Source organism: Mobula birostris, chromosome 13 (genome assembly GCF_030028105.1).
Source record: "Mobula birostris isolate sMobBir1 chromosome 13, sMobBir1.hap1, whole genome shotgun sequence".
NCBI lineage: Eukaryota > Metazoa > Chordata > Chondrichthyes > Myliobatiformes > Myliobatidae > Mobula > Mobula birostris.
Window position 1 is genome coordinate 55648327 of NC_092382.1, and position 142211 is coordinate 55790537.

At 45.4% G+C, this 142211-nt stretch overlaps 3 protein-coding genes and 3 non-coding genes across 9 annotated transcripts in view; 2 read left to right on the top strand and 4 right to left on the bottom strand.

Annotated features, from left to right (window-relative positions):
• Positions 1 to 980, bottom strand: part of LOC140206854 (NACHT, LRR and PYD domains-containing protein 3-like) — a 15315-nt gene extending 14335 nt beyond the window's left edge. Inside the window, exon 1 of the mRNA XM_072275099.1 lies at positions 894 to 980. Within this exon, the coding sequence (XP_072131200.1) occupies positions 894 to 965 (72 nt within the window). The 5' untranslated portion in view covers positions 966 to 980. The remainder of the gene's footprint in view (positions 1 to 893) is intronic.
• A 16224-nt stretch (positions 981 to 17204) lies between these two features.
• LOC140207942 (uncharacterized) lies at positions 17205 to 57174 on the top strand. Its single transcript, XM_072276479.1, has 3 exons — positions 17205 to 17288; positions 48427 to 48552; positions 52802 to 57174. Exons 1-3 carry the CDS (start codon positions 17205 to 17207, stop codon positions 53684 to 53686), a joined length of 1095 nt encoding a protein of 364 aa, XP_072132580.1. The 3' UTR covers positions 53687 to 57174.
• A 2334-nt stretch (positions 57175 to 59508) lies between these two features.
• LOC140206855 (uncharacterized) lies at positions 59509 to 89757 on the bottom strand. 4 transcript variants are annotated; one of them, XR_011888408.1, is made up of 3 exons: positions 89627 to 89757; positions 86349 to 86516; positions 59509 to 61952 (listed from the first exon to the last, which is right to left on the bottom strand). XR_011888408.1 is itself a non-coding variant. In XM_072275101.1 (3 exons), the coding sequence occupies exon 3, from the start codon at positions 74049 to 74051 to the stop codon at positions 72495 to 72497; it is 1557 nt and encodes a 518-aa protein (XP_072131202.1). In that variant the 5' UTR covers positions 74052 to 74370; positions 86349 to 86512; positions 89627 to 89757; the 3' UTR covers positions 69463 to 72494. The 4 variants fall into 4 exon arrangements, 2 of the variants coding, with proteins under 2 accessions (XP_072131202.1, XP_072131201.1); XR_011888409.1 differs by lacking the exon at positions 59509 to 61952 and adding an exon at positions 64861 to 69453; XM_072275101.1 differs by lacking the exon at positions 59509 to 61952 and adding an exon at positions 69463 to 74370 and having other exon boundaries at positions 86349 to 86512.
• A 16406-nt stretch (positions 89758 to 106163) lies between these two features.
• trnas-uga (transfer RNA serine (anticodon UGA)) lies at positions 106164 to 106245 on the top strand. The gene has a single exon. It is a non-coding gene; the product is annotated as a tRNA-Ser (tRNA).
• A 5403-nt stretch (positions 106246 to 111648) lies between these two features.
• On the bottom strand, positions 111649 to 111720 carry trnae-cuc (transfer RNA glutamic acid (anticodon CUC)). The gene has a single exon. It is a non-coding gene; the product is annotated as a tRNA-Glu (tRNA).
• A 2508-nt stretch (positions 111721 to 114228) lies between these two features.
• trnar-ucg (transfer RNA arginine (anticodon UCG)) lies at positions 114229 to 114321 on the bottom strand. The gene is made up of 2 exons: positions 114285 to 114321; positions 114229 to 114264 (listed from the first exon to the last, which is right to left on the bottom strand). It is a non-coding gene; the product is annotated as a tRNA-Arg (tRNA).
• Positions 114322 to 142211: the final 27890 nt, after the last annotated feature.

Consider the following 142211-nt stretch of genomic DNA (forward strand, 5'->3'; position numbering starts at 1 on the left):
TGTTGTTTACATCTAAACAAGCCTGGTGCATTTTGGAAACATGAAGTTAAAATAGAACTTTTTGGCCGCGATGAACAAAGGTTATGTTTGGAGAAAAAAGGGTGCAGAATTTCATGAAAAGAACACCTCTCCAACTGTTAAGCACGGGGGTGGATCGATCATGCTTTGGGCTTGTGTTGCAGCCAATGGCATGGGGAACGTATCACTGGTAGAGGGAAGAATGAATTCAATTAAATACCAGCAAAATTCTGGAAGCAAACATCACACCGTCTGTCTTCTACAACAGGATAATGATCCGAAACACACCTCAAAAATACAAAATGGACTACCTCAAGAGGCGCAACCTAAAGGTTTTGTCATGGCCCTCTCAGTCCCCCGACCTAAACGTCATCGAAAATCTGTCGATAGACCTCAGAAGAGCAGTGCACGCAAGACGGACCAAGAATCTCAGAAGGCTGGAAGTCTTTTGCAAGGAGGAATGGGCGAAAATCCCCCAAACAGAAAGCGTTTACATTATGTGATATTTGCCAAAAGGGGTGTTACTGAGTACTGACCATGCAGGGTGCCCAAACTTTTGCTTGGGGCCCTTCTCCTTTTTTGTCATTTTAAAACTGTAAAAGATAGTAATTTAAAAAAAAACACTTGCTTAAAATATTAAAGAAATGTGTCATCTTTAACTTTATGCCTTTTGGAAATCAGGTCATCTTTTACTCGCTTAACTATTCACGGTAACAGAAATTTTGACCAAGGGTGCCCAAACTTTTGCATGCAAACTTTTTGTATATTCAGTATTTATTTCCCAGTTGTTCATTTATCTGCTTTAATATCCGATGAGTCAGATTTTGGACACCTATGATGTGTGAACATTCAAACCCATTCTCTCGCTCACTTACCCGATGTTCCTCTTCACTGAACTGATTCTCGAACGTTAACGCCAGGCTCATTCCGTGCACCACTCCTTCCATCGCCTGCTCCAGCCTGTCCCGGTAGAAGTCAATCAACTGCAGAAGCTTGAAATCGTTCCAGTTTGCCAGGAGCTCGGTGATTACTGAGCTCGGACCTGTGGAGCGAAGCGAAGGAAACTAAAGACATTATCGAACCTTTATTGCTCAATATCTTTCTATCTAGAACCTAAGGTCGGTGCACCATGTTACCAAACACAATCAGAAATAGACACACACAGGTGTTACCATTTTGAAGCACAAATCAGGGAAGGACTTACACAGCGAAAGACATGGCACTGAGAAATATAGAGCCAACTCCAAGGAATTTAATTAATTGATAGTGGCGTCACGTGGAGACAGGGTATTAAAGAGAGTCCTGGAACATTTAATTTTGTTAACCTAGCTACTGAGTAGAGAAATTGGAGTCGTTCGTGCGGTCTTGTTTGGAGTATTGCGTGCAGTTGCACCTTAGATCGACTTCAGTATATTTCAATTCTCATTAATCCCACCTGCATTTACCTACTTCTTGAGCTGAATGAATGGTTTGAGGTGGTTAACATTACACAGGTCTGTGAAAGTAGAAGTTAAAACGAAGATTAGGAACAGTATTTTGCTTAGCCTGACATCAGTGATGTGAACAATTCTCGGCCATTGTAGAAGCTGCATCAGGAGAAAATTCAAAAGGCCTAACAAATTCAGCAATGCTTTGTGAAACAGAAATCACACTGGCTGAACCCCTTGCAATACTTTTGAGGATGCAACTAGCAGAATATATAAGGAGAGACCAGCGAATGTAGAATATTAGGATTTTCAGTAAAATCACGCATTACAGATTATCAGGCAAGCGTAAACCACGAGGGGTTGCGGATAAAGTAATGATACGGACACGAATTTGTTGGTCGAATTACATAGATTAGGCATAAATTGATTGTTTTCCGAATGGCAATGAGTGAAGGGTGGTACCACCGGAATCAATGCCAGGACCCGAGTTATTCAGAAAGGCTATTTCCACGAGGAAAATAAATGAAACATCTCCATGTTTCTGAATGACCTAAATCTGGATGGAAGGCGAGAATCGAAGAGACAGGCTGCTGACAGATTTAATCTTCTCTGGGAAGTTGAGAAATACCTGGCAGATACAGTACGAATAACAAATATACGACTGGCCACTTTGCTGCGTACCCGGGTGTTTTTCTGATGTTGACGCCACTGAGTCTCGTCCCTCGCCGGCTCCATCAGCCATTGTGAAGACGGGTGTTAACAGATTCTGGTTCTCTGCAAGAAACAAAATCAAGAGTAGGGTCAAGTATTAATTTAGGTATAAAGGAGGAAGCTGATATGCGTACCGAACAACATACTGCCAAAAACATAGTCCTTTCCAATGAAATCATGATATGGCTTGATCCTTCTGCACACACCCAGACAACTTCTGGAAGATACTTTATGGCCGGATTACTGGATGAGATGCCCGTGCTTTTCCAGGCAATCCCGTGACATGAGCAAGAGTGAGATGTCACACTGGCTTGTCAAGTCAACAGAACGGCAATGCAGGTTGGAGGTCCTGAGCAGGAAACACATACAGCTTGTGCCCTCCGGCCACTAGTGGCGCTATGGTGATCAAAGGACATCTGGTACAGCAGCGAGTGCTCAAACACTTCTGCTGACCTTGGCACATCTATTCCTCACTTCGCCAAATTGTACACATTTCTCCATCACACCTGATTCTCAGAGTCTCCTTCTATTTTTTTTTAAATTACGAAGTATTGACGTCACTGGCAAGACTACATATCTTGTTTCAGGCAATGTGGAAAGCCAGTCCCGCGTACAGCATCACGACGTCTTGCCTTAAACCACTATATTTTCACCGGCAGGTCTTCAGCGCCTAAGTTGCTGTCAAGATTTATTGGAGCATATCATCTGGTTACCATTGGATCGTTACATCCAATACAGCAAGTTTTACAAAAAATCTTCAAAATAATTTTAAATGCTGGAATTATTCAACAAGACAGACGGTGTAATACTTTTTTTCAGGTCGAGGGACCATAATCAGAATTGAGCCTGTCCACAGCTGTTCCCCAATCTGCTGAAAACTTCCAGTATACTCTGTTTACGTTTCACATTTCCCTCACCGAAGATTTATTTTAATTATTTAATGGATAAGAATTTCCTCAATTGACTGTAAAAAAAAATCCTGCAAAATTAAGCAAGACTATTGGAATACCATTCGATTTCCCTAATGCGACAATCTTCAATGTTTTATTAGATAGAGTATGAAACTGACAGCATGGAGCATAACTTCGATACGTCCCTTATCTCGCTTCATTGCGTCTGCACCCGAGATGACACTCTGACTGCCGAATGGCAGTCACCAGACCTTGATAAAATCACTGACCTGGGGATCGGGACGACACGCGGTCTAGGGATAGGGGGACCGTGCGGACTTGTTATGGTTGTGGTGGTGTTGCGTAGTGTGAATAACTCTCCTTGCAGCTCGCAGACAATGAAGGGAGACTCTCATCATAGACAACCGAACAGAGAAATAATACATCTAAGGCCACGTGATTTCTTAGTTATCCGGACAACAATACGGCAATATCTGAAGTTTATTGAACAGTTGCGTGCAACTGTGAGATGACTGTATTTCATAGGAATACCTTCACCGAAAGTTAGAGAGCAGCACACACAAACTTCTGGAAGATTTGAGCGGATAAGGCAGCTTCTATGGAGAGGAATATTACGGTCGACGTTTCAGATCCGAGACGTTTCATGTGGACGTCGATTTCCTATTCATCTCCCGAGATGCTGCTTGACCTGCTCAGTTTTGTGTGTGTTGCTCTTGATTTCCAATATTCTCAAATTTCTGGTTTTGTGACTGAAATATATATTTCTCAGTAACCTACCTTGTACTGGGTCTCCCGATTCGGATCTCTTTGAGTCCGTAATTGTTTTTGTGGGTAAATGTACACTCCGGAGTAAATATTACTTCCACTTGATAATCATAAACAAAAAGATGGGTTTGTCAGTCGACACGCTTCTCCACAACTCCCCCCCCCCCGCCCCCGCTCTCCCAGCATTTACTGTATTCGGTTTTGACCGGATTAATGAGCTCAGATTAATTCACCGGGACGTCAGCAACACACCGGACATTCAAAAGTGTCAGGGAAGTGAGGTTCGTGCAGCGAAATTTACGACTGAGACAGTACTCAGGAGGCTTAATGGTCTGCGAGTGAATAAATCTCCTGGACCTGATGGAATGCACCCACGGGTTCTGAAGAAAGTAGCTCCAGCGATTGCGGTGGCGTTAACGATGATCTGTCAAGAATCGATAGATTCTGGCATTGTACCGGATGACTGGAAAATTGCAAATGCTACTCCGCTACTTAACAAGGGTGGGAGGCAGCAGAAAAGGAAACTGTAGACCTGTTAGCCTGATATCAGTGGTTGGGAAGTTGTTAGAATCGATTGTTAGGGATGAGATTACGGCGTACTGGAGGCACATGACAAGACAGGCATGGTTTCCAGCATGGTTACCTGAAAGGAAGATCCTGCCTGACAAGCCCACTGCAATTCTTTGAAGAAATTACAAGCAGGATATAGAAAGGAGAGGCAGTAGAAATGGTGTACTTGGATTTTCAGAAGGCCTATGACAAGGTGCCGCACATGAGGCTGCTTAGCAAGGTAAGAGCCCATGGAATTACAGGGAAGTTACTAGTATGGATGGAGCATTGGCTGGTCGGCAGAAAACAAAGAGTGGGAATAAAGGTATCCATTTCTGGCTGGCTGCCGGTTACCAGTGGAGTTCACAGGGTCGGTGCTGGGACCGTTACTTTTTACGATGTATGTCAATGATTTCGACTATGGTATTAAGGGATTTAGATTAGATTAGATTATGAGGACACGCAGTCCTCTTTTATTGTCATTTGTGGCTAAATTTGCCGATGGTACAAAGATAGATGGAGGAATGGGCAGTGTTGAGGAAACAGAGAGCATGCAGAGAGACTTAGATAGTTTAGGGGAATAGGCAAAGAATTGGCAAATGAAATACAATGTTGGAAGGTGTATGATCATGTACTTTGGTGGAAGAAATAAACGGGCAGACTGTTATTTAGATGGGGAAAGCATTAAAATGCAGAGATGCCAAGAACTTGGGAGTCCTTGTGCAAGATACCCGAAAGGTTAACCTGCAGGTTGAGTCGGTTGTGAAGAAGGCGAATGCAATGTTGGCATTCATTTCTAGAGGTGTAGAATATAGGCAGAAAATGACTAGGCACAGCCAAGAAGGGCCAAAAGGCCTGTTTCTATGCTGCAGTTTCTATGGTTTCTATAAGAGCAGGGATGTGATGTTGAGGCTCTATAAGGCAATCGTAAGACCACTCTTGGCATATTGTGCAATTTTGGGCTTCTTATTATGGAGAGGATATACTGACATTGAACAGGGTTCAGAAAAGATTCAGTAGAATGATTCGAGGAATGAGAGGGTTACTGTAGGAGGAACGTCTGGCAGCTCTTGGGCTGTATTCCCTGGGGTTCAGGAGAATGAGGGGGGATCTCATAGAAACATTCCAAATGTTAAAAGGACTGAAAAGTTTAGAGATGACAAAGTTATTTCCCAATTGTTGGGGATGCTAGGACAAGAGGGCATGACTTCAGGATTAAAGGACGTCCTTTTAGAACTGAGATGCAGAGAAATTACTTTAATCGGAGGGTGGTAAATCTGTGGAAATCCACAAGCGGCTGTGGAGGCCAAGTCACTGGGTGTATTTAAGACAGAGATAGACAGGTTCCTGATTAGCCAGGGCATTAAAGGTTTTGGGGTGAAAGCGAGGGAGTGGGCGTGAGTGGATGAAGTGGAGAAGCGCACGATTGAATGGCGGAGCAGAATCGAGGGGCCGAATGACCTACTTCTGGTGCTATATTTTATGGTTTTATGCCGCGACGCCTCGCACAGAATTGGACCGTTAATTGGCTATGTTTTTGAAAAGAGGGGCATCGGGAATAATTAGGTCCAGATCTCATAAATGCTCATATTAGAGATAGGGGAGGGCCGTCTGAATAGGAAATACAACCATTAGCCACTCTATTCGGTGGATATGTATACCAGCTCGTCAATGCGATCCAGTGAATCATGTAGCAGCAGCTCAAAACGTAAAAACATTCAGGCATGGTCAATACGTATGAAGGGTGTTCAGGGGAAACTTCAAGATGGGGAACAAAAGTGATCGAAGTGTCTTTGACCGTGGGAGGATTGTTGGTGCCAATATCTCAGAAACTATTCAGCTCCTGGGACATTCACGCACAAATTGTTCCGTTTACAGAGAATCGTGCAAAAAACAAAAGCCAAAAAAAAAACAACAAATCAAGTGTGCGAGAACATCGCCCTAATTAGAGAGATCAGGGAGACCGGCCAGGCGGAAACAGGCAGTTATCTGGGCGAGAACCCGCTCTAATGAGAGAGATCAAGGGGATTAGCCAGACTGATTCAGTCTGATAGGAAACCGGCAGCAAATCAAATATGCACACGTTATAAAAGTAGTGTGCAGTGCAGCATCACTGAACGGGTAACATACCGAGCATTGAACTGGACGAGCAACAGTAGCAGAAGGTCCGGAACATACACTCAGTTTCCACTTCATTAGGTACAGAACGAACATAATAAAGCGCCCACTGTGTCTGCACTTTGGTATGTTTTTGTCAACAGCCAGTGAATTTACTTGGAGAAAGTTTGTATTAAATACCGTTGCCTGCTGTACCCCGTTATTGCTAAAAAAAAAAATACGCATACAGAAAAAAACAGATCCAACACCCCGTGCGATTTTAGAGACCGTATTGATCTGGTAGTAACACTAGACGCATTGCCGCGACGAATGGGCGCATTGAAACACCGTGACTTTTCCCCGTATAGTCTCTGTTCTTACCTCGTGCTCAACTCCTGAGTCTGGTCCCATCCTATCGAAGCAGCTGAATTTTATTTTGGATCTTTTTGGATCTCCCCCTCCCCCTCCCACTTTTAAATCTCTTACTAGCTCCTTCTTCAGTTAGTCCTGACGAAGGGTCCCGGCCTGAAACGTCGACTGTACCTCTTCCGAGAGATGCTGCCTGGCCTGCTGCGTTCAGCAGAAACTTCGATGTGTGTTGCTTGAATTTCCAGCATCTGCAGAATTCCTCGTGTTTGAGCTGAATTTTATGTGCCCTAACTGTGAGGGAACACACCCTGAGCAAGGGTCAGTTGATAACACTCTCATAAACCTAAACAGCACACTTTTCAGCACGTAACGCCACATCCTGTTCCACAACGCTCATGTTAAAGCATTTGTATCGCTTGAATGCGCATTTCTAACATACGGTTCCAACCCGAGCTACTACGACAGTGCACAATTGCAATGAGTAACTTCCACTGGAAAATTTGATCTGCTCCAGAGAGCGATCACAACCCGCATCCTGGTTCCATTCGGTTGGCGTCGGCGCTTTGATTTATTATTCACCCTGGGCCCAGTTTATTGCCAGACTATAAACTCCAGTGACAGCTCAGGGCAAAGACCGCTGCGTGTTTACTGCACAGGCACCGCAGACGGAAGAACTCTGTTAGGTGTGATCATATATTTTGCCTTTGGAATATATATATATTTATGAACACTGGATCCTTCCTTTCTCCAGCCTTAACTGCTTTCCCATCGCGTAGACTTGCGCTGATCTTAAAGTTAGTCCGTTTATAAAGCCAGCTTTAGCAGTTGTCTGATGGTGGTCTGTTGGAATAATGGGCCAGTTGGGGAGAAACATGCCGAAATTACCATCTCTCCCAGATAGCTACGGGTCAAAGTCGACAGCAGATTAAGAACCCCCTTCTCCTTCACTTTACTACTCACACACTGGAAACACGTTACCATATCCCAGCAGCAATCATATCAAATTACGACCATTCTCGCTTGTGAATTTCCCTGATGTCTAATTTATTTTATACATACGCTTACCGTTCTGCGTCAGAGGTCGATAGAAAACTCCTGAACATAAAATTAGCTGGATCTTTCATTTGTCAATGTGTTCTGTGGTATCAGCGGCCTTAGACCTGCTTCAGCGAATAAACTCGTTAAAATTTTATGAACCGTAACAGTAGGTAAACACACCTTGAACACACCTTCAGATGATAACACACTCATAACCTGAACTTCACCCTTTATGCTACACCCTGTTTCATCACGCTTTTCTTCAAACACGCAAATACTCATTTTACATCAATGAGTCTTTGTAACATGTGTTCCGAGTCAAAAATTATTAATTCAGAGCACCATAGCAGTGGCCACGTTTTCTCTAGAAAAATTGGTCTACTGCAGAGAGGAATCGCAACCTGCAGTTGGTTCGATTCGGTTGGTGTCGGCGCTTCGATTTATTCTTCAGCTTGGGACCAGTTTGTTGTCACACTATAAACTCCAGTCACAGCTCAGGACGAAGACCGCTGTGGAGGTATTACTCAGAGGCAGCAGAAGGAAGGACGCTGTGAAATATCATGAACTATTACACATTTTTCATTTTTTTTTTCCTTTTGAATCCGAGACATTTTCCCTCTCCTGGTTTTAACTTTGGCCCAGCTGCCTGGAGCCGCACTGGTCTCAGAGTCAGCCCGATAATAAAACTGTCTTCAACAGTTGCACTCAGTTGCACCATTACAGCAATCGGCAAAGTAGCAGCTGTGCCGAGATTACACTTCCCAGAGATAACTACCGGTCAAATGCGACAGCAACATAGACGCGCCCTTCCCCTTCAGATGACCGTTCTTACTGGAAACAGTAAGTAACCAAATCACAGCACCAATCATATGACATCACGGCCATTTCCCGCGGATGAATTTGCATCCATCATATTTAACTGATAGATACATCTCTTCAGTAAGTGATGGAAAGACTAGGGACATTAAATTCACTGGGTCACTTAATTCTCAGGTCTGGCTGCTGGTTTATTGAATTCAGAGTAGGGCGTTTGACCTCTCAGGCATTTTCCGCAGCTGAACTCTGACCTCAGCGCGCCCTCTCTTGTGCCTGCCTGCAGCAGTTCCCTCCCTTGTCCATCGAGGGTCTGTGGAGCGCGGAACGAAACATACTGAGAGATAAATTGGAGCAGAATAAACAAAGGAGAGTCACTGAATGTTGTTTACTTGGATTTTCAGAAGGTCGTTGACAAAGTGAAGCACAGGAGTCTGCTAAAAAAGATAAACGTTCCTCATAATACAGTAAAGATACCGCCATAGATAGATGAATGGCTGACTGGGTGGAGGCAGACAGTGAGAATAAAGGGGACTAGTCAGAATTAGGGCATCATATGTCAATGAATCCGGTTGATGAAACTGGTGCTTTTGCGGCCAAATTTGCGGACAATCCAAACGTAGATTTTAAAAACGCAAACAACAGGAATTCTGCAGATGCTGGAAATTCAAGCAACACACATAAAAGTTGCTGGTGAATGCAGCAGGCCAGGCAGCATCTCTAGGAAGAGGTGCAGTCGATGTTTCAGGCCGAGACCCTTCGTCAGGACTAACTGAAGGAAGACTGATTAAGGGATTTGAAGTTGGAGGGGGAGGGGGAGATCCAAAATGATAGGAGAAGACAGGAGGGGGAGGAATGGAGCCAAGAGCTGGATAGGTGATAGGCAAAAGGGATACCACCCCCCCCCCCCCTTGTCTTTCTTCCCGGACCTCCTGTCCCATGATCCTCTCGTATCCCTTTTGCCTATCACCTGTCCAGCTCTTGGTTCCATCCCTCCCCCTCCTGTCTTCTCCTATCATTTTGGATCTCCCCCTCCCCCTCCAACTTTCAAATCCCTTACTCGCTCTTCCTTCAGTTAGTCCTGACGAAGGGTCTCGGCCTGAAACGTTGACTGCACCTCTTCCTAGAGATGCTGCCTGGCCTGCTGCGTTCACCAGCAACTTTTATGTGTGTTGCCCAAACATAGATTGTAGGGTACATGGTCTTGAGGAAGCAGAAAGTTTGCAGAAGACCTTGGACAGGTGAAGAGAGTAGGCAATGAAGTGGCAGATGGGCTGTACTGCAGGGAATTGTATGGAAATACGCTCTGTTAGGAGCAATAAAGGTAAAGACTATTTTCTGATCGGGACAAATCAGAAAAGAAGAGGTGTAACAGGAGTTCAGAGGCCTAGTGCGGGATTCTCTAGAGGTTAATTGCCAGTTTGAGACAGATATAAGAAAGGTAAATGCAGTGTCAGCATTTATTTTGAGAGAACTAGAAAATAAAAACGGATATGTAATGCTGAGCCTTTATAAGGTTTCGGTGGGGCCGCAGTTGGAATATGGTGAACGGTTTGGATCCCTTATCTAAAACGGATGTGCCGGCATTGGACAGAGTCCAGAGGGCTGTCACGAGAATGATGCCCGGAATAAAAGAGTTATGTACGAGGAATATTTTAGTACCGTGGGCTTTGGTCGCTGGAATTTGGAAGAATGAGTCGGGGATCTCATTGAAATCTATCGAATATTGACAGGTCGAGTTAGAATGGACCTGGAGAGGATTTTGATGTAGTGCTAGAGTCGAGGGCCAGAAGGCACAACCTCAGATAAGGACGTCCCTTTAGAGAAGCAGATTCTGTAGCTTGAAGTTATGGGTTTGTGGAATTTATTGCCACGAGTAGCCATGAATGACAAGTAATTGGGCATACTTAAAGTGGCAGTTGAGGAGGTGGACAGGTAATAAGGTTGTCAAATGTGACGAGGAGAAGGCAAGGGAAACGGGTTGAGACTGATAATATGTATGACCACAGGACTATAAGACATAGGAGCAGAATTAGGCGATCTGGCCTATCGACTCTGCTCCACCATTCAATCATGGCTGATACTTTTTCTTCTCTCCTCATGAACTCCAGTCCCCATCCTTCTCCCCGTATCCTTTGATGCCATGTCCAATCAGAAACCTACCAATCTCTGCCTTAAGTACACCCATCGACCTGGCCTCCACAGTTGGATGTGGCAATATATACCACAAATTCACCACCCTTTGGGTGAAGAAATCTCTATGCATCTCTGTTTTGAAAGGGAGCCCCTTTATCTTTACGCTGTGCACTCTTGTCCTAGATTCTCCCATCATGGGAATCACCCTTTCCACATCTACTCTGTCTAGTCCTTTCAACATTCAAATAGTTTCAATGAGATCCTCCTCTCATCCTTCTGAATTCCAGCGAGTACAAACCCAGAGCCATCAAATGTTTCTCGTATGATAACCCTTCCATTCCTGGAATTATTCTTGTGAACTTCCTCTAGACTCTCTCCAAAGTTTTCTGAGATGGGGGACCCAAAACTGTTGACAATACTCAAGGTAAGTCCTCAGCCGTGATGGAATAGCGGAGAAACACCGATGAGACGAATAGCCTAATCCTGCTCCTACAGTATATCTTGTGGCATTGAGGACAAATTTGGCGATAAACTAATGATGAATGTTGTTTTTCATGACTTCTCTGACAAACCGTCTGGCGTCCCTGTGACAGAAGTTGGAGCTTGGATGTTTTAAAGTGACAGATTCAACAAAGAGTCTCCCAGATAAACATGTCGCGACGAGGATGGGATTCGAACCCAGCCGTGCAGAGCACAATGGATTAGCAGTCCATCGCCTTAACCTCTCGGCCACCTCGTCTACTCTGCTCTCTTGTTTCTAAGTTCTGAATTTCTTCAGAGCACTTACAGACTCTGCTTATCGTCAAAACATTTGTGTTCAGATTCTATGTCAATTAACTTTGCTCGCCGTGCTTACCAGAATTCATGGACGTGGATAAGGACAGTTTAAAGAGATTTGTACGAACCACAGGAAACATGGAAATAACTAATTCAGGCACTTTAAACGCTATGGACGTGCTGCGGCATAAGTATCGATTCCGTGCTCTGTAACTCGGAGAAACTCTGAATGTTTTGAGTTGTAAAATGAAATAAACTAATGTTGTATTAAATAAAATTTCAATAGCTTTGTTATCATGTTGCTTGATTTCAAGTAAACAGATATTATAGGAATTTGCCATCTGGTTCAGAATGACGATTTTTCCTGTTTTGGGCAAATGCAATAACGCGATAACTACCACTTTATGACGCGCTGACGGCACGCCCGGCTGTGCGCAGCCGCAGACCCGAACATCCTAACGCTTACCCGAAACATACACATGGCTGCTCGGTTCGGGAATACCAAACCAACGGCTGAAATACCTAAAAACAATTCGAGTTCACTCTATCAATAACGTATTTAATGTGGTGGACCATTTTCACTTATTCCAATCCCATAATATAACGCAGCCGCAAAGGATAGTGGTGTGTGCCTTTTAGATTTCCTTTCTGAGTGACAGAAAGAGAATATTGAATTTAAAAGAACATCCCAAAGCAGGAATGAATAGAGGGATATTAACAACAATGGTCGAATGTTCACCTGGGATGAAATCACTGCATAAGAGTAGTTTTATCTCTGGCAGGAAAAAATTCTATACGTAGTGCAGTGGATGTGATCTATATGGATTTTAGTAAGGCATTTGACAAGGTTCCACACGGTGGGCTTATTCGGAAAGTCAGAAGGCATGGGATCTAGAGAAGTTTGGCCAGGTGGATTCAGAATTGGCTTGCCTGCAGAAGGCAGAGGGTGGTGGTGGAGGGAGTACATTCAGATTGGAGGATTGTGACTAGTGGTGTCCCACAAGGATCTGTTCTGGGACCTCTACTTTTCGTGATTTTTATTAACGACCTGGATGTGGGGGTAGACGGGGGGGTGGTTTGGCAAGTTTGCAGATGACACAAAGGTTGGTTGTGTTGTAGATAGTGTAGAGGATTGTCAAAGATTGCAGAGAGACATTGATAGGATGCAGGAGTGGGCTGAGAAGTGGCAGATGGAGTTCAACACGAAGAAGTGTGAGGTGGTACACTTTGGAAGGACAAACTCCAAGGCAGAGTACAAAGGAAGTGGCAGGATACTTGGTAGTGCGTAGGAGCAGAGGGATCTCGGGGTACATGTCCACAGATCGCTAAAAGTTGTTTTACAGTTGGGTAGGCTAGTTAAGAAAGCTTATGGGGTGTTAACTTTCATAAGTCGAGGGACAGAGTTTAAGGGTGTCGATGTAATGATGCAGCTCTATAAAACTCTGGTTAGGCCACACTTGGAGTACTGTGTCCAGTTCTGGTCACCTCACTATAGGAAGGATGTGGAAGCATTGGAAAGGGTACAAAGGAGATTTACCAGGATGCTGCCTGGTTTAGAAAGTATGCATTATGATCAGAGATTAAGGGAGCTAGGGCTTTACTCTTTGGAGAGAAGGAGGATGAGAGGAGACATGATAGAGGTGTACAAGATAATAAGAGGAATAGATAGAGTGGATAGCCAGCGCCTCTTCCCCAGGGCACCACTGCTCAATACAAGAGGACATGGCTTTAACATAAGGGGTGGGAAGTTCAAGGGGGATATTAGCGGAAGGTTTTTAACTCAGAGGGTGGTTGGTGCGTGGAATGCACTGCCTGAGTCAGTGGTTGAGGCAGATACACTAGTGAAGTTTAAGAGACTACTAGACAGGTATATGGAGGAATTGAAGATGGGGGCTTATATGGGAGGCAGGGTTTGAGGGTCGGCACAACATTGTAGGCCGAAGGGCCTGTACTGTGCTGTACTATTCTATGTTATATGTTCTAAACTCTTTGCAGCAGTTTCCTGTTTTTCCCCTCGGCCTTTCTCACATAACACGACCGTGTGGCCTAATGGATAATTTCTTACTATCTCTTCTGTCAGTTAGTCCTGACGAAGGGTCTCGGCCCGAAACGTCGACTGTACCTCCTCCTATAGATGTTGCCTGGGCTGCTGCGTTCACCAGCAATTTTTGTGTGTGTTGCTTGAAATTCCATCATCCGCAGATTCCCTTGTGTCTGCATCCTCCATATGTTGTATCGCTTTATTTCATATTGGTCTTTTGTAAAAAAAAATGTCACAGAAAGGGCAGATTTGTTGTACGTTCAGTTCCGTTTAAAATGTTTAAAACCTGATGTGCAGCAAATTCCAGAATTCACTTCTGCTGTTAGCTGAAATCAGTGTTTCACTATTGCTTTAAAATGCAGATAGATGAATTTGGTATTTGTTTCTAACAGTGAGAATACCGTCTCCAACCGACAAAGCCGTGTCTCACTTTTATATTGATGAGGGAGACAGATTTGAAATTCTGAAGCTACTGAAAGTTCCTGGGTATCCCCCCTGCACGCTTGATAATTCTACTTCAAAGATCACCCGGTAAAATGATCCGGGCGCAATCTGCTACAGAGCTGCAAAGTGATCGATGGCGCTAAACGTCAGTCAGCGAAGAATCCTCATTAAAAATACAACAATTTGAGCAAAAGATCCGTCAGTGGTAATGGAGACCCCCTCAATAGTTTTATCCGCAGGGTAGTATTTGGAATTAGGGAGTGTTAGTGTGTTGCCAATACATGTAAACCAATTCCATTACACAGTTTTCGCAGATTAAAACGGACAGAAGTTGAGCAAACCTGGAGAATGTATAACAGTCATTATTACCAATGGAACTCCTGCGGCACTGAAGACAGATGAAACAAATTAAATCCAGATTTTCCGGAGTCAGTCGCTCTCCTGCAGTTATGTTTCCGGTGCCTTGTTCTACAATGCCATTGTTCAACCCCTCAATCCATTTCCTCTCTTTACTTGGTGCGGATCGCCGACACAGGCGGCAACGATATCAAATCCCAATGGTAAATGAAGTGAAAGGTTCACTTGTAAACATCAGTTGGCAGTGAAAGTCGTTGTTGTTGTTGGACCGGAGCAGACCGGCCTGTAGGTTTGCACAGCTGAGATTTCCCAAAGTCCCAAATGAAATGTACCTGTCAATAGACAATAGACAATAGGTGCAGGGGTAGGCCATTCGGCCCCTCGAGCCAGCACCGCCATTCACTGTGATCATGGCTGATCATCCACTATCAGTATCCAGTTCCTGCCCTATCCCCTGTCGTCGTGGAACTAACTTTCCAGACCAAGTGGGCAGGGGATATTGTTTCATTGGATTCATATTTCCAGAACCTTTGCTTGGTTGTGCATGTGTGCTAAATAAATGACGTAAAAAGCATTTCCACCTTATTTCGTGAATAGGACGATATGAAAGTTTCAGAAGGAAGTTCGTGCAGCTGATCCACTTCTGGTACAATTGCAGGCTTGGCCGGTCTGAGGAGGGATATGAAAACAAATGAGACGGACCTGTCAGCTCATTGAACGAATAGAACAAGCGGCAATCTAACTATTCCGGAAGGCGGCAGTCATCCGTCACTTACTGATATGAAGATGACTGGTTTCCGTATTGGTCATGGTCTTTAGTACAGCTACGTGTCCCGTTTAACTTCGCTTTTGCAAAATAAATCAGCGTTAAGCTTTAATATTAATGCTAATATTTCTCTTGCCAATGAAAGGAGAAACATCTAATTTGAATGCTAAGAGATTCTACGGAAAAGAGTACAGCCGAGGTTTAAGTCCTGCCGAAGCGTCGACTGTACATGTTTCCAGAGATGCTGCCTGGCCTGCTGAGTTCCTTCAGCATTTTGTGTGTGCTGCTCAGATTTCCAGCATCTGCACATTTTCGCTTGTTTGTGATTGAATGCCAAGAACAATACCTTTCAGTGATATGGAAAGATTGGAGTGAGGGTTAGATTATCCGTGGAAGATGAAAAACTGTGAAGGAATTTGCCAGGGTTTTATGAAAATTTGCAGGGTAGAGTCAAAGTAGATGGAGCGGGAAAAGTTTGGAGGAGCATAACTGTGATATTTAGGTAGGTTGTCGGACTAATGGGGAATATGACAGATGAAATTCAGCGCTGATGACAGCGTCATGTTATATTTTGACTCCCAATAATAAAACAGACCTCTTGCACCGCACTCTCCAACTGACTGCACATGGTTCCAAGTGGCCACACAGACCGACCCCACCTTCGGCATCACATAGGCCTCCAGAGACAGATTAGCTCCTCCATTAGCCTCATCAAATTACCTAACGATTCAGCATCAGCTGTACCCATTGAAACCGGTCTCTCCACAATTCTCCACCACTGACTATTCCTCCTCACCATGCTCTGTAATTGAACACACCCTTTCTCCGCCAGCTCTCAATAACCACGCGTCTTCCCAGCAGCCCGTCCTGCTGTGCCGAACCCTCCCACACAAATCCCAGTGAGTCCATTCCGTCATCACAGTGCCTTCGCATTGAAATTATGAATCCCACACGTTTTACACATACCCAAAGACCACACACTACATCATCGAATCCTCCTCCTAAATCTACTTCTTCCCGATCAACATATGGCAATGAATCTGATCATCTCTGTCAGCTTCTCCCAGTGATATCATCAGATCCAACAGCATGCACCCCTGCAGCCTCGGCGTCCCATTAACCCTGATTGCGTAATCCCCCCATTGACCACCTCTCTCAGCAGTTCCTCTGACCCCACTCATAAGCACAATTCCCAATGACCCCACAACCTCGAGTGGTCACACAACTTCCCATATGTTATCTCTGACAACAGAATTCCTCCACCTTCCGACACGTCCCCTATAGTTCCTGCTGATGCCACATCGGCACGTCCAGAATGACGCGACACCCCACTAATTGCTATTGAAGCTACACTGTTTCCACATTACAAACAGCACCACAGCACATCCAAGAGCCCCTAATGACGTCACATTTCCACGTCCTCAGTAATCACACACCATCACAGCAGTTTGTCAGAGTATTGGCCACTCAACCTGCCGATTATTTCTCACTGACCCCCAGGTCTCAACTTTTCCAATGACGACATGCCTCGCATATTCTCTCTGAGTACCCTCCTCCACAGCAGTTCACACAGCGCCCATGCCTCCTGAAAAGACCCCAGAGTTCCGAGGCGTCTGACATTGACCACACACCACTCTCGTACACCACATTCGCCCACACACTCAGCCTGTATCTCACCCACCGGACCTGAAACCGTCCCCATACTTCCGCACCAACACCACACCTGCACCTCCAGCGAAACAAGGCCTAACGATTCTCTGGCCCCATAACTACACATAAGCCGCTCCCATAGACACCATCAGATCCCTGGCACTAAGTAAACCCTTTCGATCAGCCACCACAGACCCCACTCTTCCACTATCAACTTCCACATCTGCAGCAACGCAGATTACTAACAACACACACACACACACACACACACACACACAGTTATCTAACTGACCGCTCACCCCCTCCGGACTGGATAAATGTCAATGCTTGAGACGATGCCTCTCGTACGACATTTCACGGGTCTCCTGTCGGCAGTAGAAATCTCCAATAAACTAATCCGCTATTACCAAGAGGATAAAGTGAAATTGTGCTGATTATGAATGGAGAAAGGAGACTAAAAAGAGAAAGGGTCAGGTTTTGGGAAGTGACCAATCACTGATCGCGACTGAATTGTGGTCATTTGCCCCATCTTCTATGCGCTGACAACTCTCTGAGCAGACTGGATATCTCTGCTCCCTGCCCCGGTTCCAAAGCTCCATCTAATCGCAACATGATCTGCGTATGTAGCTGCCTTCAAAGACTCCTGGTGAATCTACGTTATTAGTTAGTGCCTTCCAAATGACAAACACTGATTCTTTGACGTTTTAAAGGCCGTGAATCTCTAACTCTCCGACCATTAGCCCTCCACCACTATATCGTCCTTTACACCCGCTCAATGCTTTATGTCTTGTTTGTAAAATCTATTTTGAACCTTGTCTTCACTCAGAGGTTCACTCGGCTTCTCCGGTGTAAATGGAGGTTACCGCCTGGTACCTTGTCTTCACTCAGAGGTACACTCGCTTCTCCGGTGTAAATGGAGGTTACCGCCTGGTACCTTGTCTTCACTCAGAGGTACACTCGGCTTCTCCGGTGTAAATGGAGGTTACCGCCTGGTACCTTGTCTTCACTCAGAGGTACACTCGGCTTCTCCGGTGTAAATGGAGGTTACCGCCTGGTACCTTGTCTTCACTCAGAGGTACACTCGCTTCTCCGGTGTAAATGGAGGTTACCGCCTGGTACCTTGTCTTCACTCAGAGGTACACTCGCTTCTCCGGTGTAAATGGAGGTTACCGCCTGGTACCTTGTCTTCACTCAGAGGTACACTCGCCTCTCCGGTGTAAATGGAGGTTACCGCCTGGTACCTTGTCTTCACTCAGAGGTACACTCGCCTCTCCGGTGTAAATGGAGGTTACCGCCTGGTATCTTGTCTTCACCCACAGGTTCACTCGCTTCTCCGGTGTAAATGGAGGTTACCGCCTGGTACCTTGTCTTCACTCAGAGGTACACTCGCTTCTCCGGTGTAAATGGAGGTTACCGCCTTGTACCTTGTCTTCACTCAGAGGTACACTCGCTTCTCCGGTGTAAATGGAGGTTACCGCCTTGTACCTTGTCTTCACTCAGAGGTACACTCGCTTCTCCGGTGTAAATGGAGGTTACCGCCTGGTACCTTGTCTTCACTCAGAGGTACACTCGCCTCTCCGGTGTAAATGGAGGTTACCGCCTGGTACCTTGTCTTCACTCAGAGGTACACTCGCTTCTCCGGTGTAAATGGAGGTTACCGCCTGGTATCTTGTCTTCACTCAGAGGTACACTCGCTTCTCCGGTGTAAATGAAGGTTACCGCCTGGTACCTTGTCTTCACTCAGAGGTACACTCGCTTCTCCGGTGTAAATGGAGGTTACCGCCTGGTATCTTGCTTGCACTCCGTGCAGTACTAGGCCTGCTGTCCGACGCAATACCCCAGCCAAGGTCAAGTTTCCCACAGCAGTACACAATCACGTCGAGGACTCGGATAGGGCAGCATCCGTAGAGGGGAAAATGAATGTCGGCATTTCAGATCGAAACTCGGTTTCAGGACTGGCGATTCATCGTGATTTCCGTGTTTCGCATGTATTCACTAATCCTATTCCTTTATGAGGTATCACAGTTTCTTGCATTCTGTGTCAGGTGGATACGGAAGGAACTGAGATAGACCGAGTTTCTGTTCACTGTATTTATCGCTTACCACCCATTTCTCTGGAAGCCTGATTGTTGCGCCTCAGGAAGGAAAGTTTCAACTTTGATGTTTACACACAATAGATTGTTATTATATGGTCTGTTGACAAGGATGAAACAAGGTCTGTGGAGTGGATCGACCACGGCCGCGAGAGGATGGGGAGACACGCAGACGGGGAGACGGGGAGACAAGGACCTAGCAATCACACTCGGCATAAATCGCGGATTAAATTACAGTTTATTCACTGTTATACATTTTCTTCCGTGAAGAAGCATCGAAAATCACAGACAGCTATCTATAGAAACTGAGCGGACAAACTGAGAGATCGTTTCCCTATCAGCAATAGGTAGCTAACGGGTCGCCCTACTGATCAATGTTTGGCGTCTGATCTTGACAATCAATATCGAAAATTCTGCTCTGCGTTCAATCCCAGATTTTTAATTAACATAATAAATTGCAAATTCACGAATGGACTTCAATCTGAAACTCAGTGGAGTATTGCATAGAATTCCCCCTGGATACGTTGTAAATTTGGAGCACTAGCAGATGGAATTTAATTCGAACAAATTAGCGTTAATGAATTTTGGAGCTTCCAGTAACGTAAGCAGTAAATACACAGAGTAAATTGTTTGCACCGAGGAAAGCCAATACTATAGTTCCACGAAGGTTGCCCTTTCTATGAGAGATGATTAACTGCGCGATGAAGAAGATTGGCGACATGATTGTGTCTGTAATTCTGGGCCTAGAACTGAAATGTTGGGTCGTTATATTGCAACGTCACGGTGCTGCAGTCTAGCTCACCGCATTATGGTGATGAAGTGATCATTTGAAGTGAGTGCAGGTGATACCTTCCAGGATTTTTTCTTACATTGCACAAATCAATACATTGATTTATGAAACCGAATTTGCAAAAAAAAACTATATTTACGATCCTAACTACTTTGCCGCCACTTTCGACGAATTATGGATCCGTATACCCAGATCAATTTGTCCTACCACACTCCTCAGTACTCGACCGTTCACTTTAAAAGACCTTCCTTGGATGGTGCTACCAAAGTGCAACACTTCGCACGTGTCTGCATTACATTCCATCTGCCACTTTCAGCCCATTTTTTCCCAGATGATCCAGTTCCCTTTGCGAGCTATGATAACCTTCCTCGCTGTGGCCACATTATCATCTAGATCATTGATATAGATGACAAATAACAACGGACCTAGCACTGATCCCTAGTCAGAATTTGGATAGACATGGACTGCTTATACATGGTTATACATTACCTACCACGAACAAAGTCCATGCCTATTTAAATACTCATATATCCAGTCCCTCAGAATACCTTCAATAACTTTCCGACAACTGATAACAGACCTCTAACTTTCTGGTTTATGTTTAGATTATTTCTTAGATTGTGGAACAATATTGGTTATCCTCCAATCCGCGGGCATCTCTCTTGTCGCTAAGGATGATTTAAATATCTCTGCAAGGGCCCCCGGCAACTTCTGCAATGAACTTGCCCTTAATAGTGTATCGTCTCCTTGCACTCTCCTAAAGAAGGTGCAACATTTCACACTCAGCACACACTGAATGCTGGAGCAACTCAGCCGGGCAGCAGCATCTATAGCACCATCTGTGGAAAACAATAGTGGGTGTCTCGGGCCGAGGCCCTTCGTCAGGACGGAATTCAATCAGTTCAATTATGAACTTTTGCACTTTCTGTCACGAAATCCAAAGAGGCAGCATAATGTTCGTGTCGAGACACTTAACAATGTTTACGCGAAGACCGATATTGGTATCGAAGTTCATACTGCCATGAAAATGTCTACACATGTAGACAGGGTAGTAAAGAAGGCATGGGGGGTATTTGCCATTGTTAGTGAAAGAACTGACCATCCAGAGATTGGGAGTTTATGATGTATCTTTATGAAGCTCCAGTGAGGCGGCAGTGGAGTATTGCATTTAGGTCTGGTCGCTCCATCTCAGCAAGCATGTGGAGGATCTCATAATGAAGCAGATGATGCCTGAATTAGAAGGCATGTGCTGTCGGGGAATTTGGATAAAATCAGTTGCTATGTTTGGTACCGCGAAAACTGAGTGGATATTTGAGAAAGATTCATGAGATTATGAGGGGCATAGGTAGAACTGTGAGTCAGTATCAATTTGGCAGCGTTGAAATGCGTATCATCAGAGTTCATGTACTTTAGAGGAGGTAATTTCAAAGGTCTATTCAGAGATACTGGTTAGTACCGAGTATGGACGTGCGGTGGCAGAGGTGAATGTGAAGTAGGCGTTCAAGAAGTTCCTGAGCACATTGTTGGGCAGGGTTGCGACTCTGCTGTGACCTAAGAATAAGCGAGAGACCTGTTCCCTGAAGCAGAAGGACAGTGTTCAAGTCAACAGAGCAGACCAGGAAACAGCTGCAGGGTGATCGATAGGGCATTCAGGTAGAAAAGAATGTGGTCATTAACTTTGGCAGAGATTTACAGAGATCAACTGAAAGCAGTGAAGGACAACACACCTGCGGCGCAGGGGATGAAGAAGTGTGTGACCGTCATGGGATGAAAATAGGATCAGCAACCAGAACAGAGAACCCATGGGAAACTTCCCCTCAATAACAAGTATCTCACTTCAGATACTGTGAGGAGTGACGCCCTAGCAAAACAAAGCCACCGGGTCTGACTGTCTGACACAGAACAGAATGGAAACAGACAGATAGTAATGACAGGGGATTCAATGTTTATAGGGACAGGCAGGTTCTGTGAACGAAAACGATATTCGAAGATCATAAACCTCCAGGCTTACCAGTGTTGGATAAATCTTGGATAATGTCCATAGCATTCTTAAGTGGGAACGGGAGTGGGCGAGCAGCATGAGGTCGTGGTTCCCGGGGGTATCAATGCTACGGGCAGAGAGTGTGACCATGTCCTGCAAAGTGAGTTTAGGTTGTTAGGTGATATAATAGGGGACCAGACCTCAAGGTTGATTATCTCAGGATCTGTAACCATGCCAAATGCCCCAGACGCTCGGAATATGAACATAACACAGTTTAGCATGTGGCTCAACAGATAGTGCAGGAGAGAGAACTACAGAGGTTTGGATCTTTGGAGTCTCCTCCACAGAAGCTAGGACATTTCCAACGGAGACAGATTGCACATCAACTGCATTGGGACGATTATCCTTGCAGTAAGGGTTTCCGGTCCTACTCATGGACAATTGAACGAAAGCTGCAGAAATATGGAAACCCGTGTGCCAGGATAGCTGGTGAAATAGTTGTGGGGAAAGTAGGGTTTAGGCCTACATGCAAAGACATGACCGAAGATTTGCGCATTTTGGGACAAATATTCTGAGTTGCCTCTATTTCAGTACAATGAGCATTGTTGGTAAGGCAGTGATATTATATGTTGGATCAGCACGTGGATTCTGATGTGCGACCATTAGTGACAATTACATGCTAGAGGGCAGAGCTCGAAGTTCACTGTTCCGAGGTTCTATTGTTTCATAACGAATGGAGAGGTGGATATTTATGAGGGAAAACGGTGCCGTTACTCGTCATGGAATATGCCATAACAGTGCTCATGCAGGACCACCTCGAGGTCTTCTATAACGAGTCTATATGAGAAGGACAGAATACAAACTAACTCATGATCATGTTTTTCAGGTTATATCAAAGATCAGCGGGATTTAGAGGAAAACATTTGCAGAAATTTCCGATAGTTGAAAGGGAAATAAGGTTGTGATTGAAGATAATTTTAATTTTCCACGTGATGAATGCGTCTCGGATACTGTAAATTGTTGGAAGGGGTAAACTTTGCATAATATGTTCAAGTAAGTTTTCTAAAAAATTATATAGCAGTCCCAACTAGAGAGAGCGAGATACCAGCCCCCCTCTTAGGGAATGAGACAGGGCAGGTGGCAGAAGTGTGTGTACGAGAAAACATGTGCCCAATGATCTTACTGTCATTAGTTTGAAGAACGACTGGACTGGTGCTCAGTTTGAGATCCGAAAATTGGAGAACGACCAGGTTCGATTGCATCGTAAAGGATCTGTAGCAGGTGTGTGTGATGTCGATTAGGATGGGTTCCTTATATCAAAGGGATGCTTGGTGTCACGGACCCCGTGATGGGAATAAAGAACCAGCAGAGATGGAAAACACTTTGGAGTCTAGTATTGCTATAAACTAATAATATTTATTAGTAACTACTCAAAACAGTAATATAAATGTAGATAAATCAAACAGGTTAGCAATGATTCTATATGTAAGTATATCAGTAGGTGTGGAAATACATGTATGAAAAAACAAATTCCTTTAAGTCTAGGGGTTAAAAGATACAGTCTTATGATGATGGGTAAAGTTCAGCTCAGTGCAGTTCAGTTCGTGGTATTGAGTTGAATAGTTATGGAGAGAGAGAGGGAGAGATTTGAGTCTTCAGGTGAGCTGATGTCGTCGATCTTCTCGCTGTGCTTCGAAATCCTTTAAAAGTCACCGACTGTGACTTCAACAAAGGGGATCGGTTTTCTGTGGTGGAGCTATCCCCCAGGTGAGGGTGGGCACATGGACAACTCCCCACCAGTCAACCCTTTTCCTCCTTCCATTGCAAGAGCGATGGATCGATCCGCCTGATCGATCCTCCAAAACCCATTTTTCTTGCGGGCACAACAATGCTCATTCAGTGTCCAAACATGTGCCTGAGGTCTGTATCATCTGACCTCCTATTTTATCTTCCCGTGCTGAACATCAACTGTCATTCAAATAACTCCTCCTTCCTATCTCTGTGAAGAAATGCACAAGCAGGCGAACTGTCCTTGAGAAGTGCCAACAACCTGCCGAAAATCATAACATCGAGTGTCCATTAAATAACGTGGCCTTTGGTCACCATAGCAACTTACTAGCTGCTCGGCGCTGTCTCTGACTCAGCAGAAATCCAAAAGTTAACCAGTTCTTAAAGTGGCAGTCCAACAGTTAGTCATCGTTTCTCTCTCTTTCTCTCTCTTTCCAAAGCAACATGTCGGTGTTAAATAACTGTCTCGCTCTCTTTTCAAAAGCACAGTTCATAGGGATGCTTCAGGATTCCGTCACGCTCCCCTTCCTCGGAGAAAAAATGACGAAGACGATTTTTTGACTAAATGTAAATTACAGAGTTTGCAACAATACAGGTTAAATTATCAGATAACACAGCAAAAATGTGCATAATTTGCAACTTAATATCTGGATAACTAATCAGCTATAATATTGTCAGTACCTTTCACATGTTTGATTTTTAAGTCACCTTCCTACAATATCAGACTCCAATTTAACAACCCTCTATTCTTATCCTTCATCTTAATTAGAAACACCCACAGATTATAACCCATGTAAACCACAAGTGGTCTCTGGGCAACAGAAAGATTTCGAGGCCCCTGCACATAGACCTCAAAATGTGGTCAGATCAGAATAAGTGCTAATAATTCATTTTCAAGAGTTGAATAATTTTTCTGGTGTACATTAAGTTTCTTTGTGAAATAAACTACTGGACGTTCAATGTCATCCACACCCTTCTGTAACAGTACTGCCCCAGCAGCTTCGTCACTAGCGTCCGTTGCTATAGAAAATTGCTTTGAGAAAACAGGTGCTTTGAGCACAGGATGGTTTTCAGACGTTCAAATGTCCCCTGGCAAAGGTCATTCTATACAAATCTTTCACTCTTCCCTAGGGGTTTTGTTAGGGGGAGAACGATGTCAGCAAAGTTCTTACATAACTTACAATAATACCTAACCATTCCTAAAAACCTTCTCAAAGCCGGAACAGGAACTTCAGCAGTAGCTTGCCCTTGGCCTGTACAGGAGCCAGTTGGCCTTGGCCTACTACGTAGCCAAGATAAATAACAGTAGCATGATTAACCTCACTCTCATCAAGGTTCATGGTAAGATTGGTTTTGGAAAGTCTCTCAAACAGTTTCTCTACAGCTGCAATATGTTTTTCCCACGTGTCATTCCAGACCACTAAATCATTGATATAAACCCCACCCCCCAATCACAGAATTGATCATTCTTTGAAATGTCCCTGGAGCATTTTTCATCCCGAAGTGGAAAAGATTGTATTCATACAGTGTAGATGGTGTCACAAATGCTGATATCTCTTTAGCCTTCTCTGTTAAAGGAACACCCCAGCATCCTTTTAACAAGTCAATCATTATAAGGTATTTAGCCTTCCCCTCTCTATCAATACAGTCATCCATTCTCTTTCCTTCTTTCCTGTTTCTAATTTCTTCTTCAACCATTTTACTTTTCTCGAAGTTCTCACTGTGAAGATGCTGTTTCATAGGCTGGGCTGAATTTATAATGATGTGATGCACTACACCTGTGCACCATTTCAAAATACCAATTAGTGCTTTTACTTGTTTTTGTGGTTTTGGGTCCAACTGATGGACCTTATCAGTAATATTTTCCAAAACACTGGAATTCTGACATTTTGGTGAGACGAGATTTAGTGGATAAACATGTTTTTCCACTCCATCATCAGATTCCATGACTGCATTTTGTTCCATAACAATTCTCCCAGCTGCAATTCTAGCAAACAGATGTCTTATTTTGTTTCGACCATTTTGTAAACTTTCCTTTGCAAGGACACAAAGCTTACTAAATCTCTTCCAGAGTTTGAAAACATACTTGAACACACTGACACATTTTTCTAAATCAGACCATAGTTCTCTGAGTAGGGTCAAAGGTCCTTTTGGCCTGAAACTGAATACAGGTTCTAACAAACTACCCTTCACTGCCTTCTGAATTGAATCTCCAACAATAAATAAGGGAAGGGGAACCCCTCATCCCAATTTTTCCCATTTCTTACACAATGTGCTTTAATCATGGTCTTAAGAGTTGAGTTGAGTCGTTCCAAGGCTCCCTTGGACACTGTGTGATATGTAAATGACACCATGTGCTTAGCTTCCAATTCTCTAACTATACCTTGGAACGTTCTCAAAGTAAAGTTACTGCCCTGGGCAAAGTGAATTTCTTTGGGCAAAGCTACCAGTGTGTAAAACTTACTGAATGATTTGACCACAGACTTGGCCTCCGTGTTTTCAAAAGGCACTGCTACAGGGGACCTGGACACAGCACACACAATTGTTAGCCCATATTGATAACCAGCTGCGGTCTTTGACAATGGGCCTACACAATCCACTATGACCCTAGGAAAAAGTTCACTAAAAGCAGATATCAGTTTAAGTAGTGTTACCTGAATAACCTGATTAGATTTCCCCTCAACTTGACAGGTATGCTCAGTCCTGTTAAAATTCACAACATCCTTTATTAAACTAGACCAGTAAAATTCCTTCATAATCCTGTTCACTTTCTCTCTCACTCCACGAGGTCCACCTAAAGGCATACTGTAAGCCATGTTTAAAATTTCAGCCCTATAAACTTTCAAAACCACCACGTGACTTGCAGGCACTGTGGCTGGTCTCCACCTCCTCATCAACACCCCATCTTTAAGGTAATATCCTACTGGTTCTCTCTGAACCTCCCCTCCTGTGAGAGCCACCTCCCTTAAAGCCAATATTCCAGAATCTCGCTTCTGTTCCTCTGTAAATTCCTTCCTCAATAAAGACAAACCTTTCTCATACACCTTACTCTTCTCAGCCTTACTACCCTCTAAGTCCTGCTGAAATCTGGATGGTAGAAAAGTCTGCATCACATTATCATACATTAAACCTGTGGTTTTGCTATCATAGGCTCCAACAGCAGCTCTGCTCATCAGCTGAACAGCCATATCAACCTTACCTTGGAGAGGTGTCAACATGCCTCCATTGTTTACTAAACTCAGCACCATCATCAGGCTTATGAGAACTATGTATACATTATGGAAGAGACCAAACAATCCACCCATCTGATTATGACCTACCCTTCGACTTGCTTCCATAACATCACCCTGAATAACAGTATGACCTTGCAGGTGTTCAAATGTTCAAACAAAATTCAACAGAGTAGTACATCCTTTCTCAGCAGGCCTTTGTCCTGCAAACAGGGTCAAAGGTCGCGCAACCAATCCAACCTTTTCTAGCACTTTATACAGAAGTCCAGAAACAGCACTTTTGCCATTATTTCCAGTACACTGACCTCATCAATTTCTACCTCTTCACCAACTTTTAAAACACGGTCTGATACAAGTGACTGAAAATCCTCACATTCCACTGGTATCAAGGTTAACCCCTTATTCACTGAACCAAGATCATCTGACACACAGAAACTGCATTCCTTTCCAACCAAGTCAGACACCTCCGACTTCAACTGAGCTTTAACACAAGTTTAAGGCTCTTGTGAAGTCACAGGTACTTCCACAATCTGAACACATTCAATCGGAACAGCTGCCTCTTCTGGGCTGTCACCACTTGTCCCAGTTCACCCGAACCTCACAGCTATTCTCTGGCAACCACTTTCCTGGAGTAAACTCAACCTCGTGGGTTAAAACTTCCTCGTCTGCTCTCTTATCAAACCCCTGCAGGGTAGCAGGGAAATCAAGAACACGACCCACCCAGCCAACACACTTTTCGTCCCTCGTCCCTCCTGGAGAAGGCTCAGGAGCTTGAAGACCGGTACGGCCAGATTTGGGAACAGCTTCTTTCCAACTGTGATAAGACTGCTGAACAGATCCTGACACAGATCTGGGCCATACCCTCCAAATATCCGGAACTGCACCTCGGTTTTTTTTGCACTACCTTACTTTCCATTTTTATATTTTCTATTTATTATTTATAATTTGAATTTTTAATATTAACTATCGATTTGTAATCCAGGGAGCGGGAAGCACAGAATCAAATATCGCTATGATGATGGTACGTTCTAGTGTCAATTGTTTGGCGATAATAAAGTATAAAGTAAAAGTAGCGGCATCCTCTGCATCTGGTAATGTCCTCACACAAAACAAGCCCTTCCGAGCTGTAAACATTATCAACGTCCGACACTAAACCTCTTTGCTGCAACCTGTCTATCCTTTCCAGCTCGAACCGCCTCTGCATCTGGGTATGTCCTCACACAAAACAAGCCCTTCCGAGCTGTAAACATTATCAACGTCCGACACTAAACCTCTTTGCAGCAACCTGTCTATCCTTTCCAGCTCGAACCGCCTCTGCATCTGGGTATGTCCTCACACAAAACAAGCCCTTCCGAGCTGGAAACGTTATCAACGTCCGATACTAAACCTCTTTGCTGCAACCTCTCTATCCTTTCCAGCTCGAACCGCCTCTGCATCTGGTAATGTCCTCACACAAAACAAGCCCTTCCGAGCTGTAAACATTATCAACGTCCGACACTAAACCTCTTTGCAGCAACCTGTCTATCCTTTCCAGCTCGAACCGCCTCTGCATCTGGGTATGTCCTCACACAAAACAAGCCCTTCCGAGCTGTAAACATTATCAACGTCCGACACTAAACCTCTTTGCTGCAACCTCTCTATCCTTTCCAGCTCGAACCGCCTCTGCATCTGGGTATGTCCTCACACAAAACAAGCCCTTCCGAGCTGGAAACATTATCAACGTCCGACACTAAACCTCTTTGCTGCAATCTGTCTATCCTTTCCAGCTCGAACCGCCTCTGCATCTGGGTATGTCCTCACACAAAACAAGCCCTTCCGAGCTGTAAACATTATCAACGTCCGACACTAAACCTCTTTGCTGCAACCTCTCTATCCTTTCCAGCTCGAACCGCCTCTGCATCTGGGTATGTCCTCACACAAAACAAGCCCTTCCGAGCTGGAAACATTATCAACGTCCGACACTAAACCTCTTTGCTGCAATCTGTCTATCCTTTCCAGCTCGAACCGCCTCTGCATCTGGGTATGTCCTCACACAAAACAAGCCCTTCCGAGCTGTAAACATTATCAACGTCCGACACTAAACCTCTTTGCTGCAACCTCTCTATCCTTTCCAGCTCGAACCGCCTCTGCATCTGGGTATGTCCTCACACAAAACAAGCCCTTCCGAGCTGTAAACATTATCAACATCCGACACTAAACCTCTTTGCAGCAACCTGTCTATCCTTTCCAGCTCGAACCGCCTCTGCATCTGGGTATGTCCTCACACAAAACAAGCCCTTCCGAGCTGTAAACATTATCAACGTCCGACACTAAACCTCTTTGCTGCAACCTGTCTATCCTTTCCAGCTCGAACCGCCTCTGCATCTGGGTATGTCCTCACACAAAACAAGCTCTTCCGAGCTGTAAACATTATCAACGTCCGACACTAAACCTCTTTGCTGCAATCTGTCTATCCTTTCCAGCTCGAACCGCCTCTGCATCTGGGTATGTCCTCACACAAAACAAGCCCTTCCGAGCTGTAAACATTATCAGGGTCCGACACTAAACCTCTTTGCTGCAACCTCTCTATCCTTTCCAGCTCGAACCGCCTCTGCATCTGGGTATGTCCTCACACAAAACAAGCCCTTCCGAGCTGTAAACATTATCAACGTCCGACACTAAACCTCTTTGCTGCAATCTCTCTATCCTTTCCAGCTCGAACCGCCTCTGCATCTGGGTATGTCCACACACAAAACAAGCCCTTCCGAGCTGTAAACATTATCAACGTCCGACACTAAACCTCTTTGCTGCAATCTGTCTATCCTTTCCAGCTCGAACCGCCTCTGCATCTGGGTATGTCCTCACACAAAACAAGCCCTTCCGAGCTGTAAACATTATCAGGGTCCGACACTAAACCTCTTTGCTGCAACCTCTCTATCCTTTCCAGCTCGAACCGCCTCTGCATCTGGGTATGTCCTCACACAAAACAAGCCCTTCCGAGCTGTAAACATTATCAACGTCCGACACTAAACCTCTTTGCTGCAACCTGTCTATCCTTTCCAGCTCGAACCGCCTCTGCATCTGGGTATGTCCTCACACAAAACAAGCCCTTCCGAGCTGTAAACATTATCAACGTCCGACACTAAACCTCTTTGCAGCAACCTGTCTATCCTTTCCAGCTCGAACCGCCTCTGCATCTGGGTATGTCCTCACACAAAACAAGCCCTTCCGAGCTGGAAACGTTATCAACGTCCGATACTAAACCTCTTTGCTGCAACCTCTCTATCCTTTCCAGCTCGAACCGCCTCTGCATCTGGTAATGTCCTCACACAAAACAAGCCCTTCCGAGCTGTAAACATTATCAACGTCCGACACTAAACCTCTTTGCTGCAACCTCTCTATCCTTTCCAGCTCGAACCGCCTCTGCATCTGGGTATGTCCTCACACAAAACAAGCCCTTCCGAGCTGGAAACATTATCAACGTCCGACACTAAACCTCTTTGCTGCAATCTGTCTATCCTTTCCAGCTCGAACCGCCTCTGCATCTGGGTATGTCCTCACACAAAACAAGCCCTTCCGAGCTGTAAACATTATCAACGTCCGACACTAAACCTCTTTGCTGCAACCTCTCTATCCTTTCCAGCTCGAACCGCCTCTGCATCTGGGTATGTCCTCACACAAAACAAGCCCTTCCGAGCTGGAAACATTATCAACGTCCGACACTAAACCTCTTTGCTGCAATCTGTCTATCCTTTCCAGCTCGAACCGCCTCTGCATCTGGGTATGTCCTCACACAAAACAAGCCCTTCCGAGCTGTAAACATTATCAACGTCCGACACTAAACCTCTTTGCTGCAACCTGTCTATCCTTTCCAGCTCGAACCGCCTCTGCATCTGGGTATGTCCTCACACAAAACAAGCCCTTCCGAGCTGTAAACATTATCAACATCCGACACTAAACCTCTTTGCAGCAACCTGTCTATCCTTTCCAGCTCGAACCGCCTCTGCATCTGGGTATGTCCTCACACAAAACAAGCCCTTCCGAGCTGTAAACATTATCAACGTCCGACACTAAACCTCTTTGCTGCAACCTGTCTATCCTTTCCAGCTCGAACCGCCTCTGCATCTGGGTATGTCCTCACACAAAACAAGCTCTTCCGAGCTGTAAACATTATCAACGTCCGACACTAAACCTCTTTGCTGCAATCTGTCTATCCTTTCCAGCTCGAACCGCCTCTGCATCTGGGTATGTCCTCACACAAAACAAGCCCTTCCGAGCTGTAAACATTATCAGGGTCCGACACTAAACCTCTTTGCTGCAACCTCTCTATCCTTTCCAGCTCGAACCGCCTCTGCATCTGGGTATGTCCTCACACAAAACAAGCCCTTCCGAGCTGTAAACATTATCAACGTCCGACACTAAACCTCTTTGCTGCAATCTCTCTATCCTTTCCAGCTCGAACCGCCTCTGCATCTGGGTATGTCCACACACAAAACAAGCCCTTCCGAGCTGTAAACATTATCAACGTCCGACACTAAACCTCTTTGCTGCAATCTGTCTATCCTTTCCAGCTCGAACCGCCTCTGCATCTGGGTATGTCCTCACACAAAACAAGCCCTTCCGAGCTGTAAACATTATCAGGGTCCGACACTAAACCTCTTTGCTGCAACCTCTCTATCCTTTCCAGCTCGAACCGCCTCTGCATCTGGGTATGTCCTCACACAAAACAAGCCCTTCCGAGCTGTAAACATTATCAACGTCCGACACTAAACCTCTTTGCTGCAATCTGTCTATCCTTTCCAGCTCGAACCGGCTCTGCATCTGGGTATGTCCTCACACAAAACAAGCCCTTCCGAGCTGTAAACATTATCAACGTCCGACACTAAACCTCTTTGCTGCAACCTGTCTATCCTTTCCAGCTCGAACCGCCTCTGCATCTGGGTATGTCCTCACACAAAACAAGCCCTTCCGAGCTGTAAACATTATCAACGTCCGACACTAAACCTCTTTGCAGCAACCTGTCTATCCTTTCCAGCTCGATCGCCTCTGCATCTGGGTATGTCCTCACACAAAACAAGCCCTTCCGAGCTGTAAACATTATCAACGTCCGACACTAAACCTCTTTGCTGCAACCTGTCTATCCTTTCCAGCTCGAACCGCCTCTGCATCTGGTAATGTCCTCACACAAAACAAGCCCTTCCGAGCTGTAAACATTATCAACGTCCGACACTAAACCTCTTTGCTGCAACCTGTCTATCCTTTCCAGCTCGAACCGCCTCTGCATCTGGGTATGTCCTCACACAAAACAAGCTCTTCCGAGCTGTAAACATTATCAACGTCCGACACTAAACCTCTTTGCTGCAATCTGTCTATCCTTTCCAGCTCGAACCGCCTCTGCATCTGGGTATGTCCTCACACAAAACAAGCCCTTCCGAGCTGTAAACATTATCAACGTCCGACACTAAACCTCTTTGCAGCAACCTGTCTATCCTTTCCAGCTCGAACCGCCTCTGCATCTGGGTATGTCCTCACACAAAACAAGCCCTTCCGAGCTGTAAACATTATCAACGTCCGACACTAAACCTCTTTGCTGCAACCTCTCTATCCTTTCCAGCTCGAACCGCCTCTGCATCTGGTAAGTCCTCACACAAAACAAGCCCTTCCGAGCTGTAAACATTATCAACGTCCGACACTAAACCTCTTTGCTGCAATCTGTCTATCCTTTCCAGCTCGAACCGCCTCTGCATCTGGGTATGTCCTCACACAAAACAAGCCCTTCCGAGCTGTAAACATTATCAACGTCCGACACTAAACCTCTTTGCTGCAACCTCTCTATCCTTTCCAGCTCGAACCGCCTCTGCATCTGGGTATGTCCTCACACAAAACAAGCCCTTCCGAGCTGGAAACATTATCAACGTCCGACACTAAAACTCTTTGCTGCAATCTGTCTATCCTTTCCAGCTCGAACCGCCTCTGCATCTGGGTATGTCCTCACACAAAACAAGCCCTTCCGAGCTGTAAACATTATCAACGTCCGACACTAAACCTCTTTGCAGCAACCTGTCTATCCTTTCCAGCTCGAACCGCCTCTGCATCTGGGTATGTCCTCACACAAAACAAGCCCTTCCGAGCTGTAAACATTATCAACGTCCGACACTAAACCTCTTTGCTGCAACCTGTCTATCCTTTCCAGCTCGAACCGCCTCTGCATCTGGGTATGTCCTCACACAAAACTAGCTCTTCCGAGCTGTAAACATTATCAACGTCCGACACTAAACCTCTTTGCTGCAATCTGTCTATCCTTTCCAGCTCGAACCGCCTCTGCATCTGGGTATGTCCTCACACAAAACAAGCCCTTCCGAGCTGTAAACATTATCAGGGTCCGACACTAAACCTCTTTGCTGCAACCTCTCTATCCTTTCCAGCTCGAACCGCCTCTGCATCTGGGTATGTCCTCACACAAAACAAGCCCTTCCGAGCTGTAAACATTATCAACGTCCGACACTAAACCTCTTTGCTGCAATCTCTCTATCCTTTCCAGCTCGAACCGCCTCTGCATCTGGGTATGTCCACACACAAAACAAGCCCTTCCGAGCTGTAAACATTATCAACGTCCGACACTAAACCTCTTTGCTGCAACCTCTCTATCCTTTCCAGCTCGAACCGCCTCTGCATCTGGGTATGTCCTCACACAAAACAAGCCCTTCCGAGCTGTAAACATTATCAACGTCCGACACTAAACCTCTTTGCTGCAATCTGTCTATCCTTTCCAGCTCGAACCGCCTCTGCATCTGGGTATGTCCACACACAAAACAAGCCCTTCCGAGCTGTAAACATTATCAACGTCCGACACTAAACCTCTTTGCTGCAATCTGTCTATCCTTTCCAGCTCGAACCGCCTCTGCATCTGGGTATGTCCTCACACAAAACAAGCCCTTCCGAGCTGTAAACATTATCAGGGTCCGACACTAAACCTCTTTGCTGCAACCTCTCTATCCTTTCCAGCTCGAACCGGCTCTGCATCTGGGTATGTCCTCACACAAAACAAGCCCTTCCGAGCTGTAAACATTATCAGGGTCCGACACTAAACCTCTTTGCTGCAACCTGTCTATCCTTTCCAGCTCGAACCGCCTCTGCATCTGGGTATGTCCTCACACAAAACAAGCCCTTCCGAGCTGTAAACATTATCAACGTCCGACACTAAACCTCTTTGCTGCAATCTGTCTATCCTTTCCAGCTCGAACCGCCTCTGCATCTGGGTATGTCCTCACACAAAACAAGCCCTTCCGAGCTGTAAACATTATCAACGTCCGACACTAAACCTCTTTGCTGCAACCTGTCTATCCTTTCCAGCTCGAACCGCCTCTGCATCTGGGTATGTCCTCACACAAAACAAGCCCTTCCGAGCTGTAAACATTATCAACGTCCGACACTAAACCTCTTCGCTGCAATCTGTCTATCCTTTCCAGCTCGAACCGCCTCTGCATCTGGGTATGTCCTCACACAAAACAAGCCCTTCCGAGCTGTAAACATTATCAACGTCCGACACTAAACCTCTTTGCAGCAACCTCTCTATCCTTTCCAGCTCGAACCGCCTCTGCATCTGGGTATGTCCTCACACAAAACAAGCCCTTCCGAGCTGTAAACATTATCAACGTCCGACACTAAACCTCTTTGCAGCAACCTGTCTATCCTTTCCAGCTCGAACCGCCTCTGCATCTGGGTATGTCCTCACACAAAACAAGCCCTTCCGAGCTGTAAACATTATCAACGTCCGACACTAAACCTCTTTGCTGCAACCTCTCTATCCTTTCCAGCTCGAACCGCCTCTGCATCTGGGTATGTCCTCACACAAAACAAGCCCTTCCGAGCTGTAAACATTATCAACGTCCGACACTAAACCTCTTTGCTGCAACCTCTCTATCCTTTCCAGCTCGAACCGCCTCTGCATCTGGGTATGTCCTCACACAAAACAAGCCCTTCCGAGCTGTAAACATTATCAACGTCCGACACTAAACCTCTTTGCTGCAACCTGTCTATCCTTTCCAGCTCGAACTGCCTCTGCATCTGGGTATGTCCTCACACAAAACAAGCCCTTCCGAGCTGTAAACGTTATCAGGGTCCGACACTAAACCTCTTTGCAGCAACCTCTCTATCCTTTCCAGCTCGAACCGCCTCTGCATCTGGGTATGTCCTCACACAAAACAAGCCCTTCCGAGCTGTAAACATTATCAAAGTCCGACACTAAACCTCTTTGCAGCAATCTGTCTATCCTTTCCAGCTCGAACCGCCTCTGCATCTGGGTATGTCCTCACACAAAACAAGCCCTTCCGAGCTGTAAACATTATCAACGTCCGACACTAAACCTCTTTGCTGCAATCTGTCTATCCTTTCCAGCTCGAACCGCCTCTGCATCTGGGTATGTCCTCACACAAAACAAGCCCTTCCGAGCTGTAAACATTATCAACGTCCGACACTAAACCTCTTTGCTGCAACCTCTCTATCCTTTCCAGCTCGAACCGCCTCTGCATCTGGGTATGTCCTCACACAAAACAAGCCCTTCCGAGCTGTAAACATTATCAGGGTCCGACACTAAACCTCTTTGCTGCAACCTGTCTATCCTTTCCAGCTCGAACTGCCTCTGCATCTGGGTATGTCCTCACACAAAACAAGCTCTTCCGAGCTGTAAACATTATCAACGTCCGACACTAAACCTCTTTGCTGCAATCTGTCTATCCTTTCCAGCTCGAACCGCCTCTGCATCTGGGTATGTCCTCACACAAAACAAGCCCTTCTGAGCTGTAAACATTATCAATGTCCGACACTAAACCTCTTTGCTGCAACCTCTCTATCCTTTACAGCTCGAACCGCCTCTGCATCTGGTAATGTCCTCACACAAAACAAGCCCTTCCGAGCTGTAAACATTATCAACGTCCGATACTAAACCTCTTTGCTGCAATCTGTCTATCCTTTCCAGCTCGAACCGCCTCTGCATCTGGGTATGTCCTCACACAAAACAAGCCCTTCCGAGCTGTAAACATTATCAACGTCCGACACTAAACCTCTTTGCTGCAACCTGTCTATCCTTTCCAGCTCGAACCGCCTCTGCATCTGGGTATGTCCTCACACAAAACAAGCCCTTCCGAGCTGTAAACATTATCAACGTCCGACACTAAACCTCTTTGCTGCAATCTGTCTACCCTTTCCAGCTCGAACCGCCTCTGCATCTGGGTATGTCCTCACACAAAACAAGCCCTTCCGAGCTGTAAACATTATCAATGTCCGACACTAAACCTCTTTGCTGCAATCTGTCTATCCTTTCCAGCTCAAACCGCCTCTGCATCTGGTAATGTCCTCACACAAAACAAGCCCTTCCGAGCTGTAAACATTATCAACGTCCGACACTAAACCTCTTCGCTGCAATCTGTCTATCCTTTCCAGCTCGAACCGCCTCTGCATCTGGGTATGTCCTCACACAAAACAAGCCCTTCCGAGCTGTAAACATTATCAACGTCCGACACTAAACCTCTTTGCTGCAACCTCTCTATCCTTTCCAGCTCGAACCGCCTCTGCATCTGGGTATGTCCTCACACAAAACAAGCCCTTCCGAGCTGTAAACATTACAAACGTCCGACACTAAACCTCTTTGCAGCAACCTGTCTATTCTTTCCAGCTCGAACCGCCTCTGCATCTGGGTATGTCCTCACACAAAACAAGCCCTTCCGAGCTGTAAACATTATCAACGTCCGACACTAAACCTCTTTGCTGCAATCTGTCTATCCTTTCCAGCTCGAACCGCCTCTGCATCTGGGTATGTCCTCACACAAAACAAGCCCTTCCGAGCTGTAAACATTATCAACGTCCGACACTAAACCTCTTTGCTGCAACCTCTCTATCCTTTCCAGCTCGAACCGCCTCTGCATCTGGGTATGTCCTCACACAAAACAAGCTCTTCCGAGCTGTAAACATTATCAACGTCCGACACTAAACCTCTTTGCAGCAACCTCTCTATCCTTTCCAGCTCGAACCGCCTCTGCATCTGGGTATGTCCTCACACAAAACAAGCCCTTCCGAGCTGTAAACATTATCAACGTCCGACACTAAACCTCTTTGCTGCAACCTCTCTATCCTTTCCAGCTCGAACCGCCTCTGCATCTGGGTATGTCCTCACACAAAACAAGCCCTTCCGAGCTGTAAACATTATCAACGTCCGACACTAAACCTCTTTGCTGCAAACTGTCTATCCTTTCCAGCTCGAACCGCCTCTGCATCTGGGTATGTCCTCACACAAAACAAGCCCTTCCGAGCTGTAAACATTATCAACGTCCGACACTAAACTTCTTTGCTGCAACCTCTCTATCCTTTCCAGCTCGAACCGCCTCTGCATCTGGGTATGTCCTCACACAAAACAAGCCCTTCCGAGCTGTAAACATTATCAACGTCCGACACTAAACCTCTTTGCAGCAACCTGTCTATCCTTTCCAGCTCGAACCGCCTCTGCATCTGGGTATGTCCTCACACAAAACAAGCCCTTCCGAGCTGTAAACATTATCAACGTCCGACACTAAACCTCTTTGCTGCAACCTCTCTATCCTTTCCAGCTCGAACCGCCTCTGCATCTGGGTATGTCCTCACACAAAACAAGCCCTTCCGAGCTGTAAACATTATCAACGTCCGACACTAAACCTCTTTGCTGCAACCTCTCTATCCTTTCCAGCTCGAACTGCCTCTGCATCTGGGTATGTCCTCACACAAAACAAGCCCTTCCGAGCTGTAAACATTATCAACGTCCGACACTAAACCTCTTTGCTGCAACCTCTCTATCCTTTCCAGCTCGAACCGCCTCTGCATCTGGGTATGTCCTCACACAAAACAAGCCCTTCCGAGCTGTAAACATTATCAACGTCCGACACTAAACCTCTTTGCTGCAACCTCTCTATCCTTTCCAGCTCGAACCGCCTCTGCATCTGGGTATGTCCTCACACAAAACAAGCCCTTCCGAGCTGTAAACATTATCAACGTCCGACACTAAACCTCTTTGCTGCAAACTGTCTATCCTTTCCAGCTCGAACCGCCTCTGCATCTGGGTATGTCCTCACACAAAACAAGCCCTTCCGAGCTGTAAACATTATCAACGTCCGACACTAAACCTCTTTGCTGCAACCTCTCTATCCTTTCCAGCTCGAACCGCCTCTGCATCTGGGTATGTCCTCACACAAAACAAGCCCTTCCGAGCTGTAAACATTATCAACGTCCGACACTAAACCTCTTTGCAGCAACCTGTCTATCCTTTCCAGCTCGAACCGCCTCTGCATCTGGGTATGTCCTCACACAAAACAAGCCCTTCCGAGCTGTAAACATTATCAGGGTCCGACACTAAACCTCTTTGCTGCAATCTGTCTATCCTTTCCAGCTCGAACCGCCTCTGCATCTGGGTATGTCCTCACACAAAACAAGCCCTTCCGAGCAGTAAACATTATCGGGGTCCGACACTAAACCTCTTTGCTGCAACCTCTCTATCCTTTCCAGCTCGAACCGCCTCTGCATCTGGGTATGTCCTCACACAAAACAAGCCCTTCCGAGCTGTAAACATTATCAACGTCCGACACTAAACCTCTTTGCTGCAACCTCTCTATCCTTTCCAGCTCGAACCGCCACTGCATCTGGTAATGTCCTCACACAAAACAAGCCCTTCCGAGCTGTAAACATTATCAACGTCCGACACTAAACCTCTTTGCTGCAATCTGTCTATCCTTTCCAGCTCGAACCGCCTCTGCATCTGGGTATGTCCTCACACAAAACAAGCCCTTCCGAGCTGTAAACATTATCAACGTCCGACACTAAACCTCTTTGCAGCAACCTCTCTATCCTTTCCAGCTCGAACCGCCTCTGCATCTGGGTATGTCCTCACACAAAACAAGCTCTTCCGAGCTGTAAACATTATCAACGTCCGACACTAAACCTCTTTGCTGCAACCTCTCTATCCTTTCCAGCTCGAACCGCCTCTGCATCTGGGTATGTCCTCACACAAAACAAGCCCTTCCGAGCTGTAAACATTATCAGGGTCCGACACTAAACCTCTTTGCTGCAATCTGTCTATCCTTTCCAGCTCGAACCGCCTCTGCATCTGGGTATGTCCTCACACAAAACAAGCCCTTCCGAGCTGTAAACATTATCAACGTCCGACACTAAACCTCTTTGCTGCAATCTGTCTATCCTTTCCAGCTCGAACCGCCTCTGCATCTGGGTATGTCCTCACACAAAACAAGCCCTTCCGAGCTGTAAACATTATCAACGTCCGACACTAAACCTCTTTGCTGCAATCTGTCTATCCTTTCCAGCTCGAACCGCCTCTGCATCTGGGTATGTCCTCACACAAAACAAGCCCTTCCGAGCTGTAAACATTATCAACGTCCGACACTAAACCTCTTCGCTGCAATCTGTCTATCCTTTCCAGCTCGAACCGCCTCTGCATCTGGGTATGTCCTCACACAAAACAAGCCCTTCCGAGCTGTAAACATTATCGGGGTCCGACACTAAACCTCTTTGCTGCAACCTCTCTATCCTTTCCAGCTCGAACCGCCTCTGCATCTGGGTATGTCCTCACACAAAACAAGCCCTTCCGAGCTGTAAACATTATCAACGTCCGACACTAAACCTCTTTGCTGCAATCTGTCTATCCTTTCCAGCTCGAACCGCCTCTGCATCTGGGTATGTCCTCACACAAAACAAGCCCTTCCGAGCTGTAAACATTATCAACGTCCGACACTAAACCTCTTTGCAGCAACCTCTCTATCCTTTCCAGCTCGAACCGCCTCTGCATCTGGGTATGTCCTCACACAAAACAAGCCCTTCCGAGCTGTAAACATTATCAACGTCCGACACGAAACCTCTTTGCAGCAACCTCTCTATCCTTTCCAGCTCGAACCGCCTCTGCATCTGGGTATGTCCTCACACAAAACAAGCCCTTCCGAGCTGTAAACATTATCGGGGTCCGACACTAAACCTCTTTGCTGCAACCTGTCTATCCTTTCCAGCTCGAACCGCCTCTGCATCTGGGTATGTCCTCACACAAAACAAGCCCTTCCGAGCTGTAAACATTATCAACGTCCGACACTAAACCTCTTTGCTGCAATCTGTCTATCCTTTCCAGCTCGAACCGCCTCTGCATCTGGTAATGTCCTCACACAAAACAAGCCCTTCCGAGCTGTAAACATTATCAACGTCCGACACTAAACCTCTTTGCTGCAACCTGTCTATCCTTTCCAGCTCGAACCGCCTCTGCATCTGGGTATGTCCTCACACAAAACAAGCCCTTCCGAGCTGTAAACATTATCAACGTCCGACACTAAACCTCTTTGCAGCAACCTCTCTATCCTTTCCAGCTCGAACCGCCTCTGCATCTGGTAATGTCCTCACACAAAACAAGCCCTTCCGAGCTGTAAACATTATCAACGTCCGACACTAAACCTCTTTGCTGCAACCTCTCTATCCTTTCCAGCTCGAACCGCCTCTGCATCTGGGTATGTCCTCACACAAAACAAGCTCTTCCGAGCTGTAAACATTATCAACGTCCGACACTAAACCTCTTTGCAGCAACCTCTCTATCCTTTCCAGCTCGAACCGCCTCTGCATCTGGGTATGTCCTCACACAAAACAAGCCCTTCCGAGCTGTAAACATTATCAACGTCCGACACTAAACCTCTTTTCTGCAATCTGTCTATCCTTTCCAGGTCGAACCGCCTCTGCATCTGGGTATGTCCTCACACAAAACAAGCCCTTCCGAGCTGTAAACATTATCAACGTCCGACACTAAACCTCTTTGCAGCAACCTGTCTATCCTTTCCAGCTCGAACCGCCTCTGCATCTGGTAATGTCCTCACACAAAACAAGCCCTTCCGAGCTGTAAACATTATCAACGTCCGACACTAAACCTCTTTGCAGCAACCTCTCTATCCTTTCCAGCTCGAACCGCCTCTGCATCTGGGTATGTCCTCACACAAAACAAGCCCTTCCGAGCTGTAAACATTATCAACGTCCGACACTAAACCTCTTTGCAGCAATCTGTCTATCCTTTCCAGCTCGAACCGCCTCTGCATCTGGGTATGTCCTCACACAAAACAAGCCCTTCCGAGCTGTAAACATTATCAGGGTCCGACACTAAACCTCTTTGCTGCAACCTGTCTATCCTTTCCAGCTCGAACCGCCTCTGCATCTGGGTATGTCCTCACACAAAACAAGCCCTTCCGAGCTGTAAACATTATCAACGTCCGACACTAAACCTCTTTGCTGCAACCTGTCTATCCTTTCCAGCTCGAACCGCCTCTGCATCTGGGTATGTCCTCACACAAAACAAGCCCTTCCGAGCTGTAAACATTATCAACGTCCGACACTAAACCTCTTTGCAGCAACCTGTCTATCCTTTCCAGCTCGAACCGCCTCTGCATCTGGGTATGTCCTCACACAAAACAAGCCCTTCCGAGCTGTAAACATTATCAACGTCCGACACTAAACCTCTTTGCAGCAACCTCTCTATCCTTTCCAGCTCGAACCGCCTCTGCATCTGGGTATGTCCTCACACAAAACAAGCCCTTCCGAGCTGTAAACATTATCAACGTCCGACACTAAACCTCTTTGCTGCAACCTGTCTATCCTTTCCAGCTCGAACCGCCTCTGCATCTGGGTATGTCCTCACACAAAACAAGCCCTTCCGAGCTGTAAACATTATCAACGTCCGACACTAAACCTCTTTGCTGCAATCTGTCTATCCTTTCCAGCTCGAACCGCCTCTGCATCTGGGTATGTCCTCACACAAAACAAGCCCTTCCGAGCTGTAAACATTATCAACGTCCGACACTAAACCTCTTTGCTGCAACCTGTCTATCCTTTCCAGCTCGAACCGCCTCTGCATCTGGGTATGTCCTCACACAAAACAAGCCCTTCTGAGCTGTAAACATTATCAACGTCCGACACTAAACCTCTTTGCTGCAACCAGTCTATCCTTTCCAGCTCGAACCGCCTCTGCATCTGGGTATGTCCTCACACAAAACAAGCCCTTCCGAGCTGTAAACATTATCAGGGTCCGACACTAAACCTCTTTGCAGCAACCTCTCTATCCTTTCCGGCTCGAACCGCCTCTGCATCTGGGTATGTCCTCACACAAAACAAGCCCTTCCGAGCTGTAAACATTATCAACGTCCGACACTAAACCTCTTTGCTGCAACCTCTCTATCCTTTCCAGCTCGAACCGCCTCTGCATCTGGGTATGTCCTCACACAAAACAAGCCCTTCCGAGCTGTAAACATTATCAACGTCCGACACTAAACCTCTTTGCTGCAACCTCTCTATCCTTTCCAGCTCGAACCGCCTCTGCATCTGGGTATGTCCTCACACAAAACAAGCCCTTCCGAGCTGTAAACATTATCAACGTCCGACACTAAACCTCTTTGCAGCAACCTGTCTATCCTTTCCAGCTCGAACCGCCTCTGCATCTGGGTATGTCCTCACACAAAACAAGCCCTTCCGAGCTGTAAACATTATCAACGTCCGACACTAAACCTCTTTGCAGCAACCTGTCTATCCTTTCCAGCTCGAACTGCCTCTGCATCTGGGTATGTCCTCACACAAAACAAGCCCTTCCGAGCTGTAAACATTATCAACGTCCGACACTAAACCTCTTTGCAGCAACCTGTCTATCCTTTCCAGCTCGAACCGCCTCTGCATCTGGGTATGTCCTCACACAAAACAAGCCCTTCCGAGCTGTAAACATTATCAGGGTCCGACACTAAACCTCTTTGCAGCAACCTGTCTATCCTTTCCAGCTCGAACCGCCTCTGCATCTGGGTATGTCCTCACACAAAACAAGCCCTTCCGAGCTGTAAACATTTTCAACGTCCGACACTAAACCTCTTTGCTGCAACCTCTCTATCCTTTCCAGCTCGAACCGCCTCTGCATCTGGGTATGTCCTCACACAAAACAAGCCCTTCCGAGCTGTAAACATTATCAACGTCCGACACTAAACCTCTTTGCTGCAACCTCTCTATCCTTTCCAGCTCGAACCGCCTCTGCATCTGGGTATGTCCTCACACAAAACAAGCCCTTCCGAGCTGTAAACATTATCAACGTCCGACACTAAACCTCTTTGCTGCAATTTGTCTATCCTTTCCAGCTCGAACCACCTCTGCATCTGGGTCTGTCCTCACACAAAACAAGCTCTTCCGAGCTGTAAACATTATCAACGTCCGACACTAAACCTCTTTGCTGCAACCTGTCTATCCTTTCCAGCTCGAACCGCCTCTGCATCTGGGTATGTCCTCACACAAAACAAGCCCTTCCGAGCTGTAAACATTATCAACGTCCGACACTAAACCTCTTTGCTGCAATCTGTCTATCCTTTCCAGCTCGAACCGCCTCTGCATCTGGGTATGTCCTCACACAAAACAAGCCCTTCCGAGCTGTAAACATTTTCAACGTCCGACACTAAACCTCTTTGCTGCAACCTCTCTATCCTTTCCAGCTCGAACCGCCTCTGCATCTGGGTATGTCCTCACACAAAACAAGCCCTTCCGAGCTGTAAACATTATCAACGTCCGACACTAAACCTCTTTGCAGCAACCTCTCTATCCTTTCCAGCTCGAACCGCCTCTGCATCTGGGTATGTCCTCACACAAAACAAGCCCTTCCGAGCTGTAAACATTATCAACGTCCGACACTAAACCTCTTTGCAGCAACCTCTCTATCCTTTCCAGCTCGAACCGCCTCTGCATCTGGTAATGTCCTCACACAAAACAAGCCCTTCCGAGCTGTAAACATTATCAACGTCCGACACTAAACCTCTTTGCTGCAATCTGTCTACCCTTTCCAGCTCGAACCGCCTCTGCATCTGGTAATGTCCTCACACAAAACAAGCCCTTCTGAGCTGTAAACATTATCAATGTCCGACACTAAACCTCTTTGCTGCAACCTCTCTATCCTTTCCAGCTCGAACCGCCTCTGCATCTGGGTATGTCCTCACACAAAACAAGCCCTTCCGAGCTGTAAACATTATCAGGGTCCGACACTAAACCTCTTTGCAGCAACCTCTCTATCCTTTCCAGCTCGAACCGCCTCTGCATCTGGGTATGTCCTCACACAAAACAAGCCCTTCCGAGCTGTAAACATTATCAACGTCCGACACTAAACCTCTTTGCAGCAACCTCTCTGTCCTTTCCAGCTCGAACCGCCTCTGCATCTGGGTATGTCCTCACACAAAACAAGCCCTTCCGAGCTGTAAACATTATCAACGTCCGACACTAAACCTCTTTGCTGCAATCTCTCTATCCTTTCCAGCTCGAACCGCCTCTGCATCTGGGTATGTCCTCACACAAAACAAGCTCTTCCGAGCTGTAAGCATTATCAACGTCCGACACTAAACCTCTTTGCTGCAACCTCTCTATCCTTTCCAGCTCGAACCGCCTCTGCATCTGGGTATGTCCTCACACAAAACAAGCCCTTCCGAGCTGTAAACATTATCAACGTCCGACACTAAACCTCTTTGCAGCAACCTGTCTATCCTTTCCAGCTCGAACCGCCTCTGCATCTGGGTATGTCCTCACACAAAACAAGCCCTTCTGAGCTGTAAACATTATCAACGTCCGACACTAAACCTCTTTGCTGCAACCTGTCTATCCTTTCCAGCTCAAACCGCCTCTGCATCTGGGTATGTCCTCACACAAAACAAGCTCTTCCGAGCTGTAAACATTATCAACGTCCGACACTAAACCTCTTTGCAGCAACCTCTCTATCCTTTCCAGCTCGAACCGCCTCTGCATCTGGGTATGTCCTCACACAAAACAAGCCCTTCCGAGCTGTAAACATTATCAACGTCCGACACTAAACCTCTTCGCTGCAACCTGTCTATCCTTTCCAGCTCGAACCGCCTCTGCATCTGGGTATGTCCTCACACAAAACAAGCCCTTCCGAGCTGTAAACATTATCAACGTCCGACACTAAACCTCTTTGCAGCAACCTCTCTGTCCTTTCCAGCTCGAACCGCCTCTGCATCTGGGTATGTCCTCACACAAAACAAGCCCTTCCGAGCTGTAAACATTATCAGGGTCCGACACTAAACCTCTTTGCTGCAATCTCTCTATCCTTTCCAGCTCGAACCGCCTCTGCATCTGGGTATGTCCTCACACAAAACAAGCTCTTCCGAGCTGTAAACATTATCAACGTCCGACACTAAACCTCTTTGCTGCAACCTCTCTATCCTTTCCAGCTCGAACCGCCTCTGCATCTGGGTATGTCCTCACACAAAACAAGCCCTTCTGAGCTGTAAACATTATCAACGTCCGACACTAAACCTCTTTGCTGCAACCTGTCTATCCTTTCCAGCTCAAACCGCCTCTGCATCTGGGTATGTCCTCACACAAAACAAGCTCTTCCGAGCTGTAAACATTATCAACGTCCGACACTAAACCTCTTTGCAGCAACCTCTCTATCCTTTCCAGCTCGAACCGCCTCTGCATCTGGGTATGTCCTCACACAAAACAAGCCCTTCCGAGCTGTAAACATTATCAACGTCCGACACTAAACCTCTTCGCTGCAACCTGTCTATCCTTTCCAGCTCGAACCGCCTCTGCATCTGGGTATGTCCTCACACAAAACAAGCCCTTCCGAGCTGTAAACATTATCAACGTCCGACACTAAACCTCTTTGCTGCAACCTCTCTATCCTTTCCAGCTCGAACCGCCTCTGCATCTGGGTATGTCCTCACACAAAACAAGCCCTTCTGAGCTGTAAACATTATCAAAGTCCGACACTAAACCTCTTTGCAGCAACCTCTCTATCCTTTCCAGCTCGAACCGCCTCTGCATCTGGTAATGTCCTCACACAAAACAAGCCCTTCCGAGCTGTAAACATTATCAATGTCCGACACTAAACCTCTTTGCTGCAACCTCTCTATCCTTTCCAGCTCGAACCACCTCTGCTTGTCTGCCACGTGATCTTCTCGTTGCCATTTCTCCCTCTCGAGCTGTCTCTGTCTTTCTGCCTCTCTCTTGAACTGTTTTAATTTCAATTCATGCTCCATTCTTAATATTTCCAACCGAAGCTGAAGCTCATCCTCAGCAGATTCACCTTCCACGAACAACTCTAACGCCACCTCATCAAACGTTCCCTTATCTATATAATGCTGGGCTATTACCATCTGCATCTGAGCTTTCCTCATTTTAGTGGTCACCTTTAGTTTTAACTTTAGAGCAATTCCCAACAGCACGGCCCTCGTAGCATCATCCAACACTTCCGGGGTTGGTTCCAACAGAAACTTCTCAACACTAACATCCATTTCTGCTGTTTTTTCCACACAGCAAAATCAAAAGGGATTTCCCCCAATCAATTCAAACCAGCCTCTCGACCAGTTTGTTCATATCGCGGATGCAGGCGCCAATTTATGTCACGTACTCCGTGATGGGATAAACAACCAGCAGAGGTGGAAAACACTTTGGAGTCCAGTATTGCTATAAATGATTAATATTTATTGCTAACTACGCAACACAGTAATATAAATGTAAATAAATCAAACAAGTTTGCAATGATTATATATAAGTAAATCAGTAAGTATGGAAATATAGAGACATAAAAACATAGAAAATAGGTGCAGAAGTAGGCCATTCGGCCCCTCGAGCCTGCACGCCATTCAGTATGATCATGGCTGATCATCCAACTCAGAACCCTGTACCTGCCTTTCCTCCATACCCCCTGATCCCTTTAGCCACAAGGGCCATATCTAACTCCCTCTTAAATATAGCCAATGAACTGGACTCAACTGTTTCCTGTGGCAGAGAATTCCACAGATTCACCACTCTCTGTGTGAAGAAGTTTTTCCTCATCTTGGTCCTAAAAGGCTTCCCCTTTAACCTCAAACTATGACCCCTCGTTCTGGACTTCCTCAAAATCGGGAACAATCTTCCTACATCTAGCCTGTCCAATCCCTTTCGGATTTTGTACGTTTCAATAAGATCCCCCCTCAATCTTCTAAATTCCAGCAGGTATAAGCCTAGTCGATACAGTCTTTCATTATATGAAAGTCCTGCCATCCCAAGAATCAATCTGGTCAACCTTCTTTGTACTCCCTCTATGGCAAGAATGTCTTTCCTCAGATTAGGGGACCAAAACTGCACACAATACTCCAGGTGTGGTCTCACCAAGGCCTTGTACAACTGCAGTAGTACTTCCCTGCTCCTGTACTCGAATCCTCTTGCTATGAATGCCAGCATACCATTTGCCTTTTTCACCGCCTGCTGTACCTGCATGTCCACTTTCAATGACTGGTGTACAATGACACCCAGGTCTCGTTGCACCTCCCCTTTTCCTAATCGGCCACCATTCAGATAATAATCTGTTTTCCTATTCTTGCCACCAAAGTGGATAACCTCACATTTATCCACATTAAATTGCATCTGCCATGAATTTGCCCACTCACCTAACCTATCCAAGTCACCCTGTATGAAAAAAGCAGCTTCTTTAAGTCTAGGGGTAAAAAAATACAGCCTTACGATGATGAGTAAAGTTCAGTTCAATTCAGTTTCAGTTCATGGCATTGAGTTGAGTAATGACGGAGAGAGAGAGAGGGAGAGATTTGAGTCTTCAAGTGAGCGGACGCCGTCGATTTTCTCGCTTTCCTTTGAAATCCTTTAAAAGTCACCGACTGTGAATTTAACAAAGGGGACTGGTTTTCTGTGGTGGAGCTATCTCCCAGGTGAGGGTGAACACATGGACAACTCCCCATCAGTCATCCCCTTTCCTCTTTTCACTGCAAGAGCAAAAGATCAATCCTCCAAAACCCACTTTTCATGCGGGCACAACAATGCTCATTCAGTGTCCAGAACCTGTGTCTCAGGTCTATCATCTGACATCTATTTTATCTTCCCGTGCTGAGCATCAACTGTCGTTCAAATAATCCCTCCTTCCTCTCTCTGTGAAAGAAATGCAAACAGGCAAAAATCCTTGAAGAAAGTATCAGCAACCTGCCTAAAATCATAACATCAGGTGTCCATTAAATAGTGCTGCCTTCGGTCACAATGGCAACTTACAAGCTGCTTGGTGCTGTCTCCAACTCCAACTCAGTAGAAATCCAAAGTTACTTTCATTGCCTTAAGGCGACAGTCCAACCGTTAGTCTTTGTCTCTCTCTCTTTTACAAACAAGCTGTTGGTGTTAAATAACTCTCTCCCCCTCTCTCTCTCTCTTTTCGAAATACTTTTCATAGGGTTAATTCAGGATCCTGTCACATTGGAAACTGGTTGATCGAAAAAAAAAGGTGGTTAATTTCTTCGAAATACTGGTGGAAATCAACAGATCAGGCAGCAAATGTGGAGAGGAGACAACATTTAGGCCGAGCCCCTTCAGCATATCTAGACTGTGCACTCCTCTGCTTACTTGCTGCCTGATCTGCCGAGTTCCTGAAGCATTTTGTGTGAATGTGTCTACATTTCCAGCAACAGCAGAATCTCTTGTATTTTATATCTGCATTTTTAAGAAGGTTCTACTGTGGCATTAAACACATGGAAAGTTTGCTGTTATTAATTGTACTATTTTATGGGAGTTGCTTTCTGCGTTAAAAGAGCTGCTGAGTTTTCTACACACAAAAGAAAATGTGTATGGACATGGAATATGTGCTTGCAGAAACTTTAAATGGCACCGTGATTACCCAAAAAGCGTTGCGTAACAATTCTCGCTGTCGCTGAAGCACCGATCAAACGCGCAGGCGTCAGGGTTGTGGCTGGTCCCGAATATCGCGCATGCGCGCAATATTCAAAAGGCCTCGGCAAAAGTCGGGTGCAGGTAAGAGAGAATCTCGGGGCGAATCTTTTTAACACCGACTGAGGGGCATTTGCTTTGAGATACGAACACCGTGCCCACAATATCGGGACAGTCCTGCTCTCTTCCCTCTCTCTCAGCCCCACGATCCGTTCACAGGCCCCGGGGAGCTTCCGGCTGATGAGGGAATGGGAGCCGATGGATCTCTCAGACAGAGCTGAGCTTCAGCTGTCTAAATGCAAGGATTAGGAACTCGGAGAAAGGGAACAAAATCTTTTACATCAGCAGTTGAGAAAATCACCTTCGTTCTCCCTCCAATCACAAAGAAGAGAAAATCTGCAGATGCTGGAAATGCAAGCAACACACACAAAATGCCGGAATTCTGCATTAGTACTCTTTTCCATAGATGCTGCCTGGCCTGCTGAGTTCTTCCAGCATTTTGTGTGTGTTGCTTGTTCTACCTCCTCTTCTTCTCAACCTTTCTGCCCGTGGGAACATGTTTTGACCCATTCACTCTGTGAAGATGATGATATCAAACACCTTTGTCCTGGACAACAAATAGCTTTCACATCACAAATGTACCAGACTCCAATGAGACAGACTACTGCGCCTCCCTTTATATTCATTGGCATTACCATCAATGAGCGTCCCACTGTCAGTCATCTGGGGAAGGGTTCAGGGGAAATATTTATGTACAATACAGAAACTGGTATTACCTGTGTGTATTGCGGTGATGCAAAAGTTGCTGGAGAATTTGCAAGTGGGAAGAAGTGGAGTGATATTTTGAAATCTGACTTTTTAAAGCATAATTTAGCAAGCAAACCACATATGGACAATACGCAAAAGCTCTGGTAAGAAAATCATTCATTATCCGTTACAAGCCTGCTACGTAGGTTGTGTGAGAGTGCAGATGAACTCGATCATACCCAGTCGAGATTAGAGTTCCTATCAACAGTGATTTACTAGCTGCTCAAGTGAATACCTCTCTATATAAAATTAACTGTGTGCATGTTGTCACTGGGTGAAAAATGCACAGTAAAGATTTATGTGCACACTGGTCATTGCAAATTAGAAGGGACATTGGTGGGAAGGTGGGGAGACCTCCAGTGTCCCTGATGCCCTCACCTACAAGATGTGCATCCAGCTGTAGCTTGTAACCCTGCACTTTAAGGAGTTGGAACTTGAAATGGATGAATTCCGGATCATCCAGGAGTTGGAGGGGGTGACAGATATGAACATGAAAAGAGGTGAGTTACACCCAAGGTGCAGGACACAGGAAACTGGGTGAGAGTCAGGAAGGGGAATGAGGTTAAATAGCCATCGCAGAGTACTCTTGTGGCCACCCCCAACAAAAAGAGGTGGACCACTTTAGAAACTGTTGGGGTGCGGGGGAATTACCTGGCAGAGGAAAGTCAAAGGGCTGATTGGGGATTTGTTAGTTAGGGTTACAGAACAAGAGGGGACTAATATCCCAGTGGTAAGGCTTGCTAGTGCTAGTGTGGGGAGAGGGCGTGAGGTAGTTAATATAAATTGTAGAGGGAAAGGGAGCCAGAATGACAGAACAGATAGTGGAGAGGGTGAATTGAATTGAATTGACTTTATTACATACATCCTTCATATACATGAGGAGTAGAAATCTTTACGTTATGTCTCTGTCTAAATATGCAATGTGTAATTTATTATAAATAGTTTATACATAGGACAGTCAATATAACACAGAAATGCAATTGTATCAGCATGAATTAATCAGTCTGATGGCCTGGTAGAAGATGATGTCCTGGAGCCTGTTGGTCCTTTTGCTGTGATACCATTTCCTGGATGGTAGCAGCAGGAACAGTTTGTGGTTGTGGTGATTCGGGTCCACAATATCCTTTGGGCCCTTTCGACACACCTGTCACTGTAAGTGTCCTGAATAGTGGGAAGTTCACATCTACAGATGCGCTGGGCTATTTGCACCACTCTCTGCAGGTTCCTGCGATTAAGGGAAGTACTGTTCCCATACCAGGCAGTGATGCAGCCAGTCAGGATGCTCTCAATTGTGTCCCTGTAGAAAGTTCTTAGGATTTGGGGCTCCATCCCAAACTTTTTTAACCGTCTGAAGTGAAAGAGTTGCTATTGTGCTTTTTTTCACAACACAGCCGGTATGGACAGACCATGTGAGATCCTTGGTGATGTTTCTGCCAAGGAACTTAAGCTGTTCACCCTCTCAACCCCAAATCCTTTGATGTCAATAGAGGTTAGCCTGTCTCCATTCCTCCTGTTGTCCACAATCAGCTCCTTTGTTTTTGTGACAATGAGGGAGAGGTTGTTTTCTTGACACCAGTCAGATGTTGTTCAGACCTCAGATAGAGTCAGCAATCAAATGATTGAGCATGGTGCGATGAATGTGCTGAGCTGTGTATATCACAATGCAAGAAGCATCGTAGGAAAGCTAGATGAGCTCAGCACAGGGAATTACGATACTGTAGCCATTATTGGGACTTGGTTGCACCCAACAGTCTGAGGGATTTAGAGGAACAAATTTATAGGGAGATTGCAGACCGTGCCAAGAATCAAAGGTTGATTCAGCAACTGATTTTAACATTCCATATATTGACTGGGACTCCCATAAAGTAAAAGGACTAGATGGGGTAGAGTTTGTCAAATGTGCCCTTAATCAGTATGTAGAATTCCCGACGTAGAAGTGTGCAATAAGCTTTTAGGAAATGATCCAGGGCTGGTGACAGAAATTAGTGATCATAATTCGACGTAAAAATGGAAAAGAGAGCTCTGGACCACGGGTTGAGATTCTAAATTGGAGAAAGGTCAATTTTGATGGTATCAGAAAGGATCTGACAAGTGTGGTTTGGGACAGGCTGTTTTCTGGCAAAGGAGTACTTAGTAAGTGGGAGGCCTTCAGAAGTGAAATTTTGAGTGTGTGGAGTTTGTATGTGGCTGCCAAGATAAAAGTTGAAAGGTACCTTGGTTTTCAAGTGATCTTGAGACCCCAGATATTTTGTTCCTCTAAATGCCTCAGACTGTTGGGTGCTACCAAGACTCATTAATGACTACAATATCATAATTCCACCCCCTGAGCTCATCTGACGTTTTTTTTAGTTGTCTGCTGTTGGTTTCTGAAAGCTTCTCAATGGATTTTGCTCTATTTTTTGCCCTCTCTTTGGCTTTTATGTTGGCTTTGGCTTCTCATTTCAGCCACGGTTGTGTTCTCCTGCCTTCCTAATGCTTTCACTTCTTTGGGATGTATCGATCACTCAGTTCCCAAATTGCTCCCAGAAACTCCAGCCACTGCTGCTCCATTGTCACTCCTACCTTTTCCCTTCCAAACAAGTTTGGCCAGCTTCTCTGTCATAGAAACATGGAGAAGTTCAGTATGGAAACAGGCTATTTGGCCCATCTAGTCAATGCCAAAAAAACATTTAAGTTGTCTAATGCAATTACCTGCACTGGGACCATCACCCTCCGTCCCCCTACCATCCAGGCTCCCATCCAAATGTATTTGAAATGATGAAACCGAGCTCATATTCACCACTTGTGCTGACATCTCATTCCACACTCTCACTACCATTTCAGTAAAGAGCTTTTCCAAATGTTCCCATTAAAGTTTCACCTTCCCCACTTACCCATGACCTCCGGTTGTCATCCCACCCAACTTCAGTGGAAAAAGCTGTTTGCATTTACCCTATCTATACCCTCATAATTTTGTATACTTCTAACAAATCCTCAAAGCAATGTATAGTTTCCTTGTTTATGGTTAGAACCTTTTTTAGATGTATAAGATGATGAGGGGCATTGATCGTTTGGATAGCCAGAGGTTTCTATCCCAGGGCTGAAATGGCTAACATGAGGGGGCATAACTTTAAGGTGCTTGGAAATAGATGTCAGGGGTAAGTTTTATTACCCAGAGAGTGGTGGGCGCGTGGAATACACTGCTGGCTATTTTGCATTTGAGTGTTTCAGTTCCTGTGGGGCCAGGCACCCATGCAGCTCAGTTGGGACAGGGAATAATACCAATGGAGAGAGCCAAACTGAGGCAGGTCACAGATTGAAGATGGCAGAAATGCCCCATTCTTATGGAGACAGGAAGAGCACCAGAGAGTTTGATGGTCATTCCAGATACCAGCACTGTGCCCAGTTAGAAGATGATTTCTCTCTCCAACTTGGGTTGACCCTCACTGTAACAGTTTGATGTCAGATCACACCCTGACAACTCAAGTGATCTCATCTGAAATGTTGCCCTTCACCCACTCATGTATTTTGTAAATCTTTTTTACAGGTTAAACACAACAAGGAATTTGTCTACAGCAATCTCGAGCACAACACGCCAGTTTTGCTGTCTCTGTCCAGATATTTAAGAAGTGGAGCAAAGGATTCACTTGATCATCTGACTGACTGGCATGCTCGTCATTTTACACATTGCTCAGACAGAGGGAATGGATTCAGTTGGTCATTTCAACTGAAGGTACGTCAGCGAGTTCACACTGGAGAGACGCCGTTCACCTGCTCAGAGTGCGGGAAGGGATTCACTCAGTCATCCACCCTAATGGCACACAAGTCAGTTCACCCTGGGGAGAAGCCGTTCACCTGCTCAGACTGTGGGAAAGGATTCACTCAGTCATCTAAACTGAAGTTACATCAGCGAGTTCACACTGGGGAGAGGCCATTCACCTGCTCAGACTGTGGGAAGGCATTCACTCAGTCATCTAAACTGAAGGTACATCAGAGAGTTCACACTGGGGAGAGGCCATTCACCTGTTCAGAGTGCGGGAAGGGATTCACTGAGTCATCTCAGCTACTGAGACACCAGTCAGACCACACTGGGAAATGGCCGTTCACCTGCTCAGTCTGTGGGAAGGGATTCACTTTCTCGTCTCATCTGAAGGTACATCAGCGAGTTCACACTGGGGAGAGGCCGTTCACCTGTTCAGACTGTGGGAAAGGATTCTATCAGTCATCCCACCTTCAAGAACACCGGTTACTTCACACTGGGGGGCGGTCGTTCATCTGCTCAGTATGTGGGAAGGGATTCCCTCGGTTTTGTCAACTACTGAGCCACCAGCGAGTTCACACAAGGGAGAGGCCATTCACCTGCTCCGTGTGTGGGAAGGCATTCACTTGGTCATCCCAACTACAGAGACACCAGCGAGTTCACACTGGGTAGAGGCCGATCACCTGCTCAATCTTTGGGGAGGGATTCTGTCAGCCAAATCAATCAAATGTACATCATTGAGTTCACACTGGGGAGAGGCTGTTCACCTGCTGTGAATGTGGGAAGCGATTCACTCAGTAATCTAACTTTATGTAACTCTGGCTTCGGCTAGCAGCTTAATATAGGGGGTGATAGCCTCCCAGCCCAGACAAGTTAAGAAATCTCATTTGGATGAATGCTGCGTGATGTGTCCCCTGTTACAAATCAGTACCCCAAAATAACAAACAGTACACAATATGTGATTAAAGGAATGAGATTTAAAATTCTTACTTTGACTGTAGGGTTAGTAAAGAAAACAAAAAAAAAAAGAAAATGGGCCCACTCTCTCCATTCACGTCTTCTCATCTCTCCCCAGCAAAAGACCATGAAATCTTTCTTCCAGACTCACAAGGAAGAACATTTCTCTTATTGGATAGCCCCGCACAACAAAACCCTGTTATCTCTGGTTGTGAACTAAACATTGCTGCTACAGAGAAACCATTACCTCAGCAGTGAAACACTGCACAGAGGCCGTTACATGAGCAGTGAAACCTTACAGCGTATTACACTTGTGACACACTACCGGGTTCACACTGGGGAGAAAGTTTCAATAAGCTGCTTGCTGGATATTTGTCCATCACCATTGCTGAATGCAATTTCGAGAGTGACTGTCGGTGCTGAACTCTGCAATTATTGCTGCTGCTCACCACACCCAGTTCTGCACCCTGGTCACTGGGCATGGGAGGAGTTTCTTCTGCTGCATATTCACCTTTAATGGGGCTGGAGTTTAATATTCTGGATCTGAGATAAATAAATCAGTTTATGTTAAACTCTGTCTCCGGTACCTAGTGAATTTATAACACCATGTGTACAGTAGAGAATCGACTCAGGCCGGCTGGACCCTGCCAGTGATTCAGTTCCACGACAGTCCTTTGAAATCCTGCCCTGTTGTTCATCTCTCGCTCTCCCTGTGCTTATGGGTTCCAAACAGTCACCACTCTGTGGGTGAAGAGGTTTCCCTTGAATTTTCTGCAGACTGAAGAAGTCAAGCTGACTGCAATTCTGTCTGAGATGTTCTGCCCCCTGAAATCTCTGGGCTGAGGAAGAATGACATTGGTCATTAACCTCCGTAATGACGACTCATTTTCACATTATGGGTCATTTTCCCTGCTTGTATAGGGTTGTTAGAAAACACCACTGTCCTCTAAAGACTGAAAGCAGAATGGGAAACCATTAGTTCAACGAAGCAGGGTCAGAAACCAGAGGCAGGTCTGCACAGGGCAGAGTTTGGGGATCTGGACGATGGACAGGTTAAGAATGTATGATGAGGAGAAGGGAATCAGCAGCGGGGAGTGGCAACGAATGACAGAGTAACAACATTTGGAAGCTGATTGAGAGAGAAAATCTTTCGGTTGTCTGACTGATGACACAAACAATGCCTGTGGTGAGGTGCTCCACTGGTCGAGGAACATGTGTGTGGAGAATGGTTTTATCTATTGAGAGAGCTGTTTCTGCTTGTTTATCCTGTAATATTATATCCGGATGGTTATTATGGATTGTCCTATCTGAAATAATGTATTGGTTATCATATAATTTGTAATATTTTGGCTCTGAATTGGATCAGGCTTGAAATCTGATGGCTTTATGAAGTGATGGAGGGCCTTTGTGAGTCTGTATTTTAAATCAAGATTTTGGTGAATGATACTTGCCACTTGATTGTACCTTTGTTAGTAATCAGATTGACTTAAACTGCAGCAGGATCCTGGAATGTGTTGGATTGTGTCTGGTTTTTCTTATCATTTTCCGCACTTACTGCCTTGTTATTATATGATTATGAAGACACGTAGTCCTCTTTTATTGTCATTTAGTAATGCATGCATTAAGAAATGATACATTATTTCCTCCGGTGTGATATCACAAAACGCAGGACAAACCAAGACTGAAAAAACTGACAAAACCACATAATTATAACATATAGTTACAAACAGTGTAAGAATACCATAACTTGATGAAGAAGTCCGTGAGCATAGTAAAGTTCAAAGTTTCTCAAATGTCCCACATCTCACGCAGACGGGAGAAGGAAGAAAAACTCTCCCTGCCATGCCAACCACAATCTGACTCTGAGTCATGCGAAAACTTTGAGCTCTGATCAGCTCTCTGACACCGAGTACTGAGCGCCATCTCTGTCCGAACGATTTGACCTCCTTCTCGGTCGCCAAAAGCAGGCAAGGCCAGGGATTTTGAGGCCTACCCTCCGAAAGATCCCTGACCACACAGTAATGACAGCAGCAAACGGGCATTTCATAAATTTCTCCAGATGTTCCTCTGTGCTTTCACGTTCATTCTCCATCAAATCAGAGTTGTCCACGGCCCCTATTTAACAGATACAACATCATTTTTCACTAGAGGGCTGCGCACACGCCGGCGCGCCACCATCTTCTCCTCCCGCCGTGTTTGTGTGTATTTCATGTACTTTCAATTTTTTTTCCTTTTGTTAATCACCTTGTCCTGTATTTCTGCAAAGAACCCCTCTGTTTCTGGGAAGAATCCTCCAACTCTCAGTCAGGTGCTCGATGCTTCCTTGTCACTATCTTGTCTGCTCAGATCATTGGGATGTCTCCCATGGAGGGTCATACTCATTCCACTGGTTAATGTTTTCTTCCATAGTGATGATTCATTTCTTTGAGTTGGCCTCTCATTTAAGTTTTCTGGTCTGTATTTCTTATCACGATTGCATACACACACCTGGAGTGCTGAATTCTGTTCATTTTTGTTGAAAATATATACTTAGAAGTTTTATCTGACCTTTGTGTGATATTTTTTTCATGTGTGTTATTTCTCTTCTTCCTTCTGTCCAAGGTAGTGTTAATCTAAGTGGGTTTGAGCGTAAATAGTCGTTTCTAAGGTTATCATTTCAGTTCTTATTTATCTTTAAATTTTACTGATTGAAATGGGACCAAGATATTTTTATTTTAAAAAATCAGTGTTGGTATTGATGAAAGTGTTTATTGTCTTTGTTGTACTTGTTAACTATTGAGCTGTTTGGCAGGTTTTTTTTTAAGCCTTGAACTAAATTTTGTCAAAGGTTCTCCCTACTTTGCACGACTTTCTATTTTCTTTGCTTGTTGATATTCCAGATACATGGATATCAGGAGTCCTGATGAAGGGTCTTAGATTCCCACTCATAGATGCTACCTGACATGCTGAGCTCCTCCAGCACTGTGTGCGTAGTTCCCTAGATTTCTACCATCTGCAGGTCCTCTTGTTTCCCAGATACTTGTATGTTTCTTGAAAGAACAAGCCAAGAACAAGCTGGTAGTGAGGTTGTGTGGATCTGTTGGTAAAATATTAAATAAAATCTTTAGAAAGAGATGGCATAGGGTTGGAGGGTGTAGAATCTGTGGGTAGAATTAAGGAACAGCAAATGTCAAAAAAAAATCCCTGATGGGACTTGTATAGAGACCCCCAAACAGTAGTAAGTATGTGGTCCACAAATTACAATGGGAGATAGAAAGTGCGTGACAAAAGGGCAATGTTACAATAGTCATGGGGGATTGTCATGCAAGTGATTAGGAAAATTAGGATGGTGTTGGCCTCAAGAGGAGGAATTCCTAGAATGCCTACAAGTTGTTTTTTTAGAGCAGCTCGTGATTGAGCCCACTTGGGGATCAGCTATTCTGGATTGGGTGTTGTAATGATCCAGAATTAATTAGGTCACTTAAGTTCAAAGAACCCTCAAGGGCAAGTGATCTTAATACGATCAAATTCACCCTGACATTGGAGAAGGAGAAGCTAAAGTCAGATGTGGAATAAAGAGAATTAGAGAGGCATGAGAGAAAAATTGGTCAAAATTGATTTGAAAAGAACACAGGCAAGGATGAAAACAGAGCAGCAATGGCTGGAATTTCTGGAAGCAATTCGGAAGGCACAGGATATATACAGTGGCATGCAAATGTTTGGGCACCCCTGGTTAAATTTCTGTTACTGTGAATAGTTAAGCGAGTAAAAGATGACCTGATTTCCAAAAGGCATATAGATAAAGATGGCACATTTCTTGAATATTTTAAACAAGATTACATTTTTATTTCCATCTTTTACAGTTTCAAAATAGCAAAAAAGGAAAAGGGCCCAAAGTAAAAGTTTGGGCACCCTGCATAGTCAGTACTTAGTAACACCCCCTTTGGCAAGTATCACAGCTTGTAAATGCTTTTTGTCACCAGCTAAGAGACTTTCAATTCTCGTTTGGGTAAATTTCTGGGTTCAGTGTTTAGTAGCAAAGCACTGACTGTGGAAATTACAAATCAGAATATTATTGGAGTCACAGAATCCAGCAGCACTGAAGCAGGCCCTTCAGCCCTTCTAGTCAATGCTGACCTGCTTTTGTTTTTACTGCCTATTTCCAACTACCTGCACCATAGCCTTCATTAAAGTACATATATGTCACCACATATAACCGTGAGATTCTTTTTTTCTACAGGAACACTTAGCAAATCTATAGAATAGCAACGGGATCAATGAAAGATCAAGTAGAGCATATAATTCAACAAACTGTGTAACTGCAAATATAATTAAATATCAATAAATAACAAGAGCAATGGTTGTAACCCTGGGGAACCCCACTGGGCCGGGCCTTGAGTCCAATAAACAGCCTCCCACCATCACTCTCTGCTTCCTACCATCAAGACAACTGTGCATCCAGTTAGCCAGCTCTCCCTGGATCCCATCTGATCTGACTTTCCACAGCAACTTACCATGCTGAACCTTGTCAAAGGCCTCACTGATGCCCATGTCGGCCACGATCCTGGGACAGAGGTGTCACTGATCAGAGGGCATAGATTTAAACAGAGGACGAAGAGGTTTAGAGGGATCTGAAGAGGAGATTTTTCACTCAGAGAGTAGCTGAAATCTGGAACACACTGCCCGAGGTGGTGGTGGAGACAGGTCCCTTCACAACATTACGAAGTGGGTGAGCATTGAAACTGTCGAGATACAGTCGGCTATGAACCGAGTGCTGATAAATGGGACCAGTGTAGACAGTGAGTGGATGGTCAGAACAGGTATGGCTGGCCAAAGGCCTGTTTCCGTGCTGTGTGATCCACCACTCCGGACATGACAAATTAACGATGGTGGCACCGCAAGGCATTGATTTCAAAACCTCTCACCCCTTTCCAACCTGAAATAAACCAGACTGAACCCTTTTGTCACCACTGTGAAAATCTGTTTCTGTCGAGGTAACATACAAATTGGTCACTTCTGCTAAACAACTGGCAATTGATGAAGTCCCTGCGTCTTCCATTAATGTTGCTTCCTTACAGCAAAACTAACCCTGTCACTGTGTAAGAATCAGTGATTAAATCCGGCCCCAAACACTGTGCTTTCATCCCTGTACATTGTAACTTGAACCATCTCACTGAGGGTCTGATGGAGACACAACCCCTGCCCTCTGCACATGTGATCACATCTCCCCTGATTCTGACATTTCAAATACCCTCAGAATGGTTTTCTGATTCAGTCTGAAGGTTGTGGTACATTCAGCTCATGTTCAGACCTGACAAACCATGTCTTCCCACAGCTGGTTCCACCTGTTGGTGTGTTCTTCTTCCTCCACCTCCAGAGAAGCTGCATCTCCACACAAACTCCTCACTTGAGACGACTGTCTGTACCCGTGACACAGGAAATCACATCACTGTCACTCTCCTGATACCATCCGGGAAGCGGTACCGCAACATAAAAGCCAGGACCAACAGGCTCCGGGACAGCTTCTTCCACCAGGCCGTCAGACTGATGAACTCACACTGATTTGAGTGTAATCTATATTACATTGTCTGTTTTATTTATTATAAACTATTATAAATTACTATGATTGCACGTTGCACATTTAGATGGAGTCCTAATGTAAAGATTTTTACTCCTGATGGATGTAAGAAATAAAGTCAATTCAATTCAATTCCTGATTCATAGTCATTGTCATAGTCATACTTTATTGATCCCGGGGGAAATTGGTTTTCGTTACAGTTGCACCATAAATAATAAGTAGTAATAGAACCATAAATAGTTAAACAGTAATATGTAAATTATGCGAGTAAATTATGAAATAAGTCCAGGACCAGCCTATCGGCTCAGGGTGTCTGACTCTCCAAGGGAGGAGTTGTAAAGTTTGATGGCCACAGGCAGGAATGACTTCCTGTGATGCTCTGTGTTGCATCTCGGTGGAATGAGTCTCTGGCTGAATGTACTCCTGTGCCCACCCAGTACATTATGTAGTGGATGGGAGACATTAACCAAGATGGCATGCAACTTGGACAGCATCCTCTTTTCAGACACCACCATGAGAGAGTCCAGATCCATCCCTACAACATCACTGGCCTTACAAATGAGTTTGTTGATTCTGTTGTTGTCTGCCACCCTCAGCCTGCTGCCCCAGCACACAACAGCAAACATGATAGCACTGGCCACCACAGACTTGTAGAACATCCTCAGTATCGTCCAGCAGATGTTAAAGGACCTCAGTCTCCTCAGGAAATAGAGACGGCTCTGACCCTTCTTGTAGACAGCCTCAGTGTTCTTTGACCAGTCCAGTTTATTGTCAATTCGTATTCCCAGGTATTTGAAATCCTCCACCATGTTCACACTGACCCCCTGGATGGAAACAGGGGTCACCGGTACCTTAGCTCTCCTCAGGTCTACCACCAGCTCCTTAGTCTTTTTCACATTAAGCTGCAGATAATTCTGCTCACACCATGTGACAAAGTTTCCTACTGTAGCTCGGTACTCAACCTTATCTCCCTTGCTGATGCATCCAACTATGGCAGAGTCATCCGAAAACTTCTGAAGATGACAAGACTGTGCAGTAGTTGAAGTCCAAGGTGTAAATGGTGAAGAGAAAGGGAGACAAGACAGTCCCCTGTGGAGCCCTAGTACTGCTGATCACTCTGTCGGACTCACAGTGTTGCAAGCACACGTACTGTGGTCTGCCAGTCAGGTAATCAAGAATCCATGATACCAGGGAAGCATCCACCTGCATCGCTGTCAGCTTCTTCCCCAACAGAGCAGGGCAGATGGTGTTGAACGCACTGGAGAAGTCAAAAAACATGACCCTCACAGTGCTCGCTGGCTTGTCCAGGTGGGCATAGACATGGATCAGCAGGTAGACGATGGCATCCTCAACTCCTAGTCGGGGCTGGTAGGCGAACTGGAGGGGATCTAAGTGTGGCCTGACCATAGGCCGGAAGAGCTCCAGAACATGTCTCTCCAGGGTCTTCATGATGTGGGAGGTCAATGCCACCGGTCTGTAGTCATTGAGGCCGCTGGGGCATGGCATCTTTGGCACAGGAACGAGGAAGGACGTCTTCGACAGTACAGGAACCCTCTGGAGCCTCAGGCTCATGTTGAATACATGGCAAAGTACTCCACATAGCTGAGGGGTACAGGCTTTGAGCACCCTGGAGCTGACACCATCGGGTCCTGCAGCCTTGCTTGGGTTGAGACGTTTCAGCTGTCTTCTCACCTGTTCAGTCGTGAAGGCCACTGTGGTGGTTTTGTGTGGGGGAGGGGTATGGTCATGACAGCAGGGTGGGGGACTGTGAGGAGGGGTAGGAGGGGAGAGTGGAATATGTGTTGGTTGGGAGCCGAGAACAGATGGCTCATGTGGGGGATGGGCAGGGGTCACAATGTCAAATGTTAAAGAACAGGTTAAGTTCATTGGCCCTGTCCCCACTGCCTTCAGCTCCTCTGTTGTTAGTTTGCCAAAACCCAGTGATGGTCCTCATCCCCTTCCAGACCTCTCTCATGTTGTTCTGCTGGAGTTTCCACTCAAGCTTCCTCCTGTACCTGTCTTTAGCCTCCCTGATCCTGGCTTTCAGGTCCCTCTGTATTGCCCTCAGCTCCTCCCTATTTCCATCTCTAAACGCCCTCTTTTTAGCGTTCAGGATGTCCTTAATGTCCTTTGTTACACATGGTTGTTATTTGAATAACAAAGGACAGTTCTTGTCGGAACATTGCAGTCCACACAGAAGTTGATGAAATCAGTGATGCACTCTGTGAACCCATCAATATCCTCTCCATGTGGCTCACAGAGTGCCTGCCAGTCTGTCACCTCAAAACGACCCTGGAGCGCCTCATAAGCCTCCACCGACCATTTCCTCACTGTCCACGAGGTTGCAGGTTTACTCTTCACTTGGTGTCTGAGCTGCTCGCCTCCGGGTATCCTCCGTCAACAAGCTTCTTCCTCAGTCACCATCTGTGAGATTATAAAAAACAATTAAAACGATCTATCAGACAGCTCCTGTACCCCTCCACCCCTGAACAGGTTCCCCTGTTAAAACTCTCTGCTCAGCCCCTTCCCTATTCCCTTTCCCTTTCAGACTCCCGATGTGCCAGCAGATCCGAATTCACCGTGTGGACATTTCTACCCCACAGGAGGCTGTACAAACCCGTGTCCTTCTCTGATGCACAGCTCAGTGACCCCAATCCCTGTCTGCACTCGCAGCCCATGACGGTGACAGCTGTCCTAGACTCTGTAACTCACAATCTTGTAACACAGAATCTTGTTCACAGCAAGTTTAGACAGTCATTAATATGAAGAGAGAATTGTTGTTTCCTGAAAGGACAGGCGAGCGAAGCTGTCTGATCCAATTCACCAGATGGTCCGGTGTTTACAAGTTAATTTGTCCCGGGACCCACTCATAACCCCGACCCACACAGACAGACAGACAGACAGACAGACTGTCCCTTCGCCCCAAACCCCCTGCAGAACCACAAGGAATTGATCCACGGCCCGGGCTCGGTCGCAAAGTGAAAACCGGGGCTGAGGAGAGCCCGGAGACAAACACCCCGCTGCCCACTCCACCAACAACACGGCACAGCCGGACACATCTCACAACACCGGATCCGGTCCCGATGAAACCCGAATTTAATTTTGTTGTTCCAGATCGGACCCAACAAAAGGTGTTTTAAAACTGAAGCGCTCCCCTCACGTGACGTCACACAGCAGCCCCCCTCCCCCCACACGCCTGACGTCACCCATGGTCTCCCCGTATCTGCATCTGCTGTCACGAGCACGGTGCCTTACGTCACACACGCGCTGCTGTGCTCGAGCTTTTTCGGTTTAACGGCAACTGAGCTCGAGCTACGCCCCACCCCCCGAACAGTCAACAGAGGAATTGGACTGATTGCAGAGCTGCGCTATTCCCATTGGTGCGAAGCGATGTCAATCACTGGTTACAACCAATAGTGGAGGCGGACCAGCCGAGAGGGCGTTACCCCGTCTCTGCTGCAGTGCGAACTGCCCGTCAAAGCGGAACAAATCCCAAAGTAAATGTCCGCTTTCTGATTTATTTCCATTTCTCTCCGAGGGAAGTTGGGGCGTTTGTGAAGCGTCTCCTGCGGCCGGAGTCTGATGTATCGCTGAGAGGTAGGAGAAGACCGCTCGGCCCGTCGGTTTGATGCCGGTTCCCCGGGGAGGGAGAGGATGAAGACGGTGAGAGAGGGGGCGGACAGGATGTTTGTCCCGGTGGGGACAGGAGGGGCTCATCTGTGGAAATGTCTGAGCCCACGGTGGTGGCGATTCACCACATTGGGGGCAAACACCGGCAGACTGTTGCCCTGCAAGCGGGGCCGATGGTCCGGGCAAAGTGACAATTATTTGTGTTTTGTTGAGATTGTACCGGGAATATGGTGTAAAATCCCGCTCCCCACACTAACACGGGTTATACAGACCAAAGAACAAACTGCCGGAGGAACTCAGTGGGTCGGGCAGCATCTGTGGAGGGAAATGGACCGTCAACATTTCGGGCCGAGACCCTCCCTCTGGACTGAGAGTGGACGGGAAATAGTCCGAGAAAAGAGGTGAGGGGTGGGGATGGGGCAAGAGCTGGGGAGTGAGAGGTGGGTCCAGGTGAGGGGGAGGTGGGAAGGTGGAAATAGTGACAGGGGTGGGAGGTGAGTGGTTGGGGCAACACGGGGCTGCAGAAGATGGAAATTAATTCCATAGAGGGTTAACAGAGAGGTTAGAGAGTATTTGTTATAGAGAGTGCAATGAAGATTCACCAGACTGAACCCTGGAGTGGTGGGGTCATCATATGAAGAAAGATCAAATGCGCTAACACTTTCATTTAGAGAATCGAGGACTGAGAGTTGAACACATTGAAATGCACAACATCATTACCGGTTGAACCAGGGATCCCAGTCTCTGAAAAAGGGGGTGGACTGTCCGGGACTGAGATGAGGGGAAATGTCTCCACTCCGAGGGTGGTGAATGTCTGTAAATTCCCACCACAGAGGGTGGTGAAGACCCAGTGATCGTCCTGACATAAAACAGAGGCCAGCAGATGTGTGGAGACCGGAGGGATCGAAGAAATGAGGATCGGGCAGAAACACGTGACTGAGATGGGAGAGCAGCCGCCATCTTGTTGATGGTTAGAGGGGGTGAATGGCCACCATCTGCTGTTTCAGTGTTACTGTCCAGTGAGGCCGGAGGAATGTGAATGGAAATTAGTGTTTATGAACATAAGACTGATTTAAATGAAACCTGCACATTTCCAGTTTGCATCTGAATTGTGTGTCGGACCGGGATGGGAATCGAGCCCGTGACTCTGTGACCTGGAGGTGGATGGAAAGGGACGGGGAAGATATGGAGTGAAAAACTAAATACGTATCTAGTGTAAATATGGAATAATATGGGAAATGCAGCGGATGGGTTGGGCAGCGTGTGATGGGCGAGGACCAGAGTCACCGGTTCAGGTGGGAGACCCTCCACCCGTTACCTGATCCCGTTTCCTGTTCACATTTTCCCCGCAGATCTGCAGCATCTTCCGGTCACTGCTCTACGTGTCCGTGTAGCTTCATCTTTTGCCTGTTCAGACAAGGCAGTGAGATCTGGATCTGTCACGTCCTCTCGTTGTGGGTGGACAATATGTTTTTGTCTGCAATATTTTCAGCATGTTTCATTCCACTGTTTTTACCTGCTGAAGTGCAGCCAATGTTTCTGGGTGTATGACCCATTTATGTGAGAATTTAGCCTTTTCTATTTATCTGAGCTTCTCAGAAATGTGTGCAGTTTAGTTAAGCTTCACTCCAGAATTTCCAAAGCAACAACTCAGTCAGTCAAATACTTCCACACAATTAAAATAGTTTATTTTTATGTTGTACTACTTACATAATTTAACTATTTAATATGTATGTTCTTATTTTAAATCACAATTGTTAAAATCTATTGTTATGAATTAGGTTCTATTGCTGCTGCAGAGACAATGAATTTCATGATATATGCCGGTGCTATTAAACCTGATTCTGATATTGATATGGGAGACCCACCACCGGTCACCTGATCCCAGTCACCGCAGATCGTAATGCGAGATTGAAGCCTTTTCCATTTATTTGCATTCTTCAGAAATTACAACAGTTAAGTTTCCTTCTGTGGCTCCAAAGCAGCTCAGTCTGTCTAATATTTCCACATGATTAAAATAGGGAATTTGTTTATTATCATCACGTACAGTGAAAATCTTGCCTGACCTACCTTCCACACAGATCGATACATTACTACAGTACATTGAGCTGATATATGACAAAACAATAACTGTAACAAAGCATTATGGCTGTAGAGAAAGTGCAGTGCAGATAGACATATGGTGCAGGGTCACGTCAAGTTACACTGTGAGGTCGAGTCCATGTTATCATTCATTTGGCTTACAACCGCAGACAGAAAGCCGTCCTTGAGCCTGGTGGTACGCCCTTTGAGGCATTTGAATCTCTTCCCCGATGGGGGAGCAGGTTTGCAGCAAGGATGTCTAGGTTGTGAGGATCTTTGAGTACATGTCCTGCTTTTGCGAGACAGGGGAACTGTAGGAAGAGTCCATGGTGGGGAGGCTTGTTTCTCTGATGTTCTCTGCTCTCCAAAGTTCTCTGCAGTTCCTTGCAGTCATGAGCAGAGCAGTAGCCATATGAAGGCGTGAAGTATCAACAAGAAGCTCAGAGACCTCGGCCTTCACCCTGCCCTTGTGTAGCTGGATCCTGGACTTCCTGTCAGATCGCCGGCAGGTGGTAAGAGTGGACTCCCTCACCTCTGTCTCTCTGACCCTCAGCACACAAACCCCACAGGGTTGTTTCCTTGGCCCTCTCCTTTACTCTCTGTGCACCCATGACTTGTGTCATCACCCACAGCTCCAATCTGCTAATTACATTTGCTGATGACACTACATTGATTGACCTAATCTCAAACAATAACTTTCAATCAATCAAATGCCTCCTGATAAGGCTCGGTCCAAACAAACTTTTCACCCTTCTTCAGGAGATTAGTCAGAGGAAGAGCGATATCTGCAAAGTTCTGACAGAACTTATGATAATATCCAACCATTCCCAGAAATCTTCTAAGAGGCTTCTTACCAGTTGGAATAGGAACTTCAGAAATTGCCTGAACAGGTGCCAACTTGCCTTGACCCACAACATAGCCAAGATAGGTCACAGTGGCATGGCCAAATTCACTCTCAGCTAAAGTTAACTGTAAGGTTGGCCTGGGAAAGCCTGTCAAACAGCTTTTCTACTGCAGAGATATGCTCTTCCCAAATGTCACCCCCTGTGACTAAGTCACCAATATAGGCAACTGCGTGTTCTAACCCTCGAATTACAGAATCAATCATTCTCTGGAATGTTCCTGGAGCATTTTTCATTCCAAGTGGCAAAACATTGTAGTCATACAACCCAGAAGCTGTCACAAATGCAGAAATTTCTCTACCTCTGTCTGTCAATGGAACATACCAATACCCTTTCAACAGATCAATCTTTATAAGAAATTTAGCTTTTCCAACCTTATCGATGCAATCATCCACCCTAGGGATAGAATAGGCATCCGTTTTTGTTACTGCATTTACCTTCCTATAATCAGTGCAAAATCTAACACTACCATCAGGTTTGGGCACTATAACACAAGGTGAGCTCTAATCTGATTTTGAAGGCCTAAAAATACCATTTTTCAGCATATATTCAATTTGTTGCTCAGCCAATTTACACTTTTCTACGTTCATGTGATATGGGTGTTGTTTAATCGGTTTGGCTTGACCAATATCTACGTCGTGTACTGCAACCGTCGTTTGCTTGGGAACACCGGGAAATAAATCTTTAAACTTCAGAATTAATTCCTTCAGCTGTTGTTCTTGCTTTGGCTGCAGATGAGCCAACTTGTTATCAATGTTTTCTAGAACAACCAAGTTCATTAGCCTAACTGGGACCATGTTGGGCTTGTAAAAAGTCTCAGGCTACGTCCACACTAGACAGGATAATTTTGAAAACATCGGTTTGGCATAAAAACAATGATTTTCAAAATACCTCCGTCCACATTAGAATGGATATTTGGGTGAATCTCCTCCTACTGGGCATGCTCAAGACACACGGAAAACAAGCGAAGAAGAAAAGGTGTACTTGGTGCGCGTTTGTCCAGAAACATTTTCTGCAGCCATAGTCTCTTCACCGATGTAAGGGACGACAGCTACAACTAAATGCAATGAGGCTTGTCACTGGGCAAAAGTGACATTTGCTGTTACCTCATTTGTTTGCCTTTACCTTGGCCATGTCTTTGTGTATTATTTTTTTCTGTGTTTAACATGTGCAATAGAATGAGTTACTGGGCAAAGGTGATAATTGCATCTATTGACTGTTTGCACAAGCAATACATTAATCACATTACACGAGTGTGGTGGTGGACAAACCCAAGTGCAGAACACGGGCGCGGGGACAGAGTCAGAAGGCATTATCGCCGTAGCAAGCATGGAATCGGTTTCCAGGAGAGTCTTTAGCTGAAGTCTTGGGTTTGGAGAGAATCCAGGAGTGATGCTAGACTTAGAACTAATGGCCCTAAGAACCATGAAATGAGGTTACTCACACCAGAGTCGACCAATGAACTGGCAGCTCCTTGTTGTGATCACAGTGTCTTTAGAACATAGAACATAGAATAGTACAGCACAGCACAGGCCCTTCGGCCCACAATGTTATGCTGACCCTCAAACCCTGCCTCCCATATAAGCCCCCACCTTAGATTCCTAAATATACCTATCTAGTAGTCTCTTAAACTTCACTAGTGTATCTGCCTCCACCACTGACTCAGGCAGTGCATTCCACACACCAACCACTCTCTGAGTAAAAATACTTCCTCTAATACCCCCCTTGAACTTCCCACCCCCTACCTTAAAGCCATGTCCTCTTGTATTGAGCAGTGGTGCCCTGGGGAAGAGGCGCTGGCTATCCACTTTATTTATTCCTCTTATTATCTTGTACACCTCTATCATGTCTCCTCTCATCCTCCTTCTCTCCAAAGAGTAAAGCCCTAGCTCCCCTAATCTCTGATCATAATGCATACTTTCTAAACCAGGCAGCATCCTGGTAAATCTCCTCTGTATCCTTTCCAATGCTTCCACAGCCTTCCTTTATCCTGCATTTTCTGATGGAAAACAGGTGTGTGTAGGTAGTGGAACCTGGGAATGATTGGAAATTAAACGAGGGGATTGAAGCCCAATTCCTGAGGTAAATAGTAAGGTGGTGGATTGCCAGAAGAGTCCGTGACAAATAAAGCGCCTTGTTAAATGTATAAAACATGTCTGCATCAGTGTTATCTTGTATTTCCATACAATGTTACATTAGGCTGTTACACATCTATTGTAAAAGAAGTACTTGCATAAATAGGTAAACTACCTTCACACAAGCAAGGACAGAAAACAGGGCAAAGTTAGTATACTTATTTATTCAGTAAGCTATGGGTCAAAGTATTAGGTAAGTACATTTCTAACTTTTCTGGCTTCAGTATTGTTGCCGTCTGTTCTGAAATTGTTAGGTTGTGTGGGGGGTTGCATTCAAGAAAACAATTAAATGCCATGCTTCCGCCATTTGTTCCGGCACGTCATGACAGCGTTTTTAAAAATATCTGTTTAGCCCGTCCACGCTGCACTACACAATCGGCGTTTTCAAATTTACACGCTCACGAGGGCGTTGTACAAAATCTCTGTTTTCGAGGGGGGAAAACACCGTTTCAGTGTGGACAGAGGGTCAAAATGAAGAGAATGAAGAGAAAAAGCTTTGGTCTATCCGGTCTAGACTACTGGCTTGGTGTACTTTATTTTTGAACTTCAAAACATTGTCTAACAAGTTAACAAGTACATCCCCATCAATCCACTGTTCCTTTAACAAGGCCAAAGTTCCCCTCACTCTATGACCAAATACAAGTCCAAAAGGGCTAAAGCCCAGTAATTCCTGTCCCGACTCTCATACTGCAAACAAAAGCAAATGTATTCCTTCATCCCAGTCTTTTCCATTTTCAACACGGTATGTCTTAATCATTGTTTAGAGGGTAGAATGAAATCTTTCTAAAGCCCCTTGCGATTCCAGATGGTACTCAGACGCTGTAATTTGTTTAGCTCCCAGTTCATAATCTACCTGCTGGAACAATCCAGATGTAAAGTTACTTCCTTGATCAGACTGGATTTCTTTAGGTAAACCAAATAAAGTAAAACAACTTGGTACGAGCCTTCGCCACAGTTTTAGCTTTAATATTTCTGAGAGGTATTGCCTCCAGGAATCTGGATGCAGTACACATAATAGTTAGCAAACACTGATGGCCAGATTCAGTCTTTGGCAATGGGCTAACACAATCCACTATAACTTTGGAAAAGGGTTCACCGAACGCAGGTATGGGCCGGAGTGGGGCCACTGGGGTGACCTGATTAGGTTTACATCCAACTTGACCAGTGTGACAAGTTCTGCAAAAGAACACAACATCTTTCCTCAAATTAGGCCAGTAAAATTCTTTCATAATCCTGTTTACAGTTTTATTCACTCCGAAATGGCCACCTCAGGGCATACCGTGGGCCAAAGTTAAAATGTTAGTCCTATAAACTTTAGGGACTACAACTTGGTGAACAACTGCCCATTCCTCACTCACAGGTATAGCAGGCGACCTCCACTTCCTCATTAACACTCCATCCTTGAGATAATAGCCAACTGGTACTTTCTCAATCTCATTATCTGACAGAGCTGTTTCTTTTAAAGCTTCAATATCAGGGTCTCGGTTCTGTTCTGCTATAAACTCCTTCCTAGACAGAGATAAAACGTTCTCATCAGACTTACTACCTGAATCCTGTTGAAACAATGAAGGCAGAAAAGTGCCTGACAGGTCATCATGAACTGAATCCCAATTTTTGGCTGACATGGATATCGGAATCGTGCTGCACAGAACAGCCTGCGTTGGCAGACTTTTTAGCCATACTTCAAGTTACTGCGCAGGAAGGATAAACTTTAAAGTCCATCTGTGGGTCATCAGTGGTTGGCTTAGTTGTCAACTGCACTGCAGGAATAACTTTACCATCTGCCAGATCATTCCCTAACAACAAAGTAACATCTTCCACCAGTAAACTGGAGCATAATCTGATCTTAACAGGTCCTGAAACCAACCCTGACTGTAAAGTTACCCTGTGCAATGGCACAGAAACCATGCCACCCCCAATGCCTTTAATAAGATTTACCTCACCAATGTCAGTCTCATCACCAAACTTTAGAACACTGTCTAATATAAGTGACTGAGGAGCCCCAGTATCTCGAAGAATTTTCACTGGTACCGGGGTTGACCCTTCCTTTACTAATACAAACGCATCTGACACAAAATGATCAAATCCCTTCTTAACTCGGTCAGACCTCTCAGTCCTTAACTGAGCCTCAACAGAATGTTCAGAACCCAGTGGGTTTATCAGTGCTTCAACATATTGATCACAGGCATTTGGGACTGTCTCCTTTTCCTTTTTCTTCTTCAGGATGGAACAATTAGCCATAACATGACCAGTTTTCTTACAATAGTAACAAGTAAGAACAAAATATTTCTACTTCAACTGCTTCCCTCCATCCTTACTCTTGTCACTCATCCCAGCTTAAATTTCTGGTTTACCCTGGTTATCCCTGATACTCTTTTGGTAGCTCTTATTCGGGTAAACTTGTGAGTTAAAGCAAACTCATCTGCTAATCAAGCAGACTCCTGCAAACTGGCAGAATCGTTTTCATCTAAATATGTGTTTATGTCATCAGGGACGCACCTTTCAAATTCTTCAATTAAGACCAACTCTTTCAAGCTGTTAAAATGATCATTTACGTTCTTAGATGTGTACCAGCGGTCAAAACACACAAACTTCTCATGAGCAAATTCCATATAATTCTGATTCACAGATTTCCTCAAATTTCTAAACTTTTGCCTGTATGCTTCTGGGACCAACTCATAAGCTTTGAGCACAGCCTGTTTCACTGTGTCATAATCAGCTGCTTCATCAACTGTCAAAGCAGAATAGGGTTGCTGAGCCTTCCCCTTAATTACACTTTGTAAGAGAATAGGCCAACCCTCTTTTGGCCACTTTACACTCTGAGCAAACTTCTCAAAAGCAAAGTATTTATCAACTTCTGCCTCGTCAAATGGAGGTACCAATTTAACTTCCTGACTGGCTTCAAACTTATCACCGAAGTCTAAAGCTAGACCCCTTTTCTGTGATCTCTCTATCTTTTCTAACTCGAACAGCCTCTGTCTTTCTGCTTCTTCTCTCTGCTTTTCTGCCTCTTCAGCCTCAAACTGCCTTTGTCTATCCTCATACTGCCTTTGTCTTTCCACATCCTCCATCTTTAATTTTTCTAACTTGTACTGGAGCTCAAGCTCACTAGGTTTACTTTCAGGAAACAGCTCCAACCCTTTCACTTTAAACACATCCTCAGATACAAAATACTCAGCTATTATCCTCTGCCTCTGTGACCTCCTCATTGTCGATTTCACCTTAGCAAGTTCTAACTTTTTAGCAATTCTCAACAAGTCAATCCTTCTGGCGTACTCTAACGCCTCAGAGGTTGGCGCTTGCAGAAATCTATCGACATCCATTGCTGCTGATTTTCCACACACAAGTAAACCAAAAAGGATTTCCCCAATGAAATTGATAATTAATCAATACACTCCCAATTTTGTTCCTATCCTAGACGCAGACCCCAATTTTGTTACGAACCGTAACATTTTAGAAATGAACCAGCAGCAGTAGACTACACCTGGAATTTGGTTTTGATGTTAAAACCACTATCTTTATTAGTATCTACTTATAATACAGTAACTTCAGAAAGATAAACAAAAGTTAACAGTGTTATGTGTATATATGTGTGTAAATATAACTTCCAGACTATTGAGCTCGGGGGAAACAAGCCTTAGAGTCTTGTGATGGTAAAGTACGAAAATTCAGTTCATCCACGGAATAGGTGATGAGAGAGAGATATTTGTAATCCCGGGTAAATGTCGAGAGAAGGCAATTATGTCGAATTCCACAGGTTCAACGGTGGTAAAATGAGATAACAGTCGCCGTAGATTTTATCCGGCTTTGTTCCAAATCCACTTACAAATTATCGCCTAAAGTGACTTGTCACAAGGGGTATCGTCTTCCAGTGAATTACCAGACCACACCCAGGCAAGGGATAACACGTAAGTGGTCTTCACAGGGTACCTCAAATCCGATCCACTCCTATGGATCAAACGAGGTGATAAACACACATTCGATGTTCGCTGAATCGATAATTAACCCACCCTTGTGGGCATAGAAGAGTTCTAAACAGTGACCCTTGGCCACTATTTCCCTTTTTTCAATCCTTCCATTTTTCCTCTGTCTCCGTCTGACTTTGAGTGTCTGCGTCCTTGGTTAAAACCAAACAAGCTGCAAGTCAGACTGATTCACCTTCTTAATCTCGCTCTCTCTCTTAAAATGACAGTCCACAGCAAATGAAACCTCGGGATTCATAACAACGGCCTCTTCCCATTGTGAACTGACTGGTGTGCCAGTAGTTGGGATGATTCAGTGAATCCCTTCCCACATTCTAAGCAGGTGAACAGTTTCTCCCCAGTGTGAACTTGCTGATGTCTCTGTAGGTTGGATGACTGAGTGAATCTCTTCCCACATTCTGAGCAGGTGAATGGCTTCTCCCCATTGTGAACTCGCTGGTGTTTCAAGAGACCAGATGACCAAGTAAATCCCTTCCCACATTCTGAGCAGGTGAACGACCACTCCCCAGTGTGAACTGACTGGTGTGCCAGTAGGTGGGATGACCGAGCGAATCCCTTCCCACAGTCTGAGCAGGTGAACAGCCTCTCCCCTGTGTGAACTCGCTGATGACTCTGTAGGGTGGATGACAGTACAAATCCCTTCCCACAGACTGAGCAGGTGAATAGCTTCTCTCCAGTGTGAACTCGCTGGTGACTCTGTAGGGTGGATGACCGAGTGAATCCCTTCCCACAGAATGAGCAGGTAAACGGCTTCTCCCCAGTGTGAACTCGCTGATGATTCTGTAGGTCGGATGACCGAGTGAATCCCTTCCCACAGACTGAGCAGGTGAACGGCTTCTCCCCAGTGTGAACTCGCTGATGACTCTGTAGGGTGGATGACCGAGTGAATCCATTCCCACATTCTGAGCAGGTGAATGGCTTCTCCCCAGTGTGAACTCGCTGATGACTCTGTAGGATGGATGACAGTGTAAATCCCTTCCCACAGACTGAGCAGGTGAACGGCTTCTTCCCAGTGTGAATTTGCTGGTGACTCTGTAGGGTGGATGACCAAGTGAATCCCTTCCCACAGACTGAGCAGGTGAATGGCTTCTCCCCAGTGTGAACTCGCTGGTGTCTCTGTAGGATGGATGACCGAGTGAATCCCTTCCCACAGTCCGAGCAGGTGAACGGCTTCTCCCCAGTGTGACCTCGCTGATGAATATGTAGGTGGGATGACTGAGTGAATCCCTTCCCACATTCAGAGCAGGTGAACAGCCTCTCCCCAGTGTGAACTTGCTGATGACTCTGTAGGGTGGATGACAGTGTAAATCCCTTCCCACAGACTGAGCAGGCAAATGGCTTCTCCCCAGTGTGAATTTGCTGGTGACTCTGTAGGTTGGATGACCGAGTGAATCCCTTCCCACAGACTGAGCAGGTGAACGGCTTCTCCCCAGTGTGAACTCGCTGATGACTCTGTAGGATGGATGACCGAGTGAATCCCTTCCCACATTCTGAGCAGGTGAATGGCTTCTCCCCAGTGTGACCTCGCTGATGAATCTGTAGGTGGGATAACCGAGTGAATCCCTTCCCACATTCTGGACAGGTGAATGGCCACTCCCCGGTGTGAACTGACTGGTGTGCCAGTAAGTGGGATGACTGAGTGAATCCTCTCCCACAGACTGAGCAGGTGAACAGCTTCTCCCCAGTGTGAACTCGCTGGTGTGTCAGTAAGTGAGATGACAAAGTGAATCCCCTCCCACAGTCCGAGCAGGTGAATGGCCGCTCCCTAGTATGAACTTGCTGGTGTGCCATTAGGTAGACGAGCAAGTGAATCCCTTCCCACAGTCTGAGCAGGTGAACGGCTGCTCCCCAGTGTGAACTGACTGGTGTGTCCACAGGTGGGATGACCAAATGAATCCTTTCTCACACACAGTACAGGTGAATGGCCTTGCCCAGTGTGAACTTGCTGATGGACCTTGAATTGAGATGACCGAGTGAATCCATTCCCACTGTCTGAGCAGGAAGGATGGTTGATTGAATCCCTTGCTCCACTTAAACAGCTAGACAGAGACAGCAAAACTGGTGTGCCATGTTTGAGATCCCTGGAGACAAATTCCTTCTTGTTTTTAACCTGTAAAAAGATTTTAAAAATCCATTAATGGATGTAGGACAACGTTTCAGATGAGGGTACTTGACTTGCCAAGGTTTGATCTGGTATCACACTGTTACAGTGAGGTTGAACCCAAGTTGGAGAGAGAAATCATCTTCTGACTGGCACTGTGCTGGTATCTGGAATGACCATCAATTCCCTGATGCTCTTCCTGTCTCACTGGATTGCAGTGCTTTAAAAGCGATAGAGAGGGGGCAGAAAAGGGAGGAGGGGTGGCATTACAGGTCTGGGATACTATTACAGCTACGGAAAGTGTAGGTAATGTAGCAGGATCCTCTTTTGAGTCAGTATGGGTTCAAGTCAGGAACAGGAAGGGAGCAGTTACTCTGTCGGGGGTATTCTATAGGCCCCCTGGTAGCAGCAGAGATACAGAGGAACAGATTGGGAAGCAGATTTTGGGAAGGTGCAAAAATAACAGGGTTGTTATCATGGGTGACTTTAACTTCCCTAATATTGATTGGCACCTGATTAGTTCCAAGGGTTTAGATGGGGCAGAGTTTGATAAGTGTGTCCAGGACAGATTCCTGTCACAGCATGTGGACAGGCCAACTAAGGGGAATGCCATACTAGATCTAAACCTAGGTAATGAACTGGGTCAGATCAGAAATCTCTCAGTGGGTGAGCATCTGGGGTTCAGTGACCACCACTCCCTGGCATTTAGCATTATTATGGAAAAGGATAGAATCAGAGAGGACAGGAAAATTTTTAATTTGGGGATGGGCAAATTATGAGACTATAAGGCTGGAACTTGTGGGAGTGAATTGGGATGATGTTTTTGCAGGGAAATATACTATGGACATGTGGTCAACGTTTAGAGATCTCTTGCAGGATGTTAGGGATAAATTTGTCCCAGTGAGGAAGATAAAGAATGGTAGGATGAAGGAACCATGGCTGACAAGTGAGGTGGAAAATCTAGTCAGGTGGAAGAAGGCAGCATACATGAGGTTTAGGAAGTAAGGATCAGATGGGTCTATTGAGGAATATAGGGAAGCAAGAAAGGAGATTAAGAAGGGGCTGAGAAGAGCAAGAAGGGGGCATGAGAAGGCTTTGGCGAGCAGGGTAAAGGAAAACCCCAAGGCATTCTTCAATTATGTGAAGAAACAAAGGATGACAGGAGTGAAGGTAGGACCGATTAGAGATAAAGGTGGGAAGATGTGCCTGGAGGCTGTGGAAGTGAGCGAGGTCCTCAATGAATACTTCTCTTCGGTATTCACCAATGAGAGGGAACTTGATGATGGTGAGGACAATATGAGTGAGGTTGATATTCTGGAGCATGTTGATATTAAGGGAGAGGAGGTGTTGGAGTTGTTAAAATACTTTAGGATGGATAAGTCCCCGGGGCTTGACGGAATATTCCCCAGGCTGCTCCATGAGGCAAGGGAAGAGATTGCTGAGCCTCTGGCTAGGATCTTTATGTTTTCGTTGTCCATGGGAATGGTACCAGATGATTGGAGGGAGGCGAATGTTGTCCCTTGTTCAAAAGAGGTAGTAGGGGTACTCCGGGTAATTATTGACCAGTGAGCCTTACATTTGTGGTGGGAAAGCTGTTCGAAAAGATTCTTAGAGATAGGATCTATGGGCACTTAGAGAATCATGGTCTGATCAGGGACAGTCAGCATGGCTTTGTGAAGGGCAGATCATGTCTAACAAGCCTGATAGAGTTCTTTGAGGAGGTGACCAGGCATATAGATGAGGCTATTGCAGTGGATGTGATCTATATGGATTTTAGTAAGGCATTTGACAAGGTTCCACATGGTAGGCTTATTCAGAAAGTCAGAAGGCATGGGATCCAGGGAAGTTTGGCCAGATGGATTCAGAATTGGCTCGCTTGCAGAAAGCAGAAGGTCGTGGTGGAGGGAGTACATTCAGATTGGAGGATTGTGACTAGTGGTGTCCCACAAGGATCTGTTCTGGGACCTCTACTTTTCGTGATTTTTATTAACGACCTGGATGTGGGGGTAGAGGGGTGGATTGGCAAGTTTGCAGACCACACAAAGGTTGGTGGTGTTATAGGTAGTGTAGAGGATTATTGAAGATTGCAGAGAGACATTGATAGGATGCAGAAGTGGGCTGAGAAGTGGCAGATGGACTTCAACCCGGAGAAGTGTGAGGTGGTACACCTTGGAAGGAGAAACTCCAAGGCAGAGTACAAAGTAAATGGCAGGATACTTGGTAGTGTGGAGGAGTAGAGGGATCTAGGGGTACATGTCCACAGATCCCTGAAAGTTGCTTCACAGGTAGATAGGTCAGTTAAGAAAACTTATGGGGTGTTAGCTTTCATAAGTCGAGGGATAGAGTTTAAGAGTCACGGTGTAATGATGCAGCTCTATAAAACTCTGGTTTGGCCACAAGTGGAGCACTGTGTCCAGTTCTGGTCACCTCACTATAGGAAGGATGTGGAAGCATTGGAAAGGATACAGAGGAGATTAACCAGGATGCTGCCTGGTTTAGAGAGTATGCATCATGATCAGAGATTAAGGGAGCTAGTGCTTTACTCTTTGAAGAGAAGGAGGATGAGAGGAGACATGATAGATGCATACAAGATAATAAGAGGAATAGATAGGGTGGATAGCCAGCGCCTCTTCCCCAAGGCACCACTGCTCAATACAAGAGGACATGGCTTTAAGGTAAGGGGTGGGAAGTTCACGGGGGATATTAGAGGAAGGTTTTTTTACTCAGAGAGTGGTTGGTGCGTGGAATGCACTGCCTGAGTCAGTTGTGGAGGCAGATACACTCGTGAAGTTTAAGAGACGACTAGACAGGTATATGGAGGAATTTAAGGTGGGGGGTTATATGGGAGGTTGGGTTCGAGGGTTGGCATAACATTGTGGGCCGAAGGGCCTGTAATGTGCTGTACTATTCTATGTCGATATCTATGTCTCTATAAGAATGGGGCATTTCTGCCGTCTCCAATTTGTGACCTGGCTCAGTTTGACTCTCTCCATTGCTATTATTCCCTGTTCCCACTGAGCTGCATGGGCGCCTGGCCCCACAGTAACCGAAACACTCTCACACAAATAGCCTTTGTTGACGTGCAGCTGGGATTTTCTTTTATGTACTGTTAATTTAAAGTGCCACAGTTTTAACACCATGTAAAAAATTCCTGCTGAGATGAATGGTTGGTCCGCACAGCTGTTAAAAGGACAATGTGAATTTTTGGATTATTTCAGGTTCTTCTCACAGTCATGGAAAATTAAAACACAAAAACAGGCCCTTTGAGGCATCTGGTTTGTGCTGAACTATTTAAACCAGCGGTCCCCAACCACCGGGCCGTGGACCGGAACCAGGCCGCAGAGCATGTTCTACTGGGCTGCGAGGAAATGATATGATTTGGCGATAGGAGTCAGCTGCACCTTTCCTCGTTCCCCGTCACGTCCACTGTTGAGCCATTATGCACGTGAGGTCATTACCCACGCGTCACCCATGTCAGCGCGGGAAGGAGATCAACTCCTCGAGCTTGCAAATGACGGCGGGCTGATGTTTGATGTAACATCTCTGCTGGCATTCTGGATCAAAGTCAAGGCTGAATATCCTGAGATGGCCACAAAAGCACTGAAAACGTTGCTTCCATTTCCAATGTATCTCTGCAATGAATGCAATGAAAACTAAACTGCGGAATATACTGGACATTAGGAATCTCCTTCGAGTATTGCTGTCTCCCATCACCCATCGATAGGACCATCTTGTTGCAGGAAAACAAGCCCAGGGCTCCCACTGATTCAGTGATATTGGTGTGTTGCAATGATTTTATATGTTCATACAGGGAAAATATGTGCTGCGTGTTTAATATCCAAACAATACTTAAAATGTTATGATGCTATTGACTTATACAACTATATAACAATTACAGCACAGAAACAGGCCATTTCTGCCCTTCTAGTCCGTGCTGAACGCTTACTCTCACCTAATCCCACCGACCTGCACTCAGCCCATAACCCTCCACTCCTTTCCTGTCCATATACCTATCCAATTCTTTCTTTAAATGATAATATCAAACCTGCCTCTACCACTTCTACTGGAAGTTCGTTCAACATTCACTTCAAGCTCCCCTGTCCTCCCCTGATAATTGACTTATCACTATATTCATGCGAGGAAAATATGCGCTGTGTGTTTAAAATTAAAATCGTTAGATAAACCCTTTTAGAAACAAAATTGAGTGTATTAGCTAATTATCATCTATATTCTGGTCGTGATTAACACACCCCCACCCCCGAGCAGAATCACCAAAAACGATTTGTAGAAAGAAATCGTACACGCGTGCGCAAGTTATGCATGCACACTGGTGCCCGCGCAAGGCTTCATGGTCATTGTAGTCTTTTCAGGGAAAACCCAGCGTATTTGACTGCTACTCGTCTGTTGACAACCCTACCCGCCCCCCCCCACCCCCCCACCGGGCAGCCGATCCGCAAGAATATTGTCAATATGAAACTGGTCCGCAATGCACAAAAGGTTGGGGACCCCTGATTTAAGCTTTCTATTCCCTTATCCCTACCATCCAGGTACCTACACAAACCTCTTAAATGTTGAAAACAAACTTGCATGCACCACTTGTGCTGGCTGCTCATTCCACACTCAGATGACCATCTGTGTGAAGAAGTTTCCCCTCATGTTCCTGTTAATGTTTAACCTTTCACCCTTAACCCATGGCCTCTGGTTGTAGTCCCACCCAATCTCAGTGGAGAAAGCCAGCTTGCATTTACCCTATCTATAACCCACCACCACAATCAAATCTCCCCTCAATCTTCTGCATTCCAAGGAATAAAGTCCTGACCTGTTCAATGTTTCCTTTTAACCCAAGTCCTCCAGACCTGGTAACATCCTTATGAATTTTCTCTGAACCTCTTTCACATCTTTCCTGTAGGTTGGTGACCAAAACTGCAAAGAATACTCCAAATTAGGCCTCAACAATGTCTTATACAAGTCAACATAACATCCATCTTTTGTTGTCAGTACTTTGGTTCATGAAGGTCAATGGGCTGAAATCTTTCTTTTCGCCTCTATCTTACTGTGATACCACTTTCTGTCAATTAAGGACTTGTACTCCCAGGTCCCTTTCTTCTACAACACTGCTCCGTACCTGACCAGTCACTGTGAAAGTCCTCCCTTGGTCGGTCATACCAAAGTGCAACTATTCACACTTGTCTGCTTTAAATTCCATTTTCCAGTTCTCAAACCATTTTCCCAGCTGGTCCAGATCTCACTTCGCCATGATAGTCTTCCTTGCTGTCCGCTACACCACCAATCTTGTTGTCATCCACAAATTTGTTTATTCCAGCTAACCATGTTATCTTCCAGATATCTGAGATAGATGACAAACAGCAACAGATCCAGCACTGATCCCTGTGGCACACCACTAGTCACAGGCCTCCAGTCAGAGAGGCAGCCATCTGCTACCACAGTCTGGCTTCTCCCAAAGACAGTGTCTCATTCAATCTACTCTCTCATCTTGAATGCTGAGTGACTGAACCTTCTAGACCAACCTCCAACATTAGACTTTGTCAAGTGCTTTGCTAAAGTCCACGTAGACAAAATCCACTGCATTGCCTTCATCCACTTTACTGATAACTTCCTCGAGAGACTCTATAAGATTGGTTAGACATGACCTACCATGCACAAAGCCATGCTGCCGATCCTTAATCAGTCCACATCTATCCAAATACTTATATATCTGGTTCCTGCACATACGTTCCAATAACTTTCCCCCTACTGATGTCAAGCTCACCGACATACAATATTTTACTTTATTTTTAGAGCCTTTCTTGAAAAGTGGAAAAACATTGGCTGTCTTCCAATCCTCCAGCACCTCCCTTGTCACTTGGAATGATTTAAATATCTGTGCTTGTGCCCCGACAATTTCTGCACTTGTCTTCCCCGGGGTCTTAGGGAACAACTTGTCAGGCCCTGGGGATTTATCCACGCTAATTTGCCTAAAGACAGCAAACACCTCCACCTCCTTAATCTGTACAGGGTCCATGAAGTTGATGCTGCTTTGCCTCACTTCTATAGACTGTGTCCGTCTCCCATGTAATTATGGATGCAAACAAAAATCTCCCCCATCTATTTTGTCTCCTCATATGGATTACCATTCTGATCTTCCAGAGGATTAACTTTTTCCCTTGCAATCTTTTCGCTCTTAACAAATCTGCAGAATCCCTGAGGATTCTCCTCCACCTTGTCTGCTGAGACAATCTCATGCCTTCTTTATTTCTTTCATAAGTGTTCACTTCAATTTCCTGTATTTCATAACCACACCTGGAGTACTGTGTGCAGTTTTGGTCTCCAAATTTGAGAAAGGACATTCTTCCTATTGAGGGAGTGCAGCGTAGGTTCACAAGGTTAATTCGCGGGATGGCGGGACTGTCATATGTCGAAAGATTGGAGCAACTGGGCTTGTATACTCTGGAATTTAGAGGATCTTATTGAAACATATAAGATTATTAAGGGATTAGGCACGCTCGAGGCAGGAAGCATGTTCCCACTGATGGGTGAGTCGACAACTAGAGGCCATAGTTTAAGAATAAGGGGTAGGCCATTTAGAATGGAGTTCAGGAAAAGCTTTTTCACCCAGAGAGTGGTGGATATATGGAATGCTCTGCCCCAGAAGGCTGTGGAGGCCAAGTCTCTGGATGCTTTCAAGAAAGAGATGGATAGAGCTCTTAAAGATAGCGGAATCAAAGGTTATGGGGACAAGGCAGGAACTGGATACTGATAGTGGATGATCAGCCATGATCACAGTGAATGGAGGTGCTGGCTCAAAGGGCCGAATGGCCTACTCCTGCACCTATTGTCTATTGTCTATAAATACCTCATTTGTTCCTGTCTGCCTGTACCTGGTATGCGCTTCCTTTTTATTGATCTGGGAGACGAAAGTCAAAGGGGTGATGGAGCTGCATGGTGGGAGGTTGGGGGGGGAGGTGTCAAAATAAATTTGCAGGGCGAATGGGAGCCTGAATAACAGAACAGAGAGTGGAGGGGTTTTGAGACAGATGTTGTTCAGACCTCAGGAAACATTTGGAAAATTTGGACCATTTGGAAAAGCTCTTTACTGAAATGGTCGTGAGAGTGTAGAATTAGACGTCAGCACAAGTGGTGAGTATGAGCTCAATTTCACAATTAAGAGAAGTTTGATAGGTACCTTGATGGCAGCGGTATGGAGGGTGATGGTCCTGGTGCAGGTAGTGGCATTAGACAGCTTAAATGTTTTTTCAGCATTGACTAGATGGGCCAAATAGCCTGTTTCCGTACTGAACTTTTCCATGTTTCTATGACAGAGAAGCCGGCCAGACTTGTTTGGAAGAGAAAGGTAAGAGTGATGACGGAGCAGCAATGGCTGGAGATTCTGGGAACAATTCGGAAGCTGAGTGATCGATACTTCCGAATGAAATGGAAGCATTGGAAAGGCAGGAGGACACAACCGTGGCTAAACTGAGAAGCCAAAGCCGACATAAAAGTCAAAGAGAGGGCAAACAAAGGAGCAAAAAGTGTTGGGAAGTTTTTAGAATCCAACAGAAGATGACTAAAAATAAAGTCAGACAAGCTCAGTGTGTGGAATTTTGATATTGCAGTCATTAATGTGTTTTGGTAGCACCCAAAAGTCTGAGGCATTTGCAGGTACAAAATATCTGGGGCCTCAATATCTCTTCAAAACCAAGGTTCCCTGCACCAGTTACCTTTCAACTTTTATTTTGGCAGGCACATGCAAACTCTACATCCTCAAAATGTCACTTCTGTAGCCTCCCACCCACAAGTACTACTTTGCCAGAAAACAGCCTGTCCCAAATCACACTTGTCAGATCCTTTCTGATACCATCAAAATTGACCATTCTCCAATTTAAAATCTCAACCCATGATCCAGACCTCTCTTTTTCCATATTTACTTGGAATCTCATGGCATTGTGATCACTGATTTCTGTCTCCAGCCCTGGATCATTTCCTAACAGCTTATTGCACACTTCTGCATTGGGAATTCTATATACTGATTAAGGGCACATTTGACAAACTCTACCCCATCTAGTCCTTTTACAGTATGGAAGTCCCAGTCAATACATGGAAAGTTAAAATCACTTACTGAATCAACCTTTGTTTCTGGCATAGTCTGCGATCTCTCTACAAATTTGGTTTCTCTAAATCCCTCAGACTGTTGGGTGCAACCAAGTCCCGATAATAGCTACAATATGATAATTCCCTGTCCTGAGCTCATCTGGTTTCCTACGATGCTTCTTGCATTGTGATATACTCAGCTCAGCACATTCATCACATCATGCTCAAACATTTGATTGCTGACTCTATCTGATGTCTGAACAACATCTGACTGGTGTCAAGAAAACAAACTCTCCCTCATTGTCACAAAAACAAAGGAGCTGATTGTGGACGACAGGAGGAATGGAGACAGGCTAACCCCTATTGGCATCAATGGATCTGGGGTTGAGAGGGTGAACAGCTTAAAGTTCCTCGGCATAAACATCACCAAGGATCTCACATGGTCTCTACATACCGGCTGTGTTGTGAAAAGAGCACAACAGCTCCTCTTTCACCTCAGATGGTTGAAGAAGTCTGGGATGGGGCCTGAAATTCTAAGGACTTTCTACAGGAACACAATTGAGTGCATCCTGACTGGCTGCATCACTGCCTGATATGGGAACTGTACTTCCCTTAATCGCAGGAACCTGCAGAGAGTGGTGCGGACAGCTGAGCACATCTATAGATGTGAACTTCCCACTATTCAGGACATTTACAGATACAGGTGTGTAAAAAGGGCCCAAAGGATATTGGGGACACAATTCATCACGACCACAAACTGTTCCTGCTGCTACCATCCAGGAAACGGTACCATAGCAAAAGGACCAACAGACTCCGGGACATCACCAAGCCATCAGACTGATTAATTCATGCTGATACAATTGCACTTCTGTGTTATATTGACTGCCCTCTGTCAAACTATTTATTATAAATTACTATAAATTACATATTGAACATTTAGATGGAGACATAAAGATTTCTACTCCTCATATGTATGAAGGATGCATGTAATAAAGTCAATTGAATTCAATTCACCATCGACACGATCTGTTTTGTCATGCTGGCTCCCATTTCCCCTTCAACTTATTTTAACTTCATCACCATCTCCCCACACACTAGCACTAGTGAGCCTTACCACTAGGATATTAGTCCCTTCTTGTTCTGTTCCCCGAACTAATGAATCCCCTATCACCCCTTTGACCTTTCTCTGCCAGGCAATTCCTCCCCCAGCATTTTCTAAAGTGGTCCACCTGTTGTTGTGCGGGATAGCATCAAGAGTACTCTGCGATGCTATTTAACGTCATTCCCCTTCCTGACTCTCACCCAGTTTCCTGTGTCCTGCACCTTGGGTGTAACTCACCTCTCTTCATGTCATATCTATCACACCCTCCAACTCCTGGATGATCCGGAATTCCTCCACTTCAAGTTCCAACTCCTTAAAGTGCAGGGTTACAAGCTGCAGCTGAATGCACATCTTGTAGGTGAGGGCATCAGGGATACCGGGTTCAAGCCAAAGAGCCTAGGGAAGAGCCTGGGTTCTTTGCCTACACCTTGACGAAACAAGCATCCAGCACCAAGGGAGACTGGCAAGACTTGGCCGTGGGCCAACTGCGATACTGGAAGGAGTCTGAGGTGAAGACGTGACATCTGGTAAGGCACACTTTTAATATTGACCGAACCCAAGACGTTGTACCCCATCTCTGGGCAATTTCACCCCCCCTATCCGGATCACCTTGAGAGAAGGACAGACTCTCCCACCCATTCAGCAATAGCCTCTCAATCCTGAGGCAATATTTTATGAGGATGCAAGCTGTTTGTGAATCCAGCAGGATATTCTGGCTATGCGATAGTGACGGACAGTGAGATAGTTGTGCAGGCCTCTTTTGAAGCAGCTGTCTTCATCCAGAAGGCTGAGCTGTTTGCTCTGACTCGTGCCTGTATCCCAGCAACAGACAAAAGTGCGAACGTTTACACAGACTCCCGTTATGCATTTGGAGTTGTACATGACTATGGGCCAACTAACCAAAAATGTCCAAGCATTACATTCACAGGTATGGCAGGCTTACAAGGAAGAGAACTACCCTACAGAGAGGAGGGACTATCCCACCATAGAATCTGGGAATTTTGTCCTGATCAAGAACTGGGATTGAGGGAAACTCGGACCTCGGTGGAGAGGACCATATCTGGAGTTACTGACCACTCCCACGGCTGTGAAACGGAAGGGGCAATCTCAGTGGATACATCAAACAGACAACAAACGTGTTACTGAAGGAACTGAGTCGAAGGACTCTCTTGGACTAAAGGAAAATGTATTAGTTGATAGTGGTGTTCGTGTTTATGTCTTTGAGAGGGCTCACCCCAGCATGCAGGGGCTCCCATGTTAATAACTTTCTGTTGCTCTGTCACACCTATGCCAAACAGATAGAACTGGGGGCCTGCTAGGTTTGTGCTGAAATTCCCCAGCATGGTAAAACTATGATTCCAATGTTAGTAATCCCGCTCAACCAGAGTGAGGAACTCCCAGCATGGGCTTTCTCAAATAGCACCCGGGGAAGTGAGGTGAGGAACTGTGGTTCAGTCAGAGATGACTGTGGCTGTCAGTGTTTTGAGGGATGGTATCTCAGGCCCCCACCAAACAGAACTTCCTGTACTGGGAAACATGCATCCTGGCCATACTTGCAGGTGCCCAGCAGCGGAGAGGAATAACTGAGACTGAGCGATTTTGGATGATCGCTTTTCTCTCCTATGGAGTAGCCAGGAATTCTCGAGAGATAATCAATTTGGCTACAGCACTTGAGGAGCTGGCCACAATACTGCAGGGGCCCTGACAGAAACACAGGCCCAAGTAACAGAAATATCCACTGAAATGATTGCAATCCGGCAAACAGTCCCACAGAATCATATGGCTTTAGATTTTATCCTGGCTGAGAAAGGGGGAACCTGTGCTATTATTGACACAGAATGCTGCACCTATATCCCTGATGACTCTACTAACATTACATCCCTCTCCGAGCACACTGCCAAGGAGACTGACAGTATCAAGAGAGTAGGGCAGGATTGACACGGGTTCACCGAAGGGTCGAAATGGTGGTCTTCGAAGGCCTGTTCTGTAATATGTGGGGCATGATATTGCATTATGGCTTAATAGTTGTCGATATCATTGTTATAATTACTGTCGTACGCTGTTTTTACCCACTGATAAGTCAATGCTGTACTCAGTTGCTTTCTCTGTAAAAAAATTACTGCTTTGTTGATCATGTAATGATCAAAATGAGGGAATGGTAAAGTATGTAAAAGGGTTAATGCTTTGCTAAACAATCACCTGTTCTTCTGAAAGAAACTGCTGATGACAAACAGATGTGCTGAGCCATATTTCTTCTTGAGGGTAGCTAGCTAGGGTTTCAGGATGCTTATCTCCTTGTGCAGTCATGCATAGAGATAGGACAGCTTCAGTCTGTTCTGTGTGTGTAAGCCATTATGACTATTTGTAATTTGCCTTTAGGGGCTGTCCTGTAGTAAATAACTTTTGCTCCAGCCTGTCTTGTGTTTGGGGTGTCTGGACAGATATTCCTGTTATTTAAGGGGAATTGTTAGTCAGTTACTGGATAGGGCAGGTACAGTCATAGACTGTTCCTGTTTGAGCGACTAACTGAGTAAGCCCCGAGTGCGTGGAATAAACAGTTGGTACTTATGCGGTCTCTGAGTGACTTTATCTGGATTCCACTTCCACAGAATGGGAGTGGTTTTAAAGGGCTGGGCTGCTGGAAGCACATTACCAGACCTGGAGTGATTACAACTGGGTCGACAGAGGCATAACTGGTTCTTCTGGGCACATTCAGTCTCACTCCAACTATTTCCTACCATCCTTTGTACAAATATGTAATGTCTGAAGGACCAGTGTTTGAGCAAATGAGACTCACCAAACTTTCTCCTGACCGAATCACTGGATTCTCCAAGTCAGAAGGGTTCTCTCCAGTTGATGCTCTCAATCCTCGGGCTGGTTCACTTGTTGCTGTTCCCTCGTCTTCAGTCGTGGTTTGCTTCCAGTTGGGGTTTTTCTTCCAATGAATCTCTCACTGCAGGTCTATCTTTAACATGAAAGATAATGAAGCACATTAACAATACAAAGAAGCAAACATTTCTGCTTAATGTTACTAAGAACAAAACTCACTGAAAATGAAACGTTGAAGGCAGATATAATGATCTCAGTGAACAATCTTTTATTGTCCCTCACATGTCACAAAATGCTATGGGATAAGAAGGAGCCATCATTCAGTCATGGTAAGACATAAGACACAGGAACAGAATTAGGTGATTGGATCCATCTGGTCTGCCCCACCACTCAACCATGGCTGATTTTTTTTCCAACACTATATTCATGCCTTCCATCTGTAACCCTGAAGCTACTTCGTAATCATGAATACATTAATCTCTGTCATAAATATACACAAATGGCAGCCTCAACCAACCTCTGCGGCAACAAATTCCACAGATCAGACATCTTTTAGTCAATTTTTTTTCTCATCTCCGTTTTAAAGGGAAGAATCTTTATTCTGAGACTGCTGTCAGACCACAGACGCTCCATCTAATGGAAATATCCTCTCCATGTCCACTGTATCCAGGCTTTTCAGCATTTAGTAGGTTTACTTAACCATATGTTCCTCCACCGCCCCCCCACCCCCCGTCCCTCTGAACTCCATTGAGCACAGGTCCAGAACCATCAAATGCTCCTCATACATAAAGCTGATCATTCCTGAGATTATTCTTGTAAACCTCGTTAGCAACAACTGTACTGAACACATTACCAGGAAGAACAGACAGATTGGTACGAGGATAATTTACAGGGAAAAGTTGTGCTTTCTTTACTGTTCTACTGTCACAGAACGAGCCAGTTCCATTTCCAGGTTAAAACAGGTTCATTTCAGGAATTATAAACCATTCCAGGGTGAATGTAATAGAAAGACACTGGAATTTCCAGAAACACACAGCTGGTGAGGAACAACCGTGGGGAGAGGAACAAACTTTACAATTCAGGTTAATAACGTTTTATCAGAATGACTTCAAACATTTTCTGCTTTTAGTGCAGATCTTCAGCAACTTGAGATTCTGCTTGATTTCCACCGAGTCACAGAGAGGTGACAGTGAGTTGTGGGGGGGGCGGTGTGGGTGGGATTTCCAAACACAGTTTGAACACCAAATTCACGGGTCTATTTCTACTGTTGTAAACATGGAATAGCCCATTTACCCATGGACTCTCCCTTTGAGGATGGAATGGGAGCTCATCCTCTCCTCAGATTAGCAGTCATTGCTTCCAAAGGAACTCCAGAAACAAGCATCTGATCCCAGACCAGAAATACTCACTCAACACCTCATAAGCCCAAGCAGCTCGATCCCCAGGTCCATTTTACCTGGATCAAAAACTGTGATATCCCAGGACCCAACCTCACAGAGTCACACAGCTGAACCTGCCACTCACTGACCCTGAGAGTCTCACACATCATCCCCACATTTCACACTGGGTAGTGCAATCCAGGATTTCCCCACAACCAATGTCCAGCTGCTCGAAATTTCTGCTTCACTGCAGAAGGATGACCATCCAGCCCCACCTGTAGAAGCACTAACCAAAGTCAAAACCAAAACACCGACAGTTCCATATGCCTGGAAAGCTGATCACAGGATAATAGCCCAAGCACCAACTCTCCCAGTACTCTTTGCTGCCAGTAAAATACTGCAGTGTGTCAGCCAGTCACAGTTCAAACACTAGCAATCCCACACCAATGCACAACAGAACTGGAACCTGATGACCCTCTGGCATTCCAGCTAACAAAAACTGATTCTGGGAGTAACTCATCAAGCCCTAATGTGCAAAGGAACACTTCACAATCAAGACAAAGGTTAGAAGAAAGATTGCTGATATATAACACTGAGGAGGTGGGACACAGGGTGGACTGAGGTTGACCCAGATGGTTGATGCATATCACTGAACCAGGGCAGGTGGGGTTAGCAGACTGGACAGAGGTTGAACAAGATGGGCAGGAATGTGCAGGTGGAACCAGGTGGGAGAAGGGATCAAGGACAATCAATGATGGTCCTCCAGCAATACACAGATACTGAATGAATAGTACAAAAGATTCTAAAATAACAAAGCTGGAACAAACAACAGGAACTTTGCCATATATACTTTGACCCTCATCAAATTTTTAACAAAACACCATAGAAAATTTCCCATCCGGACACTTCTCCCTTTTGCATGGTAACTACTCTGCCCGTGTCTACGAGGAACTGCAGAGACCTTTGGATACAGATCTTGTCTTGTGCATACTGCACCAACCACCGTCGCTGGGCTCCTAACGTGCAGGAGCAATGTGTGGTTAAGTGCTTTGCTCACGGACACAACACGCTGCCTGAACTGAGGCTCAAACTCACGACCTTCAGATTGCTAGTTCAACAGCTTAACCATTTGGCCGTGTGCACATCACAGAAACCATTCTCCCCCCTGGACTTCCCAGTCCCTTGGTAAACCAGGCAGTGAAATCAAAGATCCCCATAACCTGGGACATACTCCTTTCTCACCCACCCCATTCAGAGAGAAGACACAACAGCCAGAAAGCTCAAGAACAAATGCGAGGAGCCTCAGGAAGCGAGGTGAGTTGGGGAAAGTTAACGGGACTCAGTGGCCAACATCATATTTCCCAACACAATATGGAGGAAGCATCATCACCCATCCGGGGATACTATAATAGATAGATAGATAGATAGATATACTTTATTGATCCCGAGGGAAATTGGGTTTCGTTACAGCCACACCAACCAAGAATAGACTATAGGTATAGCAATACAAAAACCACAAACAAACAAACAACAAAATGCAAACTATGCCAGGTAGAAAATAAGTCCAGGACCAGCCTATTGGCTCAGGGTGTCTGAGTACACACCACGTGATCTTGCGTCACAAAGCGGAGGGCGGGGCAGATCTGCGGCACACAGCCTCACGTGACTTGTTGGCGGGACTTCCATTTCAATTCTGTGGAAATAGACAGCTTGGGATCCTGGTTTGGATTGTTCAATGAAGATTAAGTGAAGTCTACGCATTTCTGACGAGCCCAGATAACTCGAAAATAAACGAGTAATTGGCCCTCAGTTCGGGACTCACGGCCAGCATCAGATCTCCCCGCTCGGGATCGGTCTCAATACTCACCGATGGGAAAGTGATATCTTCGGCCCGCAGAAGTGATCCCCACTCAGGTTGCAAGGACACCCTACCCGATCCCGCAGACGATCGGCTTCAGCACTGAGCGGAAAGGAAAACACCGCCCACCCGGACACTGTGAGCATGCGCAAAGTGAGTGTTACATCATCCGGAGGGCGGGGCCTTGGAAAAGACGCGCAGATGCTGCCCAGCTGTGGTTAAGGGGCAAACGCGATCACGTGATCAATGGGGTCTACCACCCAGGCGGGGACTCCAGCTACCAACTACTCACCTTAAATGTATTCGACACTTTAACCCCAGGGAAAATATATCATCTGTCAACTCTGCCTATTCCTCTCGTAATCTTATAAACGTCTACACGAGGAATTCTGCAGATGCTGAAATTCAAGCAACACACATTCCAAGTTGCTGGTGAACGCAGCAGGCCAGGCAGCATCTCTAGGAAAACGTACAGTCGAAGTTTCAGGCCAAGACCCTTCGTCAGCACAAACTGAAGGAAGAGTTAGTAAGAGATTTGAAAGTTGGGGGGGGGGGAGATCCAAAATGATAGGAGAAGACAGGAGGGGGAGGGATGGAGCCAAGAGCTGGACAGGTGATTGGCAAAAGGCATATGAGAGGATCATGGGACAGGTCACACCAGCCTGCGCCGCTCTGGAGAAAACAACCTCTCGTTATGGCTCATGCCCTCTAATCCAGGCAGTATCCTGGTAAACCTCCTCTGTGCCCTCTCCAAAGCCCCGACGTCCTTCCGAGAGTGGGGGCGACCAGAACTGTGTGAAATACTCCAGATATGGTCTAACTAGTTTTATAAAGCTGTGTTACAAACTGTAACGTTTTAGAAACGATCCAGCAGCTGGAGTCTGGTTTTGATGTTAAAACCACTATCTTTATTAGTATCTACTTATTATATAGTAACTGAACGAACTAAAGGAAAGTTAACAGTGTTATGTGTGTATATATGTGTAAATATAACAGCCAAACTTGCCGCTCACATCTCCTCTCACCTTAACTGTATGAAACATTTCAACCCCCAGTAAAATATATATCGTCTATCCACTCTATCTATACATCTCGTAATCTTATAAACGGCAAGTTTATTTCTTTGCACAGAGTGGTGGGTAGCTGGAGTCCCTGCCTCGGGTGGGAGACTGAGGGAACAAAGCTTTGAGTCTTGAGATAATAAAGTAGGAAAATTCAGTAATCCACGGAATAAATGATGGGGGAGAGATATTTGTAATCCAGGGTGAAACGTAAAGAAAAGGCCGTTACATCAAAATAACTGTCGTCGAAGTTCTTATCCGTTGAATCCGTCCACATACGAGTTATCAGCGAAAGTGACGAGTCACAGGAATACCGTCTTCCAGGGGTTACTATACAACACACCCAGGCAAGGGTTAACACAAGCGGTCCCCCAAGATATTCCAAAATTCAGTCCTATGGATTATACAAAGTGATAGCCACATACATTCGTTGTGGTTCCGTGTACCGATGATCAACCCACTCTTGTGGGCATAGGAGACCTCCAAGCCTCAGCTGCGACAAACTGAAGCTATCAGCTTTTCCAGTCTCAGTCTCAGTCTCACACTCTCTCTCTCTCTCTCTCTCTCTCTCTCTCTCTCTATATATATATATATATATATAGAGATAGATAGATAGATAGATAGATAGACAGATAGACTGGCCGACTGCCTGTCTGCAGATCGCTCTCTCTCTCTTATGGTTAAATCCACAGTTAGCGCTGTCAGCCTGTGACTGACGTCATAGCCCCGCCTCCTCACTCCGGCGCTCTTAAAGACACAGTCACAGTCCGACCGCAGGCTCGCAACAGCCGCAACACAACTTCCCGACTTTTCAACTCAGTGCTTCAACTAATAAAGACAACCACGCCATTTGCCTTCTTAACCACCCGATCAATCTGTGCAGTCTCTTTCAGGGAGCGGTGAACTTGGAGTCTAAGATCCCTCTGATCATCAACACTGTTCAGGGTTTTACATTTAACAGTGTACTGTCTCATACATTCGACCAACCGAGCTGCCAAGATGATCATCACTAATCAAATCTCATTGAGATTTCTCATGTCCTGTTGAATTTATTGCCAAGTGCACAAGTACGGGAAGGTGCAGGTACAGAGAAACACTGACTTGTGGCAGCATCACAGACAAGTACACTCAGATAACACACGGAACACAAATTATACGATTCTCTGTCAGTAACAATCTATAAATACGTTTTATGTCATTAACAATATATAAAATACATTGTGTCCTGATCAATATTAAAATATGCATTTTAGATAGATATATAGATAGACATACTTTATTGATCCCGAGGGAAATTGGGTTTCGTTACAGTTGCACCGACCAAGAATAGAGTATAAATATAGCCATATGAAAACATAAATAATTAAATAAAAATATGTAAATTATGCCAGATGGAAATAAATCCAGGACCAGCCTATTGGCTCAGGGTGTCTGACACTCCATGGGAGGAGTTGTAAAGTTTGACGGCCACAGGCAGGAATGACTTCCTATGACGCTCTGTGTTGCATCTCGGTGGAATGAGTCTCTGACTGAATGTACTCCTGTGCCCAACCAGTACATTATGTAGTGGATGGGAGACTTTGTCCAAGATAGCATGCAATTTGGACAGCATTCTCTTTTGCATGTGAGATTTCCCTTGGCAAATCATATGGCCGGAGTCCAACAGCAAAAAAAAACCTGTTTTATTCTAAGTCTTCTCTGAATTGCAATTGGAGTGGGTTTTATCTACACAGATGGCCATTTAAAGTAAACACATACTTCATTCCATTCCTCAGCTCTTGTCTGAATTTCCTCCGGGTCAGTGTATAGATACAAGTATTGGTGCACACACTGAGAGTCTGCAACATGAACCCAAACTGCTGTAGTATATATACCGGTGAACTCAAATATCTGTCCAAGTAATAGTAATCTTCCTTTAGCCATTTCAGGGAATTAGCTGCATAGGGAATCCAAAATGATATGAAATTAGCTGAAATTGCAAACAAAGTGTGCCACCTCACCTTTCTCCGGGTTGAACTCCATCTGCCACTTCTCAGACCACTTCTGCATCCTATCAATGTCTATCTGCAATCTTCTACAATCCTCTACACTATCTGAAACAACACCAACCTTCGTGTCGTCTGCAAAATTGCCAACCCACCCCTCCATCCCCACATCCAGGTCGTTAATAAAAGTCACGAAAGTTGGAGGTCCCAGAACAGATCCTTGTGGGACACCACTAGTCACAATCCTCCAGTCTGAATGTACTCCCTCCACCACCACCCTCTGCCTTCTGCAGACAAGCCAATTCTGAATCCACCTGGCCAAACTTCCCTGGATCCCATGACTTCTGACTTTCTGAATAAGCCTACCGTATGGAACCTTGTCAAATGCCTTAGTAAAATCCATGTGGATCACATCCACTGCACTACCCTCATCTATATGCCTGGTCCCCTCCTCAAAGAACTCTATCAGACTTGTTAGACACGACCAGCCCTTCACAAACCTATGCTGACTGTCCCTGATCAGACCATGATTCTTTAAATGCCCATAGATCCTACCTCTAATAATCTTTTCCAACAGCTTTCCCACCACAGACGTAAGGCTCACTGGTCTATAATTACCCGGACTATCCCTGCAACCCTTCTTTGAACAAGGGGACAACATCCGCCTCCCTCCAGTCCTCTGGTATCATTCCCGTTGGCAACGAGGACATAAAGATCCCAGCCAGAGGCTCAGCAATCTCTTCCCTCGCCTCATGGAGCAGCCTGGGAAATATTCCGTCAGGCCCCGGAGACTTATCCATCCTAATGTATTTTAACAACACCAACACCTTCTCTCCCTGATTATCAACATGCTCCAGAACATCAACCTCACTCATATTGTCCTCACCATCATCAAGTTCCCTCTCATTGGTGAATACCGAAGAGAAGTATTCATTGAAGACCTCGCTCACTTCCACAGCCTCCAGGCACATCTTCCCACCTTTATCTCTAATCGGTCCTACCTTTACTCCTGTAATCCTTTTGTTCTTTTCATAATTGAAGAATGGCTTGGGGTTTTCCTTTACCCTACTCACCAAGGCCTTCTCATGCCCACTTCTTGCTCTCCTCAGCCCTTCTTAAGCTCCTTCCTCAATAGACCCATCTGATCCTTGCTTCCAAAACCTCATGTATGCTTTCTTCTTCCACCTGACTAGATTTTCCACCTCACTTGTCACCCATGGTTCCTTCACCCTACCAATCTTTATCTTCCTCACCGGGATAAATTTATCTCTAACATCCTGCAAGAGATCTCTAAACATCGACCACTGGGGTCTTGAGGCTTGAGTTTGAGACAGACTGGGGACTTGAGGTTTGAGCTTGGAGACAGGCTGGCGTCTTGAGGCTTGAGCTTGGAGACAGGCAGGCGGCATGAGGCTTGAGTTTGAGACAGGCTGGGGTCTTGAGGCTTGAGTTTGAGACAGGCTGGGGTCTTGAGGCTTGAGTTTGAGACAGGCTGGGGTCTTGAGGCTTGAGTTTGAGACAGGCTGGGGTCTTGAGGCTTGAGTTTGAGACAGGCTGGGGTCTTGAGGCTTGAGTTTGAGACAGGCTGGGGTCTTGAGGCTTGAGCTGGGAGACAGGCTGGGTACTGGGCTCTTGAGGCTTGAGGCTAAGGACTTGGCTTTTGAGGCTTGAGGCTGGGGTCTTCGCTCTTGAGGCTGGGGTCTTCGCTCTTGAGGCTTGAGGCTGGCGTCTTGGCTCTTGAGATGCGTAGGCTGATAACTCGGACACAGGTACTCGGAAACAAACTGGGAACTGTACATCAACACAGCGCAGGGACTAACCTTCGAAAAGCTGGGACTCATCGTTAACACGACACCAACATGAGACTGGACAGTACATAGACACAGAGCTGGAACTTAGACAAGCCGGGACTCAACTTCATCTCCACACGAAAACTGCCGGACTTACCCAACAGAGGCAAAGACAAAACAGATATCCCGCAGGGCAACGGCTGAACGGCCTGACTTACCTCACGGAGGCAAGGACAAGAAGAGTCAAACACCAAAGAACGGCAGACAGTTCCATCTCTGCATCGGGGTTGCTCCGAGTAGTAGTTACGGCCAGCAACCTTGGCTAGCTATGGAAACAGCCGGATCCGTACCTAGCTTGCAGTGACTGACGGCCACTCAGCTGGCCCAGGGAACAGCCGAATCCATCCCGCAAAGACAGCTCCGACTACTGACAGCAAGGCTCCATGAGGGGATGATTCCCCAAAGCGACCTAAAGACGGCAAATAGCCGCTCTAGCCTTCCACCGACAGATTGCTCCCAGGGGATCTTGACAAGACAAACCAGCAACCCACAGTCGTCCCCAAGGCTACTTATATTCCAAGCCTCAAGATGCGAAACTGGTGCCTATGATTAACTCAAATAAAACGGGACAGCTGGAAGACCCGGAGTCCTGACTCCACGGACCGTACCGTGACACCCACACTCTCACACTGTAGCAGAGACTGACAGATACAGAATGAAGCCCACACTCTCATACTGTAACAGAGACTGACAGATACAAATTGAAGCCCACACTCTCACACTGTAACAGAGACTGACAAATACAGAATGAAACCCACACTCTCACACTGTAACAGAGACTGACAGATACAAATTGAAGCCCACACTCTCACACTGTAACAGACACTGACAGATACAGAATGAAACCCACACTCTCATACTGTAACAGAGACTGACAGATACAAATTGAAACCCACACTCTCACACTGTAGCAGAGACTGACAAATACAGAATGAAACCCACACTCTCACACTGTAACAGAGACTGACAGATACAAATTGAAGCCCACACTCTCACACTGTAGCAGAGACTGGTATGTATGTACAGTATGAAATGCACACTCTCACAATGAACCAGAGAGTGGGAACTGAAGTACGCCACGCTCTCATTCTGTTCCAGGGACTGATATCCATAAAATTATCCCCACACCGTCACATTCTACCGGAGACAGGTGGGTACAGAATTAACCACCACTCCACACTCTACCGGCGACAGGCAGGTGGAGAATGAAACCCAGACTCTTATATTATCCGACTGAATGTCTCCGGTTTGTCGATTGTCTCTCATTGCTGTCGTTCTCTCTCACTAATTCCGCATTTTATGTTAACTGCATATTAACCTCCTCTTCATTTTCACCTTGAAACCGACTGCATGCTCAGTCCTTTCCTCTCTCTGGCAAACTGGCCTGTGACTCTGTTCTCCCAATTTTCTGTTCTTCTTCTTTCATTCTGCTGTGAATAATTCTTGTTTCTACAACATGGTCTTGCAGCTGTTTCAATGTCGCTTCTGTTTCTTCGATCGCTTCATCGATGTGCTGACTCCTCCTGACGGAGAAGAGAAAGTCATGAACTGGGAGATCGACAAAGAATTTAATAAATGTACTGACGTTCATTTGCCTGTGTGTGTGTGTGTGTGTGTGTGTGTGTGTGGTGTGCATCTGTCTGTCTGTGTGTGAGGGAAAGAGAGTATGTGTGTATTTGTGCGTGCGTGTGTGTGTGTGTGTGTGTTGTGTGCATCTGTCTGTGTGTGAGGGAAAGAGAGTATGTGTGTATTTGTGCGTGCGTGCGTGCGTGTGTGTGTGTGTGTGTGTGTGTGTTTCTGTGTGTATCTGCTAATAGCGGTTTTTCATATGGCTTTATGTGATGGTATAGCCCTATTTGTCGGTCCTGCATTCATTTCTGCAGGGCACTGCGAAGGTAATGTCAAGGACACGGACATTTTTTATGTTTAACCATGAGAAGAATCGGAATGGAATCTATAGTTGGCAGAAAGTATTTTATTAAATTATGCCCGTATTCACACCTGGGAGAAACGTGTTGATGGTTGTGCTCTTAACCCCCAGGACAGTGAATGGCAGTCGTATCAGCCCATTGTATTTCTACAGCTAATTGACAATATTTCAGAATCTAACTGTTCCTCAGGTGGATTCAACGTCGGCTTTGTCCGTCACTTTACCGTTTCAAAATCCACAGAACGAGTAGGAAATTTTATACATATTCGTTATAAGATATATAAGAGGTTCACACTTACAAACGTAACTGTAACTGCTTAAGAAGCACTCTTTCCCTGAATCAATTTCTTTCTGAAATCTAACTTCGAAAATCACCTGGTGACTCTGTAATATCCTTACTGGTACTTATTTGCATTAAACCTAGTGTTGATACAATGCTTTCTATTTGTCTCTGACTCTGCTACTGCAGCGGATAATGTCTGTAATGCTGTGGTCATTGCTTTTCATTTCGCACCGCATACTTGCCAACATCTGTGTTTGCGACTGAATCGGTAACAGTGCAAACAGTGAGGGTTTGCGCCAAAAAATACCCATTAGCGTTAATGTATCATGACCAGAAAAAAAATCACCGGAGCAAAGTAAGTGAATCATACTAAAGGTGCGTCATCACAGAGAAATAACAAGGCAGAGACTTCATGTCAGAGTGGAATCAGCGCTGATGAGGTGGACTCACCAAAAGGATTACAGACTATTGTCGCCACCAGCGATGCTCAGATAATGTCCTATCATTACACAGAGTAGTTTGACAACAATCAAGCATTGCAGTCCCAGCGTCAGCTGTCTCTTGGGGCGTCAAGACTGGTGTTGAGTTCAGTTCAATGAAATAAGGCGTGTTCTTTCCCCATTGGCATTCCGCTTCGCTAAAGTAGGGAAATAATTGCTAATTAGCAGTAATTAGCACCAGTCAATGTACAAGTTGTTTTCATCATTGGTAACCGATTATTCTATAAAAGTTCGCCATTATGTACTTCAGCTACAGTTAGGACAGAAACATTTAGACGCGGAGGACTCGCAACAACGTGTGACCGGTGAAGAATTTTACGCATTAGGCGCAAAATAAGTTTACTATCTGGGCTTTGTTATAACTGTTTGACTTTATTGACTGGTTATTTACAACTTTTATGACATTTAGAAATTGGGAACATTCCGAACAGAATTGTAAATACTAACAGCCTTGGATTAGCAATGCTTCCAGAGAGCACCATCTGTTACACAGTGATTATAATTGTCGGTATCCCGGGTAAGTACCTTTCGATTACTTTATACTGAAGCAGAGACCTCACGCTGCTCTCAGCTGCTGCTCATGTGATTTTAATAGTATTTATTAAAAATCCCTGTAATGCCGTCTCGTTCCTCTCAGCCTCCTGCCCTGTTAATATTTTAACCTGGGTCATACAGACTTGTCACTGGAACTGATGTAATCCTCTCATTTGTGGCGTTGAGACGTCGAACTGTACAGACACAACACACATAATCCGTGTCTATCAAAACCTCCTGTCATTAGCGAACCTCATTCCTTCCAACCCTGTCTCGTGAGCAGTAGATTAACGCTTAAACTCACAGTAAATAGCTTTGATTTCAATATGCGAAATTATATTCCCTCTTCTTGTTCGGGTTCACGGGAAGTGAGCATCACAAGCAATTCTGATATTATTAGCGCCTCTCTAATTTTCCCGACCAGAGGATTAATGTAACAATCCACAGGATTCTTGTGCCTACAGCCACATAAAATCCAGATAAAGGCCAATATTCTCCTTCCCCAAAGGACATTTGTGAAACAAATGAGGCTTTACAGCAACTTAGTCGTGTGGAGTGCTTCGTCACCGAGGCCAGCTTGTCATGGAAGGGCGAAAGAGACTCGTCTAAAGACAGGAAATCCAATGACGCAGCCGGGCGGTAGGGTTCCATTTCAGCGTAAACGATGCGCCGCCACAGCTGTGATCCAGAGACACTTGTCGCTCCACAAACACACGCGCAACTTCCAGCGGTTGAGCGCCCAGTTGGAAATTTACCAATTTCCACCAAAAATTTCTCTTCCCTCTTTCTGAAAGGTAAACTCATCTTTTCCCCTTCTATTTTCCCCTTCCAACACTGCTCGATTAAAGGACGCTCGATGTTCTATCCTTTTCTTTAACAATTCCCAAGTTTTTTCCAGTCACCGAATTCTTATCTATGTTTCTTGGTGTCAGCACTGTTCCCTCATGCTCGTGTACGCAGCTGCGCCATAACTGAAATAGGTCACTCTGTAAATATATTTTTAAAAATCTTTGTTAGTATAATTATGAAATACTGGGAAATTAACTATTATTGAATATAATCCATAAATGTGCTAAATACTAAACGTACCACATTTACGTTAGAACATTTTAGAGCTTCAACGTATTTGCATTGTCATTGTTTCAAGTTACAACACTGTCAAAAATGGTCACAATAGAGACAGAAACCACCAACGCCGTTCAGTCAAAACAGTTTACTTTGGCACACTCCCTGTCAGAGGTGACTGTCTAACAGCGTTACTTGTGTGGTGTATTATGTTTTGTCATTGTTCGACATGCATATTGAAGCGCCGTGCACTTTTCAAACCGTGCAAAACTATTCTACTCAGTGCAATGGTTTGCCCATGAATCAGTAAAAGAAAATAGACGGAAGGTTGCTGGGGTGCAAGATCCTGGTTTCAGAATCTGACCTTGCAATCGAATAATAACTAAACCCTTCATAAAGGAAGTGAGATGAGCACTTCAATCACACTACCTCTCTGCTTGGAGTTGTGTGAACAGTTTTGGTCGCCCTGTTATCGGAAAGGCAGGAGTGCGCTGAAAGGAGAGCAGACAGTATTTACAAACAAGCTGCAGGAATCCAGGGCATGAGTTACAGGGAGAGGTTCGGCCGAGTGGCATTTTATTCCTTAAGGCAGGTGATTGGTGGAGGTGCATAAAACCGTGATAATGTACGGATACAGTCATTCATCTCCGTGGGGTTGGGTAATCGTGAGTAAAAGGGGGTATATTTAAAATCAGAGCAGAAGTACAGTTGGATTCCGAGCGACGTTTTCCCACACAAGGGTTGCTCAGTGTATTGAAGAGCCTGACAAAGGAAATGAGCGATACAGGGTCATTAACAACATTTAAAATACACCTGGATAGTTTGACAAATGTGAACGGCTTAGAGAGATGTGATCTAAACGCGAACATACGGTACCAGCTCAGATGGCCATGTCAGTCGGTATGGAGATATTGAGCCGAACGACGCATTTCTGTGCTCTAACATTCCTGGACTCTACTCATCGCTGCTGCATCCGTGATCGTGAGGAGATAATGTAGCATGTACTACGGTAAAGCGCTTTATTCTGCGGTCAGGTTTTCAAACACACCGCATCAACACAGGCATCCTTCACTTCCACTGATAATGTCCGGAAGAGATGGTATTACTTCAAGCGAACAAATTATGGCTGTATTTCTATGCAAAATGCGTTTGATTTTATTTATTCTTATTTTTGGTCCTTTTCTTTTTGTTTCGCTGTAGTTAACCTTGTTGCAATCATCATTCTCTGCCGAGGAAACTGCGGTCTCTCCAAATGCGTCACGCGCTACCTGGTGGCGATGGCAGCGGCGGATCTAATGGTGATGATTATTGAAGTCCTTTTCTCCCAGATGGGTCGAGCAGACGGATTTTACAGATTCCTGGACAACGCTCCGTACTGCCTTGTCCACTACGTCATGTGTCACGTGGCCGTTGATTGTTCCGTGTGGTTTACTGTCGCTTTCACTTTCGACCGCTTTGTGGCTATTTGTTCGGTTAATTTAAAAACAAAATACTGCATCCCCAAAATTGCGGGTGTGGTGATTGGCGCAGTATCTACAAGTTTATTTTTTTTAAAACATACCATTTTATTTCATGTATATGGAAAGAATATCGTTGTTGGTGAGGGGTAACTGGGTCTGTTTCAGTAAACCCCTACTTCCTTTCTCGCCATCGTTTGAGGGGTTTTATTGGGTAGACCGTCTGTTGAATCCGCTACTTCCTTTCTTCCTCATTTTGACCCGCAATGCTCTGACCGTCGGACAGATACTGGCGGCGAGCAGAGTCCGCAGGGAGCTGAAGGGACGGGGAAATTATGGGAAACAGCGAGATCCGGAGATGGGGAGTCGGAGACAATCCATCATTCTGCTCTTCAGCCTGGCGGCGAGCTTGCTTCTGTGTTGGGCGACAGGCACTCTGGTCTTCATTCTCATGCGATGCCTCTACACAGGTCTAGAAATGTCCATTCGGCTTTATCAGGCACAGTTTTGGGGTTCTGTTATTCAGAATTTCAGCAGTTGCACAAATACTTTTATTTACGGAGTGACCCAGGCAAAATTCAGAGAGCAGTTGAAAGTTCTTCTGCTCTCACCCGCTAATTTAGTTTTGAAATGTTTTAGAAAACTATTCTTCTCAGATGAAAGCGTCGAATAAATTTCCAATCATGGAAATAAACTCACAACTGCTTTGCGAGCAATTTAATAAATTAAACTCCGCGAAAACGTTTCTGTTTTTAAGCAATACCTTTGTTTCTAACAGATCTGCTTTCCCTTTCTTCCGGTAAAATAGTCTCATTTCCTGTTAAATTGTTTGGTAATTTTCATTCTGTAAACTGTATTTTACCTCGCACATTAAATTACCCAGGTATACAATATTTTACTTTACTTTATACTTTATACTTCATTGTCGCCGAACAATTGATACTAGAACATAGAATCATCACAGCGATATTTGATTCTGCACTTCCCGTTTAATGGATTACAAATCGATAGTAAATATTAAAAATTTAAATTATAAATCTTAAATAGAAAGTAGAAAAATAGAAAGTAAGGTAGTGCAAAAAAAAAAATAAATAAACCGAGATGCAGGTCCAGATATTTGAAGGGTACGGCCCAGATTCGGTATCAGATCCCAGATCCCAGATCCAATACTGAGAACACGTCGATCCATTCTCTAATTGTCCATTACCTCCACCTTTGGAGCGACAATGCAATGGCAGCCGATCCCGACACCCATTCCCTTTCCCCCTTGTTCGGTGTTTTCCCTGTAATTAATGTTCCAGTTTGCCTGCTGTACCAGCGTATTACTGGGAAATTTGCTGTCCTTGTTCTGTCTGGCGGAAGCTTTCTGGTTTCAGCATGAATGCAAGCCCACAATGTAAATAAGTTTTAATTTTGTTTCAGCCTAGCTTCGCTCTGCTTTGACATCACATCGGTACATCTTTCCAATTGCATATAGTAAACACAAATTGCCCTTGAAATATCATGATTCCAGCACGCCCCCTTCACGGTAATGATGTCGAACATGAGGAACATCAGAAGCAATTTAGAAGATTTAACATTTCATACATTCAACTAATATCAAAGTATATATCTTCTCAATTCCTACACTGAGTGCAAGCCATTACTTCTCCGTGGATTGTCACCTTGTCGCAGTGGAGAAGTTTTTGTGGTCTTGTGATCCCGAGAGCAATGCCGTCTGGAGCTATGCTCCTGGTAGGGTCACCCATGGCGGTAAGGTCGAGGGTGAGGTCCCTGACAAAGTACAATCCAACCAAGAACTCAACGGTGGAACGAGGGAAGAAGTTACTTCGAACTCAACGGCTGTGAAGGCGGATGAAGGCTGCAACAAATCTATCAGCTCCAGTCGTTGTGGTTTCCATGCCACTGGAATCAGTTGGTTGATTTGTGAAGTATCGTGTGCTTCTTGGAGTGCAACATCAAGTACACGTTATACAAATACACGCACAGGCGTCTCGCTCTGTACGGAACGAAAACCATCATCCTGATCTCGAGGGACAGCCACGACGACGACGGCGAGTCCTTACCATGCCGGTGACGTAAGCTATATTCCTGCTTTACACGTTCGCGGTTTTCATTCTATTTCTTCCAGGATGTTGCGCGTGATGGAGCCGGTAGGCGTACAAGCACCAGATAGATATGCTGGTTGGGTGGAATCGCAGCAACAATTTTGCAATCAATGTCAGTAAGACAAAGGAATTGATTGCGTACTCCAGGAAAATACGTCAGATGAACAAACACCAATCCTTATTGAGGGTTCAGAAGTGTGAACATCTTCAGGTTCCTGTGCCTCAACATCCCAAAGGATCCATACTGGTTCCAAGATGTTGACGTAGTCACGGAACAGTCGCGATAAGTACTCATTGACTAGATTTAGAGCCGGCAAGTTATTCAATTAATTTCTATGGACCTATGTGGAGAGCTTTATGAGTGGTTGCTTCACAGGCTGGTGTGGGGCGGGTATCTAATGTAAAGCATCGAAAGAGGCTGCTGAGTGCTGTAGCCGTAGTCACTTCAATCACGGGCACACGCCTCGCCACCATCGCGGATATGATGCTCAGAATATGATGCCAAGAGAAGGCTGCGTGCATCATTCAGGACCTACACCAAACCAAACTCCTCAGACATGTCTCAACACATTAACACTAAAGATTCAGTTTTAAATATCTATTTAATTTATTGTATTGTAACTTATAGTGATATATAGAAAATAAATCAAGTTCTTAGAGAGAGGTATCATAGGTTCAGAGGAAGGGAGTTATATACAGGCCTCCAGCAGTGGACTGTGAGTACAAATAACAACGGGAGATACACAGGCATGTGAAAACGACAGTATTGCGATGGTCATTGTAGTATTTCAATATGAAGATAATTTGGGAAAGTCCAGTTGGCGCTGGATCCCCAGAGAGGGAATTTGGGCAAAGCCTACTAGATGGCTTCTTCGAACACGCTTTGGTTGAGTCCATTAGAAAAAAAAAAACAATTGTGAATTGCGTGTTGTGTTGTGTTGTGTTGTGATTTGTCTAGGAAGTTTAAGATACAGGAATGCTCATGATATGATCGAATTCACTGTGTAGTTTGAGAGCGAGAAGCTAAAATCACACATATGAGAATTACGTGCAGTAAGTAGAACTACAGAGGCACGAGAGAGGAAAATAAAAAGGTTCAGAAGGTTAATTGTATTGTCAAAATCTGCATGTACAATACAACTCTGAGATCTCTCTACTCCAGATAGCTATTAAATACAGAGAGACAATGGGTGTACATGTAAGGGCAGACATCAACCCCGGCCCGAAAAAAGTAAAATAAAATAAACCTCGCAGACCCTCCTCTTCTGCAGCAAAAAAAGTAGCGAAAATTACAGTCCCCGATCACGTCACTCGCAAAAATAAAATCACTGACGATACCTGCCCTCGCCGCTTTCACTCGCAGAAAAGAACAGCGCCCGAAGTCTGGAGATGGCCAAGTGGATTGGAGCAGGGATAACGGCAGATCCACAATGACTGGTGTTCCTGGGGGCAATTGGGAAAGTGCAGGATAGATACATCCCAAATAAGAATAAATATTCGAAGGGGAGGATGAGGCAACCGTGGCCGAAAATGGAAAGTAAAGTTAGCATAAAGGCAAAAGTCGGTGCTGATAATACAGCAAGCATTAGTGGGAAGCTGAAGGTTTCAGACACTTTCAAAAATCAATGAAAAGGAATTAAAGATTGATGACAGGAAAGATTAAGTGGAAAATAATAGAGATGAAAATACCATTTTTTCAGACATATGAATAAACGGGAGGCGGGAGTGAATATCAGAAAGCTGGAAAATGAGGCGGGAGAAGTAGTAATGGACGAAAATTAAAAGATGGGCTAACTGAATGAATATTTTGCGTCAGTCTGCGCTGTGGAAGATAGCAGCATAATGGCACCAATAAACGTGTAGGAGAGGACATAAGTGAGAGTAGATGTTAAGACAACGGAGAAGGTGCTGCTGAAGCTAATAGTACTGAAGATACATGTCACCTGGACCTGAGGACTACACCCCAGGGTTCTGAAAGAGGTAGTTGAAGAGATTCTGGAGGCATTAGTAGTACTCCTTCAAGTATCACCACATTCCGGAATGGTTCCTGATGACTGAAAAATTGCAATTGTCACTGCACTCTGAAAGAAGCGAAGGAAGCTAAGAAAAGGAAATAATATACTGACTGGGTAGCCTGACTTCAACGTATTCCAAGGTTCAAGGAACAATTGAGGAAAATGGGCGAAGATTTGTCAAATAGATCATCGTGTAGTACGGTGATGCTCCTTGGAAAAAAAAAGATAACAAACATCTCTAAAAGAGGATAGTTTTCAGAAACCAGAGATACAAAGAGACCTTGCGCAGTATTCTCTACTTGCCTACTTCTAGGCTTAGTCATAGGTAAAGGAATTTTAACATGCAATTTTAACATTCAGTTCAAGAGTAGAATATAAAAGCAACAATGCAATGTTGACAGATATAAGACGTTGGTCAGAAGACACTCGGAGAGTCCAGAGGAGGCTCACGGGAATGACACGGGAACGCATGGGTTATCGGGTTCAAACGAGGGGAGATTGATAGTTCCGTGCCTGTGCTCACTGCAGGGGCATCTCATTGAAATCTATCGAATATTGAAACGCCTACTTAGAGTAGAAGTACGGAGGGTGTTTCCAATAGTGGCGTAGTCTAGGATTAGAGAGCGGGGCCGCAGAATAGAACATAGAACATAGAACAGTACAGCACAGTACAGGCCATTCGGCCCACAATGTTGTGCCGACCGTCAAACCCTGCCTCCCATATAAGCCCCCACCTTTGATTCCCCCATATACCTGTCTAGTAGTCTCTTAAACTTCACTAGTGTATCTGCCTCCACCACTGACTCAGGCAGTGCATTCCACGCACCAACCACTCTCTCAGTAAAAAACCTTCCTCTAATATCCCCCTTGAACTTCCCACCCCTTACCTTCAAGCCATGTCCTCTTGTATTGAGCAGTGGTGCCCTGGGGAAGAGGCGCTGGCTATCCACTCTATCTATTCCTCTTATTATCTTGTACACCTCTATCATGTCTCCTCTCACCCTCCTTCTTTCCAAAGATAAAGCCCTAGCTCCCTTAATCTCTGATCATAATGCATACTCTATAAACCGGGCAGCATCCTGATAAATCTCCCCTGTACCCTTTCCAATGCTTCCACATCTTTCCTACAGTGAGGTGACCAGAACTGGACACAGTACTCCAAGTGTGGACTAATCGGAATAGAAAGATGATAGTTTAGAACAGGGATGAAGCAGAATAAATTTATCCAAAGGGTGCTGCATTTGAGGAATTAGATGTCACAGACGGCTATGGAAGCCAAGTCATTGGGTGTATTTGAAGCAGTGGTTGATAATTTCTTGTTTGTTAAGGACGTCAATGTCCATGTCCAGTGGAATGGGGTTGAGGGGATCATAAATCAGCTCTGCTACAATGGCGAAACAGACTCGATGTGGCGAATTCCTGTTCCTGTTCCTTTGTTTTATGGACCTATGGATCTTATATTATTATTCTATATGTGTTACACAGTACAGCTGCCATAAAACAAAAAAAAACATATATCCGTCATTATAACCCTGATTCTAATCCTGACCTTTATCCCCAGCAGTGGAAATCTCCTTCATTGACGATACTGACGCCAATGTTATATATCTACACTCACGTTCTGACCTACCTATCCTGAAACAAATTCCCACATTGTCCAATCATACTATTTGTATTGGAATGGTGATTTATCATTCCCATCACTGACAATAAATCACTTCAGGTGCAGTGCTACGGTGAGTGATTAACATTGATAGAGCTGCGATGGCCGAGTGGTTAAGGCGTTGGACTTGAAATCCAATGGGGATTCCCCGCGCAGGTTCGAGCCCTGCTCGCAGCGCTCACTCTACAGGCACGAGGGACCAGAACTCCACCTGCCTGTCAATAACTCCCTGGCTGCTGTCTGAACGCTACATTCTCTGCCAAATCCAGGCGGCAAATGTTAAGATTCTTACACTCTTCAATACTCTTCCATTCTCAGTGCCAAGAGTTCATTTTCACTCCGACTCTGATCAATCTCGGCGAGGAAGCTTAAACAACCCTTTCTCGCGGAGTTTACTTAGCGACGCATTGTTATTTTGCAAACGAGTATCTAACAATAGATTTCGGGTAGAAACAGAGCGATTGATGTCGGCGAGTTCTACAGCTATATGGATACAGAGCGCCCCACTTCGTTCACCAGTCTACTTCCTTCAGCTAGACTGGGGACGATTTATCGCACTGAGCAGAATTCCTGCATCCAAATCAACAGTAACTCTGGAAATTTTAGAATTAATGGCACCAATTTAATGTTAATTATCTTCATAATTGAAGAAACTGGGAGAAGTAGCATCAATGAGTATAACGTAGCGCCCTCTCTTGCTCCCTCTGTTGGAGGATCATGTGTAAACGCATGAACCATTTTCCTTCCTCCGTCCGAACGGTGACAATTCCTACGAGCCCTCTAGCTTCCGAGTTTAAATGAAGGGATGGAAAGTAACATTTCGTTTTCTCGCTGGGGTGAAATATTCTGATGGTCAAGAAAACACTATGAGGAAAACGATGGCCCAAAGTGAACATTAAATTGATAAACTGCCGTGTAACTCACTCTCTTTCACTGCCTTTCAAACTCCCCCGCTTACTTTCTTGCCCTGTCTACGATGTGACTCTCTCCCCTGCTTCACTTCCACGACTCGCTCTTTCTCTATCTCTCTCTGTAACATACACAAACCCCCCCACACACAAACACACATTCTCTCCTCTCCTCTCCTCTCTCTCTCTCTCTCTCTCTCTCTCTCTCTCTCTCTCTCTCTCTCTCTCTCTCTCTCTCTCTCTCTCTCTCTCTCTCTCTCTCTCTCTCTCTCTCTCTCTCTCTCTCTCTCTCTCTCTCTCTCTCTCTCTCTCTCTCTCTCTCTCTCTCTTCCCCCTCTCTCTCTCTCTCTACATTCTTCTTTCCTCCTAACTCTCACATTTTCCTCTCAATCCTCTCAAGGCTGAAGCAAGCGTTCAGCAATCAATAATCAATGTCTGTGTTCAGAGAAAGGACTGCCTGTTTGGGGTGGGAAGTTTATAGATATTCCTTTACAACACAGCTGGGGTGTAGGGTAGGAGACGTGAACTGGTGCGGCAACGTAGGGGCGAACAGGTAACAAGGCATGAAGGAGTAGCGATTTTCCAATAAATCTGTTCCCAGAACTTCAGTTCAATCCTCCGTTAAGATACGACCACCATATGAATTTGAGCTGGAAAAGAATCGAAGTTTGAACCAATAAAATATTTGCTTATTTCAATAAGAAATATTGTTCAGCCGAGAGTGGGAGGGGGATTGAGATTATGACCCAGTCGCTGAACAGGGCAGACGAGTCCATGAAAGGGAAAAGCTTTCGCAGTTTCATGTCACTCGCTCTGCAGACTCCCCAATACACTCTTGACCAGCAAGCGACAGTACATTGTCGTACATAAGCTGGTTCGCTGATCTTCCGTCAATATCGCCCTCGCCGGTTGTGACTGGTGTGGTGTAGCGACTGTGCACACTCCCGCCATCAGCCAACAACCCACAAACCAACCCTCGTCAAAGTCATGCAACATACCTAGCTCCCATTGGTGTGTGCAGATGTCAATCTAATATGTTGACCAATGGCGGAAAAGGGTTTCACCCGGTGTTTGTTCTCTCCCATGGACCCTGACTGGCTCTGCGTCCCCAAAGTCCTCTCAATCCTGAGCAAAATCTCAGAACAATGTCCCGTTTTTTAAAAGATTTATATCCATATGCTTTTATCGGAAGCTGGGGGCGTTATCAGGGCATAGAAATAAAGGCAGACGACAGAAGATTATCTCCTCTCACCTAGGGAGACGGAAGAAGATTTGGTGGAGAACTTTTGACCGGCAAGTGTGGTATGGGGAGTAGGACTGAGAGCAAGTTTGGTCCAGCCTGATCTTTTTGAATGCCAGGGCTGGCTGAAGAGGATTAGAGTCTTGCTCTTCTTACTGTTGTCTATGTGTTTAAAGAAAAGGAATAAACAGGCATTTCTTGGGTCAGTATGCTAACTCAGTGGATATAATAGGGACCGATGCTTGGAGATCAGTTGTTCGCAATCTATATCATCAGTTTGCCCGAGGGATGATTTCCAAGTCTAAAAATGACACAAGATTTATATCTAACTTTTGTTAATAATGCAGAGCTGTATGATTTATGTTTTGCGGGCTCTCTGTCTCTTCGAGCCTGCAATGATGCTGCAAGTTTTTTATTGTACCTGTACCTTACCGTCCCTGGGCACACGGCAATAAAGTCGACTGGACCAGGCAATAGTCACTGAGATTTGAGCAGTGATGAACCCGTCCAGATGAGTCAAGGTGATGTAGTCAAACTGAGTGATTACGACTGGAGTCCAATATGGGAAATATATGGTCACCTTCTTCTACAGAGAGACAGCATCACTGAGTGTGTTTAATAGGCGAGGGATTGAGGTGCAGTGAGTCGTGATGAAGATCAAATTATACATTGTATTTATTGTAAGTTATTGTCTGTAAGACCTCACACAGTTATTTCGGGCTTTATTGAGACTGCATCTGCGATATTTTTTTTGTCAAAGTCATGTTCTCCTTGTCTAACAAATGTCATACAGAACAAATAACGAATCGCTGCAGAAATAGTGGACAGCGGGTCAGGTAACATCTCTGGACGATAGGAGATAGTACACAATTCCGATTCACACACTGCCGCTGAACTGAACGTAGAGAGTAGATGACTAGAGTGGGGAGCTAAGAATGGGGAAAGAGTTGGGAAGGAACTGAAGGGTGCAATTGAGGATGTGTGGTGGTCAGCTCGATATGGTCACTGTTGTTCGTTAATTGTTATTTATGTCGGTAATTTTGATGCAAAATCGCGTCTTGATCAGGACGTTTCTGCATGACACAAAATTAGACGGTGCTGTTGATAATGAGGGAGATTACTCTTGATTACAAGCGTACCTGGTTCAGTTAAAGAAGTGGCGGATGTGTTGTAAATGTAATCCAACGTAGATATGTATAATGTCGTACATTTTAGAAATAAAACTTGCAAAGCACTTGTGCTGTAAATAGCAGGGCATTCCGGAGTACGGTTGACAAGAGGGACCCAGAGGCACAAGCTCACTGTTCGCTGAATTCGGAAGTATAGTGAAAAGCCTTTTCTCATTCCGGCCTTCCTCATTCAGGGCAACAGGAAGGAACGAAAAGTAAGACATTATGATAGGTCGTTGTTGAGTTTGTGGATAGAGTGCCATGTAGAGTTTCGGACGCTTCATTATAGAAAATAGGCCAATAAAATAGAAACAGTGCAAGTAAGTTATACAATGTCGTTTTCAGCACAGGAACTGGGTTATATAAAGAATTTGTCCAAGCCTGCCATTTGTTCATTCCAAGACGAGGAGACTGAGATTTAAAACAGAGATAAAATGAATGTTAACAGCCTTTTTTTCTGTGCAAAGGAGACCAAATTATTTGACATTGGAATATTTGAAAGGAACGTGAGCAGCAACGTTTCCATGAAGAGTTCAGTGAATATGTGGTATGAGCTGCCAGAAGTAGATCAGGCAGGTAGAACAGTTTCACGGAAGGGCGGGCCCTAGAGGAATATGATCCGCACGCAGGAAACTGGGACTTACTCTGGTGGGAAGGTGGTCGGAATGGATCTTTGAGTCGAAGAGCCTGTATCAATTCATAATTCCTTCACGACTCGTATCAGTGGGTTATGTCAGATATCACTGGACAGACATGATATGGAAGGCAATGGCAAAGAAGAATGCTTGGTTACTAAGCCGACTACCGCTGTGATCAGGCGATGGAGATACAGACGCATTGCTGAACAATCATGTTGTCTCTGACTCACTTTTCACTTCTTACAGGCAATGCGGAACAATGTCATCCTGTGATGCATTCACCGCCGGGACGAATGTGTAAACACGAAGACTTCGATCAACCACCAACAGTCAGAATCAGAGTAGACACTGGTGCGTTGACTGTCCTCTTTCCAATTAAACGTGTCTTGCTGGTGCACAGGTAGACAGATAGCAAATAGATTAGATGAAGAAGCTTACATGAGCGCTAAACGGGCACAGCATATTGTCATGAAACGGTTTTTGATCTCACCGGTAAAGCAGATGAAATTAATGAAACATTCCAACAGTTCCACTGCAGGGACCTGGAACCTGGAATAGTCGAATCACTCCACTCACCATGTACAGATTCTTCAGAGCGAAACGAGCAGGATGTCCTTCTCGGAGGTAGAGAGGGTACAGACGAACTTAGGCTGGGAGAATGGACAAAGAAGTGGCAGATGGGATGCAGTGCAGGGAGATACATGGTCGAACACTTTGCTATCAAAAATGAAGGAGCACAATTTCTAAAAGGAGAGAAAATGCAAGCAATAAAACTGAGGCGCTAAGAGCCTTGGGAGTTCTTGTACAGGCCTCCAATTGCGACGTACACAATTTGCACCATAATGTCCCAAAGGCTAATTTGTAGGTTCAATCTGTGGTGATAAAGGCACATGCGATGTTCGCTTTCATTTCAAGAGGACTAGAATACAAAGCAAGGATGTGATTCAGAGACTTTACAAAGCACTGGTGAGGCCTCGCTTGGAGTATTGTAAGCAGTTTTAGTTCCTTTACCTGAGGAAGTATTGCTGAACCTGGAGAGGGTTCCAAGGAGATTCAGAGAAATGATGCTAGGATGGATTGGCTAGTGATATGAAGAGCGTTTGCTGGCACCGGGCCCGCATTCACTGGAATTCAGTAGGTTGCGCGGTGACCTCATTGAAACCTATCGAATGGTGAAAGGCCTTGATAGGGCGGATGTTGAGAGGATGTTTCCTATGGTGGGAGAAAATAAGACCAAAGGACGCAGCCTCGCGATAGGGGACCGTCCTTTTAGAACAGAGATGAGGAGTGAGTTCTTTAGCCATAGAGCGGTAAATCTGTTGAATTCGTTGCCACGAGCCCCTGTGGAGTGCAAGTCTTTTTGTATAATTGTCAGAGATCGATAGATTGTTGATTGATCAGGGCATGAAATGATACAAAAGCAGGAGAATGGGGCTCAGAGGAAATGTCGAAGCAAACCCGATGTGCCCGAGGGCCTAATTCTGCTCCTATATTTTGTGGTTTTATGATGCTGACTCAGGCCAATGCAGGTTAAGCATAGACAGGAATGGGGTTATAGTGGAAGCAGGCTAATCCACACCATAATTTAAAATTAGCACATTAAATTACAGCAGGCAATATTTTGATTCCCTGACCGGGAATCGAACCCGGGCCGCGGCGGTGAGAGCGCCGAATCCTAACCACTAGACCACCAGGGAAGCTGATAAAGCGCTGCACACAACAATAGACAACTATCAAATGAGCAAAATACTTTATACTTCATACTTTATTGTCGCCAAACAATTGATACTAGAACGTACAATCATCACAGCGATGTTTGATTGTGCACTTCCCGCTCCTTGGATTACAAATCAATAGTAAATATTAAAAACAAAATTATAAATCATAAATAGAAAATAGAAAAATGGAAAGTAAGGTAGTGCAAAAAAAACGAGAGGCAGGTCCGGATATTTGGAGGGTACGGCCCAGATGCGGGTCAATATAAAACAAATCCTATAGATAAATAATAATAATGAGTAAATGTGATAAGTATTGCCACAAATCCACCGCTCAGCATTTTGCAGATCCCTTGTTCATCCAGTGCTTCTGGTTAAGGAACACTCTGGACTCTGAATGAATCTGAGGTAAACACTCGTTCTCCGTGTCGTTATAAAGATTGTGACATTCAGATTCTCTTATGAGCCCTGGGTCATTTTTATTTCTGTCTATCGCCTGGAAGCAATTCAGTGGTCGGCCCTACGATCCTGCAACCACATCACTGTTGCCGATACATCTGGTGGCTTCTTCCTAAAGGCTGATTTATACTTCTGCGTCAATTCGACGCCGTAACCTACGCAAGTGGCCAACGCGCTTTGTGAGCATCCCTCCGCCTGGATGGAGGTAGGAGAAAGAAAAGCAGACGTACAGAATGCCCGAAATATGGTCTGGGGATGGAATGGTAGGCTTTCCTGGAATGGCGGCGACTCCTGGGCTGGGCGAGGAGCTGCAGCGCAGGACGAGGAAATCCAGCGCAGGACGTGGCTCTTGGAGTAGATTTGGCTCTGTTCTTGGACTCGGCTTGATTAGACTCTTACGTACGGGGCCGGGACCCTCCTTGGAGCGCAGGGCCGGGACCCTTCTAGGACGCAGGGCAGGGACCTTTCCAGGGCGCAAGGCCGGGACACTTTTAAGGTGCAGGGCCGGGACACTTCTAGGACACAATGTACGGACCCTTCCAGGACGCAGGGCGGGAACCCTTCTGGGACACACAGGCAGGTCCCTTCTAGGACGCAGTGCCGGGATAACTGTCGAGGATACTTGCCGAGGTGACTGCCGAGGAAACCGTCGAGGTACTGTGAGGGTTTCAAACTGGGAGGGTAAGGGAACAATCCGGCAGCCAATCCTTGGTTTCCAGAGGTATTTATGTGCCAGCCCAAAACTAGAATCAGGCGCCTCAATTAAGGCACTCAATGGAACAAGGGAACACAGGAAAACCCGGAATAAGGATCGATGAACCGGACTGTGAACGGGAATGCGGATTTCACGGACCGGACCATCACAGGTACATGGACTGTTTTACTTAGCCAACGAAATGGGAGACATGTCTGGACTCATGCGAGTGTCCATGGCTACACATTGAATTTGGAGTTAGTAGGAGGAACCGAAGCAGAAACTGTTGAGGTGAGGACCAGCTCTGCCAGACGGAGGATGGTGATGATAGAGGGGAACTGGTTGGTTCTTTCCTTGAGAAATGTGGAGATTTTTAAGGCCTTTTAATACGGGGACTGGACGTTCACAGAGAATATGAGACGGTCATAGTCAGGGAACTGGAATTTGGTGAGTCGATCAAGAGCTCGGGAAGGTTCGCGAATGCAGGTGGGAAGGGACTGAGTATGGGGCATAGGACGGACTGGAGCTATGAGAACGCAGGATCAGTGGGGCAGGAGTAGGCCGAGACAATGAGCCTACCTGGACAATCAGATTTGTGAATCGAGTAGGAGGTAGAGCGAGCAGTTCAGGGCAATGGAACCATGAGTTTTCTACAGTGAATGCAGGTTCTCCAGAGTTGATGACGTCTGTAATAATGTCGGAGACAGTTCTGTGATCGTCCGCACCCCGGAGACAGTTCTGTGATTGTCCGCAGTCGGGATTATTCAAGGTGTACGGATGAAGACGTGTCTGAGAGTTCCCGCCTTGTCTCAGCAAGGTAGAGGTCAGTCCGCCACTCTACAACAGCAGCACTTTGTCTGCATGATTGAAGGTAAATTTGGGGATGGGGGTTGAGATTCGGGAGGGCAGCGTATTCAGAGGGTGACCTGATGCTGAGGCGGTTGATGTCTAGTTGGCAATTAGTGATGAAGATATCCCAGAACAGGCAGAGGACCAGTGCGCTGAGTCCAAGAAGAGGAGGAGGGTTGGAGACAGGACAATGTACCGTCACTGCTGGGTGGTGAACCCTCGCCGATAAGGTGTGCTCGGAGACGGAGATCAATGGGAAATAAACTTCACCTTCCCAGCAGCACCGCCTGAGCGTCTGAGAAGCTCCAACCAATTGTTTATGAAAGTGTCTGCAGAAATACCACATAATATTATATGTTGTGAAGATGAGGCATTACGTTTTCACCGAGGGTGTAGTACTCCGGTTAATCCTCACGCGGAATTGAGAAAATCAGTTGGCTGCAGGGAGTGAGAGACAGAATGGAACCGAATCCGCCAGGTTTTCAAAACGACCGTGGCAGGACTCGAACCTGCAATCTTCTGATAACTTCCACCATGTCAAGCACCGAAGTCAGACGCCTTATCCATTAGGCCACACGGCCGTATTTTGTGAGAAAGGGAACATGCTGAATGCTGCAAGGAGTTTCCACCTGTTAAGTGGCTTCCTGACCGAGCTAACAAAGCTAATCAAATTTTATTTAATTCGACATAAATTTATCTCATTTTACAACTCCAAACATTCACAGTTTCTCCGAGTTACAGAGCACGGATTCGATAGGTATGCCACAGCACGTCCATGGGGTCCAAAGTGCATGAAATACCTATTTCCATGTTTCCTGTGGTTGGCACATATCTCTCTAAACTGTCCTTATCCAACTCCATGAATTCTGGTAAGCACGGCGAGCAAAGTAATTCGGCCTAGAATCTGAACACACATGGGTGGGCCTAAAGCAGAAGTTTTAAATGCTGTGAAGAAAATCAGAACTTCGGAGCACAAGAGAGAGAAGAGCAGACGAGGTGGCCGAGAAGTTAAGGCGATGGACTGCTAATCCATTGTGCTCTGCACGCGTGGGTTCGAATCCCATCCTCGCCGCGAAGTGTTAATCGGGAGGACCACTTTTGAAACTGTCACTTTAAAACATCCAAGCTTCCAAATTTTGTCACAGGGACGCCAGGCGGTTTGTTAGGTGAGTCATGAAAAGCGATATTCATCATTCATTTATCACCAAATTTGGCCTCAATACCGCAAAATATCGGAGCAAAATTAGGCTATTCGGCTCACCGATCTCCGCCATTGCATCACTGCTGACGCCTCACCTTGAGTATTGTGAACAGTTTTGGGTGTCTCATCTTAGAAAATATGGGCTAGCACTGGAGAGAGTCTAGAGGACGTTCACAAGGATGATTGATGACTCCGGGACTGTACTCGCTGGAATTCAGAAGGATGAGAGGGGGATCTAATTGAAACTATTCGAGTGTTGAAAGGACTAGACAGAGTAGATGTGGAAAGGGTGATTCCCATGGTAGGGGAGTCTAGGACAAGGGGGCACAGCGTCAGGATAGAGGGGCGCCCTTTCAAAACAAAGATGCGTAGAGATTTATTTGGCCAAATGGTGGTGAATGTGTGGAATTTATTGCCACATCCAGTTGTGGAGGACAGGTCGCTGGGCGTATTTAAGGTAGAGATTGGTAGGTTTTTGACTAGACATGGCACCAAAGGTTATGAGGAGAGTGCTGGGAGCTGGAGTTCATGAGGAGAGAAAAAAAAAAGATCAGCCATGATTGAATGGCGGAGCAGACTCGATGGGCCAGATGGCCGAATTCTGCTCCTATTTCTTATGCTCTTATGGTCATGCATATCATTCCTCTCAACTCAATTCCCCTGCCTTCTCCTTGTCACATTTGACACCCTTACTACCTGTCCACCTCCTCAACTGCCGCTTTAAATATACCCAGTTACTTGCTTTTCACGGCTATGCGTGGCAATAAATTCCACAAATCCATAACTTTCTGGCTACAGAAATTGATTCTCGTCCCTTTTCTTAAGGGACGTCCTTATCTGAGGTTGTGCCCGCTGGTCCTCGACTCTAGCACGACATCAAAATCCTCTCCAGGTCCATTCTAACTCGACTTGTCAATATTCGATAGATTTCACTGAGATCCCCGACTCATTCTTCGAAATTCCATCGACCAAAGCCCAAGGTCCTAAAATATTTCTCACATGTAACTCTTTTATTCCGGGCATCATTACCGTGACGGTCCTCTGGACTATCTCCTTCGCCGGCACATCCGTTTTAGATAAGGGACCCGAACCGTTCGCCATATTCCAGCTGCAGTCACATGAAAGTCTTATAAAGGCTCCGCATTACATATTTGTTTTTATTTTCTAGTTCTCTAGAAATAAATCTTGACATTCCATTTGCCTCCCTTTCTACCGTATAGTCCATCTGACACTTCATTGCCTATCTCTTCATCTGACCAAGGTCTTCCGCAAATTTTTTGCTTCCTCAAGACCACCTACCCTTCAACCTTCGTTGGATTGTCCGCAATTTTGGCGGCAAAGTCACCAATTTCTGGCATATAAATTGAAAAGATGCGGCTCTAATACCGACTAGTCACCGGCATCCCGACCAGAAAAGGAAGGGGAGGGAGGGAGGGGAGGGAACGCCGACTCAGACCATGTGAGGCCTGTGTCGGGCATTTTCATGCCTTACAAGGCGCAGATTGGAAGTGTGTGTGGGGCGCCACTCCTCGCACAGATTAGAGCAATGTGTGATTAAGTGCCTTGCTCAAGGGCACAAACACGCTGCCACAGCTGAGGCTCGAACTAGCGACGTTGAGGCAACTAGACGAACGCCTTAACCATTTGAACACGACCAGAAAAAGTCCCTTTTATTCTAACTGTTTCCACCCAAAGAATGATCCATTTATCTACGGCGGTATCTTTGCAGTATTATGAGGAGCCTTTATCATTTTTTAACAGACTCGTGTGCTGCACTTTGTCGATGACCTCCTGAAAATCCAAGTAAACAACATTCAGTGACTCTCCTTTGCATATTCTGCCTGTTATTTCCTCAAAGAATTTGAAGCGATTTGTCAGGCTAGATTACCCCTTGAGGAAACCGTGGTGACTTCGGCCTATTTTATTATGTGCCTCAAAGTGCCGTGAAACTTCATCGTTAATAATAGCCTGCAACATCGTCTCAAACACTGAGGTCGCGCTAACAGGCTGATATTCTCTCTTTTGCTTCCCTCCCTTCTTAACGAGTGAATGACGTTTCCAATTTTCAAAACTATTCGAGAATGTTGTGCTTCTCGAAGGATCACTATAAATGCCTCCACAATATCTTGGGAGAAGTAGATTGGCGTGAATGTCGACACGATATGCCATGGCGATTAGTTTCTCTTTTTCGCTCTCTCTGTGTCTGTCCCTTCATTTATCATCAAAGTGTGGAGACTTTATACAGCCCTGGGATTCGGCTGCATACGGTCAGCCACGAAGAAAATAAACCTAATAAAACTCATTAAAACAACAGAGGACTGTCAAACACCCAGTGTGCAGAGAGAGAGAAATATATCGTAGAAAAATAAAACCACGAAAACAGTTTTCAGGTCACAAAGCCAGGCATCACTGCAGCCGGACAAACAATCCACCAGTTGCAGTTCACAGCCTCAGGCTAACACAGAGACGAGCAAAACCCCGCGGAGCAATAAGCGGAGCCGAGCAGTCCCTTGCCTGTAACAACGGGCCATTTCTATCCAGCCTTTTTCTCAAATTGTCAAAACTTTGTGACATTCCTCGCTCTCTGTTACTTCGATCGCCCTCGAGATCGGATTTCGTCGCTTCGATTCGGCCAGTACCCGACACCGGCGTCGTCTGTATTTCCATTTGACTTAGAGTGTGTTTCCAAGTTTTCTGATAACTCGAAAGAAGGTGAGGGGGCCGGTTTTAACGCACAAATTTGGACTTATGTTCTGATAGATAGAAACAGTAAGTGAAAAGTCGGCATGTGGAGGTTAATGGTGGCACATGTGAGGGAAGAAGAATCAAGTAGAGAAGATTGCACGTAAGTGATGTTCAAAGGGATGTTCTTGCGTCTGAGATATAGAATAGTTAGTTTGATTGTGCATCAATCAGTCAAGGCAGCAAATGCCACAGTGGTATTTATTACAACAGGGCTGGGGATTGGGAATACAACTGTACAGAGTATTAGCACAGCTACACCTCGACCACTATGTACGGTTCTGAATTCCTTATTTAAGAGAGAATACGTTCACGTTGACAGTCTAGAAGATATTACCTCAGCAGGTTCCTGGATCAAAGGTGTTGTCCTATCACGAATGGCTGAAGATGATAGAATGAGGGGTGATCTATTTGAACCAGACAGAAGCTGAGAGGACGCAGCAGGGTGGATGTTGAGAGGGAGGCAGTGAGATTAATAGCATGGAAATGGGCTCCTCAACCTGTAAACTTCATGATAGCCATCAAGGACTATTATAAATCTAAATATGTCCCAGTCCTTTATATTCCCCTTACATGACCACTTATTCTTGTCTGCATGCTGCCGCTCACCTACATTTAAAGCGACACATAAAGTAAGTCAAAATCACACATATATTTGGGATGTTGGAGGAAACTGGGACATCGAGGTTAAACACCTGTCATCACGCGAATTTCGTGTAATCTCCACTTACTCCCACCAAAGGGATATGTTTCCATTTGCAGTACAGCTTTCAAAAATGGACATAACGGGTCTGATTTACAACTGAGGTAGTTCGTAATTTCTTCCTACAGAAAGAGCGAATGGCTGGAATTCTCTACCTTAGAGGTTTGCTGAGATTAGATCACTGGCTGTACATAATGAAATAGAGGATACATTTTCAAAGACTAGGGATTTAAAACAATGTGGACATCATAGAGGAGAAAAATTGTGAGAGGAGAAAGATTCATAGATTGTATCGACTCGCAGGGCTGGTTTGATGGGCTGAACAGCCTACAGTTGCATTTATTTGTTTATGTTCCTGTCTAAAGAGAAAGAGGGATCTCGGCTGGTAACTCAGAACACAAGGACTTGAAGGGAAGGGTTGGAGGATTTACCTCCAGGATGATAAAGTAAACAGGGCTGGGCAGCAGCGATATCCAGAGGGAAATCACACCTCTCCCAGTCCATCGTCCCTCTTTCACCTCAGTCTCATTTGTATCGGTTGTTCAAAGTCTTTGGGAAGTGTCTGGACACAAACTATTCATAGTCCATTCCCCCCGCACGGATTAGTTGCCTGACCTTCTGAGTTTCTGCAGCAATTTGATATTTTTGATTTACGTATCTGGAGTCTCTCATGTCTCCATAGTGCTCAATGGTTTTGTGAATTTTCACCAGATGTTATCTCTGTCTCTGTGTTCCGCTTGGTGACTCCATCTTTCTCTGTCTGACAACTTCGTGTAACAAACACCGCATAGGTAAATACTGCTGCCGCAAAACAAATAGTTTTACGACTGACAGGTCAGTGACGATATATCTGATTCCGATTGGAAAATGACCTATGGAAACTATAACAGGCAGCAAGAAATTCAAAGTGCTCGAAGCAAGATCATAGGTGGATCAACTGCGGCAATTGACTGCGTCGTGGGGTAGGAATTTATTATCAATTTTAATAAATGTACTCACGCAGTAACAGCCCATTCAAACCAGGCAGACCCAGCCTGCCTTTGTAATCTGTACCAGCTACATTAACCACGCCCCTTTCAAGTGACGGTCACATTAACTGTTCCCATCTCTCCTTATGCAATTAGACAGCGTCCCTTTGAAAATAAATATTGAGCTGAATTTATAGGAACCATCTCCATGTGTGAAGAAGGCTCCACGAGAGCTGGAGATATCAGCTGAGTTCCCAGGAATATAATGGCAACATTTCCCTGTGGAAAATGGCAGTGCACAGGATAAATCCCCCCACACCAGCACAATGTCCCTGTTGGGCAGATATAGAGCGAGCGGGGCATACATCCACAAAATCAAACCCCATACAATAATGTTGAACACACTGTGTGGTGTGCACCCATGCATGACCACATCCACCCGTAGAATGGCCTTTCATAATCGAACCTCTCTTTTTCTCACAATCTTCTTCAGTACCTGGATGATCAGAGTTTTGGTCACTCTGTTGTTGGATTAAAATTATTATACTGGAAGTAGTGTAGAAAGGTTTGAAGAGGATGTTACTTGTCCAGAGAATCAGAATTATTGGGTAAATTTGGCCAAGCTGGGTATTTATTCCTTTGAACGTAGAGGAATGGGGATAAAAGTTACGGGAATGTTTAAAAACAGAAGAGCCATATATAACGCTGTTGCTGACAATCTTCGCTGCTGATTAGGAGTGTCGAAAATGACTGGCACAGTTTTAAGTAGAGAGGGCAAAGATTTAGAAGGTGCTGAGAATCAGGAATGAGGCCAGAAAAAGTGGCTGACGCAGCTTCACTGGGATAATTTAAGGAGCGTTTGTCACGGTCCGGTCCGTGAACTCCGTATTTCGGTTCACAGTCCGGTCCACCGACCCTTGCTCCAGGTTTTCCTGTTTACCCTGCTTCTGTTCGTGTTTACCTCTAATTGAGGCAGCAGATGCTCATTGTGGCTGGCTGCATAAATACCTCCAGAGACCAGGGCGTGGTTGCTGGATTGTTCTTGTCCTTACACCTTGTATCCCTTGCTCGGCTTTTTGTTTCCTCGCCTGAAGCCCTGCCTTGTCTTGCCGGTAACTCTCGCCTCACCTGAAGTTCTCGTCTCGCCTTGCATTGCCTGAAGCCTTGCCTTGTCTTGCTGGTAACTATCGCCTCGTCTCGCCTGCAGTCTTGCCCTGGAGCCACCCTGTACCTAGTTCCCTTCCTGTCCCTTGCCTCCGCCCGGGTAAGTCAGGCCGTCTTGCCGTTATCTGCCGTTGGTTCTGTCCCTTCCTGTCCCTTGCCTCCGTCGAGTAAGCCAGGCCGTCTCGACGTTACCTGTGGTTGGTTCTGTCCCTTCCTGTCCCATGCCTCCTTCGGGTGGTGATCCGCAACCTGCCCAGGCGAACCACGCCCTGCCCAGGAGGATCCTGCCTAGCCTCAAGCCTGAAGACTCCAGCCTCCTGCCTCCTGCCAGGCCTCACCTCTAGCTTTAAGCCTGAAGACTCCAGCCTCGTCCTGCCTGCCTGTCGAATCTCGTCCTTGCCTAGTTCTGGGGTCCGAGCCAGAGGCAAGACCCAGGTACTGGGTCCTTGTCCAGTCTCTGTCTCGGAGTCCAAGCCCGGGCTCCTAGCTCTCTTGTCCAGTCCTGTTCCGGGTTCCCGGTTTTCGCGTCCATGTCCTTGCCCTCACCCTGTGTACTAGTCCTGTCCCTAGTAGTTCAGTGTCTGTGTCTTGCACTTGGGTCCGTTCCCAGCCACCTCCGTAAGTTGATAATGGTTGGTCTGATTATCTATCTAAGGCATCCGTTAGTCTTGCGAGACCATGGATCTGCGCCTGGAAAGTCTTCACTCCCCAGGGCGCAGGCCTGGCCAAGGTTGTATGGAAGACCAGCAGTTTCCCATGCTGCAGGTCTCCCCTCTCCAAGACACCAATGTTATCCAAGAGAAGGGCATTAGGACCCATACAGCTTGGCACCAGTGTCGTCGCAGAGCAATGTGTGATTAAGTGCCTTGCTCAAGGACACAACACGTTACCTCGGCTGGGGCTCGAACTCACGACCTTCAGGTCGTTAGTCCAATGCCTTAATCTCTTGGCCAGTATCAATATTAAAATGTAAGGGTCAAAGCTAAAGTCGAATTTACAATTATACTTCTCACAAGAGCATGTATGCACAGTTTCAATGTACGACGTTTCCGTACATCCAAACTCACCTGTAAGGACAGTTTAGAGCCCTGAATGGTAGTGAGGGAGGAGGTGTAGGGGAAGGTGTAGCACTTGCTCCGCTTGCGAGAGTACGCGCCAGGAGGGCGATCAATGGGGGGGAGGGTCAAATGGACAAGAAGTCAGGTGGGGAGCGATCCCCGCGGAAAGCAGAAGGTGGCGGGGTGAGGTGTGAAGTGAAGTTACGCTTGGCGCTGGGATTCCGTTGGAGATGGCCATAAGAGGAGAGAGATGGAGAGATTAAACATGAAGAGCATCATGCCAATAACATCATCAATCATACATTTTTTGCAGATATATAAATAGTAAAAGACATGGGAGGGCAAACATTGCATTGCTGGAAAATAACCCTGAAGAGACAGTAACGGAGTTCAGGGAAATTGCGGACGAACTGAACAGTATTTCCGCAGTCTTTACTGTGGAAAACACGAACAGTATGCTGAGAGTCCGAGGGTGTCATGGGGCAGAAGTGAGTGCATTTTCTTTGACCAAGGAATAGCTGCTTGAGGAACTAATCAGTCTGAAGGTCGATCGGCCAACTTGAAATGACGGGAAGAGTTCTAAAAGTGGCGGCTAACGAGATTGTGGGTGCTTTAGTAATCACCTTTCAAGCCTTAATATATTCTGGCATGGCTGCAGACGACTGAGAATACCGAATGACACTTCACACTTTAGAAAGGGAGGGAAGTTATAGGTCAGTGAGCCTGCCTTCAGTGTTTGGGAAGATGTTGGAGTGCATTGTTAAAGATGCGGTTTCGGGATACTCGAAGACACATGACCAAGTAGGCCAAAGTCAGCATGGTTTCCTTCGGGGAATCGGACAAACCCGTTGGAATTATTTGAGGAAATAACAAGCAGGGTGGACAAATGAGAATCAGTGGATGTTGTGCACTTCGATTTTCAGAAGGCCAGGTCAAGATTCCGCACATGAATCTGCCCAGTGTATTACATGAACGATCCTAGCATAGGTAGAGTATTGGCTGATTGACAATCGGAAAAGTGGGGGAACAAAGCTATAACTTTCCGATTGGCTGCCAGTGACTAGTAGTGTCCACAGGGATTTTTGATACTTTTAAGTCCAAGTTGTGACGATTCCCTCCTAATCTATCTTCTCCACATCTGTAGTATCAGTATATGTATGAGTGCGTGTGTGTGTGTGTGTGTGTGTGTGTGTGTGTGTGTGTGTGTGTGTGTGTGTTTGTGTGTGCATGTCTTTATGTGTGTATATGTGTCTATATATGTGACTGTGTGTGTAGAAGTACCTCTTGCATATCCTGTAATATAGATGCATGATATTTCCTACTCGTTCTGTGGAATTTGAAACGGTAAAGTGACGGACAAAGCTGTTGTTGAATGTACCAGAGGAACAGTTAGGTGCTGAAACACTGTGGCGTTCAATTGTCTATAGGAATACGATGGGCTGATAAGGCCGCCTTTCACTACCCTGTGGGTTACGAGCACTGCCATCAACACGTTTCACTCTGGTTTAAACATTGTCATGACATTTGCTTTCATTTATAGATTCAACTCCTTAATCAGATGTCTTCATCCCCTGCTTAACATAAAATACCTCTGTACTTGGGGTTACCTCCGCAGTGTCCTGGTAGAAATAAATGCAAGACCGCCAGATAAGGTCACACATCCAATAAACTCAAATTAGAATCCATTGTCACCCAGACGGATAGACAGACAGAGAGACAGACAGACATACACACACACACACACACACACACACACACACACACACACACACACACACAAACAAGCACACATGAACAATCACAAGCACTTTCTCCATCTCTGACACGCACGTAGTTCTTCCATTTGTCTCTATCATTCGCTGTCTCCCTCCACTCCCTCTATCTTCCCCTCCTTCTCCCCTTCTCCCTCTCTCACACTCTCTCTCTCCCTCTGCTCCTCTCACTCTCACTCACTCCCCCTCATGTCTCTCTCTCTCTCTCTCTCCCCCCCCCCACCTCTCTCGATATCTCGCCACTGTCCCTGTTCATGCCTTTCCCTTCTGTCACTGAGGAAATAAACAATATTTTAGGTTGTAGTCTGCATATCGATTAACTGGCAGGAAAAAAAAAAACAAAACAAAACAAAACAAAACAGAAGTGACATTGAAACAGTCGCAGGACCATGTTGCAGAAACAAGAGCGGAATCAGAAACAAAAAACTGGGAGTCTTTTCTCTCATTTCTCTCATAATGTGCTGTACTATTCTGTGTTCTATGTTCTATATTTCTCCCAAAGGCATCGAGTAATAGCTCAGTCTACTGGAAAGGAGAGGATTCAGAATGCAAGCAAAAGACATCAAAGTTGCCGGTGAACGCAGCAGACCAGGCGGCATCTCTAGGAAGAGGAACAGTTGACGTTTCCGGCCGAGACCCTTCGTCAGAACTAACTGCTCGAAACGTCGACTGTACCTCTTCCTAGAGATGCTGCCTGGCCTGTTGCGTTCACCAGCAACTTTGAAGTGTGTTGCTTGAATTTCCAGCATCTGCAGAATTCCTCGTGTTTGCGGATTCAGGATGCAGTAGGTTTGAAGACGAAACTGAAGAGAGGGTTGATAGGAAATTCACATAAATTATGGATTAGTGATAGAGCAACAACAGTGCAGAGACAATCTACAAACGGGAGAAATTCAGTCGGATAATATGAGAGTGTGCAGTTCAGTCTGTACCTGTTTGTCGCGGGTATAGTGTGCAGAGAGCTGGTTCATTCTGTAACAACGGTCTCAGTGGGCTGTGAGAGTGTGGGGTTCCTTCTGTAAATATCAGTCCCTGGAGCAGCCTGAAAGTCTGGGTTTCGTTCTGCATCTGCCAGTCTGTGTTACAGTGTGAGAGTGTGGGTTTCATTCTGTACCTGTCAGTCTCTGTTACAGTGTCAGAGTGTGGGTTTAATTCTGTATCTGTCAGTCTCTGTTACAATGTGAGAGTGTGGGTTTCATTCTGTATCTGTGCGTCTCTGTTACAGTGTGAGAGTGTGGGTTTCATTCTGTATCTATCAGTCTCGGCTATAGTGTCAGTGTGCGGGTTTCATTCTGTACCTGTCAGTCTCTGTTACAGTGTGAGAGTGTGGGTTTCATTCTGTATGTGTCAGTCTCTGTTACAGTGTCAGAGTGTGGGTTTCATTCTGTATCTGTCAGTCTCTGTTACAGTGTCAGAGTATGGGTTTCATTCTGTATCTGTCAATCTCTGCTACAGTGTGAGAGTGTGGGTTTCATTCTGTATCTGTCAGACTCTGCTACAGTGTGAGAGTGTGGGCCTCATTCTGTATCTGTTAGTCTCTGCTACAGTGTGAGAGTGTGGGTTTCATTCTGTATCTGTCAGTGTCTGCTACAGTGTGAGAGCGTGGGTTTCATTCTGTATCTGTCAGTCTCTGTTACAGTGTCAGAGTGTGGGGTTCATTCTGTATCTGTCAGTCTCTGGTACAGTGTGAGAGTGTGGGTTTCATTCTGTATCTGTGCGTCTCTGTTACAGTGTGAGAGTGTGGGTTTCATTCTGTATCTATCAGACTCAGCTATAGTGTCAGTGTGCGGGTTTCATTCTGTACTTGTCAGTCTCTGTTACAGTGTGAGAGTGTGGGTTTCATTCTGTATCTGTCAATCTCTGCTACAGTGTGAGAGTGCGGGTTTCATTCTGTAGCTGTCAGTCTCTGCTACAGTGTGAGAGCGTGGATTTCATGCTGTATCTGTCAGATTCCTTCGAGTGATAAGTGAGTCGTACCAGTCCAGTCGCTGTGTTCCTCTGATTCAGTTTGAGCGGGTGTGTCTTCATAGTGGATAGGGGAGAACCAGTGGATGTGGTATATTTGGATTTTCAAAAGGCTCTTGACAAGGTCCCACACAGGAGATTAGTGTGCACACTTAAAGTACACGGTATTGGGGGTACGGTATTGGTCTGGGTGGAGAATTGGTTAGCAGACAGGAAACAAAGAGTGCGAATAAACGGGACCTTTTGAGAATGGCAGGCGGTGACACGAAGCTGGGTGGCAGTGTTAGCTGTGAGGAGGATGCTAAGAGGATGCAGGGTGACTTGGATAGGTTGGGCGAGTGGGCAAATTCATGGCAGATGCAATTTAATGTGGATAAATGTGAAGTTATCCACTTTGGTGGCAAAAATAGGAAAACAGATTATTATCTGAATGGTGGCCGATTAGGAAAAGGGGAGGTGCAACGAGACCTGGGTGTCATTATACACCAGTCATTGAAAGTGGGCATGCAGGTACAGCAGGCGGTGAAAAAGGCGAATGGCATGCTGGCATTTATAGCAAGAGGATTCGAGTACAGGAGCAGGGAGGTACTACTGCAGTTGTTCAAGGCCTTGGTGAGACCACTCCTGGAGTATTGTGTGCAGTTTTGGTCCCCTAATCTGAGGAAAGACCTCCTTGTCATAGAGGGAGTACAAAGAAGGTTCACCAGATTGATTCCTGGGATGGCAGGACTTTCATATGAAGAAAGACTGGATGAACTGGGCTTGTACTCGTTGGAATTTAGAAGATTGAGGGGGGGATCTGATTGAAACGTATAAAATCCTAAAGGGATTGGACAGGCTAGATGCAGAGAGATTGTTCCCGATGTTGGGGAAGTCCAGAACGAGGGGCCACAGTTTGATGATAGAGGGGAAGCCTCTTAGGACCGAGATTAGGAAAAACTTCTTCACACAGAGAGTGGTGAATCTGTGGAATTCTGTGCCACAGGAAACAGTTGAGGCCAGTTCATTGGCTATATTTAAGAGGGAGTTAGATATGGCCCTTGTGGCTACGGGGGTCAGGGCGTATGGAGGGAAGGCTGGGACGGGGTTCTGAGTTGGATGATCAGCCATGATCATAATAAATGGCGGTGCAGGCTCGAAGGGCCGAATGGCCTACTCCTGCACCTGTTTTCTATGTTTCTATGTTTATCTCTATTTACCGCTGTTACTCAAATCTAGTAAATATTCTTAAAATAGATTCTGAATTATCTGAGCTATTTTTAGAACAAGGGACTTCTGCGCTGGGTTTATAAGACCATGAGACCATAAATTATAAGAGCAGACGTAGACCATTCAGCTCAACGAGTCTGCTCTGCCATTCAATCATGGGCTGATCCAATTCTTCCAGTCATCCCCACTTCCATGCTTTCACTCCATACACTCTGCTGCCGTGGCTAATCAAAAACCTATCTACATCTGTCAAAATAACCATATGACCATATAATAATTACAGCACGGATACAGGCCATCTCGGCCTTCCTCGTCCGTGCCGAGCGCATACTGTCACCCAATCCCACCGACCTGCACTCAACCCATAACCGTCCATTCATGTTTTGTCCATATAGCTATCTAATTTAACTTTAAATGACAACATCGAACTTGCCTCAACTTCTTCTGCTGGAAGCTCGTTCCACACAGCTACCACTCTCTGAGTGCAGATGTTCCCCCTCATGTTTCCCTTAAACATTTGCTATTTAACTCTCAACTCATGTCCTCTTGATTGAAACTTTCCCACTCTCAATGGGAAAAGCCTATCCACGTCGACTCTATCTATCCCCCTCATAATTTTAAATACCTCTATCAAGTCTCCCCTCAACTTTCCACGCTCCAAAGTATAGAGACCCATCTTGTTCAATTTTCTCTGTAACTTAGGAGATGAAACCCAGGTAACACTCTGGTAAATATTCTCAGTACTCTCTCAATTCTGTTGACATATTTCCTGTAATTCAGTGACCAGAATACCCCATAATACACAATACTCCAAATTTGACGTTACCAATGCCTTGTACGATTTCAACATTACGTCCGACATCCTATACGCAATGCTCTGAGTTATAATGGCCAGCATACCAAAATCTTTCATCACCACCCTATCCACGTGAGATTCCACTTTCAGGGAATTATGCACCATTATTTCTAGATCCCTCTGTTCTATTGCATTCTTCAATGCCCTACCATTTACCATGTATATCCTATTTTGATTAGTCCTACCAAAATGTAGCACCTCACGTTTATCGGCGTTAAACTCCATCTGCGATCTTTCAGCCCGCTGTTCGAACTGGCCTAAATCTCTCTGCAAGCTTTGAAAACATACATCATTATCCACATCTCCACCTATCTTACTATCGCCTGCATACTTACTAATCCTATTTACAACCCATCATGCAGATAATTAATGTATATGACAAACAACACTGGACCCAGTACAGATCCCTGAGGCACACCACTAGTCACCGGCTTCCACTCTGATAAACAGCTATCCACCACTACACTCTGGCGTCTCCCATCCAGCCACAGCTGAATCCATTTTACTAATTTAATATTAACACTGTCACACTGGGAGGCATTGGGAACGGACCCAAATGCGAGACACAGACACTGAAGTACAAGGAAGAGGACTCGACTAGAGTAGGGACGTGACATGATACAAACAAGGAGCAGGGACAAGAACGTAAACTTGGGCTGGGACATGGACTAGACAAGGAACCCGGACAAGGAACTAAGAAGTAGGAGTCTGGGCTAGGGAGAGCGGGACCAGGACTAGAAACCATGGACTAGGAGACAAGGCTTGGAATCCGAGCCAGAGACTGGACAAGGACCTAGAACTCCGGTCGTGCCTCGGGCTCGGACACCAGAACTAGGCAAGGACATGTCATGACTTCAGTACAGGACGTGGCTGGGGTCTAGAGGCCTGAACTTGGAGACAGGCTGGGATCTTGGGGTTTTGGCTCTTGTGGCTTGAGGCTGGAGGCTGCAGGCTGGGGTCTTGAGTCTTGGAATGCAGAGGCTGATAACTCGGAGGCTGGACCTCGGAGACAGACTGGGAACTGTACATCAACATAGAGCCGGGACTCAAATTAACTTCCACACCAAGGTGGGACAGGTCCCTCGGTCGGGTAACGGTAGAACGACCGGACTTACCCAACCGAGGCGAAGGCAAGACAAGACAGATCCCCCCGCGCAGGACAACGACAGAACGGCCTGACATACCCCACGGAGGCGAGGACAAGACAAGACAGATCCCCCCGCAGGGCAACGGCAGAACGGCCTGACATACCCCACGGAGGCGAGGACAAGAAGAGACAAACACCAACGAACGACAGACAGATCCATCTCTGCTTCGAGGTTGTTCCGAGTCGCAGTTACGGCCAGCAACCTAGGTTGGCTATGGAAACAGCCAGATCCCTACCTAGTTCGGAGTGGCTGACGGCCACTCAGCTGACTCGGGAAACAGCCGAATCGATACGGCAAAGACGGCTTCGACTACCGACAGCAAGGCTCCATGAAGCGATGATTTTCTAACGCATCCTAAAGATGGCAAGTGGCCGCTCTGGCCTTCCACCGGTAGGTTGATCCCAGGGAATCTTGACAAGACAAACCAGCCACCCACACACAACCACAAGGCTACTTATATTCCAAGCCACAAGATGGGAATCAGGTGCCTATGATTAACTCAACCAAAACAAGGGACAGCTGGAAGACCCGGAGTACTGAATCCAAGAACCGGACCGTGAACCGGAATGCAGACTTCACGGACCGGACCATGAGAAATGCCTAACAATTGAACCTTCCTAACTAACCTTCTGTGTGGAACATTGTCAAAGGCCTTACTGAAGTCCGTATAGACAACATCCTCTGCTTTACCCTTGACAACTTTCTTAGTAACATCTTCAACAAATTAAATAAGATTTGTCAAACATGAACTTCCACGCACAAATCCTTGTTGACTGTTCCTAATCTGATCCTGTCTATCCAGATAATTATATATACCATTTCTAAGAATACTTTCCATCAATTTACACACCACTGACGTCAAGCTCACAGGCCGATAATTGCTAGGTTTACTCTTAGAACCCTTTTTAAGCAATGGAACAACATAAGCAACACGCCAGTCCTGCAGCACCATCCCCGTTTCTAATGACATTTGAAATATTTCTGTCAGAGTCCCTGCTATTTCCACAGTAACTTCCCTTAAGGTCCGAGGGAATATCCTGTCAGGAAATACACCCAATAACTTGGCTCCACAGCAAATCTACAGATTTACTACCCTCTGACTAAAGTAGTTTATCCGCATCCTATTTCTTACACCATAAGGGGAGAAGGGGAGGCCGTGGCTGACAAAGGAAGAAATGGACAGTATAAAAATAAAAGAGAAGAAGTACAACATAGCAAAGACGAGTGGGAAGCCGGAGGATTGGGAAACTTTTAAAGAGCAACAGAAGGGAACTAAAAAGGTAATAAGCGGAGAAAAACTGAGGTACGAATGTAAACTAGCCAAGAATATAAAGGAGGATAATAAAAGCTTCTTTAGGTATGTGAAAAGGAAAGAAAAAAAACTTAAGACCAAAACTGGGCCCTTGAAGACAGAAATGCGTGAATTTATTATGGGGAACAAGGAAATGGCAGACGAGTTGAACAGGTACTTTGGATCTGTCTTCACTAGGGAAGACACAAACAATCTCCCAAATATAATAGTGGCCAAAGGACCTAGGGTAATGGATGAACTGAAGGAAATACATATTAGGCAGGAAATGATGTTGGATAGACTGTTGGGTCTGAAGTCTGATAAGTCCCCGGGACCTAATGGTCTGCATCCCAGGGTACTTAAGGAGGTGGCTTTAGAAATCGTGGACGCATTGGCAATCATTTTCCAATGTTCTATATATTCAGGATCAGTTCCTGTGGATTGGAGGGTGGCTAATGTTGTCCCTCTCTTCAAGAAGGGAGGAAGAGAGAAAACAGGGAATTATAGACTGGTTAGCCCGACGTCGGTGGTGGGAAAGATGCTGGAGTGAATTATAAAAGATGAAATTACGACACATCTGGATAGTAGTAACAGGATTGGTCTGAGTCAGCATGGATTTACGAAGGGGAAATCGTACTTGACTAATCTTCTGGAATTTTTAGAGGAGGTAACTATGAAAATGGACAAGGGAGAGCCAGTGGATGTAGTGTACCTGGACTTTCAGAAAGCCTTTGATAAAGTCCCACATAGGAGATTAGTAGGCAAAATTGGGGCACATTGTATTAGGGGCAGAGTTCTGACAGGGATTGAAAATTGGCTGGCTGCCAGAAAACAAAGAGTAGCAATTAACGGGTTCCTTTCGGAATGGCAGGCGGTGACCAGTCGGGTACTGCAGGGTTCAGTGCTGGGACCGCAGCTGTTTACAATATATATTAATGATTTAGATGAGGGGATTAAAAGTAACATTAGCAAATTTGCCGTTCACACAAAGCTGGGTGGTAGTGTGAAATGTGAGGAGGATGTTATGTGAATACAGGGTGACTTGGACAGGCTGGGTGAGTGGGCAGATGCATGGCAGATGCTGTTTAATGTGGATAAATGTGAGTTTATCCACTTTGGTGGTAAGAATAGGAAGGCAGATTATTATCTAAATGGAGTCAAGTTAGGAAAAGGGGAAGTACAACGAGATCTAGGTGTTCTTGTACATCAGTCACTGAAAGCAAGTATGTAAGTACAGCAGGCTGTGAAGAAAGTTAATGACATGCTGGCTTTCATAACAAGGGGAATTGAGTATAAGAGCAAAGAGGTCCTTCTGCAGCTGCACAGGGCCCTGGTGAGACCACACCTGGAGTACTGTGTGCAGATTTGGTCTCCAAATTTGAGGAAGGATATTCTTGCTATTGAGGGAGTGCAGCGCAGGTTCACGAGGTTATTCCCGGGATGGCGAGACGGTCATATGTTGAAAGATTGGAGCGACAGGGCTTGTATACTCAGGAATTTAGAAGGCCTAGAGGGGATCTTGTTGAAACATATAAGATTATTAAGGGATTGAATACGTTGGAGGCAGGAAGCATGTTCCCGCTGATGGGTGAGTCCAGAACCAGAGGCCACAGTTTAAGAATAAGGGGTAGGCCATTTAGAACGGAGATACGGAAAAACGTTCTCACCGAGACAGTGGTGGATATATGGAATGCTCTGCCCCAGAAGGCTGTGGACGCCAAGTCTCTCTATGCTTTCAAGAAAGAGGTGGATAGAGCTCTTAAACGCAGCGGAATCAAAGATTGTGGGGATAAGTCAGGAACTGGATATTGATTGTGGATGATCGGCCATGATTACAGTAAATGGCGGTGCTTGCTCGAAGGGCCGACTGGCCTACTCCTGCACCAATTGTCTATTGCCTATTGTCTATTCTAAAAGGATGTCCTTCAATCCTGAAGGCGTGCCCTCTTGTCCTAGAATCCCCTACCATGGGGAATAACTTCGCCGTTTCCAATCTGTTCAGGCCTTTTAACATTCTGGAAGCTACTATGAGATTCCACCCCCGCCTCCCACTCGTTCTCCTGAACTTCAAGGAATACAGCCCAAGAGCTGACAGACGCTCCTCATACGGTAAATCTTTCATTCCTGGATTCATTGTCGCGAATCTTCTGTTAACCTTCTCCAATGTAAGTTTATCCTTTCAAAAATAACAAGCCCAATACTGCACACAATACTCCAAGTGTCGTCTCAACCGTGCTTTATAGAGCCTCAAAATCTCATCTCAACATCACACCTGCGCTGATCTTCTATCCCTCTAGAAATGAATGCTAGTGCTGCATTCGCCCTCTTCACAACCAACTCAACCTGGAGGTTAACGTTTAGGATATCTTGCACAAGGGCTCTCAAGTCCCTTTGCATCTCTGCATTTTGAATTCCCTCCCCATCTAAATAATAATCTGTCCGTTTACTTCCTCCACTAAAGTGCATCACCATACAGTTTCCAACATTGTATTTCACTTGTAAGTCTCTCTACAGGCTCTCTGTTTCCACAACACTATCCGCTCCTCCACCTATCTTTGCATTATCGGCAAATTTAGCCACAAATCGATTAATGCCATTCTCCAAATTGTTGACATACATCGTAAAAAGCAGCGGTCCCAACACCAACCCCTGTGGAGCATCACTGGTAACCGGCAGCCAGCCAGAATAAGATTCTTTTATTACCACTCCCTCTTTTCTGCCGACCAGCCAATGCTACACACACGCTAGTAGTTTTCCCTGTAATTCAATGGGCTCTTAACTTGCTAAGCAGCCTCATGTGCGGCATCTTGTCAAAGGCCTTCTGAAAATCCAAGTACTCCTCGTCTACTGCATCTTCTTTGTCTACCGTGCTTGCAATTTCCTCAAAGAATTGTATGAGGTTTCGCAGGCAGGAATTTCCTTTCAGGAAAGCATGCTGCCTTTGTCCTCTCTTGACATGTGGCTCCAGGTACTCCGTAATCTCATCCTCAACAATCGTTTCCAACAACTTCCCAATCACTGATGTCAGGCTAACAGGTCTATAGTTTCTACATGTCAAAATTGTGAGATGGATGATTATGAATGATGACGTTTTACGGAGCAGTACATTCTGGCAAACAGACTGTTCTATGACTTCATTCCACACCCTATTCGTTGCTCAACCTCATACAGCCAATTGAGCAGCGCCTCATCTGTAACATTCTATGGGTTGGCAACACAAATTCTTAAATGTTGAATAAAAATATACAAAATAAATAAATTAAATATTTAAATAAGTAAGTGCGTATTTAAATTCATAATTTACTCGAAATAAAACTCTCAGTATCAGCGCGTTTATGTTCCAGCAGCGTTTATATGAATACATTTCTCTCTCAGCAATTCTAAATTGCTCCCTTCACCGTGTATCTCTGCACTCTTATGTTTGCCGACTCTGTTATCCGTTCCACTATATGTGCACCAGAGTATCAATTTATTCGAGCGATGTCCCATTCATAAGTAATATAATATTCATTTCGATTTTCATCTGACAGCTTCAGGCTGGTCTGTAATATGCCTTGTATATTTTTCATGGAGTGTGATGGGACGGTGCGGAAGGAGCTACACTCTGTGTCTGACCCTGGGAGAATGCGCGATGGGACAGTGTAGAGGGAGTTTCACTGTTTTTGGACATCCGTGATATACTGTATTTACTCAACCAACTAATGCTGTCGAGCCCCTGTCATGCTATCGCGATTGCATTACCGTGCTGGCCCTACGCCGGATCCTCGGAGGTATTATCGCCCGAGATTTTGACTCTGCTCTCCGTGTCCACAGCTGAGCCATCAGAGAGGGTTGCTGTTTCCTCCCGAATTCCTCTTCCGGAGTGCTGCCATCAGTCTCTCAGTCATTCTGATGTTGTTGTGCGGGATAAGCGTTTCCGCAGCATTTAAGTGGCCGGACTGGTCATGGACGATTGTGCTGAGAATCTCTAAAATGCTGATGGGATTACTTTCCGTGTTAACGAAAGCAACTGCAGCGGGATATGGAACAAATTCGCTGTGAAGAGTGGGGATATGTATGATAGAAACATAGAAACATAGAAAATAGGTGCAGGAGTAGGTCATTCGGCCCTTCGAGCCTGCACCGCCATTCAGTATGATCATGGCTGATCATCCAACTCAAAACCCTGTACCTGCCATCTCTCCATACCCCCGATCCCTTTAGCCACAAGAGCCATATCTAACTCCCTCTTAAATATAGCCATTGAACTGACCTGAACTGTTTCCTGTGGCAGAGAATTCCACAGATTCACCACTATCTGTGTGAAGAAGTTTTTCCTCATCTCGGTCGTAAAAGGCTTCCCCTTTATCCTCAAACTGCGACCGCTCTTTCTGGACTTCCCCAACATCGGGGACAATCTTCCTGCATCTAGCCTGTCCAATCCCTTTAGGATTTTATTTGTTTCAATAAGATCCCCCCTCCGTATTCTAAATTCCAACGAATATAAGACTGGTCGATCCAGTCTTTCATCATATGAGAGTCCTGCCATCCCAGGAATCAATCTGGTGAACCTTCTTTGTACTCCCTCGATGGCAAGAATGTCTTTCCTCAGATTAGGGGACCAAAACTGCACACAATACTCCAGGAGTGGTCTCACCAGGGCCTTGTACAACTGCAGTAGTACCTCCCTGCTCCTGTACTCGAATTTTCTTGCTATGAATGCCATCATACCATTCGCCTTTTTCACCGCCTGCTCTACCTGCATGCCCACTTTCAATGACTGGTGTACAATGACACCCAGGTCTCGTTGCACCTTCCCTTTTCCAAATCGCGCACCATTCAGATAATAATCTGTTTTCCTGTTCTGGCCACCAAAGCGGATAACTTCACATTTACCCACAGTAAATTGCATTGCTATGAATTTGCCCACTCACCTAACCTATCCAAGTCACCCTGCATCTTCTTAGCATCCTCCTCACAGCTAACACTACCTCCCAGCTTCGTGTTATCCGCAAACTTGATAATGCTGCATTTAATTCCCTCGTATAAGTCATTAATATATATTGTAAACAACTGGGGTCCCAGCACTGAGCCTTGCGGTACCCAACTAGTCGCTGCCTGCCATTCCAAAAAGGTGCCGTTTATTCCCATTCTTTGCTTCCTGTCTGCCAAACAATTCCCTATCCACATCAATACCTTACCCCCAATACCGTGTTCTTTGAGATTGTACACTAATCTCCCGTGATGGACCTTGTCAAAAGCCTTTTGATAATCCAAATATATCATATCCACTGGCTCTCCCCTATCCACTCTACCAGTATCATCCTCAAAAAATTCTATGAGATTCGTCAGACATGATTCTCCTTTTACAAATCCATGCTGACTTCGTCCGATGATTTCACCGCTTTCGAAATGTGCTGCTATCACATCTTTGATAACTGACTCTAGCACTTGCCCCACCACCGATATCAGGATGTCACAGTGGCGGGCCATGGGGAGCAAGGGTGGACCCAAATGCAAGACATATCTTGTGAGGTTACTTAGATTTACTTTATTTTTCGATACCAGAACAGCAAGGCAGGAGCAGGAAATAGCGAACTGGACAAGGACTCAGGACCTCGACTAAGTTGGGACCAAGGGTCTGGGCTTGGAATCGGAATCGGCTCCCAGAACTAGAGGAGGCATGAAGAGGCTAGGATATGGACTCCGAGCCAAAGACTGGGCAAGGACCCAGTACCTGGGACTTCCCTCGGACTCGGACCCCAGAACCAGGCAAGGACATGACATGGGCTAGGGAGAGGAGGAACATGGGAACACAGAGCCTCAGTCTCGGGAAGCAGATACATGGAACGATGGACACATACACAGAACACAGAGTCGGGACCCCTCCTTGGGTACAGGACGTAGGGCGGGACTCACACACAGAACAGAGAGCCGGGACCCCTTCCTGAGTACAGGACATAGGGTCGGGACTCGCACACAGAACAGAGAGCCGGCACCCCTCCTTGGGTACAGGACATAGGGCCGGGACTCATGACCCTCCGCGTGGTAACCGCAAAACGGCCTGACTTACCCCACGGAGGCGAGGACAAGACAAGACAAGGCATGACTCCCCGCGGAGCAACGGCAAGACGGCCTGACTTACCCCACAGAGGCGAGGACAAGACAAGACAAGACCAACACGAATGAGCACCAGGCAGTACCTATCTAGCTCCAGTGATGGAACTAGACAGAAGTGCAGGCGGGGGCTGCAGACGAAGGCTAGAGGAGAGAGGGGCAGAGAAGGGATTCAGACAAGGCGGTAGGACAGGAAACACAGACCGCCAGGGCCAGGACTTGAATCAGAACTGGGAAGCTTTCAGGGCCAGGACCTGACTTGGTGCTTGATTTCCCCCAGGGCCAGAACTTGACATGGGGCTAGAATGCCGCCAGGGACAGGACTTGACTTGGAGCTTCCGGGTAGTGGCGAGCTCTCAAATTGGACCGGGAACAGTAGACAGCGGTTCTTGATTCCCTCCGGCATGTTAACTGACGGACCCACCTCGGTGAGGAATCTTAGCAGGCTCGCTTTGGCGAGATAACTGTACAGGGTTGCTCCGTTCAGGAAAGGCGAATTACGGGCACTCGCTTCGGGCAGAGACTAGGCTTGCTCCGGCCAGATGACATTGGCACACTGTGCCTTGGTGACTTTGCAGACGCTCCCGCGCCGAACGGCTGAAAGCCTGAGACTGTAAACTACCGGTTCAGCCGAGCGTTAATTGCCGCTAATCACCAAAGTCGAGGGACACGGATAAACAGGGAATCAACGGTCCGGAACGGAACATAAACAAAGTAAATTTAAAGGGACCCCAATCCGGACCATGACACAGGCTTACAGGTCTAAAATTCCCCGGTTTCACTCTCCCTCCTTTTTTTAAAAAGCGGGGTTACATTAGCCGCCCTCCAATTCTCAGGAGCTAATCCAGAATCTAAAGTGTTTTGAAAAATTATTACTAAAGCATCCACTATTTCTTGGGCTACTTCCTTAAGCACTCTGGGATGCAGACCATCAGGCCCTAGGGATTTATCTGCCTTAAATCCCTTCAATTTACCTAACACTACTTCCATACTATGATATATTTCCCTCAGATCCTCCATCTAACTAGACCCTCGGTCCCCTACTATTTCCGGAATATTATTTGAGTCCTCCTTAGCGAAGACAGAACGGAAGTAGTTATTCAATTGTTTTGCCATGTCCTTGTTCGCCATCATCAATTCACCTGTTTCTGACTAAAAGGGAACTACATTTGTCTTAACCAGTCTTTTTCTTTTCACATACCTATAAAAGCTTTTACAGTCAGTTTTTATGTCCCCGGCCAGCTTTTTCTCATAATCTTTTTTCCCTTTCATAATTAAGCCATTTGTCCTCCTCTGCTGAACTCTGAATTTCTCCCAGTCCTCAGGTGTGCCTCTTTTTCTGGCTAATTTGTATGTTTCTTCTTTGGAATTGAAACTATCCCCAATTTCCCTTGGCAGCCACGGGTGCACTACCTTCCCTGGTTTATTCTTTTGCCAAACTGGGATGACCAACTGTTATAATTCATCCATGCAACCTTTAAATGCTTGCCATTGCATATCGACCGTCAACACTTTAAGTATTATTTGCCGGTCTATCTTAGCTAATTCACGTCTCATACCTCCAAAGTTACCCTTCTTTAAGTTCAGAAACTTTGTTACTGAATTAAGTATATCACTCTCCATCTTAATAAAGAATTCCACCATATTATGGTCACTCTTACCCAAGGGGCCTCGCACGACAAGATGCTAACCAACCCTTCCTCATTGCTCAATACCCAGTCTAGAATGGCCTGCTGTCCAGTTGGTTCCTCGACATGTTGGTTCAGAAAACTATCCCGCATACATTCCAAGAAATCTTCTTCCTCAGCACCCTTACCGATTTGGTTCACCCAATCTATATGTAGATTGAAGTCACCTATTATAGCTGCTGTTTCTTTATTGCACGCATTTCTAATTTCCTGTTTAATGCCATCCCCAACTTCACTACTACTGTTAGGTGGCCTGTACACAACTCCCACCAGCGCTTTCTGCCCCTTAGTGTTATGCAGCTCTACCCATATCGATTCCACATCCTCCCGGCTAATGTCCTTCCTTTCTATTGCGTTAGTCTGCTCTCTAACCAGCAATGCCACCCTACCTCCTTTTCTTTCATGTCTATCCCTCCTGAATATTGAATAGCCCTGAACGTTGACCACCCATCCTTGGTCACCCTGGAGCCATTTCTCTGTGATCCCAACTATATCATATTCATTAATAACTATTTGCACTTCAATTCATCCACCTTGTTACGAATGCTCCTTATATTGACACACAAAGCCTTCAGGCTTGATTTTGCAGCACTCTTAGCCCTTATACAATTATGTTGAAAAGTGGCCCTTTTCGATTTTTGTCCTGGGTTTGCCGGCCTGCCACTTTTACTTTTCACCTTACTACTTTTTTGCTTCCACAGTCATTTTACACCCCTCTGTCTCTCTACCCTTGTTCCCATCCCCCTGCCACATTAGTTTAAATCCTCCTGAACAGCAGTAGCAAACGCTCCCCCTAGGACATTCGTTCCAGTCCAGCCCAGGTGAAGACCGTCCTGTTTGTACCCGACCCACCTCCTCCAGAACTATGTCCAATGCCCCAGAAATTTGAATCCCTCCCCCTTGCACCATTTTTCAAGCCACGTATTCATCTGAAATATCCTCCTATTTCTACTCTGACTAGTACGTGGCACTGGCAGTAGTCCAGAGATTATTACCTTTGTGGTCCTTATTTTTAGTTTATCTCCTAACTCCCTAAATTCACCTTGCAGATCCTCTTTTTCTTCCCTATGTCGTTGGTACCTATGTGTACCACGACCTCTGGCTGTTCATCCTCCCACTCCAGAATGTCCTGCAGCCGCTCAGAGACATCCTTGACCCTTGCACCAGGGAGGCACCATACCCCTGATGGGGCAGGACTGTGGAAAATAGAAACACTGAAACATAGGAAACCTGCAGAACAATACAGACCCTTCAGCCTACAACGCCGTGAAATTATCCAGGGTTACCCATAGCTCTCTATTATTCTAAACTCCATGTACCTATCTAGGAGTATCTTAAAATGGTTTGGAATAAATTTGCATTTGGAGTAGATATTCAGTAGATATTACCCTTGAGGACCTCAGCGCGGAGTATGATTCCACGTACGTTATGCATGTGGGATGTTAACTTTTCAGGAAGGAATTGATTCCGGGATAGCGTTATGAAGATTTATGTTATGGACCGGATTTATTCTGTACAATTATTTGCTTCGCTTGGTTGGAATTCCTTCCCTGTAACAGTAGGTATGTTTACGCAGTTCTATCAGTCCGAGGGCTTGAGGTAATTGCGGACGCTTCAACATATTGGATGCAATATCGGCAGGTTCTGGTTATACTCATCTATTCGAAGGGGCAGTCCTGCTCTGCTACTTTGGGAGGATTTCCCTCATTCATTGTTTTGTGTAGGTCAGGCAGATCCACTATTTCAACTCATCCGGAAATTTTGAGATGTATTATTCCTGGCTTAGTCTAGGGACAGAAGGCTGAATGACCTGGACGTATCGGGTGATTACTGTCCACATAGAAGCTGTTTTTGGCACTGTATGGTTTTTATATTCTCTACCATTCGGATATATTTCAGAGATAGATTATCTGCATTCTACACGTTGTTCCTCGTGCGCATGCGCGGCAGTGCACGCAGCCGGTGACAGTTGCTCCGTAGTTTCTTACGTTTAAACTTTTTAACTTCGTTATTTGGTGTATTTTTTTTCTCACGTGACAAGTTGAAACTGCACCTTCTCTAACATGCTGGTGGCGAGAGTTTTACTTGTTTTTTTTTTTTAGCGCTGGAATAAGTTACATTTGGTTAACCAATTTCCCCCGGGATCAATAAAGTATAAATATGACTATGACTATGACTATGTTACTGCAGAGTGTTTTCTCAGACAGGAGTGTCAATATTAAATTAATTTTCGATAGTTTGGCCACTTAAGCTTTCCTCCAATAATCCCGATTTATAAAGCTGTGATTTTGAATTTCAGATAGTTTGCTTGCATATTTCTTTAAATTACTTTCTACTGTTTGATGAGTTACCGGGCTGCGTCTCGTGCTGAGAAGAATCGCGTTTCAGCATTGCGATATTATCAACAGCGTGTCACCATTGTGAAAAAAATCATCACTTTTTAGGAGTTTAAAATTACACCTGATCTGCTATTTATTTGAGGCATGCCCCTGTATGGTTTGTTCTTGCGAGGCGATTTTCTTTTTGTTTTTTTTAGTATATTTGCTGGTTTTAAAATTGTTTTGGAGATTGTATATTCAGAGAAAATAAAGACTGTCATTACACTGTTGAACTAGACTCTGCATCCAGTATGTTAATACGGCTTTATGTGCGGTGTTACATGTACAATTGGGCAAGGCACAGAGATATTGTATTTATTTGGAGAATGGCCTGCCCGATGTGTTGGAATGTTTACATTGAATGTTTGAGTTTTATTATAAGTTTCGTATATTCAGCCTCTGAAGTCTCGTAAGTCTTGTGTTGGACACGTGACCAAGTGTTTTAGGCGTTCGTCTAGTTATCTCAAGGTTCCTAGTTCGAGCCTCAGCTGTGTCAGCGTGTTTGTGCCCTTGAGCAAGGCACTTAATCACACATTGATCCAGTCTGTGCGAGGAGTGCCGCCCCACACAGACTTCCAATCTGCGCCTTGTAAGGCATGAAAATGCCCGACGCGGGCCTCTCATGGTCTGAGTCGACGTTCCCCTCTCTATACCCACGTATATTGTTTGGCTTCAACTCAGATTGAAGTATATTCTGTATATTACGGTACCAGGGTCACGGTTTATGAGGGGATGATCACTAATAATGCTTTGCTGTGTGATTTTCATGTCCTCTTTGCTGAGTATGTCATTGTGTGTGTGTGTGTGTGTGTGTGTGTGTGTGTGTGTGTGTGTGTGTCTGTGTGTGTGTGTGTACGCGCGCGTACGTATGCGTGTGCACGTGATTTGTGTTCTGTTTGTCTGGAACATTATGGGCGCGCTGGAATGGGTAGCAATATTTATGGACTGCCCCCAGCTTGTATTGGTTGTTAACTCAAATGACACATTTCACTCTACTGGATACTAATGGAGTACTTTAACGAAATGAATATTATATACACTCTTTTAGATCCGAAATTCAAACAATAAGGTTGCTTGTCATAATAAAATAGGCATGGATGGAAAAAATGATTTTTTTTTGCAATTTTGGACTCATTAAAATAATTAGCAGTTGAATACAATCAATCAGATTACATTACTTTATCATCAACCTTGTTAATTGTATACTAGAGACCTTTCTTCACCTCTGGCAAGTAAGCGAGGAGACGCCAGAATAAAATGGCGTGGGGAGGGAAAAAGTGAAATGTGTTATAGACGGGTGAGAATAAACATGAGGCCAGAGCGGTGAATAGAAGTAGAGGGGAGGAGGAGGGATTTTTTAATCCGACATTGAGACATCAGGTTGTTGCTCCTACGACTTGAATGTATCTTCACTGTGGCAGAAGAACAAGCCATTGTCCGGGGGATCTAAATAGTGCTAAAGGAGGAAGTAAATGGCAGGTGTAGCAGGCTGACCGCTTGCAGGGCAAAGTACCGTGACGGAGATCAGTCGTGAAGGACAGATGACAAAGGGAATCACGGATCCCTGCCGAAAGCGGAGTGATGGGGTGGGAGGTAGTAATATCTTTCTTTGAGGTATCCCTTTAAAAATGTGGTCGGCTTATCCGTGCTCACCTAATCTTCCCGCCGCCTTAGCAGCGACAGTGTTCCTCTTGTCCTTACCTACCACACAATGTCACCCCGCATTCAACATATCCTACACTGCAATTTCCACCATCCTACCAAGAAACTTATGTTTACCTCTCGCCCACCCCAACTCTCCGCTTTCCGTACGGTTCAGGCGCAACGTTTTTTAAATTCTGTCTGGGAAGCCTCCAACATAATGGCGTGAATATCGAGTCTCCTACTGACAATAATGCTCTCTTTCCGCTCTTGTTCTGTTCTCCACATTGGCCTCTTCTCACTTGCCTATCACCCCCTCGTGGTCCCCTCCTCCCTCCCTTTTCACTATGGTGCATCTCCTCTCCCATCCGATTCGATCCTCTCCAGCCCTTCAGCTTTCCGGTCCGGCTGGCTTCACCTATCACCTTCTTGCTATTGTCCTTCCCCTCTACCAGCTTTTCTATTCTGCCGTCTTCACCCTTCCTTTCTAATTCTCAGCAAGTACCTTGGACAGAAACGCCAACTGTTATTTTCTTTTTCACTTCCGTGAACGCTATCTAACCTTCTGAGTTCCTCCAGCATTTTGCGTGC

Coding starts and splice junctions, on each gene's coding strand:
- LOC140207942 (XM_072276479.1), top strand. CDS start 17,205: ATGCCTCTCGTACGACATTTCACGGGTCTCCTGTCGGCAGTAGAAATC. Junction 17,289..48,426: donor GCTATTACCAAGAGGATAAA/GTGAAATTGTGC, acceptor TTACCCAAAAAG/CGTTGCGTAACAATTCTCGC. Junction 48,553..52,801: donor TCGGCAAAAGTCGGGTGCAG/GTAAGAGAGAAT, acceptor TCTTTTTTACAG/GTTAAACACAACAAGGAATT.
- LOC140206855 (XM_072275101.1), bottom strand. CDS start 74,051: ATGGCACACCAGCAAGTTCATACTAGGGAGCGGCCATTCACCTGCTCG.